The sequence below is a fragment of the Simochromis diagramma genome, unplaced genomic scaffold, assembly GCF_900408965.1.
Source record: "Simochromis diagramma unplaced genomic scaffold, fSimDia1.1 OVJJ01000361.1, whole genome shotgun sequence".
Classification (NCBI taxonomy): Eukaryota; Metazoa; Chordata; class Actinopteri; order Cichliformes; family Cichlidae; genus Simochromis; species Simochromis diagramma.
The window spans coordinates 15,419,386-15,541,455 of record NW_024386860.1 but is presented as its reverse complement, the minus strand read 5'-3'; the positions used below and the strand labels follow the sequence as shown (position 1 = coordinate 15,541,455).

Genomic DNA, 122,070 nt, shown 5'->3' with positions numbered 1-122,070 from the left:
ACTGTATTCCCTGAGAAAATGATAATTCACATGTGGACTCAATGGAAGGAAGTGTTGAGGAACAAAAGGCATTTTCTGACTTTGGTGCCGTGGTGTTGTGGGACATGAATGCTGTGAAAATTGGCACGCATGCTGAGGTCAGGCCACTTTTAGTATTTAGTCTTATGAGTGGCACATGACTCGCTGGTGATGCAGATTTAGTTTGTTTAGCTGCAGGAGTTAAACTGAAGCCACCTGAGGTTAGAAGTGCTTCACGCTTAAGAATCGTAATGTAAGAGAAGAAGTCCAGATCTAAAATCTTTAACCTTCCAGGGATGGATGCTGGAAAGGTGAAACTCTCTACGCACGATCATGAGTCAGAGAGAGAGCGAGCTGTTTCTGAACCAGAAGACACGGACCTCTTACCCTGACTTCATCTGTGCCCTGACACCAGGCTACAGCACTAATCAGATGGGTCTGTTGCTCTGAATTAAACATTTTTTGTTTAATTTACTGCTGTGAAGAGGAGTAGTTTAACCCCAACAATGAACTCTCTCTTAACCTCAGGAAAAAGGTTTTAGTGCTTACAACTAACCAACTAGTTTTTAGTATCAAACCCAATCAGTGAGTGAAACTGAAAGAAAAAAGTGAGTGAAAATGAAAAAAAAAAAATCAAGCACTACCGTCTCCTGGTTGATAAACCTGTGACCTGTCCCACCATGCTTCTTCCACCCTTTTAATGTAGATTTTGTCGCCTTCTAAAAATGGGACCTTTAACTCTCCGTGGCCATTATTGCCACGGCCAGTGCATCAAGGACACCTTGTGTGCAACGGTAAGATGCAGGTGACATTTGAGAAAATGGCTCATCACACCTCGGGATGAGAATATGCTGAACCAGCCTGCTGTATAATATTCTAGAAACCCAAAGAAAAAGTACAACACAAACAGCTCCAATGCTGTTTAAATGCTGCGGCATGCATCCATCTCGTCATGAATCGGCTGTGTAATGAAGGCAGGAAAGGACCCAAACTGCAGACTCACGGAGACGGGACTTAAACTCAAAACACAGCTTTATATGTTTTTCCCTTTCAGCAAATAACATATAAACTATACCGGGAAATAACAGAAACTAAAGACATGAAGCGGCACACAGGGAAACACACACCATAAGGGAGACGCAGACCTAAATGCACAAAATGATAACGAGGGAGGTGGAAACACACGGGGAACACAGCTGACACATATTAGAACTGATGGGACGGGGAGGAAAGCAAAAATGAAACACCAACCCAGGACATGGACTTTCAAAGTAAAACAGGAAACATGGTGAGACGTAGACTGTGACAACCGGACATGGAACATGCAGATATGAAACACACGACTGCAACACAAGAAGAGGGACAAGGGAACAGGCAAAGAGTTAAAACACAGACACACAGGACAAAGACACAGGGGGGAATCCAATAATCGAGGAACTGAACAGGGAACATAACTCAGACTAAGGCTACTAATGAACCTAAACCAAAATACAAAATATCACAAAAAAACAATAGAAACTCAGAATGCTGGGTCAAAAGGACCCAGAACCCTGACGCATCTAATGTTAAGCTTATCCAATTTAGGGTCGGGGTGAAAGCCCAGCCCAGCTTACATAGGGTAAGAGGTGGGGTACACCCTGCACAGCTCAGCTGATGCCAGGCTAATGGTGCAACAAGACCAGATTTTAATCTTTTATCAGAATTTTGAAGCAAGATCTTTTTGGGGTTTTTTTTAATAGTATTTCAGCATTCGCGTCCTTCCTTTGTTGCTGGCAGCCCATTTTAGCACTTAATGCTATGCTACTGTGATATGATCGGCAGAGTATGTTGCTGTAAAATCTGGATGCATATCATCCAGCACTGATGGTGCCTTCACAGATGTGAAGTGGATGTGGACTTGGATGGATGAACTCAAATCAGTAAATTAATGTCTGGATGTTGTTCTATATATTTTTTAAACTTATTAACATTTGTGTGAGTTCATGTAACAATTTACACAAAGAAAATTGTTATTAATCATCTGTGTTTTCTTTAAACTGTAAACATTCATCTTATGTCCTGTTATTTTTTTGTGGAGAAACTGTATTTTCACCCTATTTCCCACTTTTTTTCAAAACCTTATGATCTCCCTCTGTCTATCTTAGACAGACTCAGCCTCTCTGGAAAGCTTTTTTACTTTTAAATATTCAGTCAAGTTCCATCAGACCTGTTACTATTTAACCTAATTGGCCGTGGGATGCGCTATGCGATCATCAGGTGCACTTTTCCAGTCTATTATTGTGACTGGGACAACTTGTTTGACATGTGTTTGTATTTTTCAAATATTCTCAACTTTTTGGACTTTGTCTTGTACAGATGATTGTTTTGTTACTGTACAGATGTCATAAATGCAACAGCCGTTCCCTAAAATTGGCTTAAACCAGTGTTTGCCACATTAACTACTATTAAACCTATTCTGGGCAAGATATTTAGATATTTAGCGATTCACAATATAATTTCAAGCAAATGTCTGAAGGAACATTGGCTTCACAACATGCGTTTCAAGCACCTACAAATTTGCATGTAAACCATCAACGAGTCAGTAAAAACTTTCCTCTGACCCTCAAGCGTGAAGTCGATATTTTCACTCTAGAGCAAGATGTAGATGCTCATTTACAATGTAACAGTTAGGAAAAGGTATGATACCAAAGGATTTAACTTCTTTTCCCCTGAAATCAACCATTAATTAGCAATAAACAATTTCTCCTCACTATCTAATTGGCATCACATTTGTCAAGATACAGTTAAAGAGACTGCTTAATTAATTAAACATGAAATAACACCTTTCCTGAGTGTTTCAGAATACAGATGTAACCATAGATTTTTTTTCTGCACAAACACACATGCACACACCTGCACGCACACACACACACACACACACACACACACACACACACACACACACACACACACACACACACCCCCCAACACCTCCACCCCACCTTCTAACAAAAATCCAGCACCAGATTTGATAAGATTTGTTCTCTTTATCACTTTAATTAGCACCTCCCTCCTGTCCCCTTTGCAAATGAGGGTTAGGTGAGGGGGTTCGGGATTTGATGACTTAAAATGCACACAGCTAACGAGTTATTCATACCCTGCACAGCTGTTAAGGCAATTTAACTGCTTCTTCTCTGTTCTCCCTGCTTTCACTTGATGCTTACTTGTCGAGGAGGGAAAGGTGGCAAGAAGCCGAGAACTGCTCCATTATCTTACAAGAGACACTGTCTGATTCAAAAAGGGTCACAATTTCCACCATTCACCTGTAACAGCAAAGATTTACAACTATTCATATCTCAAAGTTGCATCTTTCCTGGAACTTCTGACAGTTTTTAATGCAACTCTGTCTCAGCTGTGAAGACGTAGGTGTTGGGTAGGCAAGCAGAGTCTAAAAAAACCCCACCTGACTGCTTTAAAGCTGTTCCTGTTTGGAGCTATGAGCACATTTCTATGCATGCTGTATACTTGTGCGCTCCACCATTGCCCATCTGTCACTGTGCAATTATGATCAGGGGAAAAAAAATGCTCGAATGTAGTATCTGCACCTCGGCTCCTCTGCAGATTGCCGACCAGGACGTGTCAACTTCTCCTGGATAAGCATCCCCATGATTGGAAGATCACAACTCACATCTACAAACACTGACGCAGATGCAAGCATGCTTTACCTAAATCCGCTGAATTAACTTCAATAAGGTTCAAATATTGCAAAGGTTCTACATGGTTTAAAGACATTTAGGAATATCAAAGACAAAGACTGAATAGGATTTTTCTCCTTTTTGTTTTTGAATTTAATAAGGCCGGAGTGTGGAAACCTCCAAGGACAGGCTTGTGAAGAGACCTCCGAAACTGCCTGATTTTGGGTGAGTGCTCATACCTTAAGTTTACCTACAGAGATGCTTTCAGCTCTCTACTTTTAACAGCCTCGCACTGAATACATTAAACATAATTCACACCGATAAGTGGCGAGGCACTTTGACGTGCCAGCGGCCTAAAAATCTGCAATGCAACTTTCACTGTTGAGTCTGTTTTGGTCAATGCATAAGTGGAACTATTGTGACAAGTGGAGCCTGGTGAGTGGTGTTGTTCATCGATGAGTTATTGCTTTAAAATGAAAGTGGTAAGACAGGTTTAGAAAAGGAAAATGGGTTCAATTAGTACTTCAAATAACAAGTGGCCACTTCAACTAAATTCCTAGAAAATGAACAACAGGCCGCAGACTCGATAAATAGAGAGTAGTTGATTTTCGCTGTAATTTTAAAGCAGCCCGCTGCAGTGGCTGCTCAGTCAGGTATAATTCATTAGCAAAAAGACAGAAAAACCAACATTCGTTAATATATCAGCTCACTTCTATCCCCGAATTTACGTTGCTTTTTCCTAAAAAGCAAAAGTGATTACTCAATTCTTTAAAAATACATTAAAAAAATACTCATATCCGTTCCTTCAGACAACAAGGCGAGTGTATGGACTCATACATACATCCCTAAGTTTGCAGATGTCAACATCCTTGGAGGCCTATTAGATTCATCTGCCCGTTTCACAACGTTATGCTTGAGATGCTTGAACTGTAAACGGAGGTGGAAGGGTCTGAGCGCCATGGAGCCACCGCTGTGCTGTTGTGTCTGCCTCCAGACTTCAAACAAAAGCTGTTATGTCTGAAACAGTGGAGGCGAATAAAAGGGCAGCCATAGGTGTCGGCCCCAAACATAAATACAAGCAGTGGAATGTGGTACTTACACTCTCAGAAAATGAAGTACCCTATTGTACTTTTAGTGGTACGCTCCTAGGGTTCTCAAAGTGCCCACGAGGGCAACAAGGAAAGAATGCAGCGCTGTGCATTTAATTCACCCAGAGTTCATATTGATATAACGGCTCGTGGAGTACTTCTATTCAATTCCAGCTCTTCTGTTTCAGCCATCATGGCTGACTAAACCTTCATAACACAATACAACTGCCAGACAACAAGAGTAACAGCGACCTCAGTAATGGTTAAAAAAAACCCCTGTAATCTAGCATAAAAGTGCCAGTTACTCTGAAGTGACACCAAGCACGTGCACAGGTAGAGCTCAGACACATTACAAGTGTAAATATATAAGTCCAGAACATAAGTCCGCTTCAAGTGTCACTCAGTTTTTATCAGTTTTGCTTTTTTCCTCTTACATTTTACACATTTTACACATTTTACAATACAGATATCATCAAAAACAGTATTTTTAAATGGACACACTCTTATGACACTCTCCTACTCTACTTGAACATTCAAAGCACTTTTTTGTTAAGCATTTGGTAATTGGAGCAAAACCAAGTGCAGGTTGGAAATATTCAATGCAAAAGATCATCATATAAATATAAATTACTAATATACTAATTTTTGATCTGATGGATATCTGCAGGAGTGCTGAATGAAAAATAACTCAAGCAAGTAAAAGCTGTGTTACTTTGTGCAGCTTCATTTTTACATTTTTTATTATACTTATGTATTTGCTCCTTTTTCAGTTTGAACACCTGCCTCCTAAAGTGTCTGTGCACAGCTATGACTGACACATTACACCGATGTTTGATGTCATAGCCGTGGGAACTTATTTCAGGTACGAGGGTGATGTGGAGATGAGGCATCTGTGAAAAGGAACATCTGTTAGATGAGGGCAGCACCCTCAATACAAATACAAAAAAAAATCTGTGTTACCAGTTTACCCGGGCAGCTGGCCGTTAACTGAGAAGAGGCAAAGACACTAGATCATCACAAAAAAATCATTTTAGGCTTTAATTTGTCGTTATAGACATCCATCACCAACGCATGCTCCAGAATCCTCAGCAGCCCTGCTTCACATGTTCTTGTCTGTGTGCATTAATTTCTATGTGTGATATACGCCTCATATGCTATAAAAATAATGCTGTTGTACCCTTATTTGTACCCAGGTGAATTGGACATTATAGATATCAGTCATGCTTGTCTGGTGACAATTCTGTACCTTAGCGTAGTGGTAAAAATTGCTTTATATTCTAATAATATTAATATCTTAATATTCCATGAATTCCATTCAAATAGTAGTTGTCAGTTTATTTCTCCTATATCTGTAGATACATTTACAATCATCAGTTAACCTATGGACTGTGGCTGTGGGGGTTTGTGTAGATTGTACCTTTAAGGCCAGAAATGGACTATTATTGTACTCCTGCTTCTAAAATTGCGCCAGGTTAGACCCTTTGAAACGAGCTAAAGATGATATCTGCAAACCTTTTGTGAGATGAGCCCCTTATCTTGCAATGACATAATAGGATAAAGCACAGGCATGTGCCACTTGTGACATAAATCAGACAATATATGCATGGGAGTGTAATATTTCTACATGAATGTGACCAGAAGGACACCTTGAGTCCCCTGAGTAAGTCCGTGTTTAATTTTATCACCTTAAAACAACGAGCGAGAGGGCAGAAATCAACTCTGTGATGAATGTCATTAATTTCCACACCTCTAACCTGTTTCTGCATCTTTACATTTGTTGAGAAGTGTTTCATTTTGCTCTTACCAAGCAGCTTGGCATAGGAGCGAGGGAGAGACAAGTTCCCAATTTACGTTGTGGTGATCCCGCAGAGATTGCTATCATTAGAATAACTTTATTAGGCTTTCTGCTGCATTTCCTGTTTGATTTACTGCGCAGTCCCGAGGGCTCGCGTGTAGGCACAGAGGACTCCGCTATGCGAGCCAGACCTGCCGATGTTGTGGCGCAGGAACCTGAGTGTAACGTCCCGATTAATCTGGAGCTAAACGTAGCAGAAACATAACAAAGACACTGCCCAGTAAATCTGCTGCAGACATTTTACATCAGCATGTGTATGCATTGGTACGTCAGCGTTTGTGTTAGCAGAAAGCTAACAACCATTTGCGGCTCTGGTACTGCAAAGCTTAGTCCTTGAAATGCAATTAAATATATTGTGTATATTCATATAAAAGTGTATGATTGTAAATAAATGCATTAAAAAAAGTAGCTCGGGTGTTTTATCAATTCATGGCATATGTGACACCAGTATTCTACTAAATGAGGTAAAATGTTTGTGATTATATAGAATCTATTCAAACACAACAATGAACAATCAGAAGCAAACAAACTGTGTCACTGTCCCTTGTTGTGGTGTTTGTTAACGAGCAAAGATTTCCTACTTTGCAAACAGTGTAAATAAACAACCTACAACTTTCTCCAGTTGTGTGACTTTTCCCTATAATCTTGTATAAACCAAGGAATTATTCAAGGACTGCAGCAGAAAATAAACAGAGGTGAACTTTGTTTTGTGCTGTAACTGTGTGTTAAAGAATTAAACTATTTTGTTGAGCTCCCTTTGGCCCGTTAAGGACTTAGACTGTATACAAACAATGAACATTGTGAACGCTATATTTGCCCCAAAACAAAGCTTAAAAATGCACGCAGCTTCATAGCTAAGTAACAATGTCCAGGACTGAAAAATGAAAGCAATATGAAATTACCAAAAACTCTAATGGGCGCTAGGGGCTGGCTCCCATGTTAAAGTGCCCAACTTCACAGTATTAAAAGCATGTTTTCAACCTTATACAAAACAGTTTTGGTCTCCAGTGCAATAAGATGCAAAATAGATGTAAAACAAGGACATAAAGTAAACAAGTATCCAAAAACATAAGGAAGAGGCGAAATCTAAGGACAGCCATGGAAGCAAAGTAACTGGGCAGCAGGACACATCTTGACAAAGTACACAGGGAGGATTGGGTTATTTATACACACACAGATGGCTGATTAGGGATTAGACACAGGAGGGGAATGAGACACAGGGCCACACTGTCAACAACAGATGAAAACAATCAGGGAATCAAGCGAAGACAGAGAGGAAGCAAAACTACCACAGAACACAAAAGAAAACTAACCTTCAAAGTAAAACAAGAAAAAACACAAAGAGACTAATATCCATGAATGTTAACACTAAACAAGAGAACAAAGAGGGACTAAGGAATAAGCTGCTGCTACCACTACTGCTACAGATAACAATAATAACAGACCTAAACAAAAACACAAAATGGAAACTCATCACTAAAATGAACAAAGTAATAACATCAAGACCCACACAATACTGGAACAAAGAAATCAAAGCAGGAATTTAAAATCCAAAGATTAAAAATAAAACGCAAACACTATAACAACCATGAACTGGGGCTGTGTTGAGCTAGGTGGCTAGGCTTGCCTTGCTTGCAAGCATTAGCTAATAGCTTGACGATAGCACTTCACCCCATTGTCTAAACACCTGGCCACAATCAGTGGCGGTCCTAGCCTGTTTGGCGCCCTGGGCGAACACTCCCTCTGCCCCCCCCCCCACACACACACACACACACACACACACACAGACAAAACATATTAAGGATTGTACATTAACATAAAGCTGTTGTACACACACACACATATGAAGAGAGAGAGAGTATGCATAGTATGCAAACGGCTACCAAACAGCCATCATAATTCGTCATACAATGAGAACAGGACAAATCAACAACTGGCAATGACTAATTAATATTAGAATCTGTAACATAATGTATTGTTTGGAGTTTAGTCTGTTACTGTTACTATTTTTACCATTTCTTCTTGGAGCAACTGTAACCCACATAATTTCCTTAGGGATTAATAAAGTAATCTGATTCTGATTGTTTCAGGATGACCTGCCATTATCCAATGACACATCTAGTTACCTGTATCTTTTGCTCGTTTCTCTTCCTCTTCTTTTCTCTTTTTTCTAAACTGAGCACCTGATGGCTTTGAACTTTTCTTGTCCATCTTACATTGGTTTTAATTTTGCACTCCAGTATGAACACCCATCCCTTAACCCGAGGATCACCACAACATGATCTAACACACCTACACCTTAGTTCACAGATTCACTTTGTCTAGGGTGCATTTCTGAGATTTCACACAACCCAGGATTCAAATCATGAATCCATAATGGGCTTGGATTTATAACATTATGAATGAAATGTGCTCTATTTGGAAGCAGCCCCCCCCTCTCCCCTTTCGACGGGTTGTGTGTGAGACTTTAAATCATCAAACTGTAAATTTTAAATTGTTATTGATCCCTTTGCCCCGAGTCCTAAAGTGTATATTTATTTTCTTACTCTTCTTATATATATTGTTTGTTTACTTGCACTGCTGTAACTGGAGCCTCGTCGGCTCGTCTCTCTATATACTGGACTGTCTGTAGCGGAGATGACAATAAAGTTTACTTTGACTTCAGCAGCAAGCAGGCGCACCGAGGGCTCTCGCGCTCACTTTTCATGTATAGAATTTTGAAAAAACATCGTTGCAAATTATAAGTCTGTATCATAATGTCTGGTGTTTTCGTGTTTGTTGGTTTGTTTTTATTTTGTTTTATTTTGCGGTCAGAGAATCCCCCGCCGCCCCGCCCTCTCCTCTCTGCGCCGTAAGCAGCAGGCGCACCTCGCAAACGGAGGGCGCCCTTACTCCCAGAAAATGGGCGATAGAAAACCGATCGGTGCCTATGCCATTCCCAATATGCGCTGGCATGACGTTGGGGCAGCATGAGTACGAGCATTTTTTAAATTTTTATGCCCGTGATGCCGCCCGCATCTAAAACCGCTACTGGCCACAATGCTAACGTTGAGACTTGCAAAGTGGGGAGTCCAAAATCAGTCACAGAGCCTACTTCCATCTTTTATGTACAGTTTGTGTTAACCCCATAGTACAGACTCAAGCTAATCCTACCAGAGCTCTGAACATGCTAATTGATGCTAATTCCCAAACCGATTACTATTCTAACTTATGTCTTACAGTGACCACAGGCTGGAAAGATAACAAGTAGATATACCTACAACCACACACTTGAAACTCTTGTAAACCTGTGTGAAAGTCAGTGTAAAGATACTGTTAGCTCATCCCTTTCCCCGTTTAGCTGTTGATACTCATTTTGGGGATAGGGGTGGAACAACCTCCATATTTGACAATGAACTGCATCATCAACATCACCATTAAGTGTTCTATGAATATCTGAATGGTGTACTCAAATATCAAAAAGTTGAGTGTGGAGAACTGTACATCTTCAACAGTCAATACTTTGGCTGTATAGCTGAAAGATCGAGGCAAGCAAAGATTTCAGTTATCACTGATAATGATGATGAAATCAGTGGCAGCTAGCTAACTGCAGCAGATTTTTTCATCATGCAGGTGAGAGCAAACATTGCATGTGTTACATGTGTGGTAAACTGTTCACAAAATGCAGTAGCTAGCACAGCAATTGGAGTCAGATATTGCACGCTATTTATGGTGCACAGCGCAGCGCTTTTATTTCAGACGACACTACCCTTTCAGAGTGCATGTAACAAACGAGTAACTAATAAAGAATGTGCAAAAAGGGGACTGGTTTGTATTGGCCACCACCATCTTGTTTTTTATTAGAAGTGACCATATTTGGATTAAAAGCTGAGGTTACAAGCTAGTGCTGTTAATCTTGGTTAGTGAGGTCTACATATAAACTATATGAGTATAATGTACTGTCATAGATATTTGCTAAGTAGTAGTGCTAAGTAACAGACACTCACCAAAACTGAAGCACAGACCTTTGTCGGCATCACAAAATAAGATATTTTAACTGTAAAATAATTACATTTTTAAAAATTCTCAAAAAGGCACAAACACAGTAGAGAGGTCCAGTTTAGCGACTCCAAATAGCAGAGATGAGGCCTATTTGATCGATCAGGTGTCAAAGTGGCCATGTCTGAGATCCAGTTTTTAAATGGAAGAGTTAATAACATTTTTTTTAATCACCCCACTTGGAGTTGTTATGAAGGCCGTGTGCGAGGATTCACTCACCATTGGAACAAGCTTACTAAAGGAAATGCAGTTTTTGGCACTTCTGCGTTATTATTCCTGTAGTTGCGCTGCCTAGGCTGCTGGGGACGTCTTTCTTCTTCAATCACCTCTTTCATTCTTTATGTATTTATACACCATTCTGTATGTAATCATAAGTTATTATTAATCTCTGGCTCTTCCACAGTGTATTTTTTGTTCTGTCTTCCTCCCGTCGCCCCTAACCAGTCACAGCATACGACTGCCCCCCCCTCTGCTGGAGGCTTCTTCCTGTTAAAAGGGAGTTTTTACTTCCCACTGTTGCTTGCTCAGAAGCGCTCGTTTACTTGTTGGGGTTTTCTCTGTGTTATTCCTTATCATACAAAGCACCCTCAGGAGATTGCTGTTGTTATTTGGTGCTATATAGATGAGCCTGAATTGAAAACTTGAATTGAATTGGATTTTGCTGCAACTTGGAAAGTCCTTGACGATTGATCTGACAATAATAAATAATAAAATCTGACAATAAGCTACACACGGTCTGAAGCAATGCAAAACTGCATATCTTTGAGTGTTATTTGGATCAGTCATATATCATCGTGTACACAGTCCACCTTCCTCCCATGTTTGAAGTTTCAAATGCTTCCTTTGCATGGAAGTTTTAAGGTCATGTTCTATGTCACAACCACTTTGCACAAAACTTATGTTAACCTCTGTTTTCCAAGTAAGATGTCCTATTTCTCCCCAGCACTAAGAAATAAAATTATACCACCTCATGATGCTGTAAAATTCTCAGAATTTCTCTCTAAGTGCTGAACGTCGACTATTAGTCTGATGAGTACAAACACTGGATCAAATATCACGTGAACGATTACGAAACAGAGCCTGTGAGAGACCGGGCCAAGCCGTGAGCCCTTCTCCTGGTTTACCCAACACTGAGACACTTTCAGAGCTCTTTTTTCAGAGTTGCTAAGTGTCTGTTATGATAACACAAAGTGGAAAAAAAAAAACCACTCACACACACACGCAAAATATGATGCATCCCCTCAAATCTGCATTCAGAAAGCTCAAACTCCTGCTTCCTTCAAATCGCCTGTGAAGTGTTAATGTTCATTGTTGATTGACATCTTTGCATGTACCCTGGGGGGTTGTGTTCAGTGGAGCATGTATACGTTCTTTGAATGTGTCCATCGTGCAGCTGTGCAGCCCAGAAATATAAAATACACATTAGTGGGATAACATACTCCTACTGTAGGTTTTTCATCAGGGATGTTTGATTTTAAATTGTCACTTCAGTTCTGTTTCTGTCCACCATTTGTCTTTTTTTTTTTTTTCAATTTGTGCGCTGGTGGAGTGTAGCTGTGTACAATGTTTTAAAATACTGTACTTAAACACTTTTCACCACAAACCTGGAAACCGTCCAGCACGACAATCTGACATGTTGGCAGTTGGAATTAAAGGCCTCACTCAGGAGCTTCTCTTTGACGGAGCACAGAAGGTACTTTTTACAGCACTGACATATTTAGTTATCAGACAGAAAATAATTTAACTCTGAAAACATGCTAAAAAGAAGAGACTACATTAAGATGACACATTTGTAAAGAATATTAAGTGCAGCTTTTTAAAAATCTTTATCAACTTTGACAATGTCCTTTTTTTTGTTACATCACAGGCTTTTGTATATATTAAAACACATTTGGACCAAATATTAAAAGTGTATGTGCATCTTCCATTCATTTGGATAACATAATTTCAACATAAAGTACTAAACCTAAGTGAGATGAATAGTTGTCAGTCAAAAATATATGTAATAAAAATATATATATATCATATATTTATGAATGTAAAACTGACACGCAATTAAAAAACAGACTTTTTTGTGTATGTTGCATTATTGCTGAACTTCCATGCCTGGCCTGTGTAAATGTAAGGCAAAGCTCTACACCAACTCCATTAAGCTCCTATGACCTGCAGGTAAAATATCACTTTATATGTGACATGATATCTCCGCTTAAAGTTGGATACCTCCTGTGACATCCAAATATACATACCTGTGAATTCAGTTAAAAATAAACTTTGTTTGGCATTTTGACCTCAGCCTCTCCAGCCCACCGTCTGCCAGCCACGTCTTTATGTGGAAGCTGTTTATTTGCTCTGACGCTGAAGATTTCTACAAATATCACAAGAAGACACTGTATCTGCTGGGCTTCTTTCTCCACCGGCGGCATACCACAGTATGATGTGGCATCATCTACATGCTTTCTGGTAAATTTGTGTAGCCTGCTAATTTTTTTCTAAATAAGCAACAGCATGAGGCGCCCGGGGGTAACGGAGTCAGTGATTCATCAGTCACCATTCTTGTCGTAATTATGATTTCTATTTTGACATCAGGGAAAGTCTTTGAAGTGTGTTTGGTGCCGTGGAGAGCCAGCGAACAGCCTAATGGAGATGGAGTATCAAACCTGTTCGGTGCTTGCCAGTCTTCTCTGAGCAATCACCCATGATACCCACCCATGGTGAAACAGAACTGGCTTTCTTGTCATGGCAAACCTCCTCATCTCACAATCCCCTGAAATAACACCATGTTTGCCGAAGACTTTTTTTTACAGCTGCTGGAGAACACCGGATAACCCCTCTGTAGGATATTTCACTTTATAGCTGAACTTTTCCAGAAAACATCAGAAATCAAGTCTTGAACCACTGTTAGAGCAAAGTATTAGCCATCTGTGTAGAAAAACCTTTTGTAAGCGTGCGGCAAATATAGCTGATCCTTATGAAAACAGTGATAATGAGGAGGAGTATTACGCTAGAGTTCCTGTTTGTTGGTGCCTTCACCTCTGTTTGTCAGTGAGTAAGCCATTTGTAATGTCAAAATGGAGAAATAATGAAGCATAATGGCGCCTCTTTGCTCTGTGACATGCGGTAATGTTTTTTTATCACCTCTTAACACGTATCGTGTACCCTCTGATCACCTCTGACAAAAAGATGTCCTCTTGAGAGCATCTGACACTTCTATATGTCTGTTTCGTTTGATTGTTCTTTTCCCGTGAACGTACACAACATTGCACTGTGGATTTCTTTCTATATTTATGGGATAAAAACAGCACAACACAAAGGGAACGCTGGCCCAGACAGGCTGGCACATATCTCAGGGTGTGAACGGGTGGGGGTAATTTCCTAAAGGTGTAGACACCTGGCCCCGCCTGGGGTTTACGGCAAGGTCAGGACACCTGCGCTGTTTTATAGCCGAACTTCCTGCAGAGGGCTTTGCTATTACAGGTGTTCACACCTAACATTTATTTATTTTAGATTTCAAAGGTGGTTCACATACACTCAGCATGTAGAAGTGGAGATGCAGCAGAAGAGCCCCGGTACAGTCGGTTTGGGAGGAAGAGGCACGACAGAATGGTGATTCAGCTTTGTACGGTGAGCTTTTGCACAAACTTCAAATATATTTACAATATTAAACAATTAATGATTCATAAGATGTGATATTTACAGATATTACAAGTGACATGGGTTCAGTGATCGCAGCGGAATGAGTCAGTAACTGGAGTTGATCTTTCTTAGCAGAACTTGAAAGAAAAAAGCAAAAAGAAAACCAAGAAAAACCAAAAAAAAACAAACAAACAACCATTTCACATTGTTTCCTCTCCTGTTTCCAGAGGAGACAAACACGCCTCTGGTGTCAAAAGAGCCTGGTCAAGTTAATGCCAAGAAATCTGTGGTACAATACAAACAGTTTAATTGTGTAATTAACAATCAATAACCACTTCTAGTTAGAACATTTCTGCCGAAAGGAACCGAGAAACACTTATAAAACAGTCAGTCGTAACAAAATAACTGGTGTTCTCATTGAAATGAACTCATAAAAAAGAAACACTTTTTTACAGAATATTTATACAGGAGTAGCTTTTTGAATTGGATTCTTAACCAAAGGAAGACACATCGCAGACATCGATTTTCACACAGATTGCATATGTTTTTCTTTCTAAGGTGTTCTATAGGTTAGTCATTTTACCTAAGCTTATTTGCATGATAGTAAAAATTGCATACAACATTAATTGTGAAGCTTGTAGCATGAGTTGCTTGACATACAGCACTTTTTATAGGCAACCTTTAAAGCACATTTCTCCATTTAAAACGTTTAAGACACTTCTTGTTTTTACTGCCCACTGAAATTACATTTATAAATAGAAACAAGATTGGTGGAATAAAAAAAAGAGAGAGAGCGCGCACAAGGAAACATAAACTGTTTTTTTAGATTTTTTTTTAGAAAAAGTAATTACATCAGAAACACTGCATGAACTGCAAATAAATAATGTCAGACAACATAAACATTGTGAAATTCACATTTCCAACTGTGTGGCAATTCAGAAAGTTACAGTGACAAAGGTTTTGCAAAATAATCTAACATCGGCAGTGCCGTATAGTACAAGGCATTTGTTGGCATAGTTTTTTAAGACTGTATTTTTTTTACAGTTACAATATAATGTCTATATATATATATATTTATATTTCTTCCCTAACAAATAATATGTAAAGAGACTGAGCTATTCTCGTAGATGCACCTGGGCTGGGTGATCGCGTTCCAGAGTTTGGAGTGATCCATAATCACATTATGCGCTTTTTAAAAAGAATAACTAATCTGCCAGCAGGCTCCAGACTTGATACCTCATAATTAAGGCCTTGTCATCCACATGGTCCTTGATTTCATTTGCTATTTTCTTAAAAAAAAAAAAAGAATCCAGTTAAACATCACATACGTAAACACCTATCGAAGTCCTAGCAAACTCCAGGGGAACTTTTTTTTCCTTTTTCAATATAATCAGTAGCTCAAAAAGATAAAGTAAGTCAGTGTAAAACAACAGACATAGAGTGCAGTCAGCAAATATCCACGGCAACATACTTAATAATTTTTTTGTGCAGATTATTTAAACGATGCATCAGTCTTTACAGTGAATAATACAAGTTTTACAAAATCGAAAAAGTAGTACTTTTTGTATTACTGAGTCTGAAATGGGCTTTCCAGTGTGTGAACACTCATTTCGCACTGTCAGTTCATATATGTGTGTGTATATATATATATATATATATATATATATATATATGAACACTCCTCATACAGTCCAGATGCTGTACTGATTGAAAACACTACTTTTCTTTGTTTGCAGTGTGGTGTTTCTGTGGCGGCCAGAGCGTTACATTTAGCACAGTCACCAGTCTGTGTGCACAGGAAAACTCTCAGTACATGTTTCAGAGGGAGAGTCCTACTCCTTGGCCTCGTGCTCCGACTCGGACTGGGCTTCGGCGCCTCGGCCCAGCTGCTCTTCGATCTTGATGGAGAAGATGGTGCTGTTGGTCTGCGTGCTCTCGTCCAGCTCCTTCAGCAGCTCTCCGCTCTCCCTGAAGTCCGTCAGCTCTTCCTCAAAGGCCGGGCTGCTGCTGCTGCTACTGCTGCTGGTGGTGTTGTTGACGATGGCTGCGATGGTGGTGGTGTTGTTGTTGTTGTTAATGGGCTCCTTGGGTGCCTTTGCTGGGTGACTGACATAAAAGCGCTGGTTCTGGAAGAACTTGATGATGGTGAGCTTGGGCAGGTCCAGCTGGGCTGAAAGGGTGTGGATGGCCTCCTCGTCGGGGTACAGGCCCACGTCCTGGATGAAGCTCTGCAGGATACCTAGAGCTTCCAGGGAGATCTTGCCTCCACCCGTGCGGGATTTGATGCTCCCTCCGCGGCTGCCTTCGTCCTCCGTTTCGGCCGGAGAGGCGGTGGAGGGTTGGCGAGGTGGCAACCGGGGACCGGTGGTGGGCTGCTGTTGCTGCAAGGGCTGTTGGGAGGGGTGGAGGGACAAGGAGGGCTGGTGCTGCTGCTGTGTCTGAGGCGGCTGAGCCTGCAGTGAGGAAAAAAAGGAAAGAGGGAAGAGAAAGGAGATGGGGATGTTATCAGTGAACACTTATCGGCGCCTTAATAAGGCCTTTCATTAAAATCAATTGAGTTGTGAGGAAAAATGGGCCTGCTGTGTATAGAACAGGCACTTGGTTGAAGGAATTTTCCATGTAATATCTCATTGAATGCAATCAGTTCTGCAGATATGATGTTTTTCCTTTTTTGGTAGTGGGAGATTGAGTCTCATTGTGGAGGTAGAGGAGGCAACAGCCCCACACCAGCAGAGACACTCGTACACATGAGTGACATGATCGGCTCCACGCACACTGGGAATTCACAGGCAAACTGGCCTCTCTATTATATCCTGTGCTGCTTATCGGCCTCTATTGCCCGGCAGTGATAAACAAGCTCCCTGTGCACAATTCACATCGCGATGGTCTGGCTGATTTGCCGCCGTGTGAGAATGCTATCGATGGCTTTCGCTCTGCCGTCAGAGTCCCGTTAGTGTAAACACATGACACATTACTCGTAAAATGTCTCATTGTGTGGTTGGAGAGCGAGTGAGTGGGCAACTCGTGGTCTCTATTGACCCTGCAAAATGGGCGCTCTTTTATTTTCATTTCTGAGTCAGACACTGTAGATAGGTGTTTCATAATGAAGTTTGCAAAACAGCACTTTGCAGGGACTCTGCTTGCCAGCTGCATAAATGCACCCAAAGATGTGATTTTTACTGTACCCATATACTGAGCCGGGCTAGTTCTTGTTGAGCAAATGTGAGCTAATTTGGCTAATGTATCACGTTAGTAAAAGAGCAGCACAAAATAGTTAAACACCAGTCTCTTATGGACACTGTAAAACTGCACCATTAAATTAGAAATAATCCTATTTTATCAATCTGCAACCGTTTTGCATTTGCATGCAAAGTATGCACAAAATTCCCTCATTCCATATCTGCTGCTCAAACTGATTTGTCAAAGAAATCCTATTACCTTATTTATATCCACTAAATGACAGTCTTTGTGAAACGCTGCCATTGTATCCAAGTAACCAAATAACTAATCAACCACTCTGCTGTGGCTCAGACTTTTAATAGAAGTATTATTGTACTTCATTAAGATGTTTCGACCGTTAACCGAGCCTGTGTGTTATTTTCTATTCATGTGCCAGATGTCTCTTATAAAGCAGCTCTGTTAAGCAAGTTCAGCCTAATGATATCTTTGAAAACGGTTTTTGCTTAAAAAGTAGCAACTTTTAAGTGTTGCAGTGTTGTTAATTTATGTGTTCGCAGAAACTCCTGAGTGCTGTTTATTCGAATTCCTGGAGAATTACTGAAAGAAGAAGTCAAATGGGGAAAATTAAGGTTTCCCTTTTTTTTTTTAAACTAAATTATTTTCGACACAGACCTTTGGAAAACAGGATGTGCACAGATACAATAATCAGACTTCCCTTAGGATTTTTAAAAATGATTCTCTCCACTGTTACATAATATCTTTAAACTACTTTTCATAAGAAATTGTACCAAAAAGAGATCCAAATCACAAGCACAAATAATCAAATTGCTTTGATTTAGCAATTAGTGATCCATCTATCCATTTTTTTAACAGCTGTGGGAGGGGAGCACCTTATATTTTACTTTGACATCCACACCTAAGGGCAGTTTAGAATAAGCAGTTAACCCAACATGTGATCAGCCACAGCCAACCAGTGGATTCAGCCCCAGAAACATATTGCTGTGATTCAATATTCATGTTCTGGAACACATCTGTTGTAGTTTTAGCTCGGTGCCTTGCCCAAAGGCACTGGCTCAGGTCATAATCTTGTGAAAAATATCACACTCACCTGTAGCTGGTCACTGGAAATGTGCATCAAGTGCGACGGCCGCTCGTTGTGGTGCTGCTGGCCGGCGCTGCTCTCCTGCTCGTAGATGGCATCGCGTTCGGCCTGAGAGAGGCTCAGGAAGCGTCGGATCATGGAGAGGTTCTCCCAGAGTGTTCGGTTCTCTGGAGACGGATCCTCTTTCCAGCGCAGCAGCTCACAGAGCCAGCCCTGGAAAAAAAATTTGAAAGGAAGGAAGGAGAAGGAAGGGGAAAAAGGATACAAATCAGTAAGAATAGAATGTACTGCAATTTGGACCGTGATCTCCAAAATGTTTAAGCACAGTTGCAGCCCTAAAAAGGCCAAACAATCAACCAGACTACGAAACCTTAAAACAGAGCTGCTTCTATCGGAAGCATCAAAGTACTGTGAGGAAGAAAAAGCCACTGTGACACCATTTCAAAATAATTAACACATTTTTTCACTAAAATGACTCACTCATAAAATGCACCATTGGGTTTTTTTTGGGTTACACAGCTGAAGATGAAGACGTAAGGTAGACAAGGTCAAGCAGCACAGCAGGAGGGAACATTTTAATATGACAAGAAAGACATACTGGCATATTGAGTAGCACCCTTGGGAGGAAGTGAGTGACTCCCATGTTTAAAATGCTCCAGCAGAGGGCCATGAAAGACAGAGCTGAGGAACAGTATAAGACAAGTGCACTAAGAAAAGGCTTTATTTGATTAATACAATGCACAAAGAGGTCTGACCTTGGTGATTAAAAGATTCAGCGAGAGCCCGACACAGGAAGCGCTAACACTGCAGCGGGGAAGGCAGACCCCCCCCCCCCACATGTATTTCACTCGTAGTTGTTCATGTATTTGAAAACATGACTTGAACATGCATGATAAAAGTTGGTCTCCTTTTAGAGACATCGCATCATTTGGTCATACTGCTTTGATATTTTATTCTTTTTTATATTAAATTTTTGTTGTTTAAATAGGGAGCTAATCAGTTGCTAAAATAATCAAGATGTTCGAGTTCATATGTTCATTGGATGTTTGAAGATCAAGATACACATACGAATCTAATGATAAATTGAAATGACCAAGAAATCAGTGGGCAGGATTATTGCTCATAAAAACAGCTGCAGGTAGCGATGCACCAACGTGTCAGCTTATTATTGGTACCATCAGATTTTGCTGATGTCGACTGACATCCACGTAATCAGCAAAAAACATGAAGACTTAGCAAAGTCAGGCTACGTTTTGCTGTCAAAATATGAAAAATGTAAAATGTTTGCTTCCCCAGTATAAAGAGAGAACACAATAAAAATAGAAAATGATCAGAACTGTTGCTTGGTCAAACTATTATTTAAAGTCGGTGTTATTCGATTCTAACTACTAATCTCACTTCCCTTTCATTTCTTTACAAACAGAAACGCCTCACGGTCACAGTTGCTAAATGTGTGTTTATGTTTGCTCATGGAGCCGAGTGAAAGACTGAGGACTGCACAGACAGAAGGGCTCTACAGGGGCTGAGTGACGTGGTCAGACGTGATGACCTAAACCTCAGCAGGCCAGTGTGTGAGTGTGTGAGTAAGAGTGAAAGGAAATAACGCACTGAAGAGCTGCGTGGGAGAGAGAGAAGGGTAACGAAGTGGGGGGGCCTGCGGTGATGTGGGCATGAAATTGTAGTGAAGCTGGAAGAGAGCTGTAAAGGAACAAGAGAGGATGAAGAAGGAGGGATGGCCGCGGAGCAAAAAGCAGCGAGGAGGAAACGCGGCGTCAAAGACGGGCAGCGAGGTGTGTGAGTGTGTGTGTTACAGAGGGCCGCTCTCTCAGCCGGGTAGTCTGTCCTGGCAGCGCGACAGAGCGGCGCTGTAATCTCCCGGCCAGTGCGCGGCAGCACCTTTCATTTCCACAGGATTACACCGTGCTGCTGGTCTGCACGCAGACACACATGCACACACACAGAGGGCAGAGCCACGCCGCCACACTGCATGCAAGAGATAACTCAGCAGTTTGGTTGTCCCCTGTTCCAACTCCTCCCATAAGCCACATCAAACCCAGGAGGGGTTTTGGAGGAAGGCGAGAGGGGGAGAAAGAGAGGGAGAGAGAGAGACATAAAGGGAGGGAAGGAGAGAGAGAAAGGTGGGGGAGAGGGGGCCATAAAGCCTGCGTGCCCACCTTGTTCCTTTGCCACGTTTATTGTTGCGTTTTTAATTTGCATGCAGAGGGATTTGGACGGCGCTCCAGTTGGGCTGTCTGTGGTTTCAGCTGATTCGGTAGTGAGGAAGAACACACACACACACACACACACACACACACACACACACACACACAGACACCCCCCCCCCCAAAAAAAAAACAAAAAAACAAAACACAAACAGACGCACACAAACCACCACACACCATCTTGTCAAAGCCAGAGAAACAGTACCCCAGCCCAACGATGGAGTAATCCAACTCAAACACTCCCCAAACCAGCAGGATTAAACCCAAAGTAGCAGAGCCAATCAAACAAAGGCGCGACGTGAACTCCATTCCAATGCCAGGAAGTCCATTTGATGAAATAAAGTACAGAGTTTATTAGTTCACAAGTGTGAATGTTCGTTTGTGTGGCTTTTTTTCTCTCTTTTTTTTGCTTTCGACTGTTTCTGGGCTGCCATAGACGATGCTGAAGGAAGAATCACGTGCCACGAAGAAAATAATGTTTTTAAATGCCGCCCCTGTCCAACACTGCGGACAGTGGACAGTCAGCACTTTCCAGCTTCAAGAGCTCTGTTTGTGTTTGTCTAATTGCATTGCTTCCACAGTCCAGGCAGAGGCAGGGGGACGGCAGAGAGGACAGAGATGGAGAGGGACAACGAGAGCGAGACAGAGAAAGAAGTGAGCAGTTCCCTCTTGAACTTGAAGAAATAAAGTTGGGATAAAGTAAAGTAACAAATGTATTGTAAAATATGGCATACCATAAAATTTATTTGATATAAAACCTACTTAAATATGACTATTTTTCACGAAAATTACCCCATCAACGAGACTTTATGTTCAACATTCCCGCACTCCACTGATATTACCATACTGTTTCAAATCTGTTTTCCCCTTTATTGTTTAATGTAATTTGTTGAGCCTCTCCACTGCAGCTGACAAGCACCAACTGCTCTTGATTGGATCATGGAACTTGCTGCCCCTGCCACTAAAGTGTTCCAATACGGCCCAGAAAACAAAAATCTAGGGCTCTTCAATGCAGTGTACTCAGTGTTTTGTTGAAGATCATTAAGGGCTCTCTATAAATAAACAGAACAGGTAGTTCAGAACAGGCCTGTTTGACGACCAATAGAGAATACGGCGCTCTCTCAAAGTGTTTCACAACAACATTGTTGTAAAGGCATTTTCTCATATCGCATGACTACAAAATGCTGCAGCAACAGGAACCAAAAGTCTACTTATACTTGCTACACTGTCTTTGGCTGATAACTTTGATAATGATCAGTTACAGCAAACCTACATTCATATCAGAAACAGAAGTAACAGATTTATTTTTATTAGGTGGACTCTACAGTTCTAATCTTCGCACCTCTCATCCCCCCTCACAGTTTGCAACCGCAGAAAACAATGTCAGCCAGGCTAGAACTCAACACCCAGCAGAAAAACGACGACCAAACTTAACAAATGTCTGTGTTGGAAGCGAACGGTGACCTAAAACCGGTGTAAACGTTCATTTTCCTCTGCGTCTGCCGCACCTGTAATTTGCCCATGGTGGGAAATCACTTGCACTTTTGGAAAACGCCACAAAGTAGGCCTTTTACGGTTTTCCACTAAATTTTCTCTCGGGTGAAAACTGTTGCATTGTTTTCATTTGAATCATTAGTTTGACCTCAAAGTCACAACATTGACCCCAAAAATTGCAATTCTTCATGACATTCTGACTTTTTACTGACAATTAACCTTCACTTTAACGGTTAATAAATCATATTGACTATGCATTTAATAGGGGTGCAACGATATTCGTATCGATATTGAACCGTTCGATACAGTGCTTTCGGTTCGGTACGCATATGTATCGAACAATACAAAATTTGTAATTTATTTTATCAACTTTCCTTCTGACGATGCTGTCTGTGTTGAGCGCTCAGTGAATCTGCGTTCGACTACTCCGCCTAGGCTCGACAGTGCAGCCTAGGCGGAGTAGTCGAACGCAGATTCACTGAGCGCTCAACACAGACAGCATCGTCAGCAGGAAGAGCGCAGGGCAAGCTAGCGAGACAGAAGTTAAGCTCTCCTTGTAACATGGACCCTCATTCAGATCTGGCGTTTGGAATTATTTTGGTTTTCATGTGACATATGACCCTGAAGGTAAGCGAGTCATGGACTAAAGTAAAACAGTATGTTGGATGTGCCACGCAATGCTCAATTACATGGGTGGGAACTAGTGTGTTAGCGCAGTTAGCTCGTTAAGGTGTTGGCCGTCTAGCCCCATGCACGGGGCGATCGGCGGTAGCTCGTTAACGGAGATTTGCCGTGTTGTGGCGTTAAGGTCATTTCAACGAGATTAACGCTGACAGCACTAGTGGGAACACAACGAATATGACTGCACATTTACGCCGACATCATCCTAGTGCAAAGACAAGTGGAAGCAGACAAAAGCAAGCAAGCATGCTACTAACTTTAGCTGAGTCATTTAGACAGCTGTTAGCACATGATTCTCCTTATATTATATGCTGCTGAGAATATAGCCCAGAAGAAGCGGATAGTATAGCTTTTATTTTGGAAAGAGACATTTCTCTGTAATAAACTCTCTTTTCCAAAGATGAGTGATTCCTCAATCAGATACAGGGCTCGCAATATCGCTAGCCCGACGTCCCGGGGCTAGCGATTTTTTTTCAGTTGGGCTACCAAAATCTATCGCTGCCCTGCCCGTAGGAAGGAAAAATATATGTCAATGCTTTTGCATTCTTTCAGAAATGTAGCTGGGTAATTATGTCATTGGCATCGGTGAGCCACTGTCAATATGTGACATATTGCAATCGCGTTTGAATTTGCGCTTATTTTTTTGCTTTCACTTTGCAATCAGGCGAACTGTGTATAGAGAGTGACAGCACTGATCTGTGAGTGATGATAATTTGTGCACCAATTCCTCTGACATCGTCTTATTAATCGTTAGCTTACTATGCAAACATGACAAGTGAAATCTCCCGCAGCAAGCTTAAACATGTGAGAGGTTGATCGCGCAGAGAATCGCTGAGCTTATGTGAGTGCGTGTGTAAAAGCAGCAGGATATATATTTGACTACGATGACCTGGATGACTGAGAACCTTCACAGACAGATATATATTTTAGTTCTGCTGAGCCAAATAAGACAGGTCAGGGTGAAGAAGTGACAGCCAACGAAAAGCTTACCACAAAACGGAGAAGTTATGACAAATCAGACTATAAGGCAAAAAGAAAGTGCAGCTTTATGGTTTCATGGACAAAAGAATTTCTGTGGCTGCAATATGACGAGCTAAATAACCAGGGCTGCACATAAGTGGTCCGCAGGTGCGCATTCGCTGTCAAAATAAAAAACACGCACAAGGGTTAGGGTTAAATTTAAAAACTGTACTTTTGAGTTAAAATATATATTTATAATTTTAATAAATGACAAATTAAAAAGGCATGAACATTTTTTTGTATCGAAAAAATATCGAACCGTGACACCAAAGTATCGAACCGAACCGAACCGTGAATTTTGTGTATCGTTGCACCCCTAGCATTTAAGGACAAACAGCTTTACAGCTGACCTAATAAAGAAAGCTATTGCTCAGGAGAGCAGAGGTCAGTTCTCAGGCTGCTTGTCCTTAGCATACTCTAAATACTGGACTACAAATTGCCCCCACGTGTAGCTATTAGCATGCGAGTGTTTAAAGTGAAAAAAATGTTTCATAAATGGGTGAATGTGGCTTGTAGTATAAAAAGCGCTTTGAGCAGTCAGCAAGACTAGAAAAGCACTATACAAATACCCGTCCATCCAAACACATTTTTTCCAACCTAGATAACCTCAGAAATCACAGATTAAGTAGTGAACTGGAAAGGCAGTTTATTTGGATACAAAGCACATCTCTCAGTTGAACTCACAGATGCTGCAAACAGGTTCATTGAAGCAATAAGTACTGAAAGGCATAGGATTATCTTGCTATGCTGGCACACACCTGCAACAATATTGCGCTGTAATCCGCTGCCTCTGGGTCATTGTTGCTTAATTATTAATTACTTTCAAACAACTGGACTGACAATCAAGGATTCTTTTTCTTGTTTTGAAACAGACATGACCGGTGGCTCATGGGGCTACGGGGTCATGGGGTGCCAAATTAAAAGAGCACCTCGGGGCCTTAGAGGTCAGATCTGAGCACAGCCCCATGAGCTTCAGCAGACCATTGTATAATATTGATATAAATAGTAACCGGGTGTTCTGAGAGAAACGGTTTCCTTGCAACACAATAGTTGAATTCATGCGCAAGATTCACCCAGCTATGCAATGCAGTACACCGTGTATGTGTGCTGCAGTCACAAGCTGCCAATGAGAGCATAGGCCTGCTCTGTCAGAGAACAGCATGGTATTCACCGCTCGACCCACCCACCCATTCACCACCAAACTACTGCTGCAAACACCCCCAACATGGAAGGAGGAACGTTTAAAAAAAATCTGGCTCTGCTGCGAGACAGGCCGAGTGGACAGACAGGCAGACAGACAGGGAGAGGTCTGTCACATGGCCTGGACCAACACCTTCCCCCTAATCTCATTTGCTTGTTATCAGCCCCATCAAGCTGACCTCGGCCACCGCAAAAATAAATAACTAAAATAAGCCAACAGATGTCCATCAATTTGCCATTTGATGTTTTTCCCGCCCTCCTTTCTCAGATTACTGCGTGACCAAAAATAATGCCTCACATTCAACCCAACAAAAAGTACTTTGAGCACCATTTGGATTTTAACCATCTGGACAAAAAAGGCCAAGATGACACAAAAAAATGAAAAGGGAAACTCGGTGATGAAGAAATGATTGTGGCTATTGTTGTGGCTGGCTGGTTGGAGGAGAAGACGGTTTCTGAGACAGCCAGACAAACCTCCTGTGTCTGAATAAGGGAGCGAGCTAAAAGAAAGGGGAAGACAATGCATCACTGTCTTTCCTCCTCCTTGAACCTGGCAGAGGCCCAGCACTGGCAGGCAACACTATGCAGATAAACGCAGCCGATAACACGGTATGTTCAAACCTGTTTCTCCTCCCCGAGCACACCAATCCAGCGTCTGCGCACGCAGGTTCAACCCTGCGAGGTAACGTGCGCCGTGTTGTAAATACATTACGGCATGGTGGACGCCCATCTGCTGACGACGGTGGAGTCTTGAGATGTTCCCGATGCTTCGGCATATGCGAATCTCCCGCAACAATAAGCAATAATTGACTGCACATTTCTGGGCCAGATTCCTTTGCGGCGTGTGGGTCTTTATAAGCAAACAGAAAAAGCTTTGACTGTACGAATTGTTTCTGGCATACAGTGAGGATGAAAAGGCAGTGAAAACGGGGTCAGTAGCCTTAATTGAACTGCAGTGGCAATTGGAAGGACGGCCAAAAAATATACTAAGAGCACATTGTTCCCATCTCTTGTAACAGATGAACTCTGTGACAAAAATGTACACTTCTTCAAGTTCAACTCAATTGTGTTTGTGTAATTTGCCTTCTCGGAGCAAACGTACAAACTCCCACAAACTTCATCTAGCCCTTTAACAAAAGGACAGGCCTTAATCCAAATATATGTTCCTCTGTGGGGGTGATCCAGTGATCAATGCTTAAAGGGAAGGAATTAATTTGCAGTTCAGCTAAGGATTTACCACATTGATTATCGTTGCACCGCTGCAGCTAGATGAATATGTTGGGTTATGCGGGGAATTTATTATGTAGCCAAAGTAATCGTGTTTATTTTCTTTCATTCTCCGTGTGATAGGCAGATGATCAGGACAAGGGCAAGATTTGCACTAAAAATGTCTGCTAGCAAGATTTGAACATACAAATTTGTCTCGCTACTGGAATGGAAAAGATTACTGAACTGTGCATTCATCATATATCCAAAGTAATGCAAAGTAATCGTGTTTGCATTATTTCTTTTACTTAAGAGAAGGTTTGTGCTGGAAATGGCTTTGCTATATGACAAAATACTAATGTATCCAATGTTGCTGAAAAGGAGATTACTGAGCTCTGTTTCAGGCCGCTTTATGTTGCATTTATAATGCCGCTTCTGGCTAGACTTTATGTCTTGATGCATAGTTTTTGAGAAAGACCACGCCAATACTAAAGAGCCAATACTAAATCTGATCAATTCTGGAGAAACTAGGGACCCGCCAAATCACTAGTTTGCCTCTCTAAGCAACTCATGAGTGGATATTAACTACAGAAGACAACACGGCACTGAAAGTGTGAGGCATTTCCAATGGATCGAGAGAAGAACGTTCAGTGCATTTATTACTTTCTAATAATATACCCCCTTCTTTGTATCGTATCTAAGGCTGTTCACCAGATGGTGATCAAAGAGTTGAATTTATTGTTAAGCCACATTTTTATTTACCTCTGCATAATTTTTCATAACCTCACCATCTGATTCTAATTCACACGCAGGTCCTAGGCCCTCATGAAGGAGGCAGACTACAAAACAAACGGATCAAACGACCATCTTTGTAAAATGACAGACAGACCCCAAGGATGGCTGGATTTGCGACTGCAGAAATTAATGATGAAGTTTCTAGTACGGACGCTTCTTTCTTAAGGAAAGCTTTTAAGGATTAAAAACTGAGTCATCTAAATCTTTAGAAACTTGCCTTTAAAACTCTATTTTTTTTTAGTTATTAAATCTCGTTGATACGACTCTGATGTCTTGTCAGAGAGGATGCTTTCCAGATTGTGGTTGCCAGATTGTGTTACTATCTTCTTTTGTGAGGATGTCAGTGGCTGAGCTTTAGGAGAGAGATTCGCCAGTCTGAATCATACATGCCAAACATGTAATCTCAATTCGAGCTGTGACACGGAGAAGTCTTAGCCAAACAGCGAGCGTTTTCTGAAGAGGGGTCGCGACCTCTCCAGATACAATAAGCAAGTTGACAACAATAACAGACTGACAGCTAACGCGACACACATTGTGAGGGCGAGGCATGACTGTGCAGGAAATGGCCCTCTCTCTGTGTCAGCACTCCTTCCCAGAAACAATACCGACTAGCTCTGTGTGGCAGTTTACGTCATGGCTGCCGAACCAATAAAGCATTGAGGGTATTTTCGAGCAACCAAATAGAGGCAGATGGAGCATAAAGAATAACCAAAGGCAAATGACCAGTCCATCAAAAATGGAGCACATTAAACATCTGTGTGCTTACAGTTTCGTTTTTTTTAACCACACATTTTATTCTTTTCCAGCAAAGTTCTTCACACACAACTGCACATAACAGAGTAACAATTGTACGACCAGGGACTTTCCCACAGTCATCCTCCTGCAGAAAATCCTGATTGTCTGCAGGATGAACGCGCTGCCCGAACCCAAGGAAAAAAATTGTTATAATTTGCATATCCACAAATTAAACTGTTGTAATATTTTGCTCAGTCCTGACCAAACACTTGCAGGAAATATATTTTCTCTCCTAAGAAGGTAAACTTCACATTTTAGTGGACTCTTTGTCCAGGAAAGCACCACAGATTTTTCATGTGTACAAAATGGCTGAAAATGGAGTCACTGATGATGCTACAGTACACGTGTCTCTCTGTATCAAATATTAGTATTGTTGAAATTGCACCATAATCTAGTTTAGCCTGGTGGTGGGCTGATATTTGTATATCCGCACTGTCTGCACAGCCACACTGAATGTTCAAACACTGTTCTCCATCCACAAATTTACCTCTTGTTTATAATCTTTTCTATTCAATACTGCTGAGGCAGATGGAGGATGAATGCACACAAGACAACAAACACATCGAAGATGAACTGCAGATAATCAACAACTGCAGCAACATTACAAACGCAGAAAGCACCTACATGGAGTCTGATTCCATCAATTATAAGAGCTTGATTGAGATTTAATTCAAAGCTGGGGTTTAATTGCTAATATCAAAGCATAATTAAGCTGATAAATCATGACTGATCTTATTGAATTAGGGATTGAAATAGCAGAGAACCTGCAAATTGTCTATGTCAGCTAAATAAGTGTTCTTAATTGTCGACAAGTTTGCAGATTTTAGTGAAACTGATCAAATATTTAAAGTCAGACAAAAGATATATGTTTTTTTTTTGTTTCCTGTTCAATTTGAAGGGACTTGTCTTATAAAATAAAATCACAATTTTCAAATGTTGAGAAAATAGCTGAAAAACCTCAAATGTCTCTGTGAAACATGGCTGGAAGCCCTTCGTCAGGCTCAGTTCATGCAGTATATTGTAAATTTACCTACTAATAGAATTCAATGTGGATAAAGTGATTAGTAGTGAGAGGCAGTCATCCTCAGAGGAAGCAAAGAGACAGAGAGGAGATTTTGAAAGACAGAGAGGAGAACAAATAATGCTAGCAAAACCAAGTGAACGTAAGCAGGATGAGGACTTAGATAGGTCCTAATATCTCCCCGTGCAATTCCCCCTCTCTCACACTCTGTATGCACGCACACTAGCACAGATACACACTCTCTCTCTCTCTCACGCTGCATCTGCCGGAGCTAGTGGCTGTAGTTAAATTGAAATATTTCCCGGCGTGTGTCAGAAGCATGCAGAATGGTAATTATGACAGATCTGATTAGGCGGGCCGAGTCGGGCGGCTCCGGGCTGCAGGTGCGACCTTGTGCATTCCTGCGTGTGTAAATAAAATTAATTACAAGCGTAGGGGGCGCGCAGCGCGTGACATCAGCGCGCACAGGGGGGACTCCCACGGGGGGCACCCTAATGGAATATTTTCCCCGAGTCTAATAATACAGTTGGTATTGACTTGAGGTAATTAGGGGGATCATTAAAGCGCTTTTCCCGGCGTATTTGCCTGCCTGATCAGATTAGCGAGAATGGGCCTCAGAACAAGCCCTGTGTGGTCTGTCAGGAGAAGTGGAGACAGTGGGAGTGGGTTAGCTTGCTAACATTTGCAGGAAAGAAAAAGCTAGCAAAACCCTGTGCCTGTCAGTGGAATAGGAGTAACTTTTTCTAACAAGCCAGAAAACAGTGAGAACTAGTGATGTGAGCTGTGTGACAGAATAAGCATCGGTTAGGCTTCTTTATCGAGAGAGCTCTAGTGCTACTTCAGTTATGTAGCGAACTGGCTAACAGCTGCTGTGCTCCACGAAACATTTGTCATACAGTAATGTACTAGAGGTGATGAGGATGAGACAATTTGGAGTCTTGACAGTCGGGGCAGATTCCTAGTTTGGACTGCAGGGAAGGAGGTGGGCGACGAGGGGGGAGGGAGTTGTGCGGTTGGAGACAGATGGGGTGAGAGGTGGCACGTAAGGCGTAAGTGAGAGAGATGGCAGGAGAGACACAAAGTGCTCTGAGCATGCTCAGTGAGACCCCGTGCTCCCACTAAGAGGAGGAGGGCTCAGAAAACAGGCTGGTGGGAATTCCACTGTCCATTAAACAATAAGAGAAAGGCTCATTTCAGAGGGAGGGGAAGACTTACCGTTTGCAAGATAATTCGTTCACTAAATTAATTATTCAGACAGCTGGGTCTCCAGTTCAAGAAATTGTGTCTTTAATAATGGAGGGGATCTGGCCTAGCCTGTTTCCCATGGCAACCTAATAACCAAGCAGGCACGGGAGATAAATAAATAAATCAATTAATAAACAGTCACGGCCCTTTTAGATCCCCAGTGGCTGTGATATGCTCACTCTGATCTGCCTAATTTGAGAGAGAGAGGTGAGGAGAAGCACACAAACAAAAATTAAGACTTGATGCCAGCACTGCTGTAACAGTAAAAGTCAAACTTGTGGGAAGCGATGCAAAACTGTAACAAGTACCAGTGTAACATCTTCACTGTCGATTCTGACGATCTATGGATGCCACCGATTTTCATGCAAAACGCGACTTTTAATATTCCGACCCCGAGCAGCTCCTCACCACAGACAAACCTCTGAACGGTCACAATCTAGACAGAGACACCGAAAAGGTCAGCCATCTGCCCCTCTTGTAAAGCAGCCACTGGATGGAGCAGAGCTGCATGTGTGTGTCTGGTTTGGTATAGTTGGCTGAGATTAAAGCTAAGAAAAGCTTTCATGTCCATATAAAACATGTAAAACCACTAAGCGGATTCTACCCGTAACAGGAAATTAGCAACTTTGGAAACATGAAGCAGTCACAGTTATGCGGTCACCCTCCCTTCCTCCTATCAGTATCCCCACCCGCCGCCGCCACCCACCTTCACCCAATAGTCCATATCCTTAGACCAACGAGGCACTCACTCCCCGCCATCACCGGCCCCCCACCACTCCCCTCCTCCACTCCAGGGACTGCCGTGCCAGGCGGGTGCAGGGTGACAGATGGCATACACCAACCTCCCCCCCCTCTCTCTCCCCTACTGCACCAGCCCCCCTGCTCGGCCCCCCCGGTGGCGCAGCGGCGGACCAGATCAGTGCCATTCTGTCTCATTAGAGCCTGGCTAATTAGCGTAGCCTCTTCCAGGGGAGAATGAGCGAGTGAGAGAGGGAGACAGAAAGAGAAAGAGAGATGGGGAGGGAGGGCGCCGTTTGTGGTGTTGACTGCGTTCTGTACTCCACTGGCCATTGAGGAGTCGGAGGGCTTTGAGCCCCGCAGTGCGCAGGGCTCCCAGGGTGCTTGTTTTATGACAGCAGGGACTCTGATTCCATCCACCGCACAGTTCCTCTCAGGAAGTGTTGGGAATGTTTAGACATAAAAGTCGTGTCAAAGGAATGCCCCCGATCCGCTCCACCCCACCCTCAGCCGACCTCCCATCGCTCAGCTGAATATTAGCTGCCCTCTCCGTCAGGCTAGCCAACACAGCAAGCCTCCCCTGTTAACATGAATGAAAACAAAGCACTGCAGCTTGCTAGATAGTGCACTAGCCCTACTGAGCCAGTTAATAATGTTGACATCAACTCCAGGCTATCCAGATCATAGCTTGCACCTCTGCAGGCTAAAATGAAATGGGCCGTTTGGCAAATAGCACAACTTCTGGCAGTGTCGACGCTGGATTTGAACCAGCAGCGCGCAGTTGTTTTCTCCAAGTCTGACATCTCCTGAAGCTAAATGGAGATGGAGCATTCTTGGAGCGTTCGATCAGTCTGAATCATTGAGGAACGGATCATGAATAATGATTTCGATTTTATCAAAGAGTAAACACAATATGTATCCCAATAAATCAGAATGGCTTTGTGGAATGCTTAAAAAAATGAATGCTCTGACTTCAAGTAAATAGCAAACATTAATCTGATAAAGTATTATGGCTCGGGTTAGAGTCACTGCTCTATAGTTACTACTCTGAATATGTGGCAGTAAAAGAGTGATTGAAACGCAACGTTGAATATGTGCATGTGGAGGGTGAGGACTGGCAGAGGCCTTCAGTGGTTACGAGCCCTAAGAGAGGACAGAATGGCTGCGTTCCAAAAACTCCCCAAACACCAGCCGACATAAATATGCACACTGGAGTATACATGCACTGGTCCACGCATTCAATGTGCCTCCTCAGAAAAACACACAGTACATGCTCCACACCTAACCGCACGCTCAGTGGAGCGTGAACCAATGAGCAGGCTCGGGTTAACTTTTCTACTCAAAGTATTGCTGCCCGTGGCCTCCGTCAGGTCACCATCTCCCATCTTTCTCTCCTTAAAGATTGTCAGATCTGTTCTCATCTTCTCGGCTGTCTCAGATACTCTAAATACACCAAGTGGTGTGCACCTACCCGCATGTGTCCCAGTCACCTGGTCCCGTGCTTATGTAAACATACTGGGAAACCCTAAGCTGAGCTGAACAGGCAGAGTTTGAAATGCAAACCAAGCAGACAGGACAGTGCCAGTTTCAGTGATGAGGCCTCTTCCTTCCCCTCCCCCCATGATTATTTCCCTGGACCCCATATGGGCATCCTGCCAGTCTAGCCCATCCTCCATCCTCATCACCAACCACAGTACCAGCAGTCTCTGCTGGCATGGTGCTCTACCCACGGCTCGGATGGTTATTTTTTTTCCCCTGCAAGGCTGCAAACCTCTCTTGACCTAAGCTTAAGTGATGATTTTGAACATTATAAATGGATACATTCAAGCTGTTCCTCTCACTGATTTAGACAATACTAGCATTTTAAAAACCTAAAAAATGTTTTTAAAGCAACACCTCTTTTAAAAATGAGTAACCAATGTAGCCAATAATATGTAGTATGACTAAAGAGAAAACAAATCACTGCTAGTCACTAACGAGCATATTGTGGGTATGTGTTCTACAACAAACCACCACATTTTAAAATGATTTTTTCTGGTTAAAATAAAACCAAGTGCCATCTTTTATCAGTTAGCATAAAGGCAGCACACTTTTACTGGATATGATATTTCATGTTTAATAGTTCAAAATCTACTAATATTTTCATCGTTAATCTATTAATCTATTATATTGGCTAATCACTTGGTTTTGTTAAATCGGCAACAATCTTTTGAAAAATATGGCCGTCATAATTTCCCAGGAACCAAGGTGACGCACTGAGGAAGAGAACAGGACGTCTGCTTGGTTCTTATCTATTTAGGAATCTGTGTGTGTGTTCCTGTCTAGCTATCTTTGTGAGGACCGAAATCTGCATTCTACTATACTTGTGAGAACCAACAGCCACTTGTGAGGACACACACACCGGTCCTCACAAGTTTGAGGCTCAAAATGTATTTTTAGTGTCAGGATTACAATTAGGTTATGGTTAGGTTTAGGGTTAGGCATTCATTTTTAATGGTTAGGGTAAGGGGCTAGGGAAACCATTATGTCAATGAAGGTCCTCACTAAGATAGCTGAACGGGCTTGTGTGTGTGTGTGTGTGTGAGTGTGGGTAGCGGGATGGTTTGTTCTCATTTCTTGACAATTGTTCACCTGCTTCGGGTGTATTGCTAGAGACCTGCTTTAGTGCAGTGTCAAGTCTTTGTATTTTGACTAAGAGCTGCCTTCTATTACACTTTCACATCTACCGATCGCCTGTCTGTGAGGCATTTAGAGAATATTGGTAAACTGCAGCTTCATCACTCCCAGCCACAAGGATACTTTCAATCTGTACGAAAAACTGCAGTAAAATTGAGTACAAAGATGGTAATAAAGGTTCTCACTAAATACAACTTTGTTCCTTATCTGCATGTCAGAGGAAGTGATTAATACAGGGCGAGATTACATTTGATTAGTTACCAACTGGCTCAGTGAGCATTAGCTCTGCTGCTCAGACTTGCTCCATATGGTTTGTGTTAAGTAATTGTATCCTTATAGGCATCTTCTATTCAATACAGTAACGCTATATCTGTGTATCACCTTTCATAGCCGTTTGCCTGTTTGCGAGGTGTTTAGGGACGTCTGTAAATTTCAGTTGTGGTGATTAACTCTTTCCGCAAGTCTTTACAACGAGACCTGACAAAAATGATTGACTCATTGCTTGACGAGAAAACTAGCTAATCTATCATTTAACATATCATTGCAGCCCTGCGGTTGCCTACACAAAGTGCCATATTTATTTACTTTTGTGTATGACAGTGATACTATACACAGCAGTGAGGGAAAGGAAACCCTTTTTTATCCAGACTGCGATGCTGGCATTGAGGATAGTAAGATAAAAATGCTTGAACTGTCTGCCCAGAGCATGAAACTAAAACAATGAACCCACTGTCCTGCTTTAAATTAAAAAAATATATATATTGACAATTTCTTTTTTGAATATTTTTGAGGAAACTGCAGCGGAAAGCTGGGTCCCAGCATCTGATTTTCAGAGTACGTGGGTGCTGCTGGGGAGGAGCAGCCGCTGGCCTGGCGGTGCTGGTAGATGTGGCAATGCCGGCTGGGTAGTAAGGGGGGAGGACCAGCTGCCCGGGGAGCGCCCATTACGAGATAGAGCCAGAGATAAGTGCTCTCCCAGGCCCCTTTTCAGAGGCATAATTAGCACACTTCTTATCTGCTGCTCAATTCACATTCACACCCGCCTGCCATGAATGGAACGTGAAAGAGAGGCAGAAATCGGGGGAACGAGAGAGGTAGAGGGGCAAGACAGAGAGATGGGAGGGAGGTGGAGACAGCATGATGGAAACCTGTTCCCAGACAAACCGTCATTTGAGAAGAGAGAGACATGAGCGAGTTAATACTGCGACCGCCTCACTCTCCCCCTTTTCTCTATCCTTCCAAGGAGTCTTTGAACTCCTTAACAAAAACAGTGGTTTGTGCATCAAACTGCAATTTGGTAAAACAAAGCTATCTGGGGCTATAATCATCCTAATCAGCAAGAAAAAAATAAAGCCTTTGCAGATATTTCAAGATTATTCCGCCCTTGGTGATCTATTTCTCCCCCCCACCATCTTCTTCATCAAGCACAATTGTGGAAATCTTCCCAACTCTGCCTGCGACAGACACACGAAAACCTTTAATAATAAGTCCTCAGTGCTACATTTTTAATTGCTTTTAATAAAGAGTTAAACTGGCGCTATGTTTTCACCCTCTGTTTCCAACACACACAAGCTTGTGTTGTGTGAGCTCTGCGCTCTTTGTGAGAAGATGACAGGGGCTCCCATCATCATCTAACTGAGTGGAGCTAATATAAACAGGTTTGTTTGGTGTTGAAACAGTGTCGACTGCTAAACTCCAAACCCACAATAAAGAAGACATGTGTCATTATGACGATAAATCGCTCCACTGATACACTGAGCTAAGTTTCCTTATGCGCCGTCTCCAACCTTTGATGGAGATGTACAGTTTTCCTGCACACACGCATTGAAGGAAATTCACCAGAGTCCACCAATCAGAGACAAAAGGTCCTCAATTTCTCGCTTTGAACACAAAGGCTGTGTCTGCACGTGTGTGGACATTGGACAATTACGTATGCCCGTCTGGACTTTCAGGCTTGGATTTATGGCATATCAGTACAGCTCTACTTTAGAAAGCACGGTCCAATTAACAAATAATGCCACCTAAACACAGAGGACAATTTGCGACAGTTCTTTAGTGTGTATTTCACTACCTGGCTCTTGGAGGCCGCCACCTTTGCGAACAAGGCCTGGGACACTTTGGCCCTCTTCATCTCCTGCTGGATCTCATCGTAGATGGTGGAGTTGATGTTGAGGATGCAGCTGTCTGCCTTGCCGTTCCACTCGCTGGGCAGCGGTGACGGTTTAACCTGGTAATAAAAAGAACAAACATTTGATTTAAAGGCTTTCCCGGTTTTATTAAACTCTAATATGTTGTTAGATATAAGATTCTATTTGTATTTGGCAGGTTTAGATTGCATGTGTGGACCTGGACTCTCTACTCTGTCTGAAGATTTTCTTTTTTATTAGTGTTGTGTGACAGTTGGTTTACTAAATACTGCAACAGAGTAATGTAATGTAATTTAACTTTATTGTTCCAGACTTTCTGATAACACTTTGCGCTGATAGACAGAGAAATTAATATTTGCCTCGCGCTTGAAAAATAACTTTCCAGCTTCATAAACATAGAAAACACTAAAATTGCACTGACATAGGAATATTGTTGTCAATGAGAGTGACTTGTATTTTCAATGAGAATGTATCTGCTCAGTTGGCAGTGCTGGGGTTGGGGAAGTGAAGGGGTGAAGTTGTTTGCTCACAGGTGAAATGCCCACAGGGATTCGGGGATTCCAATCCTCCGGCCTTACGCTGTTACAGTCTTCCCTTCGGGGCTAGAACACAACACAACCATATTTGTTCAGGCTCACATAAGAAAAAATAATAATAAAGGGAATCTGTCTGAACACATGATCATGCATGCAGCCAACTCTTATACACACACCCGCGCGCTCGAGTGTAGATTTCACCCACACACAGCGCCAGCCTTACTTTGCTCAAAAACACTTAGATGTGTTGTGTGAAACGTTATTATTCTTATGTCAAGCCGGTGATTAAAAAATAAATGTAAGTCAAGTGAAATCAAATCATCTTCATTCAGCGGCTTGTTGCATCTTGACGAAAATCCTTTGACAAGGTAACAAGTATCCTAATAAAAGCATTACCCAAGAACCATTAGCATATGAATCATTCCATACGAATCTTTTTGAAAGGAACCATCGACAGGGTTGGGTGTGGGTACAAGTAAATGGCATTCAAATAAACCATAATAACACCAACAGCTACCATCTCACGATGGAACTGGTGATCAAAAAACATATATATTCAAGTATTTGTCTAGACACCTAATATGAGCTCCTTTATGTGTTAAAAAAACAATCTCTGAAATTTGTGGTGAAAGTGGAATGTCTGAGAATTTCTGGGCCTTTTATCCTGTTTTATGACAGCTCGACGCGGGCTTGTCAGCGGGAGCAGGAGGGTACCGTGTCAAGCAAATTGTTAAGGCAGAGACATGCACTAACTGGCTTTGGGAGAGTCGAGCCGAGCCATCGGTACATGTGAGAGAAACATACCTCTGCATCTGTTTTTATGAGGCCAATAAAAACCCTCCTCTGTCTCAGGCTCAATTGCCACCCTGTCTGATTTATGTGCTTAAATTCACACCGCATTGCTTCATAGGAGAGGCTGGCAGATGGCCAGGTGTATGAGTGTGCAAATCTGTGTGTGCGCGTGAGAGGAAGGACAGAAAACAGGTCTATATGATAAATGTCAATTGGTTTAAGTCATACAGGTGAATCATATTAGGCCTTGAGATATTGTACTGATGTGCCAACAGTATTTTGAGTGATGTGAAAATAAAAATCAGAAAGCAGGATTTGAATTTTCTACACCCTGCTGTAGCCACTGCCTTTATTCTCCGCCTTGGAGATTTATTTCTGTTTTATTTTGTTTCGTTATGTGCCTCTGCAGCACTGTGAGCTCACTGCAGATATGCTAAGATAAGCCTGATATGAACTTAACAGGCACTTCATAGTTCCACGTTCCTGCCTTGGCTTTAAGGACACTAACAGGAACACTAGAAGCAGATTATTTTGCCAAAACCTTCTTTTATCTTCCTTTTTTTACATCAATAAATTCCTGTGCGATAGTTCACTCTGCTGCTTTGAGTTCCCGTCCTGTGCCGGCACAGCCTGAGATTGTAAAGATGAGCCGTGAACTGCAAAATGGTCCTGCTTTAAGTTCAGCACCGCTGCTTCACAGTACGACTCTTTCTTTTCAGCCGGCCACTGCCACCACGCTGAGCCTTTTCAGAGGGAAGATTGATTTTTAAGATGGGTGGGCTGGGGCTTCTATCTCACTCTCCTCCGCACCTAAATAAAAGCCAAATTTTCACCGGAGACAGGACAGAAGAAGCCTTTGTCTGGCCCTCTCACCTCCCAAATGCAGCTGACCGCACTTCAAATGGGCTTAAGTGGTAGAAAGTTGCCACATACCTTTCAAATGAGGGACACTGATTTGCGGCGAGGGTACAAAGTTGTGCTGTGGTACGAAGCGATTTTGAAAGAGGCACTGACTAAACGATGTTTGATCTTTCACAGAGCTTGTCATCACCGAGTGAGCTTTATTTTTTTGAAATGGGAGGGCTGTTAATGCTGCCTAATGCATGGTAAAAGGTCAAAATTAGCACAAAAAATTATCCATCATTTGTGCACCATTCTCACCTGTGTGGCGAGGGCGGGGATGATGCACAACTCATTTACATGCAGGAAGAATGTAAAGTATGTTCTCTTTACCACTGACAGACTTTTATTTGTTCCATGTGTTTCTGGAGAGGCTGATACAATAGAGGGGAATGTGAAGCATGCAACGAAACAATGTGTTGGGGTTGTTCTTGTACACACGCTTGTTGTTGTCCCAGAAAACAGAGTGTGCTAATGAGTGCATGAGGTGCCTGTGTTTGTACAGTATAAATATTTAACATCGCGCAAATGTTTTATACCAACTGACTGAATCTTCTGAAGAAGAAAGAAAAAGGAAATAGCATTTTGTTTGACCTTGTGTGGTTTGCAGCACCTCTAAAAAAGCGCCCGCGTCACGAGGTTTGTTTCACACGTCTGTGATCCTAACACAAAGACGGACGGACAGACATTCTCAGCTCAATCCAACCTGCTCTCACGCGTGCATACCTTTACCCGTTGCTCACTGCGTGTAAACACATTCATGAAATACCAACAACATCTCGGCAGAGCTGGCTCAACAGTTCAAAGGAACAGATCCCTTCAGATATGTCGTTTTATGGGGTAGAAATGTAGATTTATCAGCCCTGAGTTTTGCGTGCACACTGAAAACTATAACCGTGTAGAAAGTAGATTTTCTTTGCTTTTTGTCAGCCACAGGACTTTAAAGAACTGTCACTTCATTTCAGATTACTCTGACTCGGAGCAGAAAGTGTTTTCTTTGAGTTGGCCACACAACAGAATAGTTGTGGAGTTTAATAAGCAGGGTAATGGCAATAAACATCTGGGTTCGGTTGGCAATACTACATGATTTTTGGGTCCCAAAGTTGACAAAGTATTTACTACAACTGCTGATGCTTTGTGTTTTATCCATCACACTTCTGCTACCAATGGAGCACAGCCTCATCTCACATCATATGTCAAGTTCACCGTCCTAATTTGGCGGCGTATTTAAGCTCCATAACTTTGCATGTGTGTCTGCTGGTTGAACCCATCCACCACCCCAGCATCCACTATAAGCAGCAGGGGCCTGTTCTACTTAAGCACGTTTTTTTTTAGGTTATTACAACATGCTGTATAACCACAGAAGAGCATCCACAGAAACAATAATTTACCTGTACAGGTCGGCTGGATGGGGTGCTGATGAGCGGAGCGGAGCCCATTGCAGAGGCGGCCGTGAGGCTGCGCTCCCGCTCCTCCTGATAGATGCGGTCACGTTCGGCCTCCGGCAGCTGCAGGAAGTTCTGCATGGCGCGCAGGTTGACCAGTAGCGACTGGGACGCCGTCTTGGGATCTTCCTCCTTACGCAGGATCTCAGACAGTAAGCCCTACATGATGAAACCACATTTAGTATATATATTTAAAAAAAAAAAAAAACAAAAAGAAACGAGAAGGTGCCAAAAGAGCAGTGGACGGAGAGCAGCATCAAAGAAGAGTGAAAGAGGAAGAGAGAGTAAGAGGCTCCCAGAGCGGGAAATAGATGTGAAGCAGGGGTCACGGTGGTAACCAATAAGGAGAATAATCACATTAGAGGGTTCTTAAGTAAGACAGTAAAGTGTAAATGGAGACTCTAATGACAATGGAGCTGTGACGCTCTCACACACGCTTTCTTTTCTGAGTCAACTGATTATATGAGAGTCTCCACCTCTCACAGACTTGCAGGAGCTTTGTCTACAGAGAGCAGTCCATTATTAATGTTATAAAATCATCCCATCATATCCTCATGACTCTCTGCAGGGCTTTTGTCTGGAAGTACAACAATACTGTTCTGTCAGTCTAAAGCACTTCATCCATGATCATTTGTGGAGATGACGGGAAAAAAACCCCACTTTACTGAAACTTGTGTGTGGCCTCTGAACCCATCGCACATGGGTGGTATTTAGCACATCTTGGACATATTCTTTGAGTCGTGTACTGCTTTGGATAAGAGCGGAGCTACTCGCCTGAAACATCTTGTCTTGTTCAGCGGGCAATCAGTGTATCCTCTGTTTACTTTTCAATAGCGCTCAATTCCATCATTATGAGACGGCGATGACTCCATTATCAGAGACGTGTGATTGGGCCTTTTCATCAGCTCTTGGCCACACACTGTGCAAACCATCGCTCCGCTTCTCTCACCATCAATACGTGTGATTTGGTAATAAAACAAAGTGATGGGAAAAACAGATTTGTGCTTTTATTTATTTATTTTTAAAGCATTCGAGTCCTCTCGGGCTAATGATCAGAACTGCAATATGCGGTTGGCGGTGTTTCTTCGGTGACTATTAAAATATATGCAGCCATATATGTCATGTTTAAAATATGCAGGTCTGTGGTATGCAGACATGTGTGAACAAACCACCCATTTTTATTGGTGTGACTGTGTACTTGATGGATACACATTGTCAGAGGACAGATTAGCAGTATATCCTTTTTATGCTTGAACTCTGTGTGTCTGTTTGCATTCTTCAGTGTGAACATGCTTATCAGTTTTCACCATCAACCATTTCTATCTGTCTCTTTAGGTTGAGTAGTTTCCACCCCATTAAAAAAAAGCGACCTCTGCTCCTTTGATCCACCTCCTGCACTGACAGAGGCCTCTTCACCCTGCTAATCAACACCTCCCTCCCCTGTCCTTTTATTAATGCAGACTTTGTGAAGAAACACAAACCTAATAAATAATCCTCCGAAGGCACGTTGGACTAATTCCTAACATCAGCCACCGATAAGGCTCTATTTGTGTGGGAGCCTGCCATGCTGCACAAAACCACCACTGTCTGAGTAAGTAACACAAACACTCACATAATTTTTGTTGCTGTACGTTCTAACTCCAACAGATCCTTATCGCTCTTTTTCCCCCCTTTTCTTTTTCACATATAGAACTTCAAAGAAAATGGAGAGGTAATGAGGTTTGTTGTCAACCCCCCCAACACAGATAGTACGTCTTAAGGCTTTAACGCTGCCATCTGTGTGTCTGTTGATATGTCTGTTAGGCCTCTGACGCTGCAGTGAAACCACATATTTTTGGCAGAGAGAGAACGGATGCCATGACCGAACCTGGGTCTTTCACATGGCAGCCTGCCAGCTGTCTTCAAGTGAAGCAGAGGTGCTAGACTACTGGAGTGTGTGAGAATTATGAATAAGCAGTGGATTCATACAGAAGCCTTTCCTAACATTTCATAGCGAGAGAGATCTCGTGAAATTGTAGAAATGATAATGTGATACGCTTCCTTTTCAAACAGGATGTTGTTGTAAGATATACACTTGATGTGTTACTACGGGAGATAAAAGCTGATGTTTTTGGTTTGATTTTGGTTGGGAGTATTTGGCTGAATTTCACCGGTGCCACTTGATTTTACAACTAAAGAACTTTAAGGGGATGTAAAGGTACCTTTTCCATATTTTAAATACTTTATTAACATCTGAATATACACAGTATTGATAAAAAAACGAATGAAGACTGTATGATGTAGGCAGATGCAGTATGTTTTTTTATAATTTTCTTCCAGTTTAAATATAACCCACTGATTGAGGTCAGTTCTGTTACAATTCGATCTCCTCACCTGTGTTCTGTTGAAGGCCACACGGGCAAAGACAGCCTGTGAGATGCCGGCCCGTTTTAGCTCGTCCCTCACCCACTGGTAAATCTCAGAGGAAACCTCTGTGTTCGATGCCACCTGTGGCTCCAGAGGCTTGGTGTGGGAGCTGCGGTTGACAGGTGGGTGGTTGAGGTACTGCTGCGACAGGGATTGCTGCGCCAGCAGCCGGTTCACTGCATACTGCTGGTTGAGGATCTGTGCCATCACAAGCTGCTGGTTGACCAGCTGGGGACTGATGGGTGTGGACACCAAGCCCGGGTGATGCAGACCGGGGAGCTGGGGCTGTCGGCCTCCCGTTTGACCACCGTGCGGCGGCGGAGCATGAGGCAGCGGCGGCACCGGCGACGAAGGAGTCTGCTCCGCTGTGCTGCCGGGGATCGGCTGCTGCTGCTGGGAAAAACTCAGGTGGTTGTGGTTGTGGTTAGAGCCAGGTGGGGAGAGGTCGGACAGGCCGTCCATTTCCGCTGGAGAAAGACAAAGAAAAATAGACACGAACAAATGATTGGCTTAAATTCCACAAAGAAAACAGAGGAGGAAAAAACAGGCGCGGAGAATGACGTAAAAAGAAAAACTAGCAGATAGCCATCTAACAATCACGAACATCAGTTTAATGGCACCATAGTCATACTCTCTAATCAGAAGAAATGAAACAGACCCGGCCTGCATCAGATCAAATGTTTGCCTCGAGTCAATCTAAGCATGTCAGCTTACATTCCTGTTTACATTATATGAGAAGGGAATTCATTTGTGAAGCTCGCACATATCTAAGAAACCAACGAAAAGCAACGGGAGGTTAGAATCTTCCCCCTAACCAGAACTCTCCACTGGCCTCTTCCTCCCTGACCAATGACCGGGTAAAAAAAAGAGAAAAACGAAAAAGATGGAAACGCAGATAAAAGAGCCTCATTGTGTTTGACCTGTGTCTTCCACTAACCATGCCTTCGAAATTAAGCACAGAATGTCTGTGGCCTCATCATGTGAAAAAAAAAATTCTTGTGTGTGTGTGTGTGTAGGTACAGAAATGATATGTGCGTGTTTGTGTGTATGTGCATGCACAGAGGCAGAAGCAATACAGCTAAATCTGATTCTCTCTTTGCATCCTTAATTCTAAAATAAGGAACACAAGCTAGCCAATATGACATATTTAGGGGAGGATGGTTTAAATATAAAATGTTTGGAACAGCGAAGAGAGAAAGGAGGGGTACATTGGAGGACAGAACGAGTAACCTGAGGAACTGCCCTGTTTGAAATACTGAAACGGTTTTGACTCGAACTGTCTGTGAGAAAAAAAAAATTCTATGTGCCGTCATTTAATGGCATTTTGGAGATTTTTGCAGCATCTCTTGCTTTGGGAATCTTTAAGTCCATAATGGCTGCTGGGGAATATTTTAAGACAGGTTTAAATTATGTGCTTAGAGGATGAAAACAATGATTTAACATTTAAAGTGCTACCCACAACGAAGTGAATGAGCATTTGGAGCAGCTGAATGTTTTCAGGTTACCGCCTCTCTTTAAGGAATTCACATATGCTGAGGCTCTTTGCATGTACTATGCCGAGTGAGTGAGGGGGCAGTATTTAAGAATTCATACGGATGGCAACATTAACACCTCAGAAGTGTGCTGCGGCCTCCACATCCCACAGAAAAGCATCGTATGAGAATGTGAAAAGCATAAATTGCTGTTAAGGGAAGGGGTGGTTTGGGGGGGGGGGGGGGTCTTCAACAAGCTGAATTTTTCAGCAGATGAAAGATTAAGTGCATGGATGTTTTCCAAAAATACCCACAATAATCGTGTGTTTGAGCTGCCTGTTTCTTAACTGTCAGCAAGCACAAAACACCCGGCCAAGACGGGTCTATTGAGTGTTTGTCGAAAACAAATGATGTGGAGGGGGGGGGGGGGACAACAAAAAATAAAAATCTTGGTAATAATCACATCTCTTTCCATAATCCCTGGCATTCCCTGGCTCTGATGGTATGGTGTGCCTTTTCACTCATATGTGAATGTGTGTATGTGCGTAGTGTGCATATGCTCGCTCACACAGACTGCTGGGGGGCATACTCGCAACACACAAACACACAGGCACATGGAGGCATTTCCATGCAAATTGAAAAGAGAAGGGGTGACAGAAGAGCATGGCAGGCCCTGGGAGAAAAAGGCTGCCACAGAAGCGGGAGTCCTCGTGTGGAATCCTGCCACAAAAGAGCCCCGGATTAAACACACAATGGGAATGGGATGTGGGCTGAGGGAGGGAGGGAGTGTGTGTTTGTGACTGGGAGTGAGAGAGAGAGCGAGAGAAAGAGGGAACGAGAAAGAGAGAGAGACACTGACCCAACTCCTGCTCCTGTTTCCTTCCCTGCGCTCACTCGCTGGCACCCACTTCAGCTGACAGAGAGTACCTGTGACCAGGTACTTGTTCCCCTTGACTTCAGGCTAAAGCTACTCACTGAACATGATGTGCTGAAGTGAATTTAGAGTCACATAAGACACTGCTTTCAAAACACAAAGGGTTGCTGTGCCCCCCCGCCCCTCTCTCTCTCGCAGCCTTCATGCTTGGCAGTTCACCAGTGTTTTTTCTCTTGCTGCCATTTGTGGCCACATACAACAGCCCATCATAAATACTGAGGTTGGACTGGGGCAGGAGGTTTTGCCACGGGCATGTGGTGGGCACCTGAGGCTCATGTGCCAAAGTTTTTGCTTCTGAGGTTTGGCTAACATGGCGTGCGCGCGTGTGAGTTTATCTGAGTGTGTACGAGTACATCCTGAGATGCTATCGCTGCTTCTCTGTGTGCGTACACATCTGTGGTTAGGTTCTTATCAGGATTCGAAGTCCTCAGAGAGTATCATACAAAGAAAAAACACAACTGTGTAGTAATTATTGCTTTTTTTTAAAAGACAAGCATAAATCATTTAGATTGATTCTCAAATTGTAAAGGAACTCTAAGTTTAGTTGTGACTGAGATGGAGATTTCCACGTGTAGCCTGTGGGTTAAAGTTAACAGAGCGATTTTTTTTTTGTTTTAATTGTGACTTTAAAATGACTGTTGTTGGTTTTTGGATCAAGATTATAATTGTGATTCAGTTTTTGGAAAGTCTGGTTGTTAACGGCAGTTAAGGTCACAGTCTGAGTATAAAGGAAAGTTTCTCAAAAAGTGACTGTGTGTTTATCTTTGTGTATTAATCTGTATAATCTCATTACAAGAAACAGGTACAAACAAGGAGAAAGGCTGTAAGGATCAGGTTTGACATCACCGTAAGTAATGCTATACTGAGTTTCCGCACAATTAATTAATGCCAAAGCAAAGTCCTCTACAGTGTGTGTCTGTGAGTATTTGTGTGTGCGCCCATGTTGCAACATACCTAGTGCATTGGCACGCGGGCTCTCACGGAGGACACACGTCCCCAGGTACCCCTCCAGCTGGGAGGGTTGACGCATGCCTGAATAGTCAAATAGCGAGGCACGCACACGCACGCACACACACACACACACACACACACACACACACACACACACACACACACACACACATTGCAGAGTTGTGAGGAAAGAAAGACAGGGTTAAGGCTTTCTACAATTTGTCTCTCCCACTCCAGCTAAGCAGAAATATGACATTTAAAATATCAGCATTTAAAACTGAGGCCGGACTGGCAGCTGCAGCGCTTCCACTTTTAAGGAACATAAAACCAAAAAGAAAACAACTGTGACAGAAAATGTGTAGGTGTATGCAAGAGAGTACTAAAGTACAGCAGGTCTCGAGTAAATAAAGTTCCCAGTGTATGTTGCTACTTTAACTGATGGAGGGAAAAAAAAAACATCAGATAAGATATGATCACAACACACTATTTGCATGGAAGGCTGTGAAAACATTTTGATATAATATCTGTGTCTATCATCACTGCGAGCAGCAGCAGCAGCACACTGGTAAAGAAAAAAGATAATGTTCAACAGATTGGTAAAGCTAATATCTCAGCATTAAACCAGCTCACAACAGAGCGCTGTTCTGCTGAATCAAAAGACATAAAAATATATCGGCGTGCTATCTGCAGCTTGGGTGCTACTGCTATTATATAACCTCATTTCCTGGCAGGTCAAAGGGGATTTTTCTGAGATTATATAAAGCATGTGTTGGTAGAAGTTTGATAAGAAAATCTAATTGAATTTTAGACTAGGCCGGCTGAAGTCATACTTGCCTTTTGTTCACTCACACACACACAAACAAAAAACAAAACATCTTGGGTCACTTTGGCTCTTGCATTAGTGTTAGTTAAAGCAATAATGGATAAAGCAAAGTTAACACTGTGTGTAACTGTAACACTGCCTGCAGTGAGCTTAAATTATTAGACAACAAAATAAAAATGTATTTCTGCTTCATGCAACAGCAGGAAGACAAAGAGACGGTTGGTTAGGGAACATATTGCAATGGTGACTGGTGTGTGTGTGTGTGTGTGTGTGTGAGAGAATGTGTGTGCAAAGAGACAAAAGTGTGAGCGCCATACTTTGCGCCCCTCCGTTTTGCTTACCCATCATATCTTTTGTCTTCTTGAAATGTTTATACCAGCGCCCAAATTCCTGACACTTCGCCGCCGACACATTTGCATAGTAAGTGCTGTTCACAATGGAGGAAATCATACTCTGAAAGAGAGAGATTGATTGAGGGAGAGGGAGAGAAAACGAGAGAGAGACTTTAGATTCTCATTGTGGAAAATGCAGACATAATAGTAAAGCTTGTGAAACATGCAGTAACACTGTAGCTTGTCAAAACAAATAAAATATAGGGATCGAGTAAAACCCAGCACCAGGGGAAAAAAGCTAACTGAAAAGTATCAGACATGCAGAAATCTGAGATTGTTTTCTTCTACAGGTAAAACAAATTAAACCAAAGAAGGGGATTTATCTCTTATTAATTAATCAATTACTTTTATTTTTTTTTTATCAAATGCCGATGAGTTTGTCTGAACTTTTTGGGTCACTTATAAGGTCACCTGAGCTCTACATCTGCTCACTCCATGAGCATGCGGTGGGAAAGATATTTACCTTTGAAAGGAAAAGAAGATAGCTGCTTATTGAATATCAGCACCTGGGGAGCTCGGCGATGTAAACAGATAAACCTCTTTTATTTTGCGGCTCTTTATTTATACAATCTGTTAAAGACAACGACTTCGAGCAGATTGGGGGCCGCACCGAGCATGTCGTTCTCCGATGCGTACGTGCTCCCATCTCCCCCCTATACAGTCGCCTCTTTGCCCTCTCAACATTTACTTCAACCGCTCTCCTTCGCCTGGGAAAAACAAAGAGCTGGTTTTTTTTTCCTCTTTCCCATCCAGTTTCATTAAAATGAATGTTTTAACACCTTGCCGGCCTCCGGGTGAATAGCGAGGTTGGCACAGGAGAAATTGTTTTTGATTGTTATAAATATTCAAAAGAACCAAACCATCTGTTTTCAAATTATAGGTATGCCATCTTTATCATTTTCTATAATATATGCGCTTGGAGGATGGTGGGGGGAACCTTCTGGCAGAGTAGCATGGCAGTGTGAGCAGAAATGAACAGCCACAGGATGATTCTGGTTCTCTGGCTCCAGCTTTTCACCACAAAAGGAGGTTAAAGGGTGACAGCTGTGCCATCAAAAAGGTCGATCAAACTCTGAACTCCTGACCTCCGGATTAAAGCCGTACGCCGCACCTTATACAGCAGCGCTGCAGCTAAGTGTGACGCACCGAAAACTTTAGACATGGCAGGAACGAGCCACCCAAAAGAAACAAGACAGACACAGGTTCCTTTTGTTAAAAAAAAAAAAAAAAAGCAGCAGGTAAGGCACAATTTTAACCAGCTTCCTCCTAAAAGATTTACATGAGGAATATTTTCCATTCCTCTGTTTGAGACAGAGAATACCACACAGGAGACGTTATAAAAGCTAGAGCTCTGCGCTAGCCAAGTCTTGGTTCAGTAATATTAAAACCCAGCCGAGGTTGGAAAAGAAGCAATTACATGTTTAGGAAGACATCGAATTTTGTGTCATGGAAATGACAAAAGACACCAACTATCACACACACAATTACTACTATACCTGCTTGTACCAGGTGGAGTCAAGTTCAACATTCAGCTGCTTATTATTATTAATATTTCTTTCTTTCTTTTTCTTTAAAGGCAAATTCAGGCAGCTGAGGCGAGTCACATTCGTGCAGCTGGGTGAGAACTTGTGCCAACCATGCTGCGGTGCATCATCCCGGCATGATGAAAAACAGGAGGGTGAAAAGGTCTGCATTTGGACTTGTACGCTACAACAAAGCAGTCTTTTATCAATATATTGAAAAGCCTTCATTCAGCGGAAGCGCTGACGGAGTTCAGGTTCGGTTTAATGGGTCACACTTTTATGCATGAACTGACTCATTTTTATTTTTATACAATACTGGTATTAGGAAATAGTAGCTGCAAGTTCAAAATTCTCTGGTCCTACATTGACAGTCTCTCTCCAACTCCACGTCCCCACCCAAAGATCCGTCTGCAAACCACGTATTTAACGTAAGAAGAATTCGCCTTTAAGTCAGGGGGATAATGAACTCCTCTCCTCCAGCCTGGCATCTTTTATTTACAGTATATCTGGGCTTAGGCGGCTCCAGGCAACAAACAGGAGGCCTGCAAAAGACGGTGTGCTTTTTTCTCCCTCACTTCCCGTCTTTCTCCCCTATCTCTCTCGCTCCCTCTTTCTCCGCCATCTTTGACACAGATGTTCTAATAAACGCTCCTCATTAATCAGCCCTCTCCCTCAATACATCACTCTACCTCTCACAGGGGGCCCTGCGTGTATGTGAGAACGAAACAACACACACACACACCTATTCTCTCCCTCTCCCCACCGCTCTGTCACACACACATGCATACGCACTAAGTGAAATCAAGCAGATAACCAGAGCCTCTGCTGCCACTGCGGTGCCAGCGGGAGGGCTGTGCTAGGGCTTGTCAACAGGTAGCATGACTGCGTTTGTGTGTGTGTGAGAGTTTGCGGGTGTGTCTCTGTGCATGAGCATGTGTGTGGACCCTTTAAGTGATAGCCATCTGCAGCACAGAGAGCTTATCAGCAAGACCAGGAAGTGGCACTGGGCTACTATCGGTCCCCAACATCTATTCCACTCCCCAACATGGGAGACAGGAAGAGCGAGGAAAGAGTGTGTGTGTGTGTGTGTAAGAAAATAGCAGTGCAGCAGGCAGGTACTGTAGGCACCCAGCTGCTAGTGTTAGAGTGTGGTATATACACACTGGCAAACACACACACACACACATACAGAGTACAACCCCTGCAGACAAACACACATGGTGCTGTTACACAAACTCACACAAGCACATACACAATTAAACACCAACACGCATTCCAACTTAGCCTGATGTCTTGAATCAGCTGGGGGAAAAAGCGCATCCCATTTGCAACACTGCGCCTCGTCTCTCGCCAACATCTAACAGAGCTCAATTATGGCACATATCCACCTCAACTGGGATGACCCCTCCCCTTCCTTCATTCTAACACACACACACGCACTGGCAGCCAGGTTATGCCTGTGGCAGCCGAGGTGGTGAAGGCCTGCAAAAGATGGCATTTTGATGACTATTTGCTGCTACACAACGCAGCAGCTGGTGCATCAGGGGCCGCCCAGCGAGAGTGAACAGGGGGTGGGCAAGAAGAGGTAGTGGTGGCAATGGGAAAGAGTGGGGTGAGGTGGTGGCGATGGTGGGGGACGTGGGGGGGAAATCTCATTTGTTGCCATAGTTTCTGAGAATATGGGCAAGGGGGATGCTAAGCTTGGTAGCAACCTCAGAAAACAAAATCAGCCTGATTGAGGGAGAAGTTGTATTTTGCAGATGCCTCTCCCAGCTATGAACTGTGAATCCTGAAGCGTGCTTCGTATTTCGCACGGGTCAGAAACAGTTCCTGTAGCCGAATGACAACGGGCATTAGTGAACACTGCATTCTCTTGAGTTTCCTCGAGCCATTTGTAGGCCGAACACACAAAGCATGACTCTCCGCTACAAAAGAATGAAACTAAATGTTTGACAAGGCCCCGGACAAAAGAAGCATTTCACAAAATAACGCCCCACCGCCCTCCCCTCGCTGCTTTGCTCCCCCTCCTCCTCTACCCCCCACCCCTGTCTCTCTTCAGAGCCCTGTTCAGAGGTGGGCTAATTCTCTTTCACTCACTCGCTGCGATTCTCTCATCTGTTAACCTCTCTTTTCGGTCTGGGATTACGCAGAAGAATATCAAGGAAACACTAATCCTAAAAAGGTGCCAATCTTCTGCTCCCTCCTGCAACGCCCCTTTCTCCTCCCACTCATTTCTCTCTCCTTTTTTTTCCTGTCAACTCAGAAATCTCAGCGGGTGGGCCAAATGCTTCCTGGCTTCTCACCTTCTCATGAGACTGCACACAGGCGGTGACATCACCGCTCGCAAGGCAGGGAGTCCGTGTATCGAAGCAACGTGCGGATGACCACGGTCGTAAACCAATTGGGTTTAGGAGGAGCAAACTGCCGCTCCATGGGTGTAACTGGCCACATGCAACCCCACAGAGTAACAGATGTCAAACACCATCGTGGCAGCCATGTTTCAGTGAGGCAGATAGAGATACATGCGAGGAGATCATCAGATTATCAAGCAGCAACACGGCAAAGCTGCCAAGTTACACGAAAACTTAAAAACTGGATTATTCTTTTTAAGCTCGCTGCCTTACATTTTGACTGTAGCTGCCATAAATCTACAAAGGACGCTGCCATTTAAATGTTGTGCTGAAATCCAGACTGGCTCGTAAAATACATAAGATATTCACAAAGAAAAAAAGATCAGATAATTTCAGGTCTGCAGCTCGTCCTCTCTGCAAACCAAAAACAATCTTCAGTTTAATTTGAGACTGGTGTGTATGTCAATATAGCAAAAATGTGTCTGAGCAGGAGTGTGTGTGCTTGTGTGGTAAATCCTCTGAGCTAGCGTGTGCTCTCTTCTGAGCCGTCTTCACATATGGACCGTAAACAGGGTGATTACCAGACCGGGCTGGGCTCCGCCTGAACGCCACCCAGGGACTCTTTACATCATCAGCGCACTGCTCATGCCCGGCTAAACAGACACACACACACGCACGAACACACACCGAGAGCAGCAGCTCACTCGCACGCGTTCGCACACAACGCAAATGAGGGTCTCCAGGTGACCATACGGTGGCCTAGGAGGAGAGCTGGCTTCGTACTGAAGGCACCTACGCACACGCTCCGATGTGAATACACACACGCATGCAAAACGCAAATAGCAATTTCGCATATGCGCTCTGCACATTGATATACAAGCAAATACACACAGGTGCACACATATCTCCTTGTGCTGTAACTCCCTCACACACGCACATTATTGGCCCCTGTGAGAGATATACTGCCATTTCATTCCATTCACTCCAGAGCTGCCTCTGTGATATACTGACTACACCGCCTGTTAATACAATATCTGCACTAGTGCTTTCTATCCAACCTCCCAGCCGACAAAAAAAAAAAAAAAAAAAAAAGAGGAAAAGAAAGACACAGAATATAAAACCTAAACATACCTCCAGCCTGAAATGTTGAGAGTGAATCAAATGAGAAAAGAACAAAAAGCATCCAGATCGTTCTGGGCCCGGGCCAGTGTTTATCTCACAATAACCATACGTTCAACAACACCTCTGCTTTTTGGCTGCTGGTACATACGAGCCTGTGTGTGTGTGTGTGTGTGTGTCGTGGGTGGTAAAAGAAACAAACAAAAAAAAAAAATCAAGAGGCAAACAAATAACAATAGCCATTGATTTGGATTTTCTATGCTGATTCTCTTTCCCATGTGATCAAACTCACGGCATTTGATAAGTTAAAGATAAAACACGGAGGTGATGGACACAGTGGTGTTTGTTTAGTTGTGCGGTATGATAGAAGGGTGTAGGGTTGGGCTTTTTGTTTTGTTTTTTGTCTTTTTTTTTGGAATAAGCAGTTTGGTCTTCAGCACCTGTGATAAAGGACATTCTTTAGCCAGAGAGCTCTGATTCATGTCTTTGAGTAACTCCTTGAGGGCGTTTCTTACTGTAGAGTGGCTCCATTGCTCGGGCGGCAGGTCCTCCAGCTTAGGACAACTGTGAAGAGAGAGGAGACACACAGGGATTTGGGGTGGAGGGTGACAGGGAGGATAAGGATGGGGAGAAGAAGAAAGGGATGAGTGTGAGGAAAGGACAGACAGGGATAGAAAGGAGAAGGGGGGAAAGAGTAGAGCATGAAAACAAATTCAGATGGAACGGAGACTGAGACAGGAAGGCAGCAGCTTTGATGGGATCTTCAATGAAATGCTAAAATTCACAATCTTGCAACTGAGTATAGACATTACACATGTGTATTACACATTGAACTATAGAGGTATTTTTGTGCAACTTCAATCCAACATCATAGACCTTAAAAATCTCGCTGCATCTTAAATCACATATTTTCACATTTACATTTGATATTTCAAGTGTAACAGTCAAAAAGCTGGGTGTGAAACACTGTCCACATCTTACTCTTAGAGGTTGCCAGACGGAGGGAAAACCAAACAATCTGCAGCTTTTGGAAAGGGGTCAGCAGGTGTCGTGATGTTAATACTGGCTAGCTAAAAGTAGAAGCTTTTTTCCTACTCTGAAAAATAAAACCACACACTGAACGTGTTGGCATTGTTTTGTGTGAAATTTTCATTAGAAGAAATTACTATTGTGTACTAATACAAAACGCAGACAATTGTAGTGAAATGTTGTAAATGACATATCTAGTGAGTATACAATTCTACCCCACTGAAAATGATAAGTGCACAGTATCCAGCGTGTACAACATAAAAGCATAAGAAAAATTTAAGAGTCGAGATAGGTGTTTTCTTCAGTCTACTCCTAAAACTGCCTAATATTTGTAAAAGCTGTGGACATTATCACCTGCAGCGAGTGGATATTTTATTGTAGCATAATTTCAATACTTTTGCTATTCGATTTAGCCTACACGTGTCAGAAAACATAACAAAATGTCTTGAAATCGCATGTTAAAATTGTTATGTTCTATTTTCTAAAAACAAGAGAAACGCACCAAATCCTCAGCCACGAGACGCTTGAACCTTTTTCGATTATCATCATTACTCCTGATTAATTTTCTGTCAGTCAACTCGACTGATCATTTCCCCACTAATCAAGTGCTGAGCTGAAAATTCTGGAAGCAAATCACTTTCCCCAAAAACAAAGGTGTCAAACACAGTTTGCAGCATTTCGCCTGACCCCGGTTGAGGAACATATACATGCATACGTGGATAAATTGGCTGGCTTGCATCAAATAGGCAGAGCAGCAAAGACGGAGAGGAAACCAGAGAGAAAGCGAGCTGAACGCACACGGGTCCCTGCTCGTTTTTCCTGCTGCAAGCGCCCCTCCAAGACAGACAGATTTCATTTGGCGCATCAAGCAGATGCATCTGGAGATTGCTCTGTCTCTCTCTCTCTCTCTCTCTGTATCTGCCTGCCTCGATCTCTCTCCCTCTTTCATATTCTCTCTCTCTCTCTTTTTCTCTCTCTCCTGATTGTTCTGATTAGTTAATTACTTTATACAACACATCTGCTGGATTGATGCATGAATTATACATCAGCTGCATGTGGCGACTATTATTTCGTGTTACTTCTACCTTCCTGGCTTGTTGTGCTCGGCGAAACAATTTAAGGTGTTACTGGCGAGATTTCTGCTGCAGTCGGGGCGGGGGGGCTTTAAGAGTTTGGCGGCGTGGGTAAGAAAAAGGGGAAAAACAAATACAAACCAATAACAATATTGACAATTGCGTATATACGGCGTAATCAAAATGAAGCTGTATATCAAACAGACTGTCTTTGCTGTTCGCCTGTGCTGCAATCGCGAGCTGCAGAGACACCGACTGAATTCTGGGTTTTGAAAACGTAAAATATATTTACGTGGTGGGTGGAAGCAGAGAATAACTCAACTGGGCTCCCGTGACTTTGTGTGTGTTTCGCATTACACTTACCGCTGAATTACTTCACGTTAAACCTGGCTAGAGACGTGAATAAGAGAGCGATGAGGGCGCATGAGATGCTGTGTGTGTGTGCCTGTCCATAAATCTGTCAGCCGGTGTGTTGGAAATGTTATGAGCGAGGAGAACAGAAAAGGGATGCACACCACATCTGCTACTAAGAAAACATACACATGCACACTCTAACACACAAACAATGGATTTTCCAGAACACCTTAAACTGCTCCAGCAGCTAGAAAGCCTCTGGGGAGACGGAAGTGAACAAGAGGAGGGAGAGTGGGAGAGAGAGACAGGCAGAGAGAGAGAGAGAGAGAGAGGGGGGCAGCGGAGAAAGACAGCTATCCATGCATTCAGGGGCTAGCAAGCCGGAAATAAACACAACCTTCTGTAGTCTGGCTGGTGGACGTGTTCACATCAGTCGCCGTGCCTGTGTGTGTGTGCGTGTGTGTGAGTGCTTCATTGGTGGAGGTGGGTGGTGATGGTGTTGGTGGCGGGGGAAACAGAAGGAGAGGGAAGAGAAAAGGAAGAGGCAGAGCGAGGTAGAAAAAGAGTAGAAACAGCTCTCCAGAGGGTTGCAGAACACTGGGTTAGCGTGCAGCTGGCACAAGCCTCCACACCAGAGCCAGTCGGCTGTTTGTGTGCGCGCGCATGTGTGTGTGTGTCCATGAGTGCATACGAGCCTGTTTGTGTCCATGTCTATAAATGCTTGTATGCTCTTGCCGTGTGTATAAATATGACAAAGCCTCACACCTACAGAGAATAATTTAGCATACAATATGGTGAGCAATGACAGGAGAAAGCTAGCAGTATTCAGTATAGTAAAGGTTTCATCTTCATCATTCACAATGTAGACTCAAAAGAAATATATTTTGCCTAAAATATCCGCTGCAGCCAGGTTTATTTATGGAACTATTTCAGGTGAGTCATTTTTAGCCACGCAGTCACCGACCACATTCGTTTATTTGGTTTTTTTGGAGCTGAAGCAGAGCTTGGTTTAAAAACGGTTATTTACTTATCATACTTTCACGTTTCCACTGCAAAATGTTAAAAATCACTCAGCGGTTAATTTCATAGAATCACTTCTCAGCTATGGATAAGCTAGATTGTTACCAAGAGTTCGAATTCTCCGGAATCTGTGTTCTGATCAATTAATCAGTGGTTTTTTTTTTTGGTTTATGAATGGGTTTTTCCCACTTCCTGGGAACGGCCAGTCTGAGTAATAATGTTTTTCTCGGTATTAAACACGTAAACTGGCACATGCTATATGTGTTATTGCTAGAAGCAGAGATTGAGAGGTTGAGATTGAGATTACACACTTTCAAGAGAGAGTTCATTAAAAAAAGGTCTAATTTATGTATTTTTAATTTGGCCTGCTGTGGTATTTATCTAACAGATTTTGGTGTGAACTGTCCAGTTTGGGAGATGTCAGCTGATGTCCCGTTTGAATCATGGTCAATTCACACAACAGCAAAGAAGCTAGTAGTAGTAGAGCTTTTAAGGTAAAAACAAAGCTTTAATTTAGGACATAGTCAAGAAAAAAGTAATTGAAAGAAACTGGTGATTTTAAACAAGTCTTGAAAATCACGCTTATTTATAAAAATGCTTCAAAATAACCACCCAAGTGAGTGCCCGCATGTGTTTCAAGATGGCTGCCAAGTTGCTTACTTGAAGGACTTGTGACACAGTTGAAAAGTTGACCATCTCTCTTTCCAGAAAACCCCCTCAAACACTTTTAACTACAGCCGTTCACTGTGTCACTCTCTAAAAGGGACACAAGAGGCTTATGCTAGTGACAAAAACACCACCAGCACATGTAATAAACAGTGTGATAAACACTGACGGTATCTCCTTTGCCTGAGTTGTACTGTTTGCTAGCTGCACCAATCTTTTGCGTGGCGGATGTAGACAGCAAAAAGAAAATAGTTCCTACACGAAACTACTCACAGCTAGGTTGGTGGACTGTTTTGAGCAACCAGGTTATGATTTCCGGAAATACATATTGCTGCTGAGTTTTGTTTAATTATGTATTGTCTTGGCATTTTTGCACCACAAGATATGTGTCATTTATTTCCATTATACCGATGAGAAGGCAGACATTTCTACAACCAATATATCTTCAAAACGCTGAAACTCACATCGAAATTATCTAGATGGATAAACAGCGCAACAGATCAGAGGGGGGAAAATGCTAATGTGATCATGACTAACTGTTCTCTTCAAACACAGTTTTGTGGTTAGCACTCAGGTAAGAATATGTATGAACATGTGCACACATTCTGGGCTGGTGCAACTGTAAATATTCCAGTACACATGTGCCCAAACTTGTGGATTGGTTGCTTACCTGTGCAGCTGGATCTTAAGTGTGACCACGTGGTAGACGTCCTGCAGCATGTCTGCCACTGTGGCGTCTGGTGCGTCTGTCACATATGACAGTGGGACGGGGTTCCACTTCCCCACCTGAATCATACCTGGATGATGCAAAACACATGCAGGCACACATAAATATGGGCAAAATGTGGCAAAGCATGAAAAAAAATCACAGATTTGGAAACAAAAGCACAACAATGGACACAGAAGCAAATAAATCAGCACGAAGCTCGCTTTCACTGTTCATTTCAAAGCCGTAAACATGCACGGTAGGAACGAAGCCACGCATAGATACCCCCAGAAGCATTCCGGTGCCATAAATGCTCTTTATTTCCTTAATTTTCACTGAAATCGCAACAACCACGCAGGAATTTTTCCTGAGAGTGCTTTTAAAACAGTGGCAGCCCGCACAGCAGAAAGAGAGATGGAAGACTGCTCATGAGAAAGGTGGCCTAGGATGTGTATGTATGTGCAGCGTGATGGACAGCCTATAATAAAAGAGCATGCATCGAGGCACCTTGAAACAGCCGCACTCAGCCTACGTGTGCTCAAGTGCAATTAACAGACCCTTTCCTCCACCTGCCCCTCCCACCCACTGTCACCGAGGGTATATGTATATAAATATATACAATATGAGCACTCAAGTGAATGTGCATGTAAACATTTTACTGTGCAGCTAGCCTCTGTGAGAGTGCGAGGATACCTCTGTGTGGGAATATGTAGCGTATGACCCCTGGGAGACTTTCTGGGATCAGTGTCAGGTTGTGTTACTGTGGCTTCAGATCTGCTGGCGGTAGGCTATTATGGTCACAGAGTGTATGTGTGTGTAGGTTTGAGTGAGTGTGTGTGTGCACAAGCACCAGCATGTCTGAAAATGCTGTAGAAAAGACGCTGATAAGCATAAAAGAAGAGCGTCGGATCAGAGAAGAAAGAGATGACAATGATGAGAGTGGGTGAGGGGGTTACCTTTGGCCTGGGCTGCTGAGCTGTGGGAGTAGCCCAGTGACAGCAGGGCCATCTCGATGAGCTGGTTGAAGAGCATGTCCTTGCGCACCAGGACGAATTCAGCGTGCTCCTCCTTGCTGTCAAAATCCATGGGATTCTCGTAGTGCTCGACCACACAGAACACAGGCAGCATGTTGCCTGCAGACAAAGAGACACAAGCCATTTCTTCACATGCAAAACTCTGACCTTCAGTCCTCTGTTTGCAGAGGAATGGGATTAAAATTTAGTGCAGATGATTAAGTTACACTGAGGTTGGCTGTCGAGGGATTAGAAGTGAACATCCAGGTTTAAGCTCTGAACACAAGTTTGGACCACAAAGGCATATTTCATCTTTTATAGGGCAATTTCCTTCAACACCTTCACCTCTTTGTCCCATTGCCAAACTCTATGATCAGCTTGAGGGATCAAATATTACTTGGGTGCATAATTTTAGACACAGAATTTGCTTCGTCTTTTAAGAAATTGCCCTCTTTTTTCTTTCTTTTTTTTCCATTTCCATCATCTCCCCCCTGATGCTTTTTGCTCCAAATTCCCATTTTAAGATTCATTTTAAATGTTGTAGCATTCCTTCATGTTGCCTAAAGCTTTAAGATGATGACATAATATTGCAGAGGTGTTGCACTATGGCCTGCACTGATTGGTATTGCTTGTGACAAGCAAAAATATACTGTATATTAGACAGAACGATAACCTTAACCGCGTGTGAACAAACATGCCACAAAAAACAGAAAGTCTCGTCTCTCTTTTTGGCACAATATACAGTTTATTCACTGTCAAGGTGCTGGGATCGCATTAGCCTTTTCCCCCTTGACTGCCAACCCAAAATCATCTTCCCATGATGCAGCGCTTCAAATCCCGAGCCACCTCTGCGCCCTGAGGTTTACGAGTCTGTGTCAACAGTGGCTCTGCTGTTAGGTGGAATGAACAATCCTTGTCCAAAGACTGTCAAATGTTCAAGGGACCAACTGTGCAAATATCATCCAATATGCCATTTTGGCTAAAATAACAGGCGTGAAATTTAGACTTTGAGGGCACAGGGGCGGCTTGGCCTTTTGAAGTTTTAGTCTGAATAAAAACAGAAAGTCAAAATTATGTCAAAGTACTGATTGGAGGTAATCTTTCGCTTACTGTACTTTGTAAATGTTGCCCTGTTTCCCCACTTTTTCAGTAGGGTCTCTGCTCTACCTGCTGCCACCTGGGAACGTTTCTTTACATACGCTGTAAGTGCAGATAGAAATGATAAACATTGCCATATTTTCTAATCCCAAGCATTCCAGAAGATGCACACAGCTCTGGCAAAACAATCAATAAGCCAACAGATGCAAAAGAATGTGCTGAAAGAGCTGCTTTTCTCCTCCCCTGATTTTAATAGATAAAGATCTAACAATAAAGACTGCTGTGCAGGTTCATTTGGGGGATCAATACTGGCTTTGTTTCCAGGGAGCCCAGAGAGGGCTGCGGTAAATAGTGTTTCGGGCTCGGACACAATGCCCACTGTGGGCCCTCTGCGAAGCCTCCGTGGCTGACCAGCCGCCTCTCTCGGCTGCTTCGCTCTTTTCTAAAATTTGACAAAAAAAAAAAAGGATGAGAAGAAAAAGAAGAGGAGGGGAGGGCAAAGAGGATGCTTGGAGGAGCAAACGTTGTAGGAGGCCAAGAGAAGCAGAGATGATGAAGGTGAGAAATTAGGCTCTCTCAGCTGGTGTGCAACACGTAGATAAAAAGCAGCGAATAAGAGAAATGGCCCATCCGAGGACACTCGCGCAGCTACATTCCAAGACTTCCTTAGTCCCTGTTGGCCAAAGAAAACCAAACCAGCCAAACAAACAAACATTTGAGCCCTCGCAGCCAAGTGCTATTACAACTCCAAACCTGCAGGATTTCAAACTCAAAAAAAAAAGAAAGAAACATAATCATAAAATGAAGGTTCACATATTGGATGGCTTTGCCTGGCGTGTTTTTCACAAGATGACACTGGTTATATTAAAAAGCTATGTCATAATCTCAAAGTAAAGGCTCCCTTTAAGCAGCAATGGCTCTTAAAGGACTGAAACTTTCCCTTAATAAACAAATGTCAGAGCAGGAGTGCCGGGGTTGGAGAGAGCAGCAGTGACACAGCGCTATGCAGCACGGCACAGGAATAATTCTCACAGTGCTCTTCTATTAGCTATTGTCTGGGCAAATAAGTGGGAGTGAGTGTGTGTGTGTGTGTGTGTGTGTGTGTGTGTGTGTGTGTGTGCTGAGATGACTAAAGAAGCATTGTAAAAAGGTTTAAGAGTTTTGGAGAGCATGCAGGGGTGGTGGTGGGTGGAAGGTGCTGTGTGTGTGTGTGGGAGGGGGCCTATTTAAACTGCATTTAAATTACTTTCCTCTTTTTACATTGGTTATGTTTCCTCTCAGTCATTACAAATACACGCAGAGCTGCGTATACTTTATTTGTATTGCATGCGGCTGATACAGGCTGGCACTGCGACTAACATTTAACACCTTCAAGATTATCTTGTTGTGTATAAAGGACAACTATAAAAGATGTCAAAAAATAAGGCCTGAAAGTAAATGGTTATTTTGAATTTAAAATAATTTTGTCTGTAAAATAACAAAAAGTTTTTTTCTTAAAAGGAAAAAGCAGTGAAAACATTTTCCGATCATTTGTTTTTCCTACCAACACTTAAACCCCCTAAAATATTCAGTTTTCTGTCATATAAAAGAAATAAAAGCAGAAACTATTCTAATTTTAGACGCACATATTTGGGATATGTGCTTGATCACTTGATTTGTGATTAATTTTCACCTGTGTGATTAACGCACAAAGTGCCACACAATTTCCCAGGACCCAGAGGGAAGTCTTCAAATTTATTATTTTTGCCAATAAACACTCCAAAAAACAAAAAAGAATACACCAATCTGAGATATTAGGAACTATAAATGTTTACAGTTATTCTCAATAAATTCCTTTTGATCCGTTTCGGTCTTTCTTACCTTTCTTATGGCAGGTCTTCAGCAGGTGGCTGGTGGGTTTGTACGGGACCCCTCCGAGTTTGGTCCCGGTGCTTCCCAGCCTGGCCCGGCCCAGGGGGCTGCCGTTCTGCTCCAGCCGGGGCAGCTTGGCCGGCGGGGCCTTGGCGTCTGCCATGCTGTTGACCAGCTCTGAGTTCTCCTTGCCCAAACACGTCTCGCTGAGATGTTCCATCATTCTCAGCACCTCAGCTCACTATCACCTGGGGGAGGCAGAAACAGCATGTAATCAGCTGCCAGGGGAGATATGTGTGTGGCATAAAAGAAGCAGGAGAATGAAGCGTTGCCACGTGATACGAAAGGAGCAATGAACGCGAAATCTTTTGTGTTGATATCACTGACATGTGAAGATGTGAAGGGACATTTTTATAGAGCAAAAAAAAGTCCTTTAAGTAATTGAGACCTCTGAAAACGGACCCATTACGGCAGTAACTGTCAATTCGCCTCGGTTATGATGACTCGGGCCACGGTGATGTCATCTTGCTGCTGTAATGTTCCCATTTTTTAACGCATGTATTATGTATGGGTGTCCCGCTAGAAATTCCCATGCGAGCGGAGGCAAACAGGCCGAGGTTTTAGAGCAAATACATTAATTTGCTGGGAGATTCCACTTCAATAAATACAGTACAGTTCAAGGAACAAGGTTGTGCTGCGGAGCACGCACGGAAGGGGAAACTAACGTAATTCAGTTTGTGAGTCACTTTGTGTGGCTTACCATTCGTGACGCAGCTTGGAGAAAAAAAAGAAAGAAGGCAAAAGGCCGCACCGTCATTTTGTTGTGACAGACAAACAAAATCAGTTACAAGCTTTTACAGGTGTGAACTTTATTTTTAGATTCTGCAAGTGCAGCGAAACACCCGTGGCGAGCAATGAGTTTACAACTTTAGGATGTGGGGGGGGGAGAAAGCAGCTTGAGGAAACTCCAAAACAGGCAGTAGCTGACTCATGAGGGTAGTCATCTAAAGTGGGAAAGAAAAGGGAGGAAGAGACAAAAAGGAAAGATGGAGGATGGCTGCTTTACCCACAGGTGTGCTTACACACACAAACACACACACAGCTTCCTACATCATTTGAAGTGCTCGGGCAAACTTTGAAAATCTGATCAATAATAATAGTAATATGAATAATATTAGGTCACAACAGAAAAATAATTATTCGTGGTGGTTAGTGGGTGCCGGTGGACTGAACTGGAATGCTGTTGTCAAAGAGTGAAAAGGGCAAAATCATCCACCCCCACTCAAAAGATCATGAACTCCTCGATTCATAACATCCAATGAAGCAACTAATTCCCCACAGAGAGGGAGCCAAAGGAATCCAGACCCGGATACAGTCTGGATCCAGGTCAGGATTTTTATATGACCTTAAAACACAAAAACTCTTTGAAGTTTTTACCACTTATTATTATTCAATTTTTTTAAAATCCAATAAAACAAATTGTAATATTATAAATAAAGCTACCCAACAATATAGAAAATGATTAAATTAGTCTTTTGATGCAAAATAAAGTGCTATGTACACTATTGAATCAGCAAATATGATAAGATGATGTATATTTTTCTGCATCATCAATATTTTAACTGTAAGTACCTAAAAGTACTGCTAAAGTTTTTGTACTTGTAGACTTTGACTTAAATAAAGAGTTTAACCACTTTGTAAAAGAGTTTCTTAACACAAAACAAGTCACAATCAATTCATCAAACACTGCTTTCTACAAGGCCCCCCTTGCTTTGTTCTGGGCCACCCCATTTACAAAAATCCTGGACGCCCCTGCTCAAAGGGGGGTGGGAGTTAAGAGAGGAGAAGTTGAGTTTAAAAAAAAAAAAGAAAGAAAGAAAAGAAATAGAAAAGAAAAAAACTTCAAACCAACCTGAACCGCAGCACTTCAGCACTGGAGAGCATATAACACCGGCTGGAAAACGCTTCTTCTTCAAGTTTGGCCAGGGTAGAAAAGATAGAAGAAGAAAAAGGAAAAAAGAAAGAAACCCCCCCTCCCCAAAAACAACTCCCGGTTCCTCTCTTGTTATCTCTCTACGTGTGCATGACAGCGAGGGGTTCCCAAAATCAGTGTTTAAAAAGATGCTTTCTCCTGCTCTTCTTGGCGGAGGACTGGCAGGCGGTGCGAAAAAACAACAACAACCCGGGTCTGTGCAAGGGAGGACGAGGTCGAGATGGACCGTGATAGGCGAACATTGGTAAGCGGTTGTGCGTGTGCGGCAGGAGCGGAGAGAGACAGGAGTGTGCAGCCCTGACGTTACAGCCAATTCCGTCCAAGTGGAGGAAAAAGGACGGCAACGGAAAGCGTTAAAACCGGCGACATTTAGCAACGCTTACAAGTGAAGGCGACTTCGGCTTTAGTTCGCAGCACAACATCCAAAACGGCGAGCAGGCAGCCGCACAGTACGGCCAGCACGAACCACAAGCACCTCGGACACAGTTGTAACAACAACAACCGCCGCCGAGACCTAACAAACCCTCGCTGTGTGTGTTCACGGAGGGACTACGGGAAAAAATAGCTCAGCGTCGGCTTAGCTAGATTTGACTGCCGGCAGACTGAGAGAGAGCAAAAATACTAAGAAGCGACTGTGTGAGCTTGCCATGGAGGCGATGTGGAGACGATATGCGGACAGTCGAAACAGGTTCGCAAAATAAAACAAGGAGAGGGGGGTCAAAAAGTGCGGTTTACTTTCCGATGCCGAGGATGAATAAGGCTCGCTGTGGATGCATAAGAGAGCTGCCTTGATAGTAATAGTAGGAGGTGTCCTGTTGGCTGGGGATTGGCGTCCGGACGGAGCTCCTCTTTCTCTCTATCTCCCTCTCTGTCTCTCCCCCTCTCACTCCGTCTCTCCCTCTCTGTCCCCATTAAATTATTAGTTGTATTGACTCATCACTCCCCCCCTCTCCTCTCCTCGCTGCTGGTGCTGCCGCTGCCTCTGCTTTCCTTCTCTCCTCCTCATTTCAAATGGCGTGGTAAGAGGGGGTAAAAAAATAGGGTAAAAAAAATAGAAGAAAGGATGGGGATGTGTGTGTGTGTGGGAGAGAGAGAGCGCAGGAGATGGGGTGTAAAGTGTGTGAGAATAAGAGAAAATAAGAGGAATAATCCCCTCACACACCACCAGCACCAGCAGCCTTCCCTATTAAAATCAAAACAGATTATTCCTCCGCATCTCAGGCAGGAAAAGTCCTGGCGGAGACAAAGTGGAGAAAGTGGACCGGGAGCGAAACCACACACACATAAACACACATGCATTCACACACACTCACTAATACACACACAACGGGGAGGAACGGTGGTGCGATTTCCGGCTGTGCGCGCAGGAATTTTTAATCAGCTTGATTAGAGTGAGGCGGTCCTGCATTTATTACCGAGTAACACACAGATGCTCACACACACACGCGCGCGCGATACCTTAATTTATGATGTGTTTTATTTATTTATTTATTTCAGGACTTTACTTTGGGCCAAATGTATAGTTTTTGTTTGACAAATTAATCTACATCCAGATGAAGTCAGAATAGCAAAATAAGTAAGGTGGCTGGCCCTTTGAGACAAACTGAAAGCAAAACGTAAAAGTGAGAAAAAAATTTAACAAATGCTGTGTTTGCAAAAAACAAAAACCGTTTATTTAAAACTCCAAAATAATCTCATAACTGGGAATAAAAATAATTTTTTGCAGAGTAGAAATATTGTTTGGAGTTTGATCCAAACCATACACCAAATATATTTAAGGCCACTTTAAATGACCTCAGGATGCAAATATGATGGCTGACCATAACTGACCCTGCTTTATGTCTGAGCTTTAACATTAACCATTTTGCTTTGTCTCATACACATAAGTACCTATGTTGTGCATTTTCCTATTCCATGTGTGGATTACTGATCACAGTTGATTGTGCTGATGTTTATCTTGGCAGACACACATTTCCAAAAGATATTTTTAATCTCAAGAGTCATATTTTCCTAGTTAAATAAAGACTAAATAAAAATATAAAACTAAATACGCTACAAAGTAATATAAGAAATTACACATATAAGTCTAAAAAGCAGATAGTAGCTTTATTTCAAATAAAAAGTGACTACATATTAATATATTTATTTACATTTTCCACCCTTACAGCAATAATATACAATTTAGACTCATATTTTTGTATTAATATGTACGTTGGTTGTTTATCAACTTGAATATTAAGCTTTAGTGATTTCTCAGGGCTATTACTGACTTATTGCTTTGTAAATAGTACAAGTAATACAGTTTTTTTTTAAAAAAGCAGTCTTCATTGCCACATCTCTCATTTCCCTCTCTCAACATTTAGCTTTCAGCAGTCTTCCCATATGTGCTAAAACTTTACCTCCACTGCAAGTTAGACCAAAATATTAGATGAGCTAATCTCTGTTGATATTGTCAACAAAAACCCTGAACAGGCTGATGTTAAGCTATTGTCATTATTTTGTAATTATTTCTCAAACCAGTCCCTGCTGGCCGAACTGCCAAAACATCACACAAGTTAATCTGTTGGTATTGTCAATAAAGGCCTGATCTGGTGTTTTTACCGAACCATTAAGGTGACCCAATAATAAGATCCTCACTCTGACTTCATGAGAAAAAGGTCATTTTAATGATGGACACACCCACACATGGTGTGAGGGGTGGCGTATCTGACTCTCCATCTTTAGATCCTAGAAAGAGCCAGATGGGGGAGTGTGTGAGGCAAAGTTCAGCGTTGAGAATACATGGGGAAATAGATTTTGCACATTAAATGAAAGCATGGGGACACTTGTTTCATAAAAAGCGTGCTTTTCTTCACACTTAACATAAGGTGTGGCTTTGTCATCAGGCCAGTGTGTACATCAAAGAGAAATGAAGAAGCACGTCTGTCCAGGCTGTGCAAGAACAAAAACAGGAAACCAACAGAAAACAGGAAGTGTGTGTACCTATCACATCGACAGAACCTGAATGTTGTCGATCGTGGAGGTCAGGTGCGCATGAAGTGCTACATAACGCTACATGCTGACTTACGATGTGTTTGCAGGGTTGATAAAGCTCATCCCCGCAAAAAAAAAAAAAAAAGACGGCAAATCGTCTCACACAAAGCTGCTGTTTCATAAACAATGCATCCCGGCAGTTGTAAGCATCTTAGCTTAGCCAGTGACGGCAGTCGGAGAAGCCCGACAAAGAAAATGGTTCTAAATTTACATAAAGTGCTTCTTTTAGTTAGGGAAAGACCTGGAGGTCTTTAAAATAAAGCCAAACCTGGAACCAATCAAAAAAACCAATCACGGAAGAAGTGATGCATCACAGTTACACCTCTCATTCACCCCCCTGGTTGTGAAACGAAATCATTGTTCCACCCACCTTTGTGGGGTCAAAAGTTTGTTCATTTTAAAATACATTTGTGTCCAAAAACACTGCATTAGGAATTCATAGCAGGAGGCCAATCAAAGAGGCTTTTAACGGAAAAAAAAAAAAAATGCAACGTGAAACTCACCTTTCGGACCTGAGATGGAACGTCTTGCAATATTGACACCTAGTTAGTGTGAGGTGTAAGTTTTGAGGAGGCGGTTGCATTTTAAAAGGGTCCCACGTCGTATGTGGTTTTTTTAACAGGAAGTAGAAGAGTTGTTGAAAATGCTGATATGCGACCCCAGCATGTTTGAATTCACGTGCAGAGGCTGTCACTCAAAGATTCAGCAATCAATTCTTATCTCAACCAGTCTCTGGTTTTCAGTGAGCTGCCAACACTTGCATTAAACCCAGCTGTGGTGTGCAGTGTGGTTAAAGGACCCAAACTGTGGAGTAAATACTATTTATACATCTTCAGAGATTCATATTATTCAGCAACAAGGCTTCCACCAAGCCCTTTAAGACATAAAAGTCACGAATGGATTATTTGTAAGTTTACCACATCATAGATACATGAAAGTAAAGGACATTTGACTTTATTTTTCATGAATAGAAATAATAATCATGAATATCGTGTGTGTGTGTGTGTGTGTGTGTGTGTGTGTGTGTGCATGCATGCGCCTCCTTTTCAGGTTCTCTGTGATTTGCACTAACATGAATCTGACAGGCTGGAGCCCCCCTACACCCACACCTTCTCTTCAGCAGATTGCTTTGCATCACCTCGGCTTGCACAGCATTGCTACTCAACGTTCTGCACGTTGACATGTTTTCCACGTTTGACATGTTTTACATGATGTTCACGGCAGCGGCTCCCGTTCCTCTCTCTTTCTTTTTTTTAACCAGTTTTTTTCTTCCTTGGCCGTCGTTAGCAGCATCCGGAAAACAGGAGCGATGGTGAAAGCGAGCCATTGTCGGCAAATGCTCTTTTCTATCTGGCATGACGCAAGCAGCCGCAGTCATTTCCACTGTGATTGTCGGGCACCATCAGAGAGCATCGATAACCCCTGCCAGGCCTTGGCACCGCCAACAGGTGCCGGCACTGCCAGCTAGGTTGGCACCGACGTGGCTGTGAAAACCCTCTGACATCCAGAAGGGCACAGATTTGCACTGAATGCACCACTGAATCAACACTGCTGATTATCAATTAACATATACCGTTTTGTATCACACAGAAAAGAGGGAAAAATGGGTTTTGAAACACAGAAAGCCGTTTTAAAAATACTAGCTGTGCGGTGTTATAATCATGTGCTGAATGCAGATTTAGCTCTGTTCAAGGTGGGTTTTTACAAGCCTTGTGTGGCTTTGTGTTGGGGAGATGCATGTACACAAGTGTAATTGTTCAGGCAGGATTTTGTGCCTGATGGCTACATTTGTAAAGAAATCATGAAAAATGACATGACAGACTGGATGCTAAAGAGACACCTCATATTTAAATAATATTAAAATATATTTCACCCTCAGTGTGTGCATTATCACAGGTACCGCGTGTGTTTTTTTCCCATAACACACTTATCAGTGGTATCATATCTGGCCCGCTGCTTTTTAAACCACACGTCCCTGAAGAAATGAAGTATTATGTGCCTTTCATTTAAAAGGACACTAATAATCGGCACACAAAAGGGGGAGAAAAGGCTGAAAATGAATCAGAAAATATATTATTGTTGGCTCAGCATCGAGAGGCGTCTTTATTTAGTGTGTCAAGCGAAGCGGCAGCGCCATCACTTACTCTACGTAGGTGTTGTGATGTCTTCATGCTCACCACTTGTGATGCTTCTAATGGGAATTAATGCGATTATTTGGTTACTAATACAAATTAGTCTGCGGATCCAGTCTGAGCAAACACACAGACGCAGCATGGGGGTTAGCGCTGTCACTGGTTCGACTTTGAGCTCTTTCTGCAAGTGTCTCGCGCAACAAAAAAAACACACACACATAAACATAATAGTATTATTAGAGGCTGAAGAGGATTTAATAATCTGTCGAGGAAACGTGTCAAAACACGCCTGCATCAGTGTGGGTGCGCAGACGAACCTCAAAAATATGTCATGTGCAGAGAAAAAATGAAAACAAGGGTGTTGTACAGTAGATGCCGTGCAAAACCAAGAAGCAGTTAAATGAGTAGCAAAAAAAAAAAGCCACAAAAATAAAGCGAACCTCTTTTCTAAACAAGAGCACAGCACTTGGTGCAGAATTGATTTTTCTATCATGAATGAATTCAGGAAAAAGGGAGGCGTTTGACTTGTTTAGTGCCACTGACATTTCTTTGACAGTGTGTGGGCAAATAAGTTTCAAAAGGCGCTACAGACTCCACTAACCCAACCCAGAATATTACACATTCTTAACAATACAAGCGCAATGTGTCATCATTTGGTTCGATGCTGTCTCAGAGGTGCTCATTGTTTTCTCAGAAATGTTTTTTTAAGAGTGACCGGTTTCACCCTTGGTCTGTGTGTGTGTTCGTTGTCACAGGTACTGCTTGCGTTTTCCTGTTGCGCACAGACAGCTCGCATTCAGCTCTGTACAGAGCTCAGCTTTGAGGTGGTTTATTAATATTTACATGCAAGACGTAAAGAGCTACTTACACAGCTGCTGCGAGGTGACCACAAAAAGACAAACTACTCCGCCGTGAATATATCCTTCAGCTCGAATTAGTTCCGTGTTTTAAATTAGCTTCTCATACAAGGAGTGTGGCTTTCAATTAGCGGCAGGAGAAGGTGATTTCTACATTTCTCATATGTCCGCACTTTGGTGTGGGAGGAGGCAGAAAAGAGAGAAAGAAAGAACAAGGGGGATGTAATGAACTGAGAGTCGGCTCCTAAGTACTTAATTGTTTTATAATCACATGAAGTCGACAGAAATAGAAGCAGAGCAAGTGGTCTCCACCTCAGGCCTGCTGACAGGAAGGCCTAACGCCAGTTCCCCTCAGAGGGTCTCGGCGTCGCTGCAGACAGCAGACCCCACGAGGATTTCCTCCCTCCCCATTTCTGATACAGAGACAGATCGACCGCTGCACTCCCACCTCTTGTTTTCAGGTTAAAACTCTCCACACCCAGCAGCCACCCCGATGGCGTGTGGTGTACACTGTACACTGTGCAGCTCCCACACAGATGCACGCCACACAGACAGACACATGTACATCCGCTCAGCGGTGGCGAGCGTGTTTCCGCGCCGTTTGTAACGAGGACCCTCTGCCCTGGAAGTTCGTGCCTTTTGCCCGAACCCGTGACCCCCGCCATCAGGATAATATTGGCTGTAATGACCGCCGAGCAGCGCCGTGTCGGTTCAAGCCCATGTCAGGCCTCCTCACGGGAATCTGCGCTAATGATTCAAAGCCAACATCCCCGCCCAGGCGCGCCCAGAGGACCCTTCACCGCCTTGTTTATCACCCCCCTCCCTCTCTTGCGCCTCTGCGCCTTTATCGAATTATAAAACCAATTAGTCATAGAACAATCAACAGGCATCAGAGGCAGGGCCCTGTTTGGAGAAATTACTTTTCTGTCACTGCGTGCTGGACGCCGGTCGTCACATGATCAAATAATTAAACTCTAATTTCTGCCTCGTGGACGGCAAAAAATAAACAATTAATAGAGTTAGAGAGACACGGGTGTTAGTGTGTGAGAGGCAGAAAGAAATACTGAAGACGGCTTTGTGAGAGAGGGCACGCTGAAGGGGCGAGAAAGGTTGTCATGGCCCGCTGGGTTTTTCCTGAAGTGGGTGAGAGGCGGTGAAGGGCACAGTTCCCCTGGCCTTGTGGGGAGTGTTAAGGAAATGAGGGCAGGTGACGGGATGGTGTTACTCGCCTCAGTGTGCAAGAAGTGAGGCTGCAGTGAGTTGAAGGGAAAAAAGATGGCACGCAAGCGTGTAAGGAAACCGCGCTTAATATTCAGGCTTAGGCAGAAGTATTGAATAAGAAGCACAGACTTAAAGATGTGTTTCTTTATCTACATATTTTTCTTTGCATATTTAATCCCTTGTCAAAGGATGCATCATCCATCCACTGACGAACAAAACAGTTGATAAGGCAAATGTGTGTGTGTGTGTGTGTGTGTGTGTGTGTGTGTGTGTGTGTGTGTGTGTGTGTGTAAGACAGAGAGTACAGTATCTGTTGAAATTGTTTCATTGGGGTATGTGGGCGGGTATTAACAACCTGATCTTAGCGGGATGCGCTTTCCTCTAAATCGCTGTTTTTTTTCCTCCCTCTGAACAAAGGATTCAGAAAAACCTACACAGATCGGATGAAGACAAGCATCGAATGAAAGACAATGAGGGTTTTTTTCCCTCTTGAGAAAAAAAACATACGATTAGACCGGTAATAATATGATTTGAATCATGAAAACTTGAATGTGTTTGCGTCTGTAATTTATATTTGATACAGGAGCATGAAGCACAATAAAGAACAAGAACACACCCCCCCCCCCAACTCCAAACTCCAAAAAAAAATCTAACATAAGAGGGATGTCATTTCATAAAAGCGTGACAAAACCAATGTGACGGACTTCGGATATTTTTTTATGTCCCAGGGAGGACACGCCAAGCCATTCAGCGAACGGGGCTGACTGTGGGGACCCAAAAACAATATGATGCTTTTATCACTAAGCCAAGGAATCTGGATCAACAGTATGCAAAGCATATGCCAAAATAAATGCAGTTGAACATGCCGGGACAACATAACCCACCCCTGTTTCTTTCTTATAGGGAACTTTCCAGATAATGACAAAATGAGCTGTAACTCCTGAATCACACACACTAAAAGCATGCACCCAGGGTGGTATGTCTGTAACTGACAAGGGGGGGGCTTTCTTACATTTTTGAGCCCTGGAATGCAGCAGTCATTATTAACTCACCAGCGTTTTCTTATTCCACACTAGTTGTAACACGCCACCAAAAAGAAAAAACGGGGGAAAAAAGAGGGAATCATTGTTATCTTTCTCCTCTATTAGCAATCATAACAGAGCTATTTCATACAGAGGAGGCATGGCGGGGAGTGTGGAGGGATGGAATCCCCAAAGAGCCACACATTAAAAAACGAGACAGGCCTCTTATTTACTGGCGACAGTCTAATAAATACATTTGCTGGCAGCTAAACAGGTATTTACTCTGCTCCCTACCACAGGTATAATTTCACTGTTTGCTGAGCTGTTATTTTGCTACAGCGATAATTATCGAGGTGGTAAAGAAAGACGATTAATGGTTTTAGCCTGAGATATCAGCCTCAGCAAAGTGAGGAACAGCCCAGCTCTAAACTCCCAGCAAATACTCAGCGAGTGAGGTGGTGGTGGTGGTGGTGGGGGAGTTAATAAACAGCATCTTTTGCTGGAGGAATTCAAACAACAACCACGACACACAGCCGACACAGCAAAGCTTATGGAGACGTATAGGAGTGTCTGTTGTGTGTTTAGGGACAGCTACTTTCCCTGAACTTTTTTTTCTAATTTTACTGAAAGCAATGATGATTGAGAGCATAATTCAATTTTAAAGCAAAGTGATGAAGCATTCCTAATATAATTTGAGTGCAGACTGCACAGCAAAAACAACAACAAAAATCACAACCTGTGCTCTCCGATGTCCACGCTAATTGGTGTCTCGGGGTCACAGGACAAACTTTCTGCTCCCGCTCACTCCTGACAACCTGCCCTTCAGAGTCTGTGAACCTGACACTGAGCGAGAGCACGGCAACGTGCAGACGCTGATTTACACTTAACTAACACCACCTCCACCTGAGAGATAAGATTTAATTTGTCATCCTGCCAGTCCTAAGAAACCCTTTGACCTGACGACCTGAAAGTGATGATTAAAAGAGATGTGATGCAGAAGCGTCACTGGGATTTAAAAGCAAAAGACGGTGAGAAAGCCCTGAGTGTTTGTGCACACTACACGCTGATTTCCTGCTATTACAACACTACTACAGTACAGTAAATGCCGCGTGCACTAGTTTCGATTAGTCGTAATGAAAACAAAACTAAGCTCTGAGGGGAAAAATCTGAGTATAACAAGGTTAAACCTGTAACTTAAAAGAAGAAGGGTGAGTATATTTAAATGTCTTCTCTGATCGTAGGTTTATTGTAAATCACGGTAGGGTTATTGTAAGAACTGGGAACACATTCAGAGGATTTCATTAGGCACTAATAAGCTGTAACAGATGTTTAAGCTTTACTGCTGGATCTGTGTGACCCAGCAGTATGAAGCAACGCTGACATCTTCACACTCTGATTCTTATCATTCCTGCTAAACTAGAACGAGTGGAGAAATTTTGCCAAACATATTGACTTGGTATCGTATGTACACAAACATTTTTTGTGCCACTTTCACAACCGCAAGCTGATAAGGAGTGGTTGTAATGAAGGCGAGGAGTAATACCGAGAAGTTTTGCTTCAACGCTCACAAACTGCCGTTGAGGCTTTCTTCTGGTTGTCTGAGGACTTTTACAAGAAGTGACACATGGCAGCCCGAGACAGGAAAAAGGCTGTTTGTCATTGCTGTCTAAGGCACTGACCAGATAAGCCACAGAACCTTGAACTGCCACAGATCTGCAAAGATAAAAGGGAGAAAAATCACCGGTGTTGTGCCATAACCTGCTTTTTCCCATGCAGTAGTGCCACTCTTGACCTTGTAATTTGCACGTGCGTGAGCAACGCACATGACCTGACTACAGCAGCAACATGGTAAACAACCGGTGACACCGTGAAGTAATTATTATTTTTCAGAAAGCTATCAGATCAGGTCTCTGAAATGCAAAACGCCGCTAGATTATTATTATTTTGTATAAAATTAATTTCTCTGCACAATTGTCACAAATGATCACCCCTGTGCCACATCTTGCTTGTGCCTTAAACGCAAACTCTACTCTGTCTTACATGTGTGTATTTATGCTGATATCTATATATAAATAATCTCGAATATCTGAGTGAAAGCCACTGGCCTTGCTGCTGTGTGAAATGTCAGCTATTTTTCAAAAGGAACAGACAGAGAGTGAAACCTTTAAAAACCTGTAAACCACAGAAGATTGGTGCCCACGCATTTTGAGCACACTAATACATCTTCTCATAACTGCTCCCTATTCTCTATCTCTTTATCTAACACACACATAAACACACACACACACAGGTCTGGTTGTACCTGAAATTACTTTATCAGCACTGTGACAAAAGCCATAAGGCAGACCAAAACAGCATTACCACGCCGACTCTGTCATCACATCCTTCTGACTGCCTGACGCCAAGTCAAGCAGAAAGAAAGCAATAAAGTCATTTAATGTTTGTTTCCTTCTGAGTCTCTCACACCTTTTTTTATACCTTGTTGGGCTCAGTCAGTGTTTTTTTTTTTTAAGAGTTACACAAAATGTTTCATGTCACAGCAGTTAAAATGTTGAAGCAAGTTGACACGTAATTAAATGGTAAGTATGTGGAGGAAATAAATGAAGTGGCTCTAATGGCCTAATAAAAAGTAGTAAAAGTAGATGGGCAGTTGGGCTGCAGTAGATTCATTTCTAATAGACGTGTCAGCTGTTTGATAGCACGCACTTCATTATAAGTAAGAGAGGAAGGCCTGATTTTGAAGTCTAGTATTTTCTACACGATTCACGACTCGACGGAAAACTAAGCAACTTTCTGTGACACGGTCAGGCCAGGAGCAGCGGTGGCGATGGCTGCATCACTTCTCCTCCTCCTCTGCTGCGACGCAGAGTAAGTTGTTAAATGAATTAGAGGAGATGGGTGCACTTAACCCCGCGAATATCACGAGTGCTTTGCTTATTTGTGCAGAAACGACACGGGCCCGTTTAAATTTAGAAAGTTCTGAATGCGTGCGTTTAGGTTCGGCGTCACCGCTCACAATCTCGATTTTAATTTTATTTATTTTATTTAAAAAATCTCTCTGAAATATTAAATTCTTACAGCCACTTTTGGTCTGCGGGTTTTAAGTGATTTGGAAGATGAAGGTCTGCAAAATTGCTTTTAATTCATTTAGAGTATCTCACTCTTCTAATTCCAAGGAGACCCCCTTTTTTAATGTGACACGCAATAAAAATGTGATTTCAAACCCGTGCAGATGCTCTAATAAAGAGGCATGTGACAGAATGACAGCGGACAGCGATCACTTGAGCAGAAACAGTTTAGAGTAAGAGACCGTACCTTTAAAGTCAGCAGTCGCCCGACCTCTTGTTTTCCATCAAAAGTTGAACAATCTCTTGTCACTGCTCCACGGCGAGAGATCCAAAAATAGGCGACTGCTCTGTGGGAGGAAGAACTGCTTTTTTTTAAAAAAAAAAAGAAAAAAAAAGTCAAAAGTCCTACGGATGAGGAGGAGGAGGAGGGGGTCGTCAAGTAGAAACCGCACTGGCGGAGGTTGGAGTGAAGTTGGGGAGCGCACACGGCTGATGGAGCGCAGAAACGCGAGCAACCGTGCGCTGCGGGCAGCGGGGGTGAAGAAGAGGAGAGTAGAGTAGCGGCATGTGAGGAGGGCTGCTTTGAGAGGGTGGCAGGTAAATGAACCGCCCCTCCCCGTTTCTGATGCTCAAATCGATGATTTGCCAGCTGTGGCGCAGCTTGTCTCATTGCCCCACTTTGGTTTTTACAGCCGCTCCTCTCCGACGCGCCGCTCTCCGGGGACAGAGAGCGAGCGAGAGAGAGAGCGAGAGAGAGAGAGAGAGAAGTCACTGCCAGGAGAGCTCTCACACTCATTCATTTTCATATTTACACGCCACATGTTTGCATGTCAAGAAGAAGAAGAAGGGAGGAAAAAAAAGTCTGGTAAATAGTAAAAGTGCGCGCAGCGGCGTGCGTTTTGCTCCGAAGCGACTCAAAGCCTGTTGTTTTAATAGCGGAGGGCAACCTGCCAGCTTTCCCTCCCCGCACACCTGAGCCGAGCATGAAACCGTACTGCCCGGTACAGTCTGGTATACATCACATGCTCGTATCGACATAAAGAGCTGTTTATTAAAGCAGATGGGTTGATTTCTCTGAAAGCCGCCAAAATATAGGAAACAAGGAAGGGGGGAAAAAGTTTTCAAGAATAATTAAGTTTGAACAATGCTGGTTGAAAGGCGTGTTAATGCTGCAGTCTGTTCTTCTGCTGTGTTTGCCGAAAGCTATTTTTCCAATTAATTTCGCCAATTTAAACAAGGCTTTTAGTGGGAAATAATTATTATTCCGACTATTCGGCAGTGAACATTTTTAATGCATCATTACTGAACCACACTCACTTTTATTTTATCAACGCAAGCTGTTGCTGTGTGCTTTTTTTGCGCTTATAACTTAACTGCGGACATCACGCAGACACAGATCCACCAACCGAAGTCAATACAGGCCTGTTTAAATAAGAAATTAAAAAAAAAATAGATACTAAATGACTGCAAATTTGTAAAACCAGCATAGAGAGAGGATCATTTCATTTTATTTGTTGTCTTGGATATTTTTTAAGAACACAGTAAGAAGCTGAATTAGCCGAGACACTGAGGATGCTGACAGAGAAAGAAGAAGAGAGAAAAAACCTTTTATTTTCCGCCCTGATAGCGTCTAAATATATTTGTGATATTTTAATTGATTTTCATATACTGAGTGCTGTATTTACGTGAAAAAAAATACAATATAGAGAGATATAGGTCGCTTTTTCTGCTGAAGTCTGAAAATAGATGGGAAACATCTGTACATGTGGTAAATTCAATTTAATAGTCTTAATGAAGTACATATTACACTTAGTAAAGGAAATTATTTTTATACGTCTACATGTTGTGCTTGAACGTCCCCAACAATATCCTTCAGCATCAGAAAAAAGATGAAAGAGTTTAATGCAAAAATAATTTATTATATTTGACTTTATTTGTGCCAATCGTGTATGTGCATGAGCTGCTGCTGATCATGTGGATGTGACACTATAATGTGAGTGTGTTTTATACTGTGTGTGTGTGTGTGTGTGTGCATCACAGATTGTGGTTTGCAAGAATTTTTTTTTAAAATTTGTGTCATGTGTTTGAACTTTCTTGCACCTTGCACATATATACACATTTGTCACATGCACGCCTTTGTTTGTTTGCCTGCGTGTGTGAAATGATTGACAGTTTGCATCTGCACAGGCTAACTGCTATGCACTAGCAGGTGTGCAGGAGCCCACAGGTAATGCAGCTGTTTACTTACAATACGAACGTGTTTCTTTGGCTGGATTTAGCATAATAACACACTGATCCATTTACATTTACACTTAATTTACAAACCCCCGTGAAAATAGAATTAGTGAGGGGAGGGAAAGGAGCTAAAAGAAACTGAGCAACAGAAGGTGAGATGAAGATAGAGTTAGTCTTAAACAAATCTGAATGTTCCTCTTGTTGTCCACGCTGAACATAAAGGACTGGAGTCATTATTGTAAGCTCATATATGAAAATACTTCTCAGAAAAGTTCATTTGTTGTGGTTTTGGGACTCCACAAAAGTTTCATTATGAAGTATCTGAGATCTGCATTTAAAGAAAAAAAACAGGGAGGAAAAAAAAATCACACACACACACTCTCTCACAGATACACACAATCTCTGCATATGATTCACAACAGCTCTCTCCCGGGAGATTGAATGGGAATTGAAAAGTTCCAGTAAAGAGATTCAAATTTGCTTTTTGCATAATTATAAATTCATGCTAAGTTGGGGATGTTTTCATCATTACGGACAACAGCTGGTGATTTCAATGCAGCCTCTGTTTTATTCAACAATTCATGCTGCTGCCTCCCTGAGCCCACATGTGCTGCAGTTGTTACTTTAACCACAAGGGGGACCAGTGAGTTTCATGTTAAACAGGGTAGAGTAAGAGGAGAGGAGGTCAGCAAATGATGGCCCCTCTTTATAAGACTCTTTTCATTCTTTGGGTTTAATATGCTGGCATCCAGCAGCTTTTACCAGTATTTCTGAGAGTAAAAAAACAGCAAACCCTGACCTCTGGATTCAAACACAAAGAACATTAGTGCAGCAGCGATGTGCGAGAGCTGTGGATGTGTTCCAAAACATTAATACAAATTGTTAATGTGCATCTATGTTGCTGAAGCATGAGTAGGGCACATATAAAGCACAAAGAGAGGACCAAGTGTGTGTGAAGCGCAAGCAAATCAAAGCAGACCTTGAGCTGAGACATTTCAATCGTCTGCACTAAAAAAATTTTCTCTGAAAACAATAAACAGCACTTGCAAAATTACAAGGGTTATACACCCCAGAATTAATCTTTCCAACCCATAACTAAATAGAGAGACACTGTTGCGTCTCCATCAAGTGGGTATATTTTAATTACAGGCTATTGACTACTCAAAGTAATTTGTCTCAGAAAGATGCCCAAGAGCTATAAGACAGACGTCTCGTCTAAATCAGGAATGCTCAGCCACTTTGTGTGCGGGTGTGTTTTCTTTTTTAAGCTCTGGTTTTGTGGTTAGCCTTTGTAACTTTCCTCAATAGATCTTTTATAATCTTTCACCTTTTAAAGATTAACAAGGATTCCTGTCTACCTATGACTTGTCTACCTGGCTTCATCCAAGGGTAAACACTGGCTTCCCACATTTTCTCCTCCTCTGATCTCCTCGGCAGGAATCGAAATGGAAGTGCAATTTTTCCTTGCTTTTCTTTACAGCATCTCTTCGCATTTTGAGAGAGGAGTATACTTCACAAGCTCACCTCTCAAATGAAACACTATTAATCCTCATTTGCGTGCTGCCAACGAGGACAGTGGAGATGAGAACCAATCAGAACAACAAAAGCTGACCCGCAGCAGCAACTCCAAAGCGCACACGCCTACAGCTGTTAATGGGATGTCAGTCAGCTGGGCGAAAGAAAACAGCCCGGAAGAGTAATTACTTTCCGGTGTGAACTCTCCCGTCAGATGTGGCAGCTTAATGTCACTTAGTACATTACTGCATGTGGAGAGTGTCAGTTGAACATTGGTGGCAGCTGCCCAGATGTTAGAGGACTCTGTGATCACAAATTTTCTTCAGGTATACCGATGTGCTCGTTTTTCTGTGTAACACATTAAGATCTTGTGTCAGTTATGCAGTGAGGGGCACAGTGGGATTTCTTTTCCTTGAGCATTCTGGTAATGTGAACATCATGAAACCATCTCCAGCCCTGCAGTGTTAAACTCTTGACCTCAAACTGATCCTAGGATCACGGAGGATCATAAGGAGGATTTTTTTAAAGCTTAACTGAGCAAAAAGTTTTGAGTTTTAAATATATATCACATTGTGTCTGTTGATCCCCAGAGAGAATGTGAAGTAATTTGGATCATCGGGAACAGCTGTGACTTTAGTGGTTGTCAAAAAAAGACTGTGTTCTTTGTCCCTTGTTTCTTTTTTTCTCTTATCCACAGTCCTTGTACTGATAATGGTGACGCATCAGCTTCTTAAAGTTGAGAAACTACTACCTGATTAGTGTCAGAGAAAAGTATGTTTATTGTCAGTGGGAAACTCCTGTCTCCTCAGTCTGATGTTTGATGGGCTCATCCATCCCACCCTCCTCCCTAACTTACTCTGGGTGCCTACTGACTTTCTCCTTTTCCTGGAGGGTTTTGTCTCTCTATTTCAAGCGACATTGTTTTTAAACACTTGCCTTTCTTGTTGGAGGAAAACTTTAATCAGAAGAGTCTGAAAGTCCAAGAATTCTATTTACAAAAATCCAACGCAGCATTAAAGAGTGGCTCTTGGTTGGTGGCAGTGTGCATATGAAATTACGATGTACGATTGTAGCTCTTTGTCATATTTTGGATGTCGTTGGGTTGTTCGTAGCTCTTCCAGAGGCATTTCTGCTCTAAACGTGTCACACGGTTTCACTTTGATAATCTCTGAATTGTTCAACAGCTGAAAAAAGAATCAAAGATTAAAGGAAAGTAGAAAATCAGATATATTTCAGTCTTTCACTCTGATACATATCAGTGCTCTGAACTAACTGTTTAAAAAGGACACAACATTAAACTCACCTACCTAATAGTGTGTAACCCTCCCCAGGACCTCTGGAGTGTCCTGTAGCATTTGTGTGTAGAACATCAGAGCCTTTGGGTGGGGCTGCAGATGTTGATCAGATTGGATTTCATGAACAGTTGACCCACTGAGGGAGGCTAATGTCGTTGGGAAGTGCCATTACCACGAGGCATGTGTGTCTGCAGTGTGCAATGTTTAAATGAGTGACAACTAACAAATTAAAGTCCACACAATGACACAACACAGTGTTATCAGTGTCATGCAGTTCACCTGGGACCGTAAGTATGAATCATTCAAATATTTGTGTGTGTTCATATATGTAGAAAACAATGTAAAAGTGAAATGAGCACTTTGAATGGAATATTTCTACAGTGTAGTATTGTTGCTCTGAGATCTGGTTTATTATCACTTATGTGTAGACGACATCATGCCTTTCATGTGAATTCACAGTTTTATAAAATATGCTTTTAATGCAGCTGGAATATATAAAATGACCACATTGTCTCTGTCAAAGGAACAAAGAAACACCAGGTGTTAAGAACATCTGGCAAAGGGTCGGTTAAAGTGTCTATATGTTGCAAAAAAGCAGTCGTGTAATTATATATCTTAATATTACACATTATTTAGGATGATACCACCCGCAAACAGTTGGATTTTCTGTCATAGAAAGGAGGCTAAAGAGCATGTATGTTGTTAAAAAGTTACGCATTCCTCTGGCATCCATCCACGCAACATTTAACCCGTAGCTTGGTCGTGTCAAGTCTGTAAACACGGCTGGATGTCGGGCATGTCAACCAGCACAGAGCTAGGGGAACTACAGCGTCTAGGCCTCTGTGTTTGACATGCATCTCAGAGCAGCGCTGCCGTCACAGTGAGACACCCTATCTCCTGGAGAGTCTATTAGCTGTGCTTAATTAAACAAATGTGATTAGACTGATCCAAACTCACACAACTGAATCCCCGGTAAGAAGTCAACCATGAGAGGAGGCTGCAGAGAGAAAGTCGAGTCACGCATGGCTTGGCTTTATTAATAGCGCCTATTACACACTAACGCACAGCCTTGCAAGCTGCAGAGTTAACGTGTGAGTAATGTGTGCGGGCAGCGACGTTTTCGGGTCCACTTCTGAAGTTTGTCAATCAGAGTTTAGTGCTGACGTACAAAGAGAGAACGAAAGTCGGAGTATCAGGATAAGGTGATAACTAATAAGAGATTGATTACTGGTAATTTAGTGCAAAATACGTGGGAGGGATTTAGCCACGGCTGTCTGCTGTAACTGGGTGGAAAGCAACAGGGAAATTTTCACTAACTTGAAAAAGATGAATCATTGACAGAGACAGAGAGATGAGAGAGAAACCAAGGTAACTCCATGTGCTAATATTTTAGGGGGATTTTAACTGTGAGTCATTTCAATTCACCGTCAAGCGTAAGCTGTTTCTGTCAAGAAATATTATTTGCTACTCAGTAGGTTTTTAGTTGAGGAAAGAAGTAGCAGAAAGATGCAGAGTTGCAGAAACTCAGTTAAAGTTTGAACTCTCTCTGCCCTTGCATCTCCTCAATTTGATTGTGCACTCATTAGTCAATCACAGACAACCTAGACATGCAGGACAGCGCTGCTTAAAACAATGGTCTGTCTATGTCTGAGTGAACCGAGGGCTTCTAATGAGCCACTGCAGGTAATATGGCTCTGATATCTAACTGGGTGGATGCCAGTTCAAATAATGAGGCCTCTGGTAGTTTCTTAAAAAGTTCACCAAGTTTAGTTCAATTAAATGACTCCTTTAAAACCCTCGTCTTTCAAAAATTGCAGAGTTCCCGTAGTTGAATTTTTTCCACAGGCTTCTCGGGTCAGGCAGTTTCAAAACGGTATAAATTCATCTACACACCGTCCTTAAAACAACAACTGTGTCATATATTTCCTTTCATTTATTATTTGTGTCATGCACTACATTTTGTCACTCAAAGGATCCGAGAACAACCAATTCGGTACATTCAGGAAGCATCAAGGTGCTAAACTCCTCCTGAATAGTGTTTCTCTAACCTGAAGTGGTGTGCTTGGAGGAATATTTGACACCCACAGGAACTGTGTTTGGGCTGGATTGGTGACTCAGTACCAATATTTTTGCAACTTGCTATCTCAGATTTATAATTATTATAATATAAAATGCTTTCTGGCAGAAGTGACCCTTGGTAAGGTTACTTACCAAAGTTTAACCTCAGTATCAGTTTTTAAAACTTGCTAACTGTAGATATGAAATGGTCTTTATATCAAAAACAACATACTGCTTTCCTCTACCTCAGCGTATTCAATATGCAATAAAATCAGAGTAGGTGGATAGTAGCAACCTAGCATATGTTACAGGTATGGTAGCCTCCGCAGTGGCACCCTGCAGAATACACAACACCAGCGGAAAACACGAAACGCCAATAGTTTGATGTGGAGAGTTTAGTGTCAGCCGAGGGGGTAAAAGCTGATTAGGAACTATTTGCATCATGACAAAAATAAATCTGATGTCTGGAATTTTGGCAGCCTCATGTAGCAGGCTGCAGAAACCATACTGGTAAAACCTGAACAAAAAGAGCATGGGGGCTTATACTGTAACAACCTGTGAGCCTGGTTTACCAGCTGCTGTAAAAATGTTGGACATCATGATATTTCTTTATCTGAAGAAAAACACGGACAGCAACAAAAAATAAATAAATACACAAAAGTGGGAGTTCTATTTTTTGTGTGTGAACTAATATTTACAAACACAATTGTGAAAAAGTTGAGACGCTGTGCAGAATGTTATTCACGATAACACACAGAAAACATCAAATGTCTGAAGAGAGAAAATGCACCATTTTAAGAAAATTTTTTTTAGCACATTTTGAATTTGATGCAGCAAAGGTGGAGGAGCGTATTACAACTGATTACGGTAATTGGCAACAGGTCTGTAAAACGATTGGGGTGTATAAAGAAAACTTGGAGAGACGGGCAGAGGTTCACTAATCTGTAGCAAAGCTGCGTCCACAAATTGTGGAAGAGTTTCAGAATAATTTTCCTCAATTTAAAATGACAAAGTCTTTTAATATTTAATAATTTAAACGTTTGGAGAATCTGAAGAAATCTCTGTGCGCAAGGCTGAAAATCAGTATTGGATCCCTCTGATCTCTGGGCCCTCAGGCATGATTCTGTGATGGAAATCATGCACTGCATGAGCTCAGGGAACCTCCCAGAAATCACTGTCTGTGAACACTGTCTTCACCGTGCTGTCCACAAATGCAGGTTAGAGCTGCAGCTGACCCAAAGCTCATTTAAAAGGGAATGAAGCAAAGTGGGAAACTGTTCTGACGTCAACATGTGAAACATGGGCGCTGCACCCTCTGGACTAAAGAGAGAGGACCCATTGATAATCATCAATCATATCACAACAGTGAGAGATACAATGTGTTTCTCAGTTATTTGTCCCTCTCCTGCAGTTATTGCCCTTTTTAACAGTAGACTCTTATCCAATAAATCATTCAGCCTTAACAATTTTGTCAGCTCTCAAAAGTTGGATATTTTCTTTGTCACTGAGCTCTGGCTCAAACTTGGTGGCTGTTGTGCCCTCTCACCAAGGGAAAAGTTCTTGAATTCCCAGAGGTGCTCGTCAGCTCTTTCAAATTATTGAAGGAAACATCCAACCCGGTTACAACCACAGCACTGAAACAGCATATTGAACATTACTAATGATATCCTTATGAGCATGAACATTCCACTTTAGTCCTGCTCGACTGATCTGCAGCCTTTTGATCATGCTGCTGCTATTAGCAGATTACAAAACTGCTTTGTCATCACTGGTACTGCTTATCAAACAGACACTTCAGAGTTCATATTAATCTATGAATGTCCTCATTTGCACCGCTCATATGTGGAGTGCCCCAGGGCTCAGTCCTTGGACCAGTTCTGTTTTCTTTAGAAATGTTGCCTCTGGGCCAACTAATCAATGGTTTTAATGGAATCTCCTACCACTGCTATGCAGATGATACACAGTTATATTTTTTCTGTGAAGCCCAACAGCCTCAACAGCCTCTCCTGCTTCAATAAGTGTTTCTCTGATATTAGTAATCGGATGTATCCTAATTTCCTCTATCTTAATTCTAGTAAAACTGAGGTTCTAGTGCTAAGCCGAGGCAGTTTCTCCAAGGAAGTTAGTCAAGCACATCGGCCCCCTCAGCAATAACCTCGAATCATCGGCTAAAAACCTTGGTATCACTTTTGAGCAGCATCTGAATTTTGGAACTCTTATCTCAAAGGTTACCCAGTCTAGTTTCTTCAATCTGAGACATACTGCAAAAATCAAACCTTCTCTGTCAGTCAATCATCTTGAACTGCCCCTTACTCTGACTTTAATACCAGAGGTCATTGTGCTTTTGAGGTTGTAATGCCCAAACTGTGGAACAGCCTTACTCAGGCTGGCTGACTCTGTTATTTTTTTAAGCCAATGCTGAAAACTCAGTTTTTTAGGTTAGCCTTTCCTTAAACTGTTGCCTTTCGTTTGTTGCCAAAGTTTAAAACCACACATGCAGGTATGTGTTCATGTTGGAGTGAATGTCCATCAGTATGGCTGAATAATTTTATTTTAAAAAGGTAAAACTATAGATATATTTTTCTAAGCTGATATGGCTCGTGTGACACTATATAAATATTACCTATTGTTTGGTTAATCTCCTGCCAACAGTCATTTTCTTAGAAAGATTAAGAGAAGACACTCCCTTCTATATCGACAAAGAAGAAAACAGGAAGGATGGAGGAAGTATTTACTCTACTTTGTTTTGTTCAAGAACAATGTCATGGTACTCTACATAATTACATAGGGCAGGTAGGCATGATGAATCCATGGCAACATGTACAGTTTGTCGACACCAGGGAACACCTGTAATGATGTGAAAGGGAGCATTTGTGTGTGTGTGTGTGTGCGTTTGAGAGTGTGATTTAAAGAACATTACAAACAGCGTTAGTTTAAGCTTCACTGGAGACATGAAAACAATGAAGTAGCAAGAATGATTCAATTAACTTTTTGTCCAAGCGAGCGCTGCTTTAAAGCCACGGGAATGTTAAACTGCAGTGCGGCGAATGCGTTAGCTGCACTGTATTTATTAATTATCAAAACATATCTATTCTGATTCATACCAACCACATAAATATGGGCTCAAGAAAGGTGGTCTGCTGCTAATGATAAATTAGCAATACACAATTTCTCTATGACTTGATGGTATTTATATATAGTGATTTTAAGAGCAAGATAAAGAGATTCAGCAAAGTTTTGGTGACCTCAAAGGACTTGAATGAGCTCTGGCAAAACTTTCTCCGCTTGTCTTCATTAACATGGAACACAGAGGCAGGTTTATCTTGTAAGGGGGCTATATCTGTACTCAACCATTTATCCAGGCCTGCAACGCCATTTTGTACTACATCCATCACATCACCATTAAGAATTGGAATGCCTTTAAGCCTCTTATGCACATTTCCATTTTAGCCACCATGGCTTTTTTGATACCACTGCAACCAGAGGAATCTCTAATTCTGCATAATTTTTCAGCAAAGCTTGGCTAACCTAATTGTGCTCTTAATGTCTGGAGCTGTTCAAGTAAAGACACCGCCAGCTGTGCGAGGTTAAGAATTTATGGTAAGTTATTGTTTTGTGACTGAGTTGTAATGGCACCTGTGCAGGAATTCAAGTCCAATTTAATACCCACTGTTGAAATCGCTTCATTTCTGTTAGCGAGGCCGTGAACAAACCTACAGCACTGTTACACTGAATGTGACGGGATGCGGTGGAACAAACGCTAAAAATGTAACCGTTTACAAGCTTAAAGCCTACAATAAAAGTTAATGCAAAAGAGCAGTTCAAAATGAGCACTGAGCTGCAGGATCGATTCACCCAAATTTCACAAATGTGTCTACTGATGTCACCCCATAACAGCGAGGTAAATTGAGTTTAAGATGAAAGATAGAAAACATGTCTTAGTATGTTTTTATGCCAGTGAAGCCCTTTGAACCTTTTACATGTGATATTAGACTAGACAAATCAAATTGAAATGAATTCTATGAACGTCTCATGTTTACAGCAACAGAAAAAAAAAGAAAGCTGCAGCATTTCTAGAAATCATGAAGTTGTTACTCAAAAAGGAATCCACAAACCTACATCTCACATGAAACTCACATGAAACTCACATGAAACTACTCCTAACTAGGTTTGAGCTTTTTTTTCCTTTCTTCTTTTTGAAGTAATGAAGTTATGGTTTCAGGACATTGTTGCTGAGTTTTTCAAATGTGTTCTTCTGGCATTTGGCGGTCACCAAGTTTTGCTGAATTCAAGAAAATGCTGAGCTGAACCTGGGAAAGTTTGGGCGTAAACTGCACCTCTAAGTCCATTATTTAGCTGCAGCTTTAAGCATAAAAATAATACTTGTAATAATAGTAATAGTAATCTTAAGAAAGTGCATATTATCCCTCTGTTCAGCACTTTGGCTGACACTTGATGTCTTTTAAATGTGCTATATAAGTAAAGCTGACTTGACTTGACTTCTTTATATTACTTTTTGAGTAGTGATTTAAAGGTGGATGCTGAGTTTGCTAACCTCAGTTCCTCTGCTAAACCGCTAACAGAAAATGCCCAATTTCCTTCAGTAATGAGATGGTGCCGGGAGCAGTTTGGAGAATCTGACCCAGGTGGCATCTCGGTTCATAAAGAGTGACTAAATCTATAATGCAGTTAGTAAGTAGGGAGTAAGGCCACGTAAGGCCTGAAAGGTAATTAATAAAAGTTTAAAATCAATTTGAGGTAGCCAGTGTGGAGACAATTTGTTAAGTCTGACAGCTGATTTTTAAATGAGATGAAGGCCGATAGGGACTTCTGGCTGAAGTTCAAGGAGAGAAGTTCACAGCAGACTTAAAGTGTGATGAGATGAAAGCATGGAAAGCAAGCTTGGTCCTTTTTTAATACTACATAGTGACTTTCACTGGGCTGTTTATACCCGGTAAATGTTTAGCTTGCATACAAAAGAAGGGCCTAGTCTGTGAATCACAGTTTTTGAAGCCTCAACCACAATATGGTTGTTAATTTTAGAAGTTTGGGCTGGCTTTAACCTCTAAACCAAAGATAAATGCACACCCATTAAGTAGCGAGTTATAAGGTAGGCCTGCTTATTGTCATGCTGACCGTTAAAACCCCCAGCAAAATCCATCCTACGGCTCCTACAGATGGTTTTTACCAGTAAAACCATCTGTAGGATCAAGTACAGACATATATGTAAACTTATCATGTTATAGTTTTTTATGTTTATTATATCACTGTACATAGTGAGATGGCAAAATGAATAGTGCATCTGATATCGTGTTGGTGTTGTTCCTGCGTTATCATAAAAATGTTAGTTCAGAATCAACATCGCAACTTATTGATCATGTCGTTTTCATGCCACAGTTGGAGGGGAAAAAAGGCATTTTCGTTATTAATTTATTTAATGTAACAAATGTATCATCACATGAGGTCTATCGTTAGCCAAATTAAGGTTATTCGTGTCGGTTTGCTTATGATAGTTTTTAATAGCATTAGCTAACTTCTTGGCTAATCTCTTTAACAAGCTCTTCCACAGCCACAGAAGACATAAGTCATTAGATGAGGGTGAGAAGTCCTGATGATGCCAAGCAAACTGATTTTTAATATGTAAAATTTGTGCTAATTCAACGGGCAAAAAATACTTGAAAGGAATCACCCAGAAAATGTCAAAGGAGTCAAGTTTTCTAACTGCACATGGAAGCACTTCTCCATTTTTAAGTGTACGTGGAAGTGTCAGCAGATCATCCATCAATCCACAGACATCTCCATACGCTGTAATGCATCACTTCACTCCTAACAATCACTCATACAGTAAACCTCTAATCCAGCTCGTGCTCTCCAGTTGCCTTTGACAGCAGCTTAGCCACCCTGCCATCCAGCGTAACACAGCGGGTGTGGAAAAGCCCTCAGGGGGGAGATATCCTACGCCACCCCCTCGCCCCCTCCACCTCCTTCCCTGTTGCCCCCGGTGACAGTGACAGAAGTCTGTAATTGCCACCTCGTCAGACGGCTTCATTAAGACGAGCATTGTCTGCGCAGCTGAACGGCGGTGGATGGGGAAGAGAGGAAACTGAGCTGAGGAGAGGAGAGAGCCCACAATGCAATTACTGCATCGCAGTGACAGGTGGGGCCTCCAATCCTCTGCGTCTGTGGGGCCCTGATGCATGTTGGGGAGCCGCGGCAGGCACACATCATTTTTCACCCCCCCGTCATTAGTTGGTAATGATTGGATTATTTTGCAGATGAATCGCTGTACATGTCTTGCTCACAAACATTTCCTCGCCATATTAATCAAAACCATCAAGGCAGTGTAGTCAGAGCGAATTAAAAAAACAACATGTCTACATTAAAAATTACCCTAATCCTTCATCAGCGAGCTTTTAACCCTCTGATTTGAGGTGTGTTGTGGTGTGTGCCATCTATAATGAATGCCTTTGACATCATGACAGTTTTTTATGAATTGTAAAACTCACAATGTTGACAATGTTTGAGGCTGATGACACTTGAAGAGTAGAAGGAGTAATACAACCATAATTTTGGTGTCTTTTTGCAGCCATATATCTCTGATATCTGTTCATTTTAAATTACACTGCCCAGCTTACATCCATTGCCAGTTATGTAAGGCTTGATTCACAGTAATTCATAGCTCTATACCATAGCCTACACTGTAGACTAATGTGTACCTACCTTCCTTCCTGGTAGTAATATACTCTGTAACCACAGTATTGATAAAAACAAGAACAATACCTCAGAGAAACAAAGTGTAACTGGCTACAATTGTATTTAGTTTGCTCACTTTGCTAATAAATAGCAGACTTCCTCCCAGCTCAGACAGTGGATGTATAGATCGTTTCTCCTTCTTGTGTTTCAGTAAAAGTAACTGTTTATAAAGATCTTTTAGCAACAAGTCCACGTGATCAGCTTAGTTTCAGTCATAATGTGGGCACACAAGCCCACAACGAGGTCTTCCATTGCATCAGTCTCTATAGTTTACTGAGATTCAATGTAAGCTTGTAAGTTAAGTTGAAGACCAACATGTGTCCAACTCTGATAACAAATGAGATATTGCATCATCGTAAACATATTTTATAATGATTGGCTGTTGTTTTAAGATCTTAGTTCTTGGTCACCTTTTTTAGTCTGCAAATGTATCTGCACTTGTAAACTGTGGATCCTTAATTGTGAGCTAGAATTAGCTTGCCTAGTTTAACTAGTGTTTTCACTCATAAACTTTTTGTTTCTTTTTATATTTGAAACGTTATTTTCTTAATTGCAATTGAATAAACAGAGAGAGAAAAAAGTGAATTTGCTGTAGGTTTATGTGCTTTTTTGTCTTTTGTTTTTACAGGTAACTAAGTACAAGTGACCAAGATTCTGGAGAAATAGGCCTTTTAACTCTTTTGATGATAGTAATGAGCTCTCAAAAATTCCTCAAAGTTAAGTCTCAAAGTAAAGGTATGGAGCCTTCTTGACTCTCGGAGAACACATTCCCACCATGTGAACTTCAGGGGATAATTACTATTTCATTTATAATTCTTAAAACCATTTCTGCCTGGATGTAGTCAAAAATGGATCATTTATAATATTCTGAAGTTTTGTGAATATCACTGATGTTTTGTGTAGTGAATGTCCAATGAGAAAACATCTACCTCGAATAATATTTTAGCAAAAATGCAAAGAGCTCGTGGTAGTAACACCACAAACAAACCTTAGGTGGTTTACAATAAACAGTGACAAAGTTTTTTACTCTTACAAGAACTTTTGCACAACCCAGACCTTTCAACAAAGGGGTAGAATGTTTTAATATGATTTCTATGAATGACCCTTGAAATCTTTTTAGGTACATTTCATTAAAAAAGAAGAACGCCTTGTTGTTTCGACTGTGAGATGAGGTAATGTGTGAAGGCAGCAGTCTGATTCTCTCCTGCTCAGTCCACCCCCGGCGAGACACATTCTTTTCATCCATCGAAATTCCACATGATTGAAATTGCCCTCGGTGGAAACATATCATAGCCATCCACAGCTCTTGGATGGCTCCCATTGGGCGGTTCGGCCCATGCCAAGCATCTGGGTTGGCCGAGAGCCTCCAGGGAGGCCGGGGCTTATGTCTCCATGGGCCAGTAAGCCTACAGGCCCCGTAGCCCTGGGAAACGTAGCAAATCATGGGTGCACCTTGGCAATGCTACCCCCCCCCCCCCCCCCCCCCCATCTTTCCCCTTAGCCTTAGGACTGTCAAAGCTAAAAGAAGGCTAATGGTGGCCAACTGTGCAGCGAGAGGGTCTGGGGTGTTGGGAAGCATGTCTGTAGGTTCATCTGGATTGGCGTCGATAAGGATGTACGCTCTTCGTCCTCTGCCTATCACTACCCTGCACAGGGTGTGATGCGTTTATGTTTTTGTGCGTTAGACAGTGTATGTGTGTTTGTGTGTGTGCAGTAGTGGCACAATGATGAGGGACTGGCAGACCATCTCCTGAATGCCAGCAGTGACTGATGCCACACCAGACATTCCTTTCAGAAGAAACAGCAGTGCGGTCAGCACCATGCCAGCTTCCAGGGGCCCTCAGGACAGCCCCTCCTCTCGTCTCTCCTCTTCTTTAAGCAAAGACCATGGCAGTGATGGCATGAACTTCCAACGAATGTGTGGAACCGTGCAAAAGGGAAAACAAACTAAAAAGATGTGCTTGGTTTCAACTTCCCTTTTTTTGTTGTTGTTGTGCTGCAGTTTTACTTTGATTCACTTTTAATCAAACACATTTTACTGCATGCGGACCAAAGATTAAAAAAAATGTTTGATAAAAAAAAAAAACTACAATTAAAAAAAGTGTCCGCTCTTAGAAATTCAGCATTTGTGAACTTTAGTTTTTGACAAAACTAATCAGGACACTTCAACTTTCCAGATATTTGTGGTGTAACTTAAAACATGTGCATTTGCTGGCTTCTTGTTTTAACTGTACTAGCAGAAACCCACCCTTTACAGGGTGGAGTAAGAAGTAGGTTGGGCCACAGGTGTAGCAGCAAAACTGGACATTTTATCCAGGTTTTTATGGTTGGTGCCAATTATCAGACTAACAATATATCTGGATGCAGTTGATTTTATTACTGATTAAAATTCTTTATTAACATGTTACAGAAGACTCATTAGTAGGCATATGTCTTTGAACAGTGCAGCCATGCAGTTTGTTGAAGCGGCTGGCAAAGTTTTTTAGGATTTGCTGATAACTTTTCCACTTTCTCCGTCTAATACGGTCACTTCTAGGTCACAATTTATTGCTTAGGTTTTCCCAGGCCAAGGGGTAATATCATGGTGGCTACACCCATTTTTTTTTTTTAATACAGTCCAAGTTATAATCACATGAAAAGCTATTAAATCCACTGCGACCTTTCTGCCTCTCACAGATAATGCATTTTGCATTGGCATTGAGTTGGACATTGCATGTGAAGTTTCATGTGCAGATTCCTTCTGATGTGTGTTATAAGACATCTCGGTGGGACTGATTGAGTCCAAAGACAAAGTCATTAAAATGCTGAATGAGTATATTTAGAGATGATTGCAGTTAACAGTGTTAAAATTGTTTGGTGCAAACTCCTTACAAGCCATACAAAGTTTGAGATCAACTGTAATCACTGAGCTGGTTTTTGGATTTTTTTTTTTTTAAATGAATGAGTCTAATCATTACAACATTTGAGTTTTTGGGGAAATCCATTTTTATATGAGTGGTTTCTATGGGTTGTGGGTTTCAGTTATTTGTAGCTTCATCCTCGGCTATAAAATTTCTCTGATTACAGTCAATCAACAACCCACATCATTCAGGGGTGTTGAGCTAAATATCTGAGATATTTTAAAAACTACAATGTCAAACAAATGTTGAAAAATAAATGCTTTTAAAAAAATATTTTGGAGGTAAATTCTTTCGTCTTTTCCGAAAAGTAAAATTTAAGCATTAAAGCTAAACTCAAACCCACACAGCAGAAGATATCGTGAGCCACGGCTGAGCACTCCTGTCATACGAGTCGCTCCGTCACGTACCACAGATTATTACAGAGGTTAAGGGGGTATTCAATCGCCAGAGCCCCTCATGCTCCACCAGGGCTTAAGTGATGACACAGAATGATTATAGCACAGTTAAATACCTGGTCTAATGAGCCAATTAGCCCTATTGACATCCATGGCTGTCTCAGAGGTGGAGCGAGCGCCACGTACATGCTCCTTAATCAGAACCGATAACACCATTTAGCCTTCAGACGCTAATCCTGACTCGCAGGCTCTCTCTGGAATCCACTGTGATTTCTCTATACTCACGCTGAGAAACTTCACGCCTGATTCATTTTCAATTCCAATCTTCCTGCACAGTTGTGACTTCGCTGTGGTTTTACAACCATTATGACTACTCAGTTTAGTTATGATTTTTTTTATTACTTGCTCAATAACTTCTAAAATAATTTGCGCAGAGAAGATCTTTTTGCACTCTTTCGGTCCAGAGGTGTTCACGTGGACATAAAAATATTTTTTCTTTTAATGAATATGTTTTTAAGATGTAAAAGCAGGCAGTGGAAAACCTTTATTCTCTGATTTCCGTTTGATGTACAAAAAATGAAACTGAGAAACAGAAAAAAAATGCACTTCAGGTAAATTTGGGGCATTTCATTAAAACGTGTGCCACAACAAAGACTCTGAAAGACAAACTTTTAGCCACGGGCACTTGTTGAGTCATAATGGAGTGAATGTTTTGATATTATTCATGTTACTGTAAAAATTATGTGTCCTCAGCCTTTCAGCACCGTGAGAATATGTCATATGAAACTTTCTTTCTTCTCTCAGTGTCGCAGTTTGTTTCTCAGGTTTATTTAAAAAACTGAAAAGAAAATCAGTTTGTCCACAGGCAGGAAAAAAAATCCTACTCCAGGGTCTCTTACAAAGCACTGAAATGTCATATTCGAGGAAACGTGCTGGTTTTATATCGAGCGCAGACAGGATGCAAAGACTTCAGTTTGACATGGAAGAAACAGAGCACCTTCTTCTGTGTCTTTGTGGTTGGAGTGAAGCGAGGAAAGAACGACTGAGGTGACAGTCTGCCGCTTGTCTGCTCATCCTCACTTCTGGGTAACAAACATCAAGGTCAGTTGCAAAAACACACATAAACACCAGACACGGGCAGATAAGCACACTTACAGACACACGTGACCAAAACAGAATTTAGGGCATTTTCCATCTGCTACATGTGTTGCACACAGTCCCTCCAACCTCCAAAGGAAGCAGTTGTGTACATACGTTCAAAAAATGCACACGCATGCAAGGAGTCAACAAATCTTACTACAGTGCAGTTACACACCTACATGAACTTTACACATCACCAGACATACAGTGCATGGGCACCCGCTATGCCCACAACAGAAACAACCTTTAAATCATCCTACACTTTCTCTCAGTATCGCTTTGTTTTCACAGTTGTGTCGCTCAAACACGTTCATACACACACACACACACACACACACACTTGTACTTCTTGAATTCTGAGGTCTAAGACTGAAATAATACATTACTTATACCACAACCCCCCCAAAACCCCCATCACTCCCCCAAATATAGATCTGCATATTCCAACATTGTGCACTGTTTCAAAAAACAGCTTAACCCCCCAAAAGAGCCCTGCAAACTAAAACTGCTTCTGCTCCCTTTCTTAAATATTTGCACGTTCAAATTGCTTCCCGACTTTCCAAAAATGGCTTCACTTTTGAAAAGTGCTACAAAAATACCTTCACTTTTTTTTGTTTTAAACATCCCCGTCACATTGCACAGAACCTATTATCACTCTTCCAAAATGTATCTGAATCAAAATATTCTAATTTTGCAAATATTTTTCACAAAGATAAGCATAAAAAGTCCTTTGGTGGCCTTGCTCAGAACCGTCTGAAACAATTTGAGCTGAGAAGATTTCAAGTTGTTTTAATAAGTTTTTAAGGTGTAAAAGAGAAATAGTGAAAAGCTCTGATGTTCTGGCATCACAAAGCTATGCACAAGATATCTTTTGGCATCACAGCCTTGGTGAATATTAGCAGCCAAGAAATAATCGCCCTGTTTTAAAGAGGTTGAAGGGACGGCGCTATGGTTCATGCCATGTTTAAGGCCTTGTTTCTCCTTATTTTCTCCTGCTGGTTTGTATCATTTGAGTTTGTTTTTTACGTGCATGCTAGTTTAACTTTAGACACCAAAACTTTTGTATTCTACTATAGTAGAGTAGTTACTTAAAGACTGCTTTAATCTATATGATAATTTGGGTTAACCCTACACGCTGAAAAATTATGCTTACCCATTGTGTTTAAATCTGGGACTTTAACTTATTTTCCATTGTGGACCACATACAGCTCATTTTGATTTCATTTTAGTTTCCTTTCCACCAGTATATAGAAGTCTAACCACAAATGTAATCCCTTAGATATAATATAAAAAAAAAGAAGTGCTTTAACAGTAGGTCTCAGTTTTTCAACATCATAAAGAAATGCTCTTGTAGTAAATGAAAGTTGGAGTCTTTACTGGTCTGATTCTGGTCTCTGGGCCTTATGTTTGACACCCCTGGTTTAAATGAAGTGCTAAAGGGTTAGACAAGTTGGGAATGTGACAGGCATGTCACTATTGCCACAACTGTCACTTCTGTTAAAGGAAACCTTGTTCATGTCTTTAACAAAACAACAGTATTTGACATGCTCATGTCTTCCTGTAGTTTACAAAAAACGCCCACAAGTATCCTTCATTGCATAAATGGCTCTGAAAAGTCTATGACTCAATTTGGACCTCAGAAAGACAAGAGCACATGCACGCACCAGTTTGAACAGAGGTGTTATCATCTAAAATCATGTTTCATCATGTTCATGAGTCTCTCTGGTCCTGATCCGTTTGTCAGTAAATCTGGTGTCCAGATGGTGAAGGAGGGAAACATCATACTGTCGTCCCTAAAGAAGCGATATACAGAGCCGCGTAGCTGGCGTGAATCTCTTTTCCACCAGTACCTCTGTGGACCCGCAGAAGTGTCTATCGGGCCACGTCTGCCTGCTTATCCAAGTGGCCACAGGGGAGGGCTAATTAGCAGTTCCCATGGAGAGACACTGTGGCCCTAATAAGAGACGGAGGGAGAAGGAGAATCAATTAAACCTGCGCTGACCCCTGGAAACATCATGGGAGAATCCGTCTCCACACAACCTTTAAAATGAGACAGCAATATGATGGCGGGAATTTAAGCCTCTTGCAGATGAATTTGACCACTCTGGCCTATTTGTGGAGGACAGGCAGTGCAATGAAATGAACATGAGAAAACGGCTTGTATGTGAAAGAAGGCCTGATCCTTATCCCATCTCCAACCTCAGTTTCCTTCTAAGACCTCGATGATATTCTGCTGTGGACATGGACAGCTGGAGATCACCGGTAATACTTCTATGAAGTCTGCTTCATAGAAGTATAACAGGACTCCACATGCACCCCAGTGGACATTGTCCACCTGGGGCTCATGTGTAGTTGGTGCACTGTAATGTACGTTCATTGAAGAGACGTCCTTAGAATCACGATATTCAAGCAGAACCTGCACTGATTCTCGCACATCTTCTGAACACAAAATGTATGCTAACTGGACTTGAACAGACTCCTAATCCCAGCCTATTTCTAACAGGTTAGACAGGCTACCAGTAAATGTAGAATCATGCTAACCTAACATAACAAAAAGAAATAAATCTTACATATTTGACCTAGGTCAGTAAGTGAAATAGGTATGTAAGCATTCAGGACAGCTGACAGTATAAATAGGGATAAAGCGACTCACTATTTAGCAGTTAGCAGTTGCTGCCATGCTAGCTTTGACTTACGAAGCTAGCTATCAGCCTGTGGCACTTTTTCCTGTGTCAGTTTTGAGAGCTGTCCAGTGACAAATTTGTTGCCACTCCTCACATAAGCACGAGTTGCATTTAAACAAACACTTAAAACAGATGCTGTTGCCAAAGTCCAAACCACAAATACATTTGTAAGTGTTAATTTGACTTGAGACAAATGCATTTTCAGTTTGCCAGATCCCAACTGCTTGTTAAAGCAGTCAAACATGCTGCCTTACTTCCATTTAAAAGAATGTTGTATCTGTATGAGTTGGTGGTGCTACATGGTTAACGTGCAACAACCTTTCACATATAGCCAGGAGTTAAAGTGACACCTTCAGTTAGTGAGCAATTAAATCTAATAGGCAGGTTAGTGCATATTACTGTTGAGTTCATTTTAATCCACCTGTTGTTGCTTCCAGTGGCAACATGGAGACACTTGCTCAGTAATCAGAAAATGATGACATCCCAAAACCTGGTTACATGGTTACATGTCAGCACTGGTTACATGTCAGCACATCTTTTTTTTTTTCTTCCTTCTCATCTCAGTGATGCGTTAAAGGTCCTAGTGCAACAGAAGATTTTTCAGTTTTTCAAAAAGCTCAGCAAAATATCACCAAAGAAAGAAATGTTTGCAAAGCTTGTGTCACACAGTGCGTTGGTAGCTATGGCTGCTGTATTTTCCAGATGTAAGAAATACAAAACAGGACTGGAGAGGAAGATGGGTGATTGTTTTTAAAGGTATGGACTATTCAAGTAAAATTTTATAAGCTGGAACTGATACTGTAAATGAGGCAAAGCATGAATCATTTGCTTATATCTTGTTGTTTTCAGTTGTATACAAAATCTACTTCAATACAGGTTATTACACCACTTATTTCAGAATCATTTTAATTCCCACGCTGAATTGTTACACCCGATCTTTGGGTTCACTCACACATAACTGCTTGACACCAACAGCTTCACTTTTAGGAATTTGGTTTGTTCAAAATTTGAAACTGTCAGCTAAATCAATGGTGCATACACACTGGTACCAATACTGCGATACTAACCAGTCTGATACTGGAAACAATTTAACAAATTCTCAATATACAAACATAAAGCTGTTTCTACATTTCATTTATGCCCTTAAATTTCTGAAAGTGTCCTCAAATATTTAAAAATGTTTGCATTTTCTAAGTGTTACTGCTTATAAATGTGCTTTTACATTTCAAAAATGTTTCTTTCAAAGTATGTCTAGATACGGTCAAAAATACCTTCACTTGTGACATTTTATGCAAAAATGCAGAAAATGCCACAAAATTAATTCCTATTTAAACTTTAAAGAACAGATTTTGTTGTTTGACTTGGATGCGCTCTAATGCAGAGGTCCGGTACCAGACCGTGTGTCGTTTGGCGAGAGTTGAGGCTCGGGTGTGAAATTTATAGTTTTCAGGGTTTTTATCATTATTTTTTTATTGTTAATTTGGGTTCCCGGGGTCTTCTCCTGTGTATTATGAATAAATCATCTTTTTTTTCTACCGGTACTGTTTTTTCTTTTTCTATTTATCTGCAACACCTATGTTAAACATAATCCGGTCCGTGGCGCAAAAAAGGTTGGGGACCGCTGATCTAATGGTTATATTAACATATATCACTGATAGCAACAGTGATGTTGTTATCAGTGGTGTGGTGTTTGCTGAAAAACAGAAACTTGTGGGATCAATATGCAATGCATTGTGGGTAGCTTCCTCTCATTTATGTTTTGGGAGTTGAGAAACAAAGATCTAGAGCGAAGCAGCAGAGGCACCTCAGGAGGGAGGACAGGATAATGAAAAGTTTGATTATCTGAGTTGCACTCTGTTTTCAGCAGTAATTCATACCAGAAATTAAATTCTGCATAGAGTTCTCTTAATTTGACTTTAATTAAACAATACTCTATAAATGGTACTTTCAATGACCAAATGTTCCCATGTAGCCCGGTGGAGGTCCCCAGGCATTAAGACTGCTGTAGTTGGTCTCATGGGGGTGGACTTGAGTCTGATTTGCAAGAATGACAGCTGATGACTTCAAAAAGTTAATTAACTTTTCAATTAAGTCTGCATCTGACATCAAGTTTTGTTTGCTATAGAACAGCTAGACTGCTGTTCAGGGAGAAACAGGCTTGTGTAATGTAATAGATTGATGCACTTCAGTGTTTGAGCGATCGAATAATGGTTTGTAATGTGAGCAAGTGAAAAGATTGTACTCTGGATTTGTTTTAATTTTGTCGTTAGATTGGTGCTATCGTTGTGCTTGAGGAAGTTTTAGATGGTGTGAGCTCAAATATCATGCAGTTCAATTTGACTCCATGAATATTTGTGTGGAAGTGAATTATTCTTGATGCAGTTATGTTGTTCGTGATCTATTATCCATTTTTCCTGTGTTATCCAGGGCACGAAAATATTAGCAACATGCTTGAAATTCTGTAAATAATCTTTTAAAACATTTTATTACTATGATTATATTATTAAAATTATGACTATTCAAAAAAAGTTGTTCAACAAAAATATATTAAAGTTAAAGTTAAAGTATATTAAGTTTTTTGTTAGTCCCCTCGTGTCCCAGTTTGGGTTCTAGGGGGCAAATTGACCTCTTTACTTACTTAGTTAGTTTAAGATTAGGCTTAAAACCTGCTCTGGGCTCCATCCCATATTGTGATACAGAGCTATTTAAATGAAATTGTATTGAAAATCCTTTGCAGTCGATGACTGCCTGAAGTCTAGAGCCCATGGACATGTGTTTCCTCCTTTGAGATGCTCTGCCAGCTCTTTACTGCAGCTGCTGCTTGTTTTGTGTCTCTCTGCCTTCAGCTTTGTCTTCAGTAACTGAAAAGCATGTTCTATTGGGTTGACATCAGGTGACTGACTTTGCCATTGAAGCATTTCCTATTTCTTTGCCTTGCGAAACTCTTGGATTGCTTTCGGTCATGGTGGATGGCAGCTAGGGATGGGTATCGTTTAGGTTTTATCCGATACCAGTACCAAACCGGTACTTTTGAAACGGTGTCGGTGCTTAAACGGTGCTCGAACCAGTGCTCGAACTGGTGCTTAAAGAATGAAGAACACAAACTTTGTCCAAAAACCTCTCATGTTTAGCTGTTTTTTTTGTAAAATGATAACAATGTTAGCCTTTTCTGCAGCTATAGGGGATTTATGGTATCACTCTTGGCTGGAAGCAGTGCTTAAACAATGGGGGAAAAAAACACAAACTTTGTCCAAAAACCTCTCATGTTTAGCTGTTTCCCTCTTTTTCTTTGGTCATTTTAGCCTTTTTGGTCAGGGTGAAGGGAGTATCTGCCATCAAACAAGAAGACAGCCACATGTAACTACGATGGTGTTTGCTAGTTCACCTTACATGCATTAATTTAATAACGTGGTTAGCCTACTCAACGTAAATTACACACGAACAACATTAAGCTACTGACCCAGAGAAGAACGGCTGCTGCTGCTGCATCATCATCATTCGTCATCATTTCTGCTACACTGGCAGGGCTAGGGGCCAGGACTCTACTCTTCGGGTTTTTGGGGGATGTTGCTAACTCCGGGTCCGATAACAGGCACCACACCCGCAGTAGATGTGCTTGATGTGAGGTCTCGCAGCAAGCTATCAAATACGGTGCATTTCTCGGCTTTTAAAAAAACGCTATGCGTCGCCAAGTGTTTCATCAGATTCGAGGAGTTACTTCCTTTGCACAGTATCACCTTAAAGCACTTGTTGCAGGCTGCTGAGTTTGCATCTTTTGCTGTGAAGTACAGCCAGAATTTGACCGCTTCGCCTTGGGCGTTTTTAATCTGTTGCTCTGCTCTAAAAGAACGTACGTACCTGGGCCCGCCTACTATCCTCGGAAAGGTAAAATGATTGGCTAGAATCCAAAGTGTATGACATCTTAGGGAAAAAAGCACTGAAATAAAGCACCGAAATGTGCGCTGCTTTTCGGTCTGGTTACTACCGCTTATGTCAGAACCGGTGCCGGATACCGGTACCCATCCCTAATGGCAGCCACACATGCTGAAGCCATAATACTGCCTCCAACATGTTTGACAGATAATGTGTGCTTCGAATCATGAGCTGTTTCGCTGCTTCTCCATCCTTTTCTCTCCCTGTCATTTTGGTGCACGTTCATCTTGGTTTCATCTGTCCAAATATTTCTTTTTTCAGAACTGTGCAGGCTCTTATGCGCAGTTCTGAATCTGGCCTTCTTGTTGTTAAGTGAAACCAGCGGTTTACACCTTGTTGTTTCCATTCACAAAGGCGGCTGTTGATTTTAGACCTTGACGATGATACGCCTACCCCCTCGAAAGCGTTAAAGACTCGGTTAAATGTTGTGAAGCTGTTTTTCTTTGCCATGGAAATAATTCTGTCATCATGCACTTTTGTTGTCTTCTGTGGTTTTTCAGACCCTTTGGGTGTTGCTGAGCTGGCCATTGCATCCCTTCTTTTCATTGCTGATTTGTTGATTTTGCCACTCCTACAGTGTTTACTGTCTCTCTGACCTGATAGGCCCTCATTTCCACTGACACCTCTTTGAGCCGTGTATTTAACACTACAGTGAAAAATATAAGTTAAACACATTAAGTGAACAGGCCTCAACTTGTCCAAATAATTTTGAGGATCTGAAAGTGTCTTTGTTCACATTACTGCCACTTCATATCCACACAGAAAAGCAGGTTTTCAAGGAGAATTAAAAGACTACAGCACATATTAATATGAGAATAAGTGATTATCGTATCCTTCTTGATATTAGATCAAATATGCTTCACCATTTGCTTACAGCCACTCTCTCTTTGAATACAGTATTTTCAATCAGTGCACGATTCCTCAATTTTCAGCTAATATTAAGGAGTGCGCCAGGCTCTAATTGAAGTGGCTGTGTGCGCTGATGTGAGGACAATGTGCTAACGGAGAGCTACTCATTAGCCAGACAGTGCCTTACACCTGGGGTTCATTCAGAGCACAGGTCAGAGGGCACGGGAATTTGTACGATAATTATTGACAAGCAGATGTTATAAAATCATTTATGGTAATGCAGTCATAATAAATGGGCTGTGTGCAGCCGGGCAGATGAGTGTCGGAGGACAAAGTTTATGCAAGATGGAGAGAAAGGAGGGAAATTGACTCTAGTAAGCTTTTGTGGATGATGAAGAAAATCTATGTCGTAACGAGCACTTGCTTGCATCTCACGGCACACACACACACATACAAATCATCTGTACACTCAAGGATTTGACTGGTGAAGAATGGGGATAAAGCTATTTTAAGGTGTTTTATTGTGTGTAAATTTAGCAAAATAAAATTGTAAAATTTGAATCTTTCACTGGAGGCACATTTGAGTGTTATGTTGCTAAAATAGCATTTTCCGTATGGTTGCAGGCCGAGAGTCACACTTAAAATGTGCGCTTAGGTGTTTGCTACATGTCTAGTTGCTCTTGATCACAATGCCTCCATTTAATTATAAAAATAACCCCTATCCTTGGTGCAAGGAGGCTCCTCACAAATAAAATATTAGGAACTAAAAGGGGGGAGAAAGCTAGGTGTCTTTACATATATTGTCATTTGCTATAAGACACCCTATCTGTCTCTCGAAATGTGTCAGGAATTACCACCAATTCCAAAAACATGCATTAGCCCCCACCTTAGGTGCAATAGTTCTTTTTACAGCGGGCAAATATCGCAGCGAAACATGGCTGTGCGAGGCAGCTAACCTGGCAGCTGGCGGAGAATAACCCAGCACAGGAAGAAAGCAACCATGTTATCATGCACACACATGTGGCCTGGGTAAAGATTAAGCCGTATTCATCCCTGGCTGCTTCGCTCTCTCCTGCCTCAGTCCATCACAAGATATGGCAACCGTTCAGCCAGGAAGCCAGGAGAGGTGCCATGGATTTCACGGCGTTCCCAAATCAGGCCGTCTGGAGACTCGGGCGAGGTGCTCTGCCGCTCTGCAACTCGCCTTGGCTTTCCCACAGATCATAAGCTCTGTACTGATGCTGGGGGTTCGGAATTTTTCTGGATGGGAGTGTCTGCTAACAGAGGCTCCCATCCACCCACCCAAACACACACGCATACACACACATTGACTAAATACAATCCCCTGTTGTGTGCATGGAATTGGGAATCATCTGCTGATTCATGCTTTCTGAGGACTATTGTTTGACAGCGTGTTAATATTTTCTGGGAATTTCTTTTTAGGGGAGTGGATTTACGTGAATGAAAGAAAGAGTGTAAGAAAGGAAAATGATTATTTAGCATGGAGAAGTGAGGGATCATTGCATGTCCCTGCTGACATGTACATTATCACTGAATGGGACTGAGGGCTCAGAGTGCTGTTGGCCTTGACTTGGGAGAGAGGCTTACACCCTGAGATCTACTTAGAGGCCTCTTGCGGCTAAGCCCCTAATAATTCCTGCAGTTCCCTTAAAAAAAGAAGAAGAAGAAACACAAAGGGGAAACAAAGTGATGAATGCAAGCTGTAGCTTAATATATCAGGAGGTGTTCTCAATGAGCTGGAAGCTTTGAGTAAGAGGAAAGGCCAGTAACATGGGTCAACAAAAGCAAAGATTAAAAAGATATTAAGCAGCACTTTGATGCACTTGAAGCAAGTGCTGAAAATGATAGAAAGCAACTCTGCATAAGCAAAAAAGTGTCATAATCTACAAAGGCTGAGAGTAAATCTTCTTTTTATATTCAATCTGTCTCGAACTGTAGCAGCAGTCAGTTGTGTCTAACTCACACACACTTGCTTTGTTTGGCCAAGAGTCCACAACCCCAAAATATCCGGTTAAATTTCATTCATAAGGGAAAAAAGTTTTGAACCTACTCAAAAATTTCTGTTAAAATCTTAGTTTATTTGTGTATATTCTGTGCTATGTTTGAGCATGCTTTAGCAGCCTAAAGGCAATCACAGGAAATCTACCCCAAATTTCTCAAAACATTATACAAACAATTACTTTACAGGTGTTTGCAGGAGAGTATAGTGGGGAAATGTCTCTAACAACATCCAGCACCTTTGTATTTTCCATCCCTAGCAATAATGATAATACAATTATAATATTGTCCACTCTTAATTCAAATCAGTGATATAGCTTCTTTAGTACTAATATTATTATTTGGCCATTTTGCCTTTATTAGACAGAATAAGGGAGACAGGAAACGTGAGATCAAAAAGCAGACATGCTGGCCAAGAAGTGAGGCGCACAATCAGTGCTGGTGACATTTGTGTGCCTGCTTTACCCAAGTTAATGTAGGTTAGTAAAAACTACCGGGTATGATAACTGACACAGCTAACCTCTATAACAACAGAGCCACTTTGTACATTTACTGTGAATTGTGAAGCATATGTAACAATGTACCGTTGAAACTGTATGTTATTTAATGAATTTCAGAGTATTCTATAAATGGAATGTACATTAAATTTGTGTGTGTGTGTGTGTGTGTGTGTGTGTGTGTGTGTGTGTGTGTGTGTGTGTGTGTGTGTGTGTGTGTGTGCGTGCACGTGCATTTGCAATACTTTCCAGTAAAACAGGTAGCTCATTATGCAACTGTTTTACTGGTCCAGTGCACTTGAGATAGACTAAAATGAGTCTGACACCCCGGCTCTGCAGTCATAATCTCAGAACTTCCCACTCATCTGGAATAAGCCACGACAATAACTGTTGTTCACCAGATTTAATCAGTATTGGTGATTAACTTGTAGTTATTCTGGAAAGGTTTACTCGGAAATCTAAAGTCAGAAACAGGATGTGTTTGAAAAGTAGGCAGCAGAATTTACACATTATTTTATATTTTGCTTTCAAACTAATATATTCCGTTAAAGTTTAAATGATTTGCATGGGTTGTATTTAACTCCTTCCAAAATCCTTTTTACACTGAATAAGAAGATTTGGCAAAACATCATCAAACACTTGCTCATTTTCTGTTGATCAATTAATGCATTAACTGGCTAATTTGAGCCGGAAATTGGCAAAACAAAGAGCTCTGCAGAGCTGCAGCTAATGAAATAAAATTTGAAAATCACAGATAAAAATATTTATGAAAAGTAATGTGTGTGTGTGTGTTTTTTAAATAAAGTCATCCATAAATCAAACACTATGTATGAGTAACAAGAACCAAGTGATAAAATTGGTGTAAAAGTCTCAGAAATTTTGCTAATTTGCACCAGCTGTTAGGTGTTAAAATCAATCTTTTAAGGCACACCCCTCATTTAGGGTGTTTGCCACAAAAAAAAGTCAAGAATCAAAACAAAAATGAAGACTTGTTCGCACAGTAATCACGGGTTGCTAATGCAAAAGAAAAAAAAGTCATTTATTGCTCTGAATTCATGCCGTGAACTTCAGTAATAAAGTCTCATTTTGCGCTCTGAAACTTTTTAATGGAAGCGCATGGAAACAAAAGGCACTCTGCATCGCCTTGAGAGAGCTCTGAAGTGAAGCCAGGTAATGACAATGGGTTATCCAGGCATAAACAATTAGCTTACCCATCTGAATATTCAAGGTGATGCCCGAGCCATTTGTGTTGTACTTCCTACATCTTCGCTTCAGCACACACAGATGATGGGGGGAGGGGGCACAGCGCTGCAGTAGTGAATCCAAAGTGGTTTCCCTGTGTCAGTAATTTTTTATTTTCCAAAAAGCCACTGGTGCAGTGTATTAGTCATAATTTATGTTTATCATCCCTTGTACCCCGACTGACTTCAACAAACCGTTTAACGCTCCAAGCATATGTGCATATGGCTGCTTTAATAGTTATTCTGCATGGAGGAGCACTTTAAAGACTCTAAATCACTTCTTTGGACAAACACTAATGAATTATGTCACCACAAGTGCAATTGAAAAGTGCAGTGCGAACCAGTGGTAATTATTGGGACTCTTGGAGATTTTAATTATCAGGAAGAAGCTCCTTCAAAGTGTAACTAACAGGATTCAGAAGGAGGGCGATGATGGGACAAATCACTCCGAAGCACTTTGGTTACAAAAAAAGAGGACGGACGAGACAAGTGGGTCCCAAAAAAATTTGATTTTTTTTTCTAAAGTTTATTTAAATTAAAAAAAAAAAAAAAAAAAAACTTACTGATTCTTCTGTAATTTAAATAAAATCATGCAGCTTTTTATAAATTAACTGCCAAGTGTTTTTTATTTAGTTTATTCATGAATATGTTTGAGGTGAAAAAGTCATCCTCACCAACTGAAGGAAAAGCCCAAAAAGCAAATACAGTGCTGAGTTGATGCTCATCATGAATTATTTAATGCGTTGTTTGTCCCTTGCATGCGGAGCCTTGCGTCCTCATGCATGTTGGCTTTTAATAAAACATGACCTTTCCTCCAGTCTTAATCTCACATCTACTTTTTGCATTTACTTTTGAAATGTGAAAACGAGACAAAGCTGCATAACAGACTTTCTTATTTATCCACCATCATCTAGGCTTATTTTGTCATCAGCAGCACCTGATTTTTATTTTTTAAAAATGCTAAAATTTCAGTCTTTTCCTAATCTCTTTTCCCATGTTTACTGACATGTTATAAAGTTTGTTTACAAAGTCAGATGCAGCCGGTGTCATCGCACCGAGTGTATTTATGTCTGAATACGTAAGCACGACCATTATGAATGTCCTGAAATCAGGTTTATTCTAGTAAAAATATCCTCATTCCAAATCATTAAAAAATGGCAACGAGCTGTGTTTTTTTCTCCACACAAAAAATAGCTGAAATATGGCGTGTGAGAAATGTGCAAGGTGGCCGTCTTACAGAAGGTGTAGAGGTGGGATAAATTTAATTACAGCTTCAAATATTCATTTGGCAAATATATCAAGGTTGGAAACACAGGCCCAGAAATGGCAAGCCAGCCTGGCAGGCGCTCACAATAGTGGATGGCAAATGACAGTAATCCATGAAAAGAGACCAGACATTTATAGAATTTATAGAGAAGGACTCGCCATCCCAGATCTCTGATGTTTGTGGGATTTACTCACTGGCATGTTAAACGTAGGAGAATATATATAATAATCCAAAACATGTTTTCTATCCACTACTTTAGTTGCTACATTTCCAAACTGATTAGGGTTTAATTATTGAGATGTTTGAACACATTTTCAAACATCTCACCTGACTTTTCATGGGATTAGTCTAAACACTGAGAATATTTTCAGTTAAATGTGCAAAGCCCTCATTTTATTTTCATTTCAGCCTAATGAGCACATACTGACACTCTCAAAGAGCGGTTGCTAATTTCAGTTATGCCAGAAAAGAGCCGCAATCTCTGTGAGTCTTTTGTTCTGAGGCCTCAGACGGTCACTCGACACCGTCGCGGTAGCAGGAAACGCAACATGTGAGCTTCGCTGCTCTCTGATCTAACACGCTTGCCTTCTCGTCTCCAGCTGTGCAACGGGTTGTAGCAGCAGCAGCACCAGCGAGGCATCGAGCACAGGTGAAGGTACACTAGGGCACTTCCTCTTCCTGTGACAGCGAGCAAAGGCGGCCTACTTTGCCTCTGTTATCTCGCTTTGCCCTGCTTAGGGTTGATTTAATCAGCAGGTCGGAGCGGGTGGTAAAGGAGGAAGACGGCCTACCTCACCTTTCCCAAAGCCTGGAAATGGAGGAGAGCACGTGGGCGCTAAGTGGTTCTCCGAAGACCACACAGTCACAGAGTCCCAGTACCGGTGCCAAACATCCACCCTCCTCCCTATCATCTGCTCCTCCCACCCACAATCAGATTAGAGCAGTTCAAACCTCACCCGCCTCACCTCCACCTCCAGGGGGCTCTTTCTTGGGCACGGTTGGGGCTCGGAGCAGGAATCGCTTTCAGGAGGGGAACATGAGGCATCGGTGGGAGCTCAGGTGCAGGGTTTGGTTAAACTTTAATAACAAACTGGTGCAAAACAGTTTAGTCAAAGTTGGAAACTGACACTGACCTACATAATGGAAAGCCACAAAACATCTTCGGTTTGCTGCACGCAACATTGTTATTTCATACTAAAGTCACACAGACACTTCATTGTAGGATCCTGGGTAATAAATTCAGCCGGTGAATATTTCTCACCTTAAAGTAAAGACATCGACTGTAAATCAAAGTTTCCTTAGTATCTCGTGTCACGCAACCTTCGGCTTATATTGCATTTCATACAATATGAGCCAATTTCCGGGCAAATTAGAACAAATCAACATCTTGACTGTGTCATAAATCTGAACAGAAACTTTTGTTTGAGTAAAAACAAGAAGTTATGATGAGCTGTAAGAGAAATCCCCCATACGGGCTTATGTTTACGTTCAAGGAAGTCGCGTGAACAACAAGGAAACCGCCGTTCGGCAGTCACTGTTGTTTTGTTTTTAAAAGATGACCAACATGATTCCTTAACCGTAACCGAGGGTTTATTACTGTAAAAGTTTAACCATTTCAAGCAGTCATATCAACCCACAGCACAACCTAAATATTATAAACTTAACCAGAAAACATGGTAACTTGCAAACTACTTTCTTTTCAATGGTTTTGAAGCCCAGACAAATTGATTTAGACCTGCTTTTAAGAAAGGACGATAAGGAGGATTGATGAATATAGAAAACTTCTTTTGGACAGTAGTGAAAATTTTTACTTTTAAGGCTGTGGTTCTGAAAACATATGTGTGATAGGTCTTGCCAAAGAAACCTGTCACACAGCAACATCAGTGTTTGTTTGGGATGAGATACAGAAACTTGCTAATGACTGCGCCCGAGCACCACCTACAGAGATTTGAATGTCATCATCGACAACAACAACAAAAAAGAAATGTAAGGAAAAAGATGTAGAAGTGTTGGACAGAGTCGTCTGATTCATGTTTGCTTGGTGCCATGGCAGAACCAAAGAAACAGACGAGGCGATGGGAACTTCTTGCAAAATCAAGACGCTGAGTTAAAATCGTAGTAGTCGGGCTGCTGCACCTTGAAGTTTTGAACAACTCCAACGTCTACCTCCACGTCAGCCCCTGCGACGTTACCACTACTGCTCGAATCAAAGACTCGTAAGAAGCGAGTAAATTTGCGAGCCAAATCGCGAAGCGACTTTCAGCTCGGCTGCTGCACGAGAACAGCCTGTGTGGAGGTATGGGAGACGGGAGGAAAGTAGAGGTGGTGGCGGTGGGGTGGAAATCAGGGAGGGAAGGAGGGATGGATGTAGGAGGAGGATGAGGGGGAAGAGAGGGAGGGAGGGAGGATTGATAAAGCCTGATCTGTGCCACGGGGCATTTATGGCTGTTGGGGAGGCAGGGGGACGGGGATAGGGGGAAACGGGTGGGAGGAGGCATTGTCTGCTGTGTCCGTGCGTTTATAGGATTGAGCTCAAGTTTCCTTTGTGTTTCCATTTTGTTGAGGGATTATGTTCTTTGAGAGAGTTGTGCAAGCAGGCAGGCACACAGAGTGGAGGCGGAGAGGGAGAGAGAGAGAGAAATGGGTGAGGCAGGGAGGGGGCATGAGGGAGGGAGGATGTCTTTGTTCAGAGCGTTGATCATGAACAAGACAGATAGCGGAGGGTGTGTGTCTGCAGGAGTGTGTGCATGTAAGTGAGCGTATCTGTGTGTGTTTAAATGCCAGAGAGAGAGCGTGTTTATGTGCGTGTGTGTGTGTGTCAGAGAGAGCAAAGCAAGATGTCAGGACATGTAACCAGCCATGTAACAATTTAAAATCAATTTGCCTCCCAAGAAGGAATTGCTCTGCGAACAGTTTTTCCCTCCGAGCGTTCTACAGGACTTTCATTCTATCTAAATAGATATCAATTACATAATCGCTTTTCTTCCCTCTGCCCGGCCGCCGGCTGCAAAGTTTGTCACACCGAGCTGCGGTGTAATTGCCCCTCAAGTCGTAATGTTTTGTGATTGCTTGTGACATTTGCAATGTCATTGATCAAACAGGGCACAGTTCTAATGAAGATGCAGAAAAGCTCTGACTGAAGCGAGGAAGTGGGGTGGGGGGGTGGGGTCGGGTGGTGTCTTATGCTTCTCGTGAACTATGTCAACTGAAGCAACAGTTTCATGTTGGAAACCACCTCCTTTCCCTCGAACCGTCACATCCAAAACCACTTTTCCCTCATTAATCGATTGGTGGCGGATGAAAGTGTGTGCCTCTCCAGCATTCATCATAAATTCAAAAAAAGAAAAAAGAAGAAGTAACTGGAAGTCTTAACTGGTGATAATCTGAGCACTGAAAGTTTTCCAGCTAAATACACTTACCTTGTTCCAACCCCACTGGGTAACCACACGCCCATTGTGTTTTCCTCAACTTGTTAAAACACCACATGGTACATTTGCATAGGATAACCAACATATAGCGAATCATTTGCATGCCTGAAAGTGCACTTGAGTAACCGTAATTACACGTGACACCAATTACTCTGTTACTTTGTATTAAATTATAATGGAAAATTCCACTAGAGAATTGGAGCCTAATTGCATCTTAATTTGCATAATTTTGCATATTAATCACATCTCAGATGAATAATAAATTTCAGCCGATTTTTTTAATTTATGCGCAGATACAAAAACAAGTTGAAAAATAATTTGTGAGTGAAAAAAAAAATAAATCAGAAACTATTACTAAGAGCATTTGTGCTAATTTCTCTCATTACCCGACGTTTAAGTTAAAGATATCTGCTCTCTTGATCAACGAGTTCTGCATTTGGAAATTGACGGTTCACTCCGGCAGAAAAAAAGACACAAAAGAGGTGCGGAAATGTAAATTTTGGAAATGCCCGTGCGTCCGTTTTAAATAAAAACTTTACGACTCTATTTAAAGCTTTTTCCGCTGCAGCCATGCCAAATGTATTCTGCAATGATAATTCAAATCACTTTCCACCTCTACCTTTTCTTTCTTTCTCTTTCACTCTGTCTCTTTTTTTTCCTGGTCAACACCTGTGCCTGCTATTGTGTGTGGCTCCCTGCCAGCTCACACAAAATCCAATACCTGTGGCCCAGATTAAATTCAAATTTACAAAAACAACATATTTTCAGATTTAACACGCTATCCTTTCCAACACAAAGTTGACCAAGTAGTTCTAAAAACCTGATTATGAAGAAATGTAAAAAATAAAATAAAATTTGAAATTGCAAAATACCACTTTTGTAAAAAAGAAAATGTAGATATAAATATATATATGAATCGGTTTTATATGAGCCAACGCAACCTCTTCTTGTGGCACAATGGTGCAGGTTGTATCTGTTTTTTTTGGTTTACTGATTGCATTTTAAATGGCAAAGATTAAAAAAAGGATACATCCAAACACCTCAGCTTTACAAATATTAGGCGATAATGTGACACACTTATAAGTCATTACCATTTTGACTGTAATTTCAGCTTCTATGACTTTTGTTTCGTTTTGTTTCACTGAAACAATTTTGAGGGACTGAATATTTAAATTTCACTCGGTATACAGATAAAGTTCACTGGCATGCATGGCTGTGGGTGTGAATGCCAGAAAAATAAAGAACATATAAAGAAACTGATAAATTTGGCTTGTACAGTATATCACTGTGTGTGGTCAGTAGGGCTATAGAAGCACTGTAAATACCAGCTCAAAAAAATAATTACAGTATATATTGTGCGTTATAGGCAGCAGTTAACAGGTACTTATTTGGATAGCGTCATCATTTTCTTGAGCTGAGAAATGTTTCTGCTTTCTTGTCATTATTTGTTTTAATCCCCAGGTTAGAAACCACTGAGTTAAAGTGAGACGTTTCACCTCGTCCTCCCACGTGAACAGCAAAGCTAAAGTGCCATTTACATTCATTTTGTGACGTCTAAGATGTGCTATAGTTGTGATTCCACCCAGACCGCGTGCCCTTATATTTTATATCCACATGTTGTTTATTGATGGAGTTGTCTCATTGCCTCTGATGAACCAGTGTCCATATTTACTCTCAGTGACCTGCCTCGTGCACTCTGGAGGGTTTGTTCAGCACGGTATGTTCATCTCTGTTAGAGCACGTTACACCAGCGTGGAGCTCAGCCGTGGACAACAGTGCCTTTCAGTGGCACAACAGAGGAACGGACCCAGCGAAGACGCAGGCTGCAGTGTTACAGCTCACACGCTGTGATACTGAGTGACAATAATAACACCCTTAGGGTCCGACACTACAACATTATAAGACTAACAGGAAATTAGATTGAATGAATTCAGAAAGAGCAGAAATACTGCTGGGCCTCGAAGGCTATAAATCTGCCAAATATTTTGGAGGGAAATTACCTTCATTTATTAATTTAGTAATTATGACTCATTTACAGTCCCATTTGAAGATACTGACTCCTGAAAATCTCAAAACCAACCTCAACTGAAGAAGGTACACTACCTTTAAGTCAAGTTCAGCTCTTCAAATGACCCCAAACAATACACAAGACTTTGATATGGCTGTATGTGATCACCTTTAAACAACATCACAATTACTTACACTTCCAATACAACAACATGAGGAGAGACCTGGGGACCTAAAAGTTTCACTAATGTGAACTTTACAAGAATTTGAGCAGCTTCGGATTTGTTATTATCAGCTAAATAACACCAAAGTCCTTCTACAACCCTGCAAAGCTTACAGATTTATCTAAAAGAACATTTTTACCATCAAAATCTCCAGTGTTAAATTAACACTAGAGAGTGTCTATATGGGTCCACTCCTCTGAGTGTTAAATACAACACTGTTGAGTGTTAAATTAACACTTTTGACAGTGTTATATGTTTAAAAGTAACCTAGTCAGTTTTGAAGATTAACAATGGCTAACACTGAGCAGTGCTGATTTTCTAACACTGGAATATTTCTAACATTTTGAGTTATTTTCCAGTGTTAGAAAATCAGCACTTCTCAGTGTTAGCCATTGTTAATCTTCAAAACTGACTAGGTTACTTTTAAACATATAACACTGTCAAAAGTGTTAATTTAACACTCAACAGTGTTGTATTTAACACTCAGAGGAGTGGACCCATATAGACACTCTCTAGTGTTAATTTAACACTGGAGATTTTGCTGTGTACAAGTGCAGGTATAGAATCTGTTCTAAATCTGATGAAAATCTTTCAAACTTAATGAACCCTGAACTTGCCCTCAAATAAGGCGAAATTTGCCCATCTGAATAATACTTCCACTCCAGTCTTTGCTACTTCTCCCACAGATTTCAAGTCCAGGATTCTTTGAATTCCACAACTTGCTCTGATAATGTCTCTGATCGTGCCCTGCATTGTTAGTGCACAGCGTGGCCCTGTCTTGGGGACCTTCCCTATGTCAGTTCAGACTGTGTATGTTTAATTTACCAATGGTGCAATAAACAGCAGCCCGGACTCTAACTCTTCCTCGCTTGTGTATTAAACTGCAGATTCTCCAACAATTAATCCCACCCAGCGAGGAGTCGTTAATATTCTGCTCCACTCCACTGGCAGATGTAAAAAGCATTCTCAACTGACACATATAATTACTATGATACATCCCGGAAAGGTTTCCGTGTCTGAGCGCAATTTCAAATAACCAAGTGCTGCGCGGCTAATTATTGATAAATAAAATTAGTTGGGAGAACTTCAGGTGGGCGGGGCCGCGCGCAGGTGTCTGCTGAATGCGTGCGAGCGCGTGTGTGCACAGAGGAGGGAGAGCGCGACGATACAGCGGAGCTGACCTGCAATCACCGAGAACAGCGGGGACTTAATGATGTTTTGGTCTGCTGATCAAATTTCACATTTTCGCACAATCATTTTGGGCACCTGCTCAGAAAACAAAAGCCTGGCTAAAACTGCTGGCCCGTGTGAACAACTCAGTGTGTGTGTGTGTGTGTGTGTGTGCGTGCGTGCGTACGTGTGTTGCTGCTGCTTTTTTCTTTTACATGTTCTCTTTTATCGTTTTTATAATAGACTACATGCGGGCAGAGACACACGTAAAGTTTGTTTTCTAGTTCCCTTATTCGAGACACACACACACACACACACACACACACACACACACACACACACACACACACACACACGGGATAAATGAGTATTTATCTCCCTCTACTGGACCCTATCAGTAAAACCACTTTGCTGCCTTTAAATACCCCCAATGAGTGCCATTCACGAACTCTTACGCAGATCCAGTCTAGTCTTTCAAAAACAATCTGAATTCAATCTGAAGGACCGACTGTGTAAAATACGGTATAAATATGTAGTCACACATTTTGCCAGAAAATACTGAGCATGGTCTGTCTGTGCTCAAATCGGTAATGAATATTATATAAAAAACAGGAAATAAAATGTAGCAGATCGTTATTGAAAATGTTGCAGAAGTTGAATATGATCATTATATGTGCTGTTTAGCATACTAACTTGTAGGACAGCATAGTTCAAGAGTCTAAGACTTCAAAGCAATAAAAACATATTTATAAAAATGTAACAATACTTTAGTGATTGTTCAAAGTAAACAGCAGCAGACCGAGTGCTAGAGTTCTGTGAAAGCGAAGACGAACCCCAGCACAGGCAAGGCCAAACACACACAGTCACTCCGATTGTTAAAATTTCCAACAGTTCTTGAAAGCAGCACTGTTATGTGTACGTCGTTTTCACCATAGGCATTATGGGTACAATATGGGGTGAGTTGCATAAGGTTACAAGAGGCTGCAGTGTGGATGGAGGCTGTCGCCTCGGTCTGTGGTGGACACGGAGCCTTAACGCTGTGTCCTTCCCGCTCTGATGCAGCGGATCAGCAGCCTCGCCGCATGCCGGGAGTTCGGCGGCCTCGTGGCCTGTACAGCGGGGGTCTGTGCCCGCAAGAACAGCTGCAAGCAGCCGGCTGCGCACCGGCAGTGGGACGGTCCGGTTGTGCGTTCCGTGCGTCTTTACACCGCGGCGCCGGGCCGGAGGCTGTGGGGACGGAGTCTCGTGTTCGCCGGTGTGAAACACAGACTGTTCTGCTCGCAGCATGGAGCTGACGGGCCCAAGGAGAGCTCCGGCCGCCGGCCCGCTATCTCCGTGGTCGGCATTCCAGACCCGATCACATGGATCAGGTGTAAGGTCATCATGTTTGCACTCGATCTGTACTTTGAGTTAGACGTCAACTCTGAGGAGTTTGAAAGAGGTGTGAAGCAGGTAACTACCGACAGGCCGTTTTACTTTTTCATCAGTACTGTCAATAATAAAAAGCAAATTTTTCATGCTTTATATGGACCATTGTTTGAAAGAGTTACCTTTAGTAGTAAATACACGTTTACATCTGATACTAGGACATCAAGAGGTCATGGATTGGATAACGTAGGTGGGACAACACCACATTAAACTATACCTCGCTAAATAACATTTTGCTCTGTGCTAAAGTTTGCATCACATCACGTGACCTTCATCCGCCTGTTTATCTTCAGCTTTACTTTTTTAATAGCAGTGTTGTCCCACATGTGCTTGTCCCCCCCATAAACAAATGCTTTCCACCTTCAGTGAATGCACACGCAGCCAGGGATTGACCCACCAACCTTCTGATTAGTGGATGACCTGCTCTTCTAGCTGAGCTACAACCACCCCTACTGAATGAACCTGCCAAGGTGAAAACTGGGCAGGTTCATTGTGCTAATGAAGAACACATAACACGACTGAAAGCAGCAGAGCAGTTACAGTTTCAACTAGAGACTTTTAAGATTGTGTATTTACTTATTTTTCTGGTTATTACCCAGCCTGAGGCAACATGGCAGGTTGTAAACCCGTTTTAAAGACGCAAACACACACTTGTACCGTCAGGAATCGCGGCTTTTTATTAAATACTGTGGTTAAAGAGAATAAGCCACCTTTTTGTTCCTCATCCATTCCAGGCCTTGGTTCATGTCTCCAACAAGATGTCCAACGGCAGATATCATGAGCTAAAGGGGATAGTGTCCAATGAGGTAACACATCAAAGACATAACAAAGGTGTATTAAAAAAGCTGACTTTGTTGAGACTGTCCCACACAGACAGTACAGGACTGTATCAAACTGTTAGTGTTAATAAAATCTAACATTTAGTATTTATGTCAAATTAAGACTTTTTTTTCCCACTTTCAGTCTTTTTTTTAGTAATGATCGTCTTGTTTTTCCTTCCAGATGTTGGAATATGTTGAGAAGAGGTGCGGGTCTCTCACTGATGCTCAGAGGAAGCAGCTCGGTGTCCAAACGGATGATATTGTATTTGTGCTTCCAGAGGACATCTCTGTCGTCTTTGATCAGTATGGTCAGTTTGTGAAATCAGAACATGGGATGAGGAAGTGATATGAACGGCAGGACGGACTCTGATTTCTGTCTTTTTTTTTTTTTGCAGGTAGGAAGTTTTGCTATATCGTCATGAGATTTTGGATCCTGTCATCACATGAAGGACCCGATGACCCTGAGGGTACAAAAATCTTCAAAGTGGGATCCAGTGAAGACGGCGGCCCACAGAAGAAAATTGTAACTGCTGTTTATGAGTAAGCACTCATCTCGTCATCTGTCAACATCACAAACAAGCCAATCATCCAGAAGCATGGCTTAGAAACAAATATTTCCTCATTCAGCTCTGGCATGTTAGCAGAGCTGAAGCTATGTCTTTGCTTTCTTTGCTTAAAGAAAACTTTTGATCATTAATTTGCTGAAATGTGCCAAAATCTTTGTTTGCTTTACTTCTCCATATAGGCTATGCTGATGCAAAATTAAAGTGTACAAATATTTGCTTAGAGATAATTTTATGTTGGCAAAAGCTCAAAGCTACCTGCAGGCCTTCCAGCATACAGCAGGTCTGTTTTTGTTGGGAGGGGAGCAGAGCTGCTGGTGGTGAGTTGAAGGTTTTTAAAGTAAATGCAGAAAGAAACAGTGAAATGTTCAGAAGGATCCCATGGATGAGGGTCTGTGTTGTATTTAATGCCTCTCTTAAGGAAAGTGGCAAAAGTGACATGTATATTTCTACTGCTACTTCAGTCACTTGAAAGTAAGAAAAAAAATAGTACTGGTAGGAAAAAAAGGGTAAAACAATTATGTCTGCTTTCAATTTGCTTTAGAAACTCATTTTCGGGGTCATTTTTGTTTTTAAAAACTTTTTAGAATTGTGGCATAGACTATATAACAGATGAACATATTCACTGGGATGTCACCCATGGGTTGGTTGACATATTTTGAAGCCTTCTTGTTACCGTTTTGGGGGGGGGAGGTTAAACCAGAGTGACCATATTTCATTGAGAAGGTGGAATTTTTCTTACTAGCTGGGTTAGCAGGAATATTTATGTAATATAGTTGTTAATAATATTTGACAGATAGAAGCTTCTTTTGGAGCTCCCTTATGATCGCCATAACAAATGGATCTAAATGTTTGATTTGGCTGATTTTTTTAGGCTGGATGTCCAGGTGTGCTTCCTCCCAGGGATTTGTGTGTGATCTTTCATTCATTAGGTGAATGTGTTAACCACTACACTAAAATCAAACCTGCCCCAAATCACCCACACAGTTAAATTTGAGCTTTACCAGCATCCAGAGATATATGAAATGGTAAAAATGGCCTGTATTTATATAGCGCTTTACTAGTCCCTAAGGACCCCAAAGTGCTTTACACATCCAGTCATCCACCCATTCACACACACATTCACACACTGTTGATGGCAAGCTACATTGTGGCCACAGCCACCCTGGGGCGCACTGACAGAAATCTAATATCCCTGGAGTCAAATATCATGTTCTTTTGGAGCCAGCCACAGTGGCCATGTGAGGATCTGCAGTTTATTAAGTTTCTGTGTTGATTCATTTTAGACTCTGAATTTGCAGGTTGGTTTATGACCAACAGCCACACTACTGCGGTGCTTATGGACCTTTAAAACTGAGACTTTTGGAAATGCTGCTAAGCTACTTGGAGTTTGAAAATCTTATCAGCGTATTACGCTCTTTTCACAGTCATCATCTCCTCGTGCTTCTAGTCACTTTATGTAACCATTCGTTAAAATCATGCATCTAGGCAAAGGAATTCATTTATACCATCGTGGTTCTTCCTCCCCATCAAGAAATCAAACGGTTTCAGCTTCCTGTTTACGATGGCAGATGCATGTTCAGTGTACTTGAATGGTCATGTGACTGGTTCTTCTATCACACGATGTGTGCAGGGATGATGTGTGAAAAAACAAACTGAGAGGCAGCAACTTTTAGTCCCCTGTCACTGTTGATATATGATGCATTCAGGCACAGTTGTGTCTGTTGGTCAGTGTTTAGAACAACACACACTACCGTCACATACCTGAAATTAAGCAAATCAATCTTTTTTTTTTCTTTGAAAGCAACCTGGCTGTGCAGAAATCTGATGCCACATCATAAACCTTTGTTATTCTGTGCTTGATCACTGACTGACTTTAAAAGATAAGCAGTAACTTGAAACTTTATTTTCTATTATTTCACCAAATATCAACAAAGAATTGTGGCTTCTTTTTTTTTGCCTTAAAGTGTTAAGAAACGTTGGCATAACTGCAATTCCTTCACTGCAAAGGTCTGCTAACTTCCTGTAGTTTGGAATCCAGCTCTGAATATGTTAAATTCTTCAATAAAGTTTGCTGGTTAAACAAAAAGACAAATCATTCCACACCCACACAGTGCTAACAGTCAAAGCCTCTTTCTGTTCTCAGCCAGTAATCCAGTTGTTGGACCACAGTGTGTGGCTATTCTACCTAATACCCACCTATCTAGTTAGCCAGATTCTCTGTCCTATTGTTCCAGGTCTTAAAATCCTCTCTGAGAAATCCTGTTACACTTCAAATGTTATCCTGAAGGCTCACATGAAACCGACAGTTTGGCATGAAACAGGCGCCATTTTCAGAATTATATACAATTATTTTCAAGGTGAGACAAGAAACTTAGTTTGAATGTCAGGGTTAGTCGGTCCATCTTTTCTTTCAGCACTTTCAATAAACTTGTACTACTAATCTAGGATGTGCATGATTAACAGTGTGGGAAGTTTTTAACCATCTTTGCTTCGTGTCGTCGCAGATTCCACCGAGAGCTAACGAGGGGAGCCTCTTCTGACTGGACTGTTACCACTGTTTGGCACTGGCACTGGAAACTAGCTGAATAATCTGACTCAGCTTTGCTCAGATTTGTCATTTTTTGCTTTCCTATGGAAGGCAACCTTCAAAGTGAGAAACTGTACTGATCATTTTCCATTTGGATCACATTAAATGGGACCCAGAGTGCTGGAGCTGTGCAGACACTGAGTAGAACTCAGTGTCTGCACAGCTGAGTAGGCTTTAGGGTTTTTCTTTGATGCCCCTAAAGCCTTACATGTCAGACTAGAAGTAGTGGTACTGTACAGTCTCTCTGATTCACCTGTTGACTCCCGTCAGGTGTTTTTAAATGAGATTCTGTATATGCTTCACCATTACTGTTCTTATGGTCTGTTGACTATTTCGTTTGTGTTTTCCTATTGAAAATGTTATCCCTTTAATAGACACTCCAAAGACAAAAACAGTATATGAACAGATTGAAGTTATTTTCTGGATCATTGACCAACTTCATGTACATGCTTATTTTTTTGGGACCTTTCAACTACATGCTTTATTAAATTGAGTTTGGTCATTTGTCATTGTATTACAGCTGTAACCATGATATCTTTTGTCACGTTCCAAAAGTTATTTTTATTAAATCTGAAAAAGAAACTACAAATTATGATGGAGATACACAGGTATTTTTTTCTAGAAACTAAGAAGTAATAATGATCTGATTGGTGTCTGAGTACCAGTATGTTCTATCTATAAACTACATCACCAATTTCTGTCCTTTCCCTGATGAAAATCAGGACCCAACAGATTCCATTTGTTCTACACCAGAGGTGTCAAACTCCAGTCCTCCAGGGCTGATGTCATGAAACTTGTAAATGTCTCCCTGCTGCAACACACCTGAATAAAATTAGTATGTCATTAGCAAGACTCTACAGAACTTGACTGCATGCTGAGGTGGCAATTCAGTCATTTGATTCATGTTACAGCAGCTCATGAGTGAATGAGCATGGTGCAATAAAAGTACTTTTTAGAAGTACATTTTTCCAAACACTTACATTAGGAGCTGCCACCTCAGCATGCATTCAAGTTCTACAGAGTCTTGCTAAAGACCTGCTACCTTTTTTCAGGTGTTTTGCAGCAGGGACACATTTACAAGTTTGACATGACATCGGCCCTCAAGGACTGGAGTTTGACACCCCTGCTCTACACCAATGGTTGCCTCTGCAGTTTCTTATCCCCACATTAAAAAGCCTTAAAGAAAACCTAAGTGCTTATGCTCCTTACTTCCTGCCTTATATATACCGCTAGAGTGGCCAAAGTTTAAAATAATAAAGTCAGTGTATGTAAAAGTAATCCATGTGAGCTAATAGCTCAGGTTTCACACTGCAGTTCAGTTTAGCATTTCTTTTTCTTTATTCATTTCTGCTTGCAGCTTCATCAGCAACTAGAACAACACATTGAAATCCCACCTGTTAGTGGTTAAATTGTTGCTAAAGTAGGTTTTGAATACTTGTGCAGACATGCAGTGCCAAATTTGTGGAGTACTTTGGTACTTTGTGGAGCACTGCAGAATAGTTTTTCCCACAAGTGACTAATATAAAGGCCAAGAGAAAACTTTGTTAATATTAGATCTGTATTCTGGTATTCAACTAATACCGGAATTCTGTTAGTGATAAAAAAAAGCATCAGGGAAGAAAATCCACTTTCTGTAGTAAGCAGAAAGGGACATATGTTCTAGTAGATGGCTGCCAGCGACAAAGTTGAAGCCAGTTCTTGATGGGCCAAAGAGAGCATAACACAAATCTTGTACAAAATGAAAATAGTTATAATAGTACCGTTTTGCTCCAAGCAAGAATGACTAATTCTGCCATAAAATTCTCCACCTTAGCTTGTGTTTGTGCCCACAGTCACTGCCAGCAATGTGTCACTTGTCGAAGACATCACATTTGACAGGCTCGTGAATGTTGCGTGTCATCCAATTCTGTTAAAGCTTGCTGCAGTATTATTAATGTTGACAACATATCTGACAAACAGAGAGGATTCTGTCATTAGCGTCCGCTAATTCATGCATAATGAAACACGCTGAGGATTAGTCTAATTTTCCTGCATGGTAATACGCGGGGTCTGCGGAAGTTTGCGTGGGGGGGGGGGGGATTTTTTTTTTTTTTTTTTTAATAGTTCCAGTCAAGCATCTCACCGAGTCATAATGGGATTAAATGAGTGTGGTTAGCTTAGCACGTGTCAATATGCTCATGGATATGGTGAGAGTACATTAAACAATTTAACATGCCTGTGCATCACTCACTTTAATGGAAATTAACAAGAAAACATAAACAAGTGGTGAATATACAAAAGCTAATGTTTTTATTAGTTATTTTATTGTTTTTTTGTTTTTTGTATGTTCTGACGTGTGAATCAGTCCAGGCTAGACGCCAACTAGTTCATTAATCTGGTTAGCGAAGCAGATTGCAAACAATTCCTCATGCTTTCTTTAATGTGTATTTGTATGTTTGCATGTGTCCCAGCTCCAGGACGCTTCAGATTCATTGTGCTGTCTCTGTCAGAGTCTCATTATAGGGTTGATTAATAGAATTAAGGGATAAATATGTGTGGAAATCAAAGTTAATACTACTTCTAGACAGAAAAAAAAGAGATAAAATTCAGAGAACATACTTAGTATTTACTGACAGCTGCCTTTTAATCATAACTGAACACTGCTTCACAGCAGCTTATTATATGCCAACAAAGGATGGCATGTTGTTTCCAATAAACAGAAAATGTTTGCTCAAACAAAGCACGCCTAAAAACACTAAGCTTGATTTTCATTCACTTATTCATATACTGCTGCCATTTGAGAGGGTTGGCAACTACTAGGAGCAAGTTGCAATGTAGTAGTCACGTCAGCACATGAAGGGTCCAGGGACTGAAATACTGAAGCACCTGAACACTCTGATCAGTGGATAGAAACATCACTACAAACTTTTGACATAATACTGAAATGCTGACGTGGCAAATGTGCTGTTCCTATTAATGGTGGGTGACATCAACTTCATACGAAGCCCAAAACATGATCAGTGTTTTTAAAACAAAAATCAAAACAAATTAATTGAACAATGAAGTATTTTTGATTAAAACTGTTTATGCCACTCAGCATCACAATTTCTCTGATGTTCATTTGTGTGTGTGCACTTTTGTTATACTGATACAGACACGATATTCAGGCAAGATAAACAAACTATAGATCAAAACAAGTTTTGAATGGGACCCAAAAATCTGTGATGTTTGGTATGAAAAAGTACACCTGTGTGTGCTTTCTGAGGAAATCTCAAGAGTGCTTAAAGTAAAAAATGGGCTTAATGGCTGTAAAATCTGCTCTGATGCATAAAGGAGATAAGTTGTTTGTTGCTGTTCCCAGTGATGAAAATAGAGCTTCAAAGAACATCTCAGGTCTTCAGCGTAACATTGCATACGACCAATTCAATGACGCAAGAAATAATTCCATATAGTGAAAAAAATAAAATACCACAGCAAGTGCAGTATGTCTCTTCACATAACCTCCTTTTTGAATGGGTGTTCTGCCAGAAACTGTTAAGTGGCTTCCAGCAAATTCATTAAATAACATAAAAGGCAGCAACCTACAAAGCCTTAATCCAAAAAATAGGTCAAGATTTTTAAAAACAGTTTCATTTCTTGCATCCTTTTTATATATTTTTACATTTTAATTTTAATTCAGGTAAGTAGATCTTTATCCATAAAATATATAACACGCGATTGTGTAGAAGATGCAGTTTTCATCAGCAGTAGTTTTTGTTTTGTTGAAGACTGTAGCAGCACAGAAAGGATTCAAATTTAACTCAGTCTCTTTGGAATATTTTCATATCAATGCAGATCTTTCATAGCTGACTCTGAAATCATTTAAACAGCCTATGCACTGCAAGTTCCCCTGTTGCAAAGACAGAGGAAATGCAAACAGCGTTCTTTCCTGGGCCCTATTTCAGGAAGCCGGTTTAGTGCAAACTCTGAGTAAGTATACCCTGAGTTAACGAAAACTCTGGGTTTTCGGTTTCACAAAGCGAGTTTAGATTAATTCCGAGCGAGTTACTATGACGACACACTCCGTGAAGCTAACCTGCCCCCTAGCAGGTTTACTTCAACTAACCCTGACCTTCTCCGCCTCTTTGTCGGAAACCTGACTGTAGGAAGTGTCAGACATGGCGTGTCCCTTCCTTGAAGAGCCAGTAGATGTTGAAGCCCAAATTCTCCGCAGAGCTCTCCGCCGGGAGAGAGTGATTAGAGCGCGTTTGGACATTTTATCATTTCCTGATGATTTTCTGTGTGAACGTTACCGTTTTTCAGCACAATCTATAATTTATTTGAATAACATCCTCAGGCCTAATATTGCTCATGTGACACATCGCGGACATCCTCTCAGTTCTGTACATATTATTTGTATTGCACTTCGGTTTTTTTGCAAACGGGAGCTTTCTGTATAATATTGGTGACGCTGAGCACGTTTCCAAGGCTACCGTCTGTCGGGCAGTCAGGAATGTCACAGTTGCACTGAAACGTCTCCTGTACTCGTTTGTGGTGTTCCCCGGTCATAGACCCACAAGATTTATCAAAGAGGGATTCCACAAAAGTTGCAGGTATCAGGATGAACAAAACTTAATTCATGATGTGGTGATACTTGAACTACTACTTAAATTTTACATTTATTTCCACGGTTCCCAGGCGTGATTGGCTGTATAGATGGCACTCACATTCCAATCATTGCTCCTTCAGTAAATGAAGGAGACTATGTGAACAGGAAGTCTTTCCACAGCATTAATGTACAGGTACATAGTTCCCTGTAGTATTTCAAACTAACAAATTATTTCATTATAGTAATGGATGCTAATTTGTGTTCTCTGCACTGTGAAGATCATATGTGATGCTGCCAACATTATCACAAATGTGGAAGCCAACTGCTCAGCCTCTGTGAGTGGTGGTGGTGGAGGACCCCCACCTGTTTTTCGGGCCTCCGCTTTTTTTCTGTTGGCTATAACGGGTCACATTTGAGCATACAGAGTAAGCAAATATGTACTTGTAATGTGCTCAGATAATTTCAATAAGTGCTTACAGAGGGGAAATTAATGTAGCCTCTAACTGCAATTGATTTACATCGGACAAACAGACCAAGCACTATGGCCCATAATACAATTACACCTTACCTGTTTGGACTATATTTTTATATTTCATTTTTACTTGCTGCCAGGAACGTTTGGGGCCTGTTGGGTTGCACCTGCGCTCAAACCACATCACAAAATCAAATGTATAAAATAAAAAATAAAATAAAATATAATAAAATAACGTGTTAAATGGGTGGAAATCCCTAGATCAATGTTTAAATTAACACTCACGCATTGACTCTGTCGGCTATGTTTTGCCATGCATGTTCCCTTTCTTTTGCAGCTGAGGCTGTGTTACTTTTTTTCCGCGGAATTTGCATGTTATCGGCATATGCTGCCATCAGAATTTCGGCCTCA

At 41.7% G+C, this 122,070-nt stretch overlaps 2 protein-coding genes across 6 annotated transcripts; one reads left to right on the top strand and one right to left on the bottom strand.

The window, feature by feature from the left end:
- Positions 1-14,134: 14,134 nt before the first annotated feature.
- LOC120732873 (DNA-binding protein SATB1) lies at positions 14,135-75,093 on the bottom strand. Of its 5 annotated transcripts, none has more exons than XM_040030752.1 (13): positions 73,856-75,093; positions 60,292-60,530; positions 57,277-57,453; positions 56,285-56,411; positions 51,988-52,036; positions 46,429-46,540; positions 45,268-45,345; positions 41,875-42,374; positions 39,448-39,660; positions 36,359-36,430; positions 35,753-35,908; positions 18,595-18,801; positions 14,135-16,759 (listed from the first exon to the last, which is right to left on the bottom strand). In XM_040030752.1, exons 2-13 carry the CDS (start codon positions 60,503-60,505, stop codon positions 16,139-16,141), a joined length of 2,526 nt encoding a protein of 841 aa, XP_039886686.1. In that variant the 5' UTR covers positions 60,506-60,530; positions 73,856-75,093; the 3' UTR covers positions 14,135-16,138. The 5 variants fall into 5 exon arrangements, with proteins under 5 accessions (XP_039886686.1, XP_039886685.1, XP_039886682.1 ...); XM_040030751.1 differs by having other exon boundaries at positions 51,913-52,036; positions 65,812-75,092; XM_040030748.1 differs by having other exon boundaries at positions 51,913-52,036; positions 73,856-75,087.
- A 37,044-nt stretch (positions 75,094-112,137) lies between these two features.
- On the top strand, positions 112,138-117,389 carry si:dkey-82o10.4 (uncharacterized protein LOC797793 homolog). Its single transcript, XM_040030754.1, has 5 exons — positions 112,138-112,670; positions 113,381-113,452; positions 113,649-113,775; positions 113,863-114,007; positions 116,538-117,389. The coding sequence occupies exons 1-5, from the start codon at positions 112,275-112,277 to the stop codon at positions 116,620-116,622; spliced, it is 825 nt and encodes a 274-aa protein (XP_039886688.1). The 5' UTR covers positions 112,138-112,274; the 3' UTR covers positions 116,623-117,389.
- Positions 117,390-122,070: the final 4,681 nt, after the last annotated feature.

Bases quoted from the DNA above. Each gene is read 5' to 3' on its own strand.
- LOC120732873 (XM_040030751.1), bottom strand. From the start codon at position 60,505: ATGATGGAACATCTCAGCGAGACGTGTTTGGGCAAGGAGAACTCAGAG. The intron at 46,541-51,912 runs GTGCTGAAGACC...TCTCTCTTTCAG, and splicing joins AAGAATGTCCTTTATCACAG to AGTATGATTTCCTCCATTGT. The intron at 35,909-36,358 runs GTGAGCAAACAA...TTTTATTACCAG, and splicing joins TCCCTGTGGGCATTTCACCT to GTTAAACCGTCACCGCTGCC.
- si:dkey-82o10.4 (XM_040030754.1), top strand. From the start codon at position 112,275: ATGCAGCGGATCAGCAGCCTCGCCGCATGCCGGGAGTTCGGCGGCCTC. The intron at 113,453-113,648 runs GTAACACATCAA...TTTTCCTTCCAG, and splicing joins AGGGGATAGTGTCCAATGAG to ATGTTGGAATATGTTGAGAA. The intron at 114,008-116,537 runs GTAAGCACTCAT...GTGTCGTCGCAG, and splicing joins ATTGTAACTGCTGTTTATGA to ATTCCACCGAGAGCTAACGA.